General features: G+C 40.4%; 1 protein-coding gene across 1 annotated transcript; it reads right to left on the bottom strand.

The window, feature by feature from the left end:
• Positions 1-57589: 57589 nt before the first annotated feature.
• kcnk3a (potassium channel, subfamily K, member 3a) lies at positions 57590-142461 on the bottom strand. Its single transcript, XM_060820970.1, has 3 exons — positions 142436-142461; positions 141173-141462; positions 57590-58434 (listed from the first exon to the last, which is right to left on the bottom strand). Exons 1-3 carry the CDS (start codon positions 142459-142461, stop codon positions 57590-57592), a joined length of 1161 nt encoding a protein of 386 aa, XP_060676953.1.
• Between the last annotated feature and the right edge of the window lie 1718 nt (positions 142462-144179).

Below are 144179 nucleotides of genomic sequence, written 5' to 3'. Positions count from 1 at the left end.
GTATACACTTGAATTAGAAGACTGAGAGGGGATATGATTGAGGCATATAAGATTATTAAAGGATTGGACACTCTGGAAGCAGGAAACATGTTTCAGCTGATGGGTGAGTGCTGAACCAGAGGACACAACTTAAAAGTATGGGGTAGACCATTTAGGATAGAGATGAGGAGAAACTTCTTCACCCTGAGAGTGGTGGCTGTGTGGAATGCTCTGCCCCAGAGGGCAGTGGAGGCCCAGTCTCTGGATTCATTTAAGCAAGAGTTGGATAGAGCTCTCAAGGATTGTGGAATCAAGATTTATGTAGATAAGGCAGGAACAGGATACTGATTAAGGATGATCAGCCATGATCATATTGAATGGTGGTGCAGGCTTGAAGGGCAGAATGGCCTACTCCTGCATTTATTGTCTATTGTCTATTATCTATTGCCTCTCAGCAACTATCTTTCCAATGAAAACAATCTGAGTTTATCCAATCAAAACGTATGCCAGAACATGTGGGATGCTCATACTTCCAAATTTTCTCTGCTTCCATCCTATCTTACAGTTATTGTCAGAACCAACATTTCACACTGTGGGGTCAAATGTAACATTTAGCACAAAATAGATAGATATCAGGCAGCTTACTGCCTGTTTTTCGGCACTGACTTATGACCCAAACAATTTTGAAGCCAGGGTCTTGTTGGCTCAGATCTTGTATGGTGTGCATGGCAAACCAGGGCTTTGATGGAACTAACAGTTTGGACAGGGAGGGCAAACAACCAAATTCCATACAAATCCATGTAACAGTACAGGTCTGGGTGACAGGGAGCTTCGAATGAACTAGAATAAGGCAGATGTGTTTTTGATATATCCAGAGGATTATTTCTTCTTGCTTGCTTGTAAACAAATAAAGGATGTAAATCACTTTGAGCTGTGTTTTGCAGCGTATCTGGCATTCCATTTAGATTTTTCTTTTGTATTCAGCTTTCAATAAACATCATCGGACTTTGATTTTCTTTTAATAGTGATCTATCCCACCTCCTGAAATGATCCAGCATTGAATGCCCATCAGATAGTCCTGCCAAGATGGGTATTACATAAAGCAATGTAATTTTAAATGAGTATCACCTTATTTATGTAAGACAGTAAAAAGTTAAAAGCACACCAATATTTAATTCTCCTACAATATCTGTTCTCTCTCATGTCTTTTCAATGGATTTTATTATTATGAAAAACAATAATACAAAGGATGTTTCTGATTGATGTTGGTGTAGCGTAATCTATTTTACAAAGGCAATTAACATTCACAAAGTTTAAATTAATCCACTTATTAAATTGATAAAAGGAAAGGACAGCTGAATGCAATAAATCCGTATGTCTTATCCTCCATTCTTCAGTAGGAGAATAATCCTTCACACATAATATTTGTCTTTAATCACTTTCCAAAAATATAAAATGAGTCAGGATTAAATAGAAAAAAATGATTAGTTTGCAATGTTTCATGGTGTTTAACATTTAAAAGAATTCTATAAGATAGATGTAAAGGGACAATGTGCTTAACCATGAGAATAAAAGCACAAGAGAACAAATTACTGAAATTTCCACTTAGCCATTCAAGGCTGAAATCGGGAAGCATTTTGCAATAAAGTTGGACATACACCACAATGCTGTGAGGGAGAGCGTTTCAGGATTTTGAATCAGTAACAGTAAAGAATGATGACATAATTTCAATTCAAGAAGTTGTGCAACTTGAAGGGAATTACTAGGTAGTAATGTTTCTGGGTGTGGCACCCCTTCTTCAAAGTGGTGGAGGTCACCAGCTTGGAAAGTGCTGTTGAAGTTGCTTTGGAGTATTCCTGCAGAGATTCCTGTGGCTGATACAGACTGGAATCACAGTCAGGAGCAAGAGCAGAAATCACAGGCCTAAGTGTTGCTCCTGGTCTGGGTGCCTGGCCTGCCTGATCCTCTGATCTGAGCTCAGCACTTGTATATATAATTTCCAACCCTGATTGGAAGATTTTGGGTGCACAGTCTGATCCCACTTTCCAGATCTTCATCTCTAACCCTTTTTGTTACAACACCTTAACTTGCATATCCAAGTGCAATGTAATTGCAATAGAGTTGCACCCTCGACCACACTTTCATGCATTGAACTCCAGTTCTCCAGCACCCTCTGGATGAAATCATTAATTTATGATTCCTAATCCTTCCACCAGTTAAATTAAGTCTATGTTCCCAATTGTTGACTTCTCCACTAATGGAAGTACGTTCACCCTATTTACTCTATCCAGGCTCCTCATTTTATAAACCTGAATTAAACCCGTCCTCAAACTCCTTTGTTCCAAAGAAAATATCTCTAAGTAGTCTAGTTTTCCAAATCAGGCTCTGCTATCCTTCCCATCTTGAGAGCTGATTGCTCAAGTGAAGTCAGACAATGGGTCTTACAGGTTACAAGTTGGAAGACCAGCTCATTCTCCTGGAGATAATTTCCCATTGATAATAGCTAAGAGGGCAATGGCAATTTTCTCAAACAGTAGCTGCATTCTTGGTTCTGTCCATCTGTCTCCTACAGCACAGGGTTTGAGCTGATGCACAGGGAGAGCATGTGAGCAATGCAAATATTCTGGGCCAAGCCAGTTATGGAAATAGTTGCAGCATGCTTCCATAAAGCTGCCTGTTGGGAACCGAAAATTAGCTCCCAGCATTCTAATGAACACAGACTTTCTTAGGGTAAAAGTGATTTCAAAATGGCATCAGTCTGAGCACTTGGCATGGCTTATTTGTGTCAATTGTCAGCTCTAAATGCAGATAATCAAAATACTAGGATCATCTTTGCATGTTTGCATTTACAATAGGGGATCAGATTCACACTCCTCCCCAAAAAACTCATTTCCAAAGTATGATGGTGTGGCCATTTTAGAGACATGGATAGAGCAGGGACAGGAATGGTTGTTGAATGTTCTGGGATTTAGATGTTTCAGTAAGAACAGAGAAGATGGTAAAAGAGGTGGGGGTGTGGCATTATTAGTCAAGGGCAGTATTACAGCTGCTGAATGGAGATTTGAGGACTCGTCAACTGAGGTAATATGGGTCGAGATTAGAAAGAGGAAAGGAGAGGTCACCCTGTTGGGAGTTTTCTATTGGCCTCCGAATAGTTCCACAGGAAAGGCTAGCAAAGATGATTCTCGATAGGAACAAGAGTGACAGAGTAGCTGTTAAACCTCCCAAATATTGACTGGGAATACTATAATTCAAGTACTTTAGATGGGTCAGTTTTTGTCCAACGTATGTAGGAAGGTTTTCTGACACAGTATGTAGACAGGCCAACAAGTGGTGAGGCCATATTAGATTTGGTACTGGGTAATGAATCCAGCCAGGTATTAGATTTGGAGGTAGGTGAGCACTTTGGTATAGTGACCGTAATTCAGTTATGTTTACTTTAGCGATAGAAAGAAATAGGCATACCTCAGAGGGCAAGAGCTACAGCTGGGGGAAAGGTAATTATGAAATGATTAGGCAAGATTAAAGATGCATAGGATGGGGAAGGAAACTGCAGGGTATGGGCACAATAGAAATTCAAGGAACAGCTACTGTGTGTCTTTGGTAAGTATGTACCTGTTAAGCAGAGAGGAAGTAGTTGAGTGCATGAGCCATGGTTTACTAAGGGAATTGAATCTCTTGTCAAGAGGAGGAAGAAGGCTTATGTTAGGATGAGACGTAAAGGCTCAGTTAGGGTGATGAGGATTGCAAGGTAGCCAGGAAAGACCTAAAGAGAGAGCTAAGACGAGTGAGGAGGGGACATGAGATGGTGTTGGCTGATAGGATCAGGGAAAACCCTAAAGCTTTCAATAGGTATATAAGGGATGAAGGAATGACTAGAGTAAGATTAGGGCCAATCAAGGATAGTAGTGGGAAGTTGTATGTGTCAGAGTCAGAGGAGGTAGGGGAAGTGCTAAGTGAATATTTTTCATCAGTATTCATACTGAAAAAAGATAATTGTTGTCAAGGAGAATACTGAGAAACATGCAACGAGACTAGATGGGACTGAAATTCACAAGGAGGAGGTGTTAGATATTCTGAAAAGTGTGAAAATAGATAATTCTCCTGGGTCAGATGAGCCTTTGGCTTTGATCTTCATGTTGCTATTGTCTACAGGAATAATACCAGAAGATTGGAACAAGTGTTGCTCCTTTGTTCAAGAAGGGGAATAGAGACCTGGTAATTATAGACCAATGAGCCTTACTTCCGGTCTGGGTAAAGTGTTGGAAAAGATTATAAGAGATAGGAGTTATAATCATCTCGATACGAATAAGTTGATTAGGGATAGTCAGCATGGTTTTATGAAGGGTGGGTCATGCCTCAAAATTGAATTCTTTGAGAAGGTGATCAAACAGGTAGATAAGGGTAAAGCCATTGATGTGGTTTATATATGGATTTCATTAAGGTGTTTGATAAGTTTCCCACAGTAGGCTACTGCACAAAATACAGAGGCGTAGGATTGAGAGCAAGTTAATGCTTTGGATGAGAAATTGGCTAGCTGAAAGAAGACAGTGGGTGGTGGTTGATGGGAAATGTTTATCCTGGAATTCAGTTACTAGTGGTGCACCACAAGGAACTGTTTTGGTCCACTGCTGTTTGCCATTTTTATAAATGAGTTGGATGAGGGCGCAGAAGGATGGGTTAGTTAATTTGTGGATGACACTAAGGTCAGTACAGTTGTGGACGTGATGAAGGATGTTGTAGGTTACAGAGTGACATGGATAAGCTGCAGAGCTGGGCTGAGAGGTGTCAAATGGAGTTTAATGCAGAAAAATTTGAGGTGATTCACTTTGGAGGGAGTAACAAGAATGCAAAGTACTGGGCAGATGGAAAGATTCTTGGTAGTGTAGATGAGCAGAGAGATCTTGGTGTTCATGGATGTAGATCCCTCAAAGTTGCTACCCAGGTTGATAGGGCCGTTAACTTGTAGGGTATTAGTTTGTGTTAGTAAATGGATCAAGCTTAGGAACCATGAGGTGATGCTGCAGCTGTACAAAACTCTGATGTGGCTGCACTTGGAGTATTGTGTACAATTCTGGTCACTGCATTATAGGAAGGATGTGGAAGCTTTGGAAAGGGTTCACAGGAGATTTACCAGCATGTTGCCTGGTATGGAGGGAAAGTCTTAGGTAGAAAGATGAGTGACTTGAGGCTGTTTTTGTTAGTGAAAAGAAGGTTGATAGGTGACTTAATTGAGACATATAAGATAACCAGAGGGTTAGATCAGGTGGACAGGGACAGCATTCTTCTTGGGATGATGATGGCTAGCACACGGGGCATAGCTTCTACTTGAGTGGTGATAGATATAGGACAGATGCCAGAGGTAGTTTCTTTACTCAGAGAATAGTAGGGGTGTGGAATGCACTGCCTGCAGCAGTTGTAGATTCGCCAACTTTAAGGGCATTTAAATGGGTCATTGGGTAGGCATAAGAATGGACTAGTGTAGGTTAGATGGGGTTCGGATTGGATTCAGGGAACAGCACAACATCAAAGGCTGAAGGGCCTGCACTGTGCTGTAGTGTTCTAATGTTCTAATAAAAACAAACTTTTCGACTGATTGGTGCTGTATGTTATGGGCAGAATTTGCTGTTCCTGTGTATAGTTCTAACAATCACAACATCGTTAAAAATCACACAACACCAAGTTATGGTAAATTCTGTGTCCTATGATCCAGCTCCACTAGCTACCTGATGAATGAGCAGCACTCCAAAAGCTTGTAATTCCAAATAAACCTGCGGGACTATAACCTGGTGTTGTATGATTTTTAACTTTGTCTACCCCAGTCCAACACCAGCTCCTCCACAGCATAATTACAACATGAGTAGTGGCAGATCAAAGTTGAGACCTTGCTATTTCGTCAGCTATCAGAAATAAGGGCTTCTAGAATTCTATTTGATTCTCTGATATCTAACTGCATCATGTCCAGACCACATCAACAATACTCTTAGAGGGGAAGAGAGAGAACAGAGGTTTTCGAAAGATTAAAGAAGCCAGCAAAAGCATTTAGTTAAGGAATGCAAGAAAAAGCAGAAACCAAAAGCAAAACTTGGCAAAGTGCAATGATGGAGATAAAAAGAGGGAGAAAGAATTAATACCAGGAGCAGTATTTTTTGAGGTGGGGGAGAACTGAAGGTGAGAAAAGACTGACAGCAGAACTTGATATAAGTGGAGGAGAGGGAGTGCAAGTGAAAAAGAGAAGCTAGTTCTCTGGGAATAAAAAAGAGAAGATTCAATGAATTGACTCATTTGTCTTCAACAATATTACTTCCCATCTAGATTTTATGCACTTAAAGTAAAGAAACACAAGTTCCATATACTGCTTAAATTGCAAGCTCATTTACTCTATTTTCTGTACAATTATTTAATTACACATGTCAGAAGATCTAAATATTTTAGAGATATCAGCTTGTACGATTAGTTTTCTTTCATATTTTGACTTTTAGATGTAAAGAAAGACAATAGGATGTTAAATGGCATTGCCAAATATGTGGGTTATAAAGGAATATATTTGTGAACTTGTGCTTGGCAGGGGTATTCATCTGTTTTGTTCTTAAACTATTCAAAATGGAGCTGGATTGGGGCAACTGTTGAAGCTTTTCACTGTGTTATTCACTGTAAGATACAAATGATAATAAGTCATTCATTCACCTAGAGCCCGAGCAGTCAAAAGCCAGGTGAGATCCAGGCAAGAGGAGAGGCATTCTATCATTTCCCGCAAGGCATGGTGGCTCAGTGGTTAGCAGTGCTGCCTCACAGCACTAAGGGTCTGGGTTCAATTCCACCCTCAGGTGACTGTCACTGTGGAGTTTATACATTGTTTATGTGGGTTTCCTTTGGGAGCTCCAGTTTCCTCCCATAGTCCAAAGATGAGCAGGTTAGGTGAATTGACCATGCTAAATTGCCCATAGTGTCTGTGGATGTGTAGGCTGGCAGGGATTAGCCATGGAAATGCAGGGTTACAGGTTAGGGTAGGGTGGGTTGGTCAGTTTGGGTGGAATGGTATTTGGAGGACCGGTGTAAACTTGATGGGCTGAATGGCCTGCTTCCATGCTGTAGGGATGCTATGAAAGACTGCAACTAGTTTGAGAATGATGAAGAAAAGTTGTTTTACCATGATCACAGTCGTTTAAGATATCTGTTGTGCCTTGATAAAGGCCTTTTCAGTGCTTTGGCAGAGTGGAGTCCTCTACAGAGAGGTGATCTGGAAATGTTTGACAGTTGCTCACAATGAAAATAAAGAAATTTTAAAAACTGCCTCACAGCGCCAGGGACCTGGGTTCGATTCAAGCCTCAGGTGACTGTCTGTGGGGAGTTTGCACATTCCCCCTGTGTCTGTGTGGATTTGCTCTGGTTTCCTCCCACAGTCCAAAGGTGTGCAGGTCAGGTGATTTGGCAACACTAAATTGCCCATAGTGTTCATGGATGTGTAGGAGGTACTTTAGTCGGGGGTAAATGTAGAGTTATAGGGGAATGGGTTTGGGCGGGATACTCTTCGGAGGGTTGGTATGGACTTGTTGGGCCGAAGGGCTTATTTCCACACTGTAGAGATTCTATGAAAACCTTGCTACCAGTTGTGTTTAGTTTCCTTTTATTGTCCTCTTACAAGATCCCATGTTGCAACAAGCAAAGTAAAAAAAATACTGCAGGATCTCCAATGCAAATTCCTGAGACAGATTACTGGGGGCCTGAGATGGGGGCAGGGGGGTGGGGGGGAGTGGTTGCAGAGTGGGCATGGGACCTGTTGTAATTTGAGATATTGACCGTTCTGAGCTGCAGTGTTTCCATGGTGGTGGGGCAGTGAGGACCAGCTGCCTGTCTGGCATCAGCAAAGATATTGAGTGAGAGTGTGATGTGGAAACAGATTGCTGTCATCCTGAGACAGTGCATTTAGCAGCAAAGAGAAATGTACTTCAAGTATTAACCTGACTGCCAGGTGTCCAAAGGTCCAATGTAAGGGAATTCCGTGTTCCCACGTCTTTTTGTTTAGCAGAGCTATTCTTTTCACTTTGTTTCATTTCTGTATGCCTTGGCTGCTCATGATTTATGGGCTTTTCACCCAAACTGAATCCCTGCAAATTGCGTAAACTAGAAATTTAGCAGATTTTGTTTGAAGAGCCGAGTATAATCCGGCCATCTGCTCTTGTCACATTCGCCGAATGTCTGCCCATTTGATTAATTTACATCTGCATGAAGTGTCATCACAGTCACCCACTGTAATTACTGACCTGGACACCTCAGTGCAATGCTTTCCACAGATCCCTCATCCTAATATCATTCCCTTTTCAATCTTCTTGGCGGATAAGACCCGCAAATGTCAGGAGAGTGGTGAGAAATGACATACATCCATGTGCAGACAGTGTCTCATTGACATTCCCACAGATGGCAATAAGTTAAAGATCACTGAATGGATGGGAACATTCTGTAATTTTACTGTTATTAGCCTCTGAAAAAGGTTAAGCCTTGAAAACAACATGTAACTAAAGTTTCAATGGCATAACTCATAATTTCTGTCAAAGAACTGCACCTCTCCTGAAAAATGAATGTTATGAATGAGCACTGTAAGATTTTCATGAAAAAACCCACAGTTTTACCTAATGTAATTTTATAAAATTATTTATAATGTTTTAGCTTCCAATGTATAAGTCCAAATCTTTATTTTGCTCTCTGCTAAACTGACCTTGGAATGCAAGTTCATAGCTCCTTGAAAGCGGAGTCGCAGGTAGATAGGATAGTGAAGAAGGCATTTGGTATGCTTTCCCTTATTGGTCAGAATATTGAGTACAGGAGTTGGGAGGTCATGTTGTGGTTGTACAGGTAGTTGGTTAGGCCACTGTTGGAATATTGCATGCAATTCTGGACTCCTTCCTATCGGAAAGATGTTGTCAAACTTGAAAGGGTTCAGAAAAGATTTGCAAGGATATTGCCAGGGTTGGAGGATTTGTGTTACAGGGAGAGGTTGAGTAGGCTGGGGCTACTTTCCCTGGAGCATCGAAAGCTGAGGGGTGAAATTGTAGAGGTTCATAAAATCATAGGATAGGATAAATAGACAAAGTCTTTTCCCTGTGATGGGGGAGTCCAGAACTAGGGGGCATAGGTTAGAGTGAGAAAGGAAAAGTATAAAAGAGACCTAAGGGGCAACTTTTTCATGCAGAGGGTGGTATGTGTATGGAATGAGCTGCCAGAAGAAGTGTTGGAGGCTAGTACAACTGCAATATTTAAAAGACATCTGGATGGGTATATGAATAGGAAGGGTTTTGAGGGATATGGAATGGGTGCTAGTCAGTGGAACTAGATTGGGTTGTGATATCAGGTCAGTATGGACGAGTTGGACCGAAGGGTCTGTTTCTGTGCTGTACACCTCTATGACTCTATGACTGTATGATAATAAATTGATAAAAGGATAATTTTATTTGTTGACTTGCTGTTGAAAATGTTCAAAATTCTCTATTGTGATTGACCTCACAGTTGTTCGATGATATGTCTATTGTTGTGTGTCGGTGGAGATCCCATTGATTTTTTTTTCAACAAAATCAAGCTAATATTGGTAAAATACAGTGGAGTGGCTCTGTTAATTAAAGATGATATTACCACAAAATGTAGGAAACCAGGATATAAAAGAGTTGGGTTAAAAAGATGACAAAAGTGAGCGATTACTTGTGGGAGTTGAATGTAGTCCCTCAACAGTAACCACATGGTAGGACAAGGTACCATGAAAGAAATAATGGAAACTGGTCAGAAAGATCTTCTAACGTACATAAATTTTAAAAATCAGATATGAAAATGTAGTCTTGATGAAGAATTAATTGAATGTTGCTCGACAATTTCTTGGATCAGCATGATAGGTTATCAACTGGACAGCGACTATACTAGGAAGAAAGTGAGGACTGCAGATGCAGATGCTGGAGATCAGAGTTGAGTGTATGTTGCTGGAAAAGCACAGCTGGTCAGGCAGCATCCAAAGAGCAGGAGAGTCGACGTTTCAAGCATGAGCTCTTCATCAGGAACTTCATCAGGATTCCTGATGAAGGTCTTATGCTTGAAATGTCGATTCTCCTGCTCCTTAGATGCTGCCTGACCTGCTGTGCTTTTCCAGCAACAGCTGACTATACTAGATCAGGATTTGATAGGATTAATTACTGACCTCATAGTGAAATTGCCCTGGGTAGCAGTGGCCATCATATGAATAGTTTTACAGTTTAAGAGCGAGAAGTATGGGTTCAAGTCTACTAGTTTGAATGCAAATAAGGGCATTTATAAAAACTTGAAAGCAGAGCTAGTGAAAGTGAACTGGCAATTGAAGTTAAAGGATAGGTCAATAGAGATGCAATGGCAAACTCATAACGGGTATTCCTGAAAGGACAGAATGCATACATTGCAACAAATAAGAAAAATTCTCAGGAGCCAGCATTCACAGTTAAATAATAAAATTAATGTTCATATCAACTTCAAAGGGAAGACATATAAGTTTGCAAGAGTTAGTGGGTCAGAAGATTGGACATATCAAAAAAAAAAGAATTATCAATATTATGATATTATCTAAATGATGTGAGGTTGCAGATGTCTGCGATGCAGAGAAATCCAGGTGTCCTAATGCATAAATATCAGACATTAGAGACTTTTTCACACAGAGAGTGGTACGATAGAAACATTGAAACTAGGAGCAGGCATTGGCCATTCAGCCCTTCGATGCTGCTCTGCTCTGTACCCTGTTACTACTTTCTCCATTCAGCCCTCTTTAACCCCTACTTTGAAATATTCAATGTCTTGACTGCAGCAACTTTCTGTGGCAGAGAAGGCTCACTACTCTCTGGGTGAAGAAATTTCTCCTCATCTCAGTCCGAAATGACTTATCCATAAACATAGACTACGACTCTGGTTCCTGGATTCCCTGGTCATCAGGAACATCTTTTCTACATTTAACATATCTAGTCCTGATGGAACTTTTAAAAGATTTTACGAGAATGATCCTTATTTTGCCAAACTCCAGCAAGTGTAGTCATAACCGATCCAATCTCTCCTCATACATCAGTCCTGCCATCCCAGGAATCAGTCTGGAAAACCGTCATTGCATGTCCTTTAACTCGAGAAAATCCTTCTTCAGGTAAGGAGACTAAAACTTCACACAATACTCCACTTGTAACCTCATCCAGGCCCTTAGCAATGGTAGCATGAAATCCCCACCCTTTTACTCAAATCGTCTCACTATGAAGGCCAACACAGCATTTGCCTTCTTATCCACCTGATGAACTAGCCTTGTTTACTTTCAGCGGCCATGTACAAGGACACCCAGATCCCATTGCTCCTCACCCTTTCCCAAGCTTTCACCATCCAGATAAAAATCTGCATTCTTATTTGATCATTCAGGTACAGCCAGTAATCACGAAAGCTAATGGAGTGTGAGGAAAATTGATTGCAAGAGTAGGGATGGTATACTGCTGTTATATAAGACATTGAAGGGACTGTATCTACAGTACTGTGTACAGCACTGGTCCTTGTACTTCCAGAACACATTGGCAGCAGTACAGAGAAGGTTATATCTGGAATCAATTTCACCAACATATTCCACCTTGAACTTAAATTCACCTGGACCATCTCAAACACCTCACTCCCCTTCCTGGACCTCTCCATCTCTATCAACAGTGACCAACTCAACACTGACATCTTCTACAAACGCTCCCACCAACTCCTACAGCTACCTAGACTTCACCTCCTCCCACCCTGCCTCCTGTAAAAATGTTATCACTTATTCCCAATTTCTCCACATCCATCACATCTGCTCCCAGGAGGACCAGTTCCACCATAGAACACACCAGATGGCCTCCTTCTTTAAAGACCGCAATTCCCCCTCCAGCACATCTCATCTGCTTCCTGCACCTCTGCCTTCAAACCACACCCATCCAACCGCAACAAGGACTGAAACCCCTGGTCCTCAACTTCCAACCACCAACCTCTACATAAATCGTATCATCCGCCAACATTTTCACAGCCAACAAACAGACCCCACCACCAGAGGGACATTTCCCTCTCCACCCCCATTTGCTTTCCGTAAAGATCATTGCATCTGCGAGTCCCTCGTCAGGTCCACACCCTCCACCAACCCATCCTGCACTCCTGGCATCTTCCCCTGCCACTGCAGAAATTGCAAAACCTGTGTCCACACCTTCCCTATCACCACCATCCAAGGCCCCAAAGGAACCTTCCACATCCATCAAAGTTTTGCCTGCACTTCCACACATTCACTTACTGTATCCGTTGCTCCCGATGCGATCTCCTCTACTTTGGGGAGACAGGACGCCGACTCGCAGAGCGCTTCAGAGAACATCTCCGGGATACCCGCACTAATCAACTCTACCACCCCGTGGCTGAACATTTCAACTCCCCTCCCACTCCGTCAAGGATATGCAAGTCCTAAGCCTCCTCCATCACCACTCCCTAACCATCTGACACCTGGAAGAAGAATGCCTCTTCTTCCGCCTTGGGACCGACCAAGTCCATGGCATCAATGAAGATTTCACCAGTTTCCTCATTTCCCCTTCCCCTATCTTATCTCAGTTCCAATCTTCCAACTGGGCATCACCCTCATGACGTGTTATATCTGTCCATCTTCCTTCCCTCTTGTCCACTCTACCCTCCTCTCCGACATATCACCACCTCCATCTTGTCGCACTCTCAGCTACAGTCCCCCGAGCCCCACCGCCCCTCCCGTTTATCTCACCAGACCCTCGGCTCACAACCTCATTCCTGATGAAGGGCTTTTGCCTGAAACGTTGATTCTCCTGATCCTCGGATGCTGCCTAACCTGCTGTGCTTTTCCAGCACCACTTTCTCGACTCTAATCTCCAGCATCTGCAATCCTCACTTTTGCCCATATCTTGAATGAACAGATCGCTTTAGGTGGAAAAGGCTAGATAGGGTAGGCCTGCATACCCTAGTGTTTAGAAAAGTCAGGAATGACTTAATTAATTAAAACATACACTATCCTGAGGGGATTTGATCAGTTGGAAGTGGAAACATGTTTCCTCTTGTTGGATAATCTAAAATAAGGGTTTCTCATTTAAGACAGGGCTCAGGAAATAAACATTCTCTCAAAGGATTGTGAGTTTTTGGACTTCACTTCCTTAAAATGTTCACAATCTTTAAATATTTTTAAGGCAGATGTAGATAGACTCTTGATTAGCAAGGGGATGAAAGATTATTGAGGCAATGCAAGAATGTTGTATTGAGGCTAAAATGAGAGCAGCCATGATCTTATTGAGAAGTGGAATAGGTTCAAGGGTCTGAGTGGCCTCCCCTTGTTCCCTTGTTTGTGTGTCACAGAGATCTTTGTGAGAGACGTCCTTGGAAGTCAGAGGGGGAGCTCTGTTCCTTTGTTACTTCCCATAAAACCTGGATGAATGTTTTAACCAAGTTGAATTTTTATGTAATGTGCTCTATGGAAAGTGTCATGTAGTGCACACAGCAATGAGGCTTTATTATTATGATTCATGTTTCACCAATACTACAGGAAGCGATGCATTAGAACAGGTATTATTACGTTTGGCTGAAGTTGAGGGAAAATTTACTTTGTCACCCACTTATTTAGTCTGATTTGTCACCCTGCTTATATCCTCCACGTAGGCATTGGGAAGCTGTTGTGGTTAGTCCTCATCACAAACTCTGTCCCCTAGCCATCAATTCCATTGGTCTCAATCCACTGGTGGCTGTTTGAAGCTATATTGGGGTGTTTGCAACATTGGCATCCTATTTGGTCCTGATGACCCATACTCTTCCTGTCAATTATGTCCATTAGGTAATAATACCCATCCTTATTCATTCCTCAGTTCATCTACTACTGAGATCCTCAACCATACTTTTTGGTATCTCTAGAACTGAACTTTCTAGCATTTTCACAGGACAACTCCAACACTCCACCCTCAGTAAATCTGAACTCATCCAGACCATTGCAGCCTGCATCTATCTCACACCACTTGGTTACCTCTTGTCCCTGTGCTCCTTGATCTATATTGGCTCTTGAATCTGGAATGTGCCAATTTGGAAGTTTTCACCCTTTCACCCCCATGTTCAAATCACTCCATGCCCTCACTTCTTCCTATCTCTGCACCCACTTCCAACTCTACACCTTTCAAACTCATGACACCCCAAACCTGACATCTTGCACGCATCAACTTTCTTAGCTCCACCATTTGTAGTGATCCCTTCAGCTGCATAAGACTAGGCTTTGGAATTTCTTCCCTAAACCTTCTTGTGGCTCCATTCCTTTAAAAGATCCCTTTGTTAAAAGGAATCTAGCTTTATAACTTGTGGTTTGGTCATTTCTGTTAACATTTCCTTTTGTTGGTGCCATATCAAATTTTGTTTGAAAATGTTATTTGGGATGTTTTACTCAGTTAAAGGTGTTATAAAAAATACAAGTTGGTTGGATGCAATAGATATATTTATTTCATATGATTTAAAAAAAAATCTAATTTACCATCTTAATTAACAAAAAGTCACAATTTTGAGTCTCTTTTCCATTGCTTCTCTGATATCCGTAATGGGGAATAATCACGCCAACTGGGCTGGCAATCAAGTTGTATTTATCTCAAATGTGTTATCGTATTCACTTCAATCCAATTAAACTTTAAAATCATTATATGTTTAATTAATCAATTATTAATTATTCACATTCCAATTCTGAATGCTCGTCAAAGAAGAGCTGCCAGTTTGGATGGTGTTTCCTCATCAGGGAGAAAGATCCTGGAAGCAGAAGAACAGAAAATAAAAGGCACACTTAGCAAAACAAAACTACAGAGCACTTATTTGGTAGGAGAGGACAGCTGATCCATGGTGTTTTTCTTGTTGCGTTCAAAGAATAAAGTAAAACTCATTACAAATATGGTTGATGCTGGACAAGTCAAACAAGAGCAAAAAATGCTGGAAATAGACTCAGTGGATTTGATGGTATCACATATCACAACTTGAAATTTTTAACTCTGTTTCTCTCTCCACACCTGCTGCCAAACCTGCTGGGTATTACTAAAGCTAATTTGATTGTTCTGCTGCCTTCAATTGCACTGCACCTCTTAAAGTTTCAAAGAGTCATTCAATTTTTGCTTAAAATAATGAGTGCCCTCTGTTCAGGCATCCTGTCTGGCAATGCATTTCACACTGTAAGGGCAGCACATTCTACTATTCCATCTATTGGGTTTACAGTTACGGAGAGAATTCAATTGGGCAGGATAGAGATGGCTGGAAATTCTGACTCCAGCCTATAAGTCTATGGGGGGAAGGCTTGTGGATGGGCATAAGTTCATGACCTTAAAGAGCAATTCATGCTTAAATAAGAGCCCTTTCCTGCCACTGGCAGGATCAACCAGCGTTGAGGTTTAAGATATTGCTTGTGATCTCCCAAGGGTGGTGAAAGATGAGAAAGTGGGAAAACCTTCATTAAAGGCAATTCAGTCCTTGGTTAAAGGATGTGAAGTCAGGAAGAAGGTATGGATTGGGGAGGGGAACTGGCTGAGAGATGTCTCCCTGCTCTGACTGCTAAACACCCTACACTACCTCCTCTATGACTTTCCCTACTCCATCAATGACCAGAGTCAATCCACAATCTTGGGCTTCTGGTCGGTGTTGTTTCAGCCGTGGCCACCCACACTCCAGTGGCTCTACAGAACCAGCCTCTGATTGGGCAGCAGCTCCCCTACAACAGGGTCTTGAACCTGTGGAAGGCCCTCAGCTCACCTTCCAACTGCCTGATTGGCATACAATCATGGGGTCCTTTCTGCAGGAGGGACAGCGGAATTCTCTCTGGTTCTCCAGTGACCGTGACCCTAGCATTTCCATAAAAGTTCCTGTCATGAAATCTGCTGTGCAAAGAAATCTATTCTCATTCTCTCAATGATAATTTTAACTTGATCATCTTCTACAACCTGAGGAAATACATTTTCACTAATCACTTCACTGAAATAACAACCGATAAAAGGGTGATTTTAAAACCCATCCTTAAAAATTCTCCTTTGCTCAAGTATTTCCTCACATTAATCTATGAATTTACACAACACACTGCATATTCCAGAATTTCCTTGGAGATGCACCTGGTCCACCATAGTAACTATGGTAATTATGCGATGAGAATACCTGTTTCTGTCGCACTTATAGCAAAGTCACATTGTCTGGGGAGGTGTAGCTCTGAGGAAATGGAGTCTAAGGTTCAAACCTTATAAACTGCGCACCATGCTGAACAATTTGGAACTGTAAGGGCAGGTAAATGAATGGCCATGGAAAGTAAATGAAATGAGATCTCCAAGTATGCTGTGAAGTAGCACAGTCTACCATAACTGTTTAATTCATATGGAATTTATGTTTCTTGTTATCTTCCAGAAGGATTTTGATAAAGTCTCTAAGAGGAAGTTAACCCATGATTCTGAAGAGTATGGGGCAAATACATTCAGTCACAGATTAGACATGTTCTTACGAAATGGCAACATAACGACTTCCTTGTGTTCACATGCTCCTTTCTTTTTCTGTTCCTATAAAGTGTGCTTTCAAAAAACAAACATAAACCACATGGGAAGCGTTTAGAATAGGACTGTCCCAAAGCATTTTACAGGAGCAGAAATGTAGAAAGGGATTTTGCTCCTGTTTGTGTTGTGAATGGATTTAATGCTATAATAAAATAATCATGTCTTAGCTGCTTGACAGTGCTCTCACTTTGTTGTTAAAATCAAGTATAATTCTTGTGCAAATCCAAAGCAGCTGCATGCTCATTGTTCACAGAACCACGAGAGTCATGAATATAGAATGATCACAGGATCAGAAAAAAACAGTGGGAAGAAGGTGGTCTGTCGGCCCTTTTGAACTTCTCTTTGCTGAATATGTCATCAATGGTGTTGTCTTCCCACACAATTCCTCAGTTTCACAACAGCCTTTCATAATGCCAGTGCCAGACTTAGAACAAAATGTGTAAAACAAAAGATAGATATTAGTGCCAGTCTCTGAGAATAAATTTCCATCTTCATTAGAGAACCATTTCAACTGTGAACTGTTTTCGCAGCCATGATTCTCTGTCAACATATATTTATGCCATTAAAAACTTATCTAAAGAATGTTGATTGGTAACAAGTATATTGGTTTTCTGAAGTGATGGGCTGGATTTTACTTTTTGGGTCATTTCTGTGTTGCGACCATTCCCACCTCTCTCTGATTCTTGCCTCAGGCATATGAGTGGACTGTTGGGTGGGTGAAAGGACAGAATTCATGTCCATTGGCAATTAAGAAATTGAAGGGGCAAATATATGAAGGAAGATGGTCCAAACCAATACATGAGGGGCAATGAAATGCAGTTAAATCTACAGCATTAGTTTGTGCAGTGTCTTACGATCTTATACTCCACAACCACCTGATGAAGGAGCAGTGCTCCAAAAGCTAGTGTTTCCAAATAAACCTGTTGGATTATAACTTAGTGTTGTGTGAATTTTACTTTGTGCACATATTCCAAATGTGGTCTGACCAGAGCCTTATACAGCCTTAGCAGTACGTCTCTGCTCTTGTATTCTAACTCCCTTGAAATGAATACTAACATTGTATTTGCATTCCTAAACTATGTACAAGGTGCACCAAGATTAAACTGGAAAGACTTTTTCAAATGTGAACTTCAGGAAAACCAACTCATCCACCCTAGGCTGAGAGAAAGGTGCAATCTCTCGTAGTGATTTTGTTTCCTGATAACAGCAAGAATTCAGGCAGCAAAACAAAAAGCCAGATTGGAACTTGATAATTCATCTATTAATGGCTCATTCGGAAGAGGTCAAAATGGGAAAAAAGTGTGCGCTCTCAAACATCAAAGGGCATCCAGCCTCAATGAGATGAAAATACAGCTGCTGCCTTTGCAATTGGTTGCTTTATCAGGCAGACATCATTTCCCACCAGATGGTGAGAGGTTTTAGGAGATGACACAGCTTTTCCCTTTCATTTTGTGTGCGAGACCTTTCCTGAATTCAATCAGTGCCACTGAAGCTTCCATTAAAGTTGCCTGCTTCGATCTGATACCTTTCTCTCTTATTGTTTGAAAATCCAAAGTCTAAGTAAAAACAGTAAGATGCACTTGGAGCTTTCATTGCTTATTCAGTTGGGGAAATTCAACTTGATCAAAAAGTGACTGCATTTTATGCCCCCAATATAAAATATATTTGACAGTTTTGCTTGGGATTAGCTCTTGTAACCTGTCATTGGACAAAGTTTTCCCTACCCCACCCAGCCCAGTGAGGGCGTAAAGTGAAGGAAAATGCATGGGGCTGGCTTGTTGATGCAATGCTCCCGCCAGGATTATTAGGCCAAGCATGCCTAAAGGAGGAGGCCAGCCTATTTTCATTATTTGTGACCCAATTAACAGCCAGTTTACAAGGCTGCTGATATCTTCCCAGTAGTATAAATGCTCCCCACCTACTGGAGGAATCACCAGCTTCATAAAGGCATTCTATTCTGGTCTGAATAGAGGGCGTGGGGAAGACAGCCACGTCCCTGGGCACAGTGGGGCATCTGAAGGGGTTTCCCTTGGCTCACAGCATTTCCCATGCACAGCATCCCTCTCATTTTAATTTTTCAAATAATTGTGTCAGGCTACCTCTGTTTTCAGGCACTTTCAGGTTTGCCCGCCTCCCTGAGCAGGACCCACATCTCCAAGTGGCACTGCTGAGGTTGTAGAGGTGCTGACCCACAACCAAATAGGAAGCTCCCTGCAAGAAGATCACCAAATTGGTTTCACTGCCCACAAGTCATTTGGCCTGACTTTGGTGTCCAGGCCTACAGTAAAGTGTAGTCGAAAAGGGTGACACTGGAAAAGCAGAGCAGGTCAGGCAGCATGAGAGGAGCAGAAGAGTCAATGTTTTGGGCATAAGCAATTTATCAGGAAAGATGAAGAGCTTATGCCCAAAATGTCGACTCTCCAGCTCCTCAGATGCTGCCTGACTTTCTGTGCTTTTCCAGCACCACACTTTTCAACTCTGACTCTCCAGCATCTGCAGTCCTCAGTTTCTTCATAGTAAAATGCAGCCTATAACAGAGCTACTCATTGTGTAGAAGGGACCTTTGATCCTATGTTGCTATTGTAAGGAAGGTAATGAGTAATGCCATAGTCCATAATGGCTACAGAGAATCAATCCTGAGCATTTTATTATTAACAGTTCCAAAATACATTGATAAATTTCATAATCCTTTTGAGCCCTTTTCTAGATGCTTCATGTTTTAATAAGTCTTTTTTTTTAGATTAGATTACTTACAGTGTGGAAACAGGCCCTTCGGCCCAACAAGTCCACACCGACCCACCGAAGCGCAACCCACCCATACCCCGATATTTACTTCTTACCTAACACTACGGGCAATTTAGCATGGCCAATTCACCTGACCCGCACATCACAGTCCCACATCTTTGGACTGTGGGAGGAAACCGGAGCATCCGGAGGAAACCCACGCAGACACGGGGAGAACGTGCAAACTCCACACAGTCAGTCACCTGAGTCGGGAATTGAACCCGGGTCGCAGGCGCTGTAAGGCAGCAGTGCTAACCACTGTGCCACTGTGCCGCCCATGATTTTTGGAGAAATCTATTTTATAATCCATTGTTAATGGTACAATTTTCACATTAATTCAGTGGTAACATATGATATCTATGCCACTGACTCATTCCTCTTATTTTCTGGGAATTATCCAGCATTAGTTAATGTGCTTCCTGTGATGCCATTAAAGGTGTGATATTGGTAAATTAAACAAATTACTGCATTTGCTTCCCCAGGATACCTAAGAAGCAACACTATTTTCAAAATTGTTCTATAATTTACCTCCTGCAATAAAATGCACTGTCAGACTGCACTTACAAAGAGTCTTACCAGACTTTATGGTGGAAATGTTTTAAAAGAAAGGTTGTGGTGAAAAGATGACAGACAAATTATGCTTAAAATAATAAAGTGGGCTGGTAGTACGATGTGTTGGAGTACCAGTTGCATGATCCACAAATATATTGCATTTTCTTTCCGATAACTGAGAAAGGTTTAGACTTTCGTAGCAAATGTGTTGCCTGGTAAAATACTACTGAATGGGCAGAGGAGGAGGAGGAAATTCAGAGGGCAAAAGAAATGAACCATTTTAAACCACTTTAGTAGTCCTTGGCAAAGCATAGATTAATTGATTTATATTTCAAAGGGATACAGTAACAGAGAAACTTAGGACTTTTTGAAGACTCAATGAGTAGAGACTTATACGAAGGGAAGTTATGTTTTACAAAACATGAGTTAAGCCTCAGCTAGACTATCAGTCAGAAAATACTTGGTTTTTCTGAGGAGGGGCTGAAGGAGGGATAAGGAGCGAACCCAGACATGAGATGTTGGACCAGCAGCCTGACTCCTTTCCAGGTAACCAATTAGTGACAGAGATAAGGACAATACTGGGGTCTGATGTCCTTGGTCCCAGCATTGAAGCTGAGTCTCAATAGATGACTGAAAGCAGCCTCCTTGCAGAAGTTTAGGGAAAAATTGAAGATCTACAGGCCTTGTTTTTTAAGCTCACAACCATCTCGCAGGGAGTCAGGGGGTCACAGGTCACTAGAGGAATTTCTCCTCTGTGATCGTCTGCGCAGATGACCACAACTATTTTTGATATTTTTCCCATCTTCATAGGGGTCCTCCACATCCTTGCTGTTTTCATCTTCTATCGACAGCATCCACCTTTGCCTGTGGGGCAGCTCATTGCCCAGAGCTACCAAAAGCAACTTCTTAGTGGGTCCCTACCAGGAAGATCACACAGGATGCATAGATCCTTGGGTGGTCATCCATATCTATTACCAATAAAAGAATATTTCTAAAGGTGGCAAGTTTCAGCCCATTGTACTGCATTCAGTTCTGGCCAGCATACTTTTGAAAAGATATCCTGTTTTGGAGAGGGTGCCAAGGAGATTTAACGAACTTTAATTTTATTCAAAGGTTGTGGGCATTGCTGGCTATCACACACATTTATTGCCCATCCCTAATTGCTCTGGGGAGGATGCTGGTGTGCTGTCTACTTGAACTGTTGCAGTCTAGATGATATTGGTACAACAAAAGGGCTGTGAAGGAGGGAGGTGGGGGTGGGGTGGGGGGAGAGGGGGATGGTGGCGGTGGTGGTGGTGGTGTAGACAGAGGCTATTAACATTTCCAGAACAAGTAATAGGATAGAGAGCATAGAAAGGCTCGGGAATCGAACTTCAGGCACAGCAGATGAGGGGTCATCTATGAGAAAGGTTGGGTGGTGGGGGGGACATCAACACAGGACTGAGGGTGTTGTACTTAAATACGCTCAATGCATGAAACAAGATGAATGAGATTGTAGCACAGATTGAAATTGGCAGGTACAATATTGTGGGCATCGCAGAGATGTGGCTGAAAGAGGATCAGGGCTGGGAATTAAATCCCCAAGGATATGTGTCCTAGTGAAAAGCCAAGGCAGAGTTGCCTTGCTAGTAAGGAAAGAAATTAAATTGATAGCAAAGAGCAATAATAGGATTAGAAAGCGTAGAATCTATGAGGGTAGTGCTGAGGAACTGCAAAGGGAATAAGGGCCCTGATGGGAGTTATATGCAGGTCACCCAGCAATAGTCAGGATGTGGTGCAGAAAATAAATCAGGAGATAGAAAAGGCATGTAAGAAAAACACTATTACAATAATCACAGGACACTTCAAGTTGCAGGTGGACTGGAAAAGTCAGGTTGGTAGTGGGTCCCAAAAAAAAATACGTGAAATGTCTACAAGATGGTTTTTTGGAGCAGTTTGTGGTAGACCCCATGACCAATTCTGGATTTAGTGATGTATAATGAGGCAAACTTGATTAGGGAGCTGAAGGTGAAGGAGGTAAAAACAATGACTGCAGATGCTGGAAACCAGATTCCGGATTAGTGGTGCTGGAAAAGCACATCAGTTCAGGCAGCATCCGAGGAGCAGCGAAATCGATATTTCGGGCAAAAGCCCTTCATCAGGAATAAAGGCAGAGAGCCTGAAGCATGGAGAGATAAGCTAGAGGAGGGTGGGGGTGGGGAGAAAGTAGTATAGAGTACAATAGGTGAGTGGGGGAGGGGATGAAGGTGATAGGTCAGGGAGGAGAAGGTGGAATGGATAAATGGAAAAGGAGATAGGCAGTTAGGATATGTCCGGACAAGTCATGGGGACAGTGCTGAGCTGGAAGTTTGGAACTAGGGTGAGGTGGGGGAAGGGGAAATGAGGAAACTGTTGAAGTCCATATTGATGCCCTGGGGTTGGAGTGTTCCGAGGTGGAAGATGAGGCGTTCTTCCTCCAGGCATCTGGACTGGGCGCTTCCTAGCAGAGTGCTTTAGGGAACATCTCCGGGACACTAACACCGTCCCGTGGCCCAACATTTCAACTCCCCCTCCCACTCTGCCAAGGACATGGCGGTCCTGGGCCTCCTTCACCGCCGCTCCCTCACCACCAGACGCCTGGAGTTGATAACAATCAAGAAAGCTCATTTGGTTCAGATTCATCCAACATGCTGTTGGAAAGGGAGTTCCATTATTTTAACTCAGTGATGATTAAGGAATGGCACAATAGTTACAAGTCAGGATGTGGGGGGATGTTTGGAGAAGGGAAAATTTCCATTTGTTCCTATATACCTGCTGTGCTTCTTCTACTCGCCTATAAAGGTCACAAATCTGAAAGATGCTGGCCATGTACTGAAAGAAAATGCTTGAGTACGCTAGATTGAATTTGTTGAAAACTGTAATGGCACATGGTCAACATGCACTTCAATTAATTTTTAGATTAGTCAACAACTTTTTGTAAAGAAATACTCCATGAATTACAAATCTCGACAAGTTGCCGACTGATTTGCATTGTTCATGTCATTAGTTGTGCAAACCAGCAGTTCACATTTAATCACCCGGTGATTTTCATTAACTTACAGCATTTTCACATTAATTGCTACTTAAACTTAAGACAGTGAGGATCAGGTTCCCTTTTAACAATGTGGTCACTCTTACTGACTGCCAGTCCACCTGTTTTGTGGGATACCTTTTGGGGTTGGTGCAGACTTGATGGGCTGAATGGCCTCTTCTACATTGTGGGGATTCTACAATTCTAGTGATAAACCACAAAGGCTGGCCTATCCAGTGAAACTCATATCTTATGAAAGCCAGTTTAAAATCTTTCCATCCATTCATATTAACAAATAAAATATTGTGAACAGTTTGTCAGCTACTTTAAGCTCTAAGGGGTTCTTCAGCAAACACATATACACATGGAATGAGGGTGGGGACTCGATGTAGGAGAACAAACTCTGAGCAAATGTTTGGATAAATTATGGTTGTTACAAAATCCAAATGTTTATGTTCCTTTTTTTTGAGATTGCGAAGTATTGCTTACATTTAATATGAGCAATGGTGCATACTTTTGGGTGTAAAAATGAAATATTATCCAGGTACTCATGAAACTTTTTCTATTTTGAATTCCTCACCTCAATTTCTGCTTCCAATATATAAATTTTGCCTTCGGTCTTTCATTCACTTACATTTATTTCACTCTAGTTGAAACTAAGAAATATTTTAAGTCGTGGATTTTGAGAACTGTTTCAAATCATTTGAAGGCTTGTTGTTATCCAGTTTGGGAATTTCCAAAGCTAACTGCATCCCAGAATAGAAATAAGCCAACATTGAATTTGATTACTATTGAAATTTTCTACTACTGCAAATTCTCAATTGGCTGGAAGCAATACCTGTAATTAAATTTTCACTTTTTTAGGATCATTTCAGAGCATTTTTGATCTTTGTTGTCTAATATCTTGATAATGCTAATAATCATTTGTGATGTACATTGACTTCAGTTATGTCAAAAGCAAAAATCATAAATAGTTAGCATATTAAACAGTATATCAAACATAAGCAGAGAACTGGCAGTGCTGTATAAATAAAAATCACTAACTGATGTCTGGTAAAAGGAGACCTCCAGTAGAGCTGATTAAATTACATTTACAGAATCTAATTAACAGGAGTGAAACACAAATTTAAATGCAATTATCATGGGCTAACATGCCTGCATTAATAAAGTCTATTATGGATTCCTCCAACTAATGCCATAATTTATATCCCAAATATAATAATTAACCTATTAATGGCCAATTATTGAAAAGTCCTGTTAGTGGGTGAAATTTCTTGCCTGTGGCCATTTGAAGTGATCTTTCTGCATTGGAGACTGAAGCTCTTGAAAAAAAATCTATCCAGATGAATTGCATAAGCATAATCCTTTCCAATGCTAGAGGCTCCCTTAAGAGGTGCAGCTAAATCAGTGGCTATGAAGCTTATGTTTTCTTCCATATGTTATGTGCTTGTGCACAGTCACCAATATGTTTTGGAACCATTTTATATGACATGTTATTGACTCCAAGGGGAAATCCAGCAAATGTTTAGCAAGGTACCTGAGAACACATCAGTCTGTCACTAAGGAGACAGTGGAAATAATTGAATCAAAGCTTCAGAAGTAAATACACAGCAGTGTTATAAAATATGTGAGAAGTAAGTGCATTATTTATTATGGAAGAGCTTTATTACCAGGAGGTTTTGGAAGTTTTTCAACTCATTCTTGTTGTTGATTCTTAATTTGGCATAATTACCAATATTTTGATGATTATTTGTCTGTTGTAAATAAAGAGTTATTTTAAAAAGTCCTTAGACTCTAGCCACAACTCTTGCTTACAGTAATGCACCCCAAAACCCATTTGAAGCTCAATAAAACAACAGACACATAACCAATCCTAGATTTTTCCCTTTCTCTTATCTTCCCTAAAATATGTCCACCCACTCCATTCTAAATCACTCCTGCTCCTCTAAATCAGTGTCAACTATCTTGAGTTGTCTTAATGCTGCTTCCTACAATAATTGAACCCAGCTACATTCTCAGCCACAGTTAGTTCAATTTACAATACAACAGGACAAAGTAGAAACTGGAGGAAATTGTACAGGAAGTATGACAAAATTAACTTAGGAATATTTATGGGTGGAATGGAAAGTGACTGGATGGAAATTCGTGCTAACATGGCAGCTCATTGAAAAGGCTCGTTGTCATTTCCAACTGTTCAGAAGTGTGTCAATGTCTTTCATCAATAACATCAAGTAAATATATATTGCTAGTATGTATATGTTCTATGAACTCTTGAAGATATGTATACACACACACATATGAATGCATGCACCTCAATCTCCAGAAATCTCCATGACCTCTCCAATGAATGTGTTAGTTAACCTTTAGGGGGAAAAAAAACTGGTTAAGAAGAAATATGGGATACTTGCCTTTAAGAGCAGATTATACTGGAACTGTATAAAACGTTTGTTCTACCACAACTATAGTATTGTGTATCTTTCCGAAATCTATATTATAGGAGGAATGTGACTGCGCTGGAGAAGGTGCAGAATAGATTTAGCAGTATGTCATCTGGTTAATTATGAAGAGAGATTGAATAAAATGGGGTTATTTTCCTTGGAGCAGAGAAGACTGAGGTGGCGGGAACAAGATTGAGATAGATAACATTATGAGGGGCAAAGACAGGATGGATGAGAAGAAACTTCCCCCACCCCACCCCCTTTATGGAGGGATTAATGACCAGGGGACTTAGGTTTAAGGCAAGGCACAGGAGAATTAGAGGGGATGTGAGGAAACATTTTTCCACCCGGAGGGTGGCAGAAATCTGGAACTCACTGGTGGTGGAGGCAGAACCCTCACAACAGTTAGAAGAATTAAGACGTGCATTTGCAACACCAAAGCATACAAGGCTGGAAAATGGGATGAGAATAGTGAGGTGATTTGATAGGCCTAAGGTCTTTTTCTTTGATGTAAATCTTTATTACTACAACTGTAAGTTATTATCTTAACTAATTCTTACTTCATTCCTGAACTATTGCAAGTCAATTCCTGTTAGGGTTCCAAACACACCCTCTTGCATCTTTCTTGACAGATGGTATTCAGGGGGTTGTCAATGCTGAACCAAAATGCACGTGTTGCTCCTAGTATAAAGAGACTGCACCTTTTTATATTTCTATATTTTGATTGTGGTCAGCAATGGTAAAAGAATGGTTTTAAAGACCAAGAACTGTTGAAGGATTGCTGCAGTTTATAAAAGCAAATGACCTGATATCCATTGTAGGTGCTGTATACATAGCTATTCAGTTAAGCAGTAGTGGGACCTAGTTTGTAGACAAGCCTGAGCCCAGTGCGTACAAATGGAGCTATGGCTCAACAGGTAGCAAATTGGTCTATAGACCAAATGATCACTGATAAAGGCCTTCTGCCTACACAGCATTGCCCTTTGATGTGAAGGGCATTGCTTGTCACTGGCCACTTGGGTGTTTCTTTTCTTCCTAGTGGTGGAAACTGAATAAAGATTTGTGCACCTTGTGTTTTTCACTGTGTCTCACGCCTGCACACACAAGACATGGGTGCTGGGGAAAAAAATAAGCATTACCACATTTAGGTGGCAGTGTGGGGTAAAGAAAAAAAAAGAATAAAAACAAGAAAAAATAACCAGGAGTGTCCGAGATTTTGTTCATTCTGAGAGCTGGAAAAGGAAAGAAAAAAAAAGGCCTGTCATCAACTGTGTTTTCTCCCAGGTATCTGAACAGTTTAGTAGAAATGGGCAGAAACCATTAGACCTCTGGAGAAGAAGGAACTATTTTTGCTGTGCAGTGAAAAAAAAAATCTCAAGCCCAAATACCTTTATAAGGGGTGGCATAGTGATTCAGTGGTTAGCAATGCCACCTCACAGCACCAGGGAGCCAGGTTTGATTCCAGCCTTAGGCAACTCTCTGTGTGGAGTTTGCATATTTACCCTGTTGTCTGTGTGGGTTTCCACTGGGTGCTCCAGTTTCTTCCCACAGACCAAAGATGTGCAGGTTAGGTTGATTGGCTATGTTAAATTGCTTACTGTGTCCAGGGATGTGCAGGTGGGTTAGCTATAGGGAATACAGGGTTATCGGGCTGGGTCTGAGTGGGCTGCACTTTGGAGGGGCTGAATGGCCTGCTTCCACAGTGTAGGATTCTATAAGTGTGAGCTAATAATACTGTACTTCCTGTAAATGATGAAGTATCCGGAGAAGCTGTATTCTGATCAGCAAACTCTGTGAACAGTGACCACTCAACTGCCTCCCCAGTCTTTCCCTTTGCCCATACACCAATGCTTCTTTTTGTGCCTGTCTGTGTGTGCCTGTATGTGCCCAAAGATGGGGAATGTATAAGAGTATTAGAGTTTTGACTAGTAAAGCTAGAAGCTAATATTCATAATTGCTTACATAGTTAAAGTCTAACTATTTATAATAAATAGTAATTCTTCTTAAATACAGAAACCTGGTCTGTGCTTTCTGTCAATATGGTTCAGTAGATTAGATAAATTATGGAATTCCATAGGCATTTAAAATCTTTAGCTTTTATGATGACTTCATGATTAGCAGGGCTTAATCGAAGCTCTGAAAAGTTAATTGATACACCGTCTTCCTATATTCTTTGTCGTGATTGTATAGGATAGAAATGCAATACTGTACTAATGTGCCTCCTAGCTTGCCAGTCATGTGACATCTACCATGTGGTAATCCTGAAGGCATCCATTTTACAGGTAGTCCAATAAAAAAAAATCAAGTTAGACTGTTCTCCTGTGAGCTCATTAAACCATGTCATTCAGGAGTTGAGATTGAGTTTGAGATTGAAAAGATTTGTATAGAAGCATCTTTACTAAAAGAACAAAACCAAAATATTCAGGGCTGCTGAAAGTTGGTGATAATTACAGTAAACCACAGAACAAGAACAAGAAAGTAGGCCACAACTGAAAGCACTAGGTAAGACACAATGGCTACACATTTTCTTCTCCTGGCAATGATTTAAATGAAAGGTAAAATGAAGCAGAAGTAATAGTTTTTAAGCTCACTGTGGCAAAAGTACAACATCACAACAGATTGAGTTATCAGAGCAGTGTAGCTATGAATAATTCCAATTTTATCACTGTTGAGGAGAGGTTGTTAAGAGTGTACTCCATGCTAAATCTCTCTGCAGAACAAAGAAAGCATAGCAAAAATTTTTAAAGCCTTGAAGGCCTACTTTGAATCCCAAATAAATGTAACTCACGGACAATATACATTCAATGGTAAAGCTCAAGGTAAAAAAAAGAGTCCGTTGATCATTATGTGACTAGAATGACACAGCTCATAGAATATGTGAATTTATGCAACTAAATAATTATCCCATTACAGACAAGAATTAATTAAATGATTAAATAATGATCTAAGCAAAGACTGACATAAGAGATTCTGCAGTGACAATATGTCTAATCTCAGGAAAGCAATCATCATGTTCAGAAGCACCGATGTTTTAACTCACCAGCAAGATGCACATTCATAGGAGAATCAATGGCCGAGCAGGTCAGGCCTTGTATTACACTGTTAGATATTCCAGAATGAAAGGGCATAGAGATCATGGATGAAGGGAATGATGCAAACACTGTGCAGGACATGACGTAAAGGAAAAGGGGGCATGTCCATCATGGGAAAAATAATTTTCTTGCTGCAAAAATCAAAACTGTTTTGCACACCAGTGTTTGGCTAGAAGGAAGCACAACAGATAGGAGCAGACAGCTACTAGAGAGACATCAGCTGAAGAGTATGATGAAACACTCTACATCATATTGCTCAGTCAGGTCAGTAGGTGCTATGTGGTTTGTGACTGTTGGAATGATAACTGCAGAAAGAGAATATCAAGTTAACATAAAATACCATATAGACACTGGTCCTCATGCAATATTTCACAGACCTATGCAAAATGGCTCAACATGGTGATCCAAAAATGATGCCCTAAAAGTATGGCTGAGGCTATATGATAGCACTATATCCATGGGAGAAAAAAAAACTTCTACTAGCCGAATCAATGAGGTACAGTAGTCCCCCCATACCCACGGGGGATACGTTCCAAGACCTACCATGGAAACCCAAAACAGTGGATAGGTGCAAATGCATTCATCTAAATGGGAAATGTATCTTCCTAGCAGCATCCTGGTCCCTGGTTCTGGACCATTTCCAATAATATGTTTGAGCCGCGGTAAACTGCGGGTAACTGAAACCGCGGAAACCAGACCCTTGGATACGGGGGTCATCCTGTACACAAGAACAAAGAACTGGAGGCTATATATCTCAGCCAGAGCAAGCCTAAAACTTGGATTGCAAATCCAAATCAATGATGTGCTTTTGAGAACAAGCACTCCCTATGAAGAAGATGGAGAATGCTACAACAGCATGAAATCTTCTAGCTCCAATGCAAATTAGTATCTCAATATGCTGTAGAAGTCAACAACCTAGCAGAAATATGAATCTGACAGCCAAGCACCTAGTTATGTCAAGCAATTTGCCCAACAAGATGCAAGTCTCCAAGTCAGACATAAAGTAGTGATGAAAAGACAGTCTGAAAGCATGAAGGATACTCCTGTCGTCAATTACCCTATTGGACCTACAGAGATGAACTGATGATCAAGATGGCATGTTGTACAAAGAAATACAATCATTACCATTCAGGAGTTGAAATGAGAGATGCTAAAATGTATAGTTGAGTCTGAGGAAGAAAGAAGAAGTGATCAACAAGCCATGCAATGAAATTAAGGACCACATCAGTCAATGCAATGAGTACCAACGTAAATAAACAAAAGAGCCACTGATGTGAACAGACCATGGATAATGTTGTATTATAGACATCTTCAATCTCACAGGAACTGATTAACTTGTCACTATAGACACCATTTATCATATTGGTAAAAACAATGACTGCAGATGCTGGAAACCAGATTCTGGATCAGTGGTGCTGGAAGAGCACAGCAGTTCAGGCAGCATCCAAGGAGCAGCGAAATCGACGTTTCGGGCAAAAGCCCTTCATCAGGAATAAAGGCAGTGACCCTGAAGCATGGAGAGATAAGCTAGAGGAGGGTGGGGGTGGGGAGAAAGTAGCATAGAGTACAATGGATGAGTGGGGGAGGGGATGAAGGTGATAGGTCAGGGAGGAGAGGGTGGAGTGGATAGGTGGAAAAGGAGTTAGGCAGGTCGGCCAAGTCCGGACAAGTCATGGGGACAGTGCTAAACTGTAAGTTTGGAACTAAGGTGAGGTGGGGGAAGGGGAAATGAGAAAACTGTTGAAGTCCACATTGATGCCCTGGGGTTGAAGTGTTCTGAGGTGGAAGATGAGGCGTTCTTCCTCCAGGCATCTGGTGGTGAGGGATCGGCGGTGAAGGAGGCCCAGGACCTCCCTGTCCTCGGCAGAGTGGGAGGGGGAGTTGAAATGTTGGGCCACAGTGCTCCCAGGTAAATGAAAAAGTGAAGGCATCAGTGAAACGCACCAAAGGAACCATGAAGAAATTGTGGAAATCCCACAAGTCAATCCTGGAGTGGACAAGCCAAGGCATCAAAAATCATCCAGCACAAGGGTAATGTCATGCCACACATAAATTATTTTTCCAATAGCAAAAACCAAACTGAAATTCAAAGAATTAACAGCTGTGACTAACAAAAATCAATAATGAAATAGCAGAAAGTCAAGGTTCATTTTGGCAAAACTGCCAAAAATTGCCAGAATCATGCACTGGAAAGCCAGTCTGAGTGTAAACCTTCAGTGCTGTCAGCAAGAGTCTGAGTGGCACTTGGAGCCCTGCATGGGATAGTTGTCACCTCAACTGAAAACAATGAAAGTGTATACCAAATGTATTTTTGCAATTGCAGGCACATTTGCTCAACTGAAGAAGTTGTTTCTTTACCGCTGGTCAACAGTCAAGAAGATATAAATCCTCTATCTGTTGAGACCATAGATCAACCATCAGTCCCAGAGGTCTACAGCACCGCACCTAATAAAATGTAACAACAGGCATCATGGTAGCAACAAGTCACTCAGGAATGACACTCCCCAGTGAAGAAACATCACCCAGATGAACAGCCAAATGCAATGCATGTGTGTGGCATTAAGCAAATTGCAACTTAAGGACGTTGGGCTGAATATCATGTTATTTTGACTAAATGTCAGTTTGGTCAAATTTCATGGGGAGCTTCTATGAGAGGCTGAGGGAGCTCTCTTACCATATCTCATCAAATGCAGCTCATTTGGTGCCTTCCCCACCCCTATGACACCCCTCTCACCCAAATTCCAGCCCCATTCTTCTGCCTGAGTAACTTGCCACTGCCAGGATAAGAACTGGCAACTTGACATTGGCACTATCATTAAAAGGCCATTTGCACACAGATACAGTCACTGTCAGTCCTAGGCTGTTCTGAATGCTTCCTGATATTTGCCCTGGACACGGCAGACCAAGGAAAAAGTGGCTTTTCATTCAGGACCCTAGATGTCCTAACTGATAAAGTGGTACAGAGGTGGGACATCCACTGACCCCAGTACTGGCACAAAACCAGACCATGCCAGCCTGATTGAGGTTGCCATTCAGGTTAGTGTAGTCTTAACCATCTAGAGGAATGCAGTTTAATTTGCTCATGGCTGGTGGTATGACAGGAAGCTGCAATATTAATGAGCTGAGATGTGCAGTGATTAAGGTCATTAACAAGCAATAATCCCACTTGAAAGGGAACTTGCCTCTGCATAGTGACAATCTTGGTTTGAGGCCCAGAATCTAGCTAAGATATCCAGCGAGCTTTTGCCAATGTTGAAGTAGGCCTCACTTGATTTCTGTGCAATTCTGCCACATAACTCACCATCGGCCACATCATTCAGACCCCGATAAGATTCTACTCCTTGTGTGCAATTAATTTGCAGGGATTGATAAAAATAACAAACTGCCAAGGTATAAGAACAGCTGTGTGCATAGTTGCTAAGTTTGATAACTCATAAATCAAATGAAAATGTGTTTTTTGTATGATAAGATGTATGTTTCAGATAGAATGCAATAATGTACTCATGTGCCTCCTGTCTTGTACCAGATGACTATTACTATGTAGCACAAAGTTAAAAATCACACAACACCAGGTTATAGTCCAACAGGTTTAATTGGAAGCACACTAGCTTTCGGAGCGATGCTTCTTCATCAGGTGATAGTGGAGGGCTCGATCACCTGATGAAGGATTGTCGCTCCGAAAGCTAGTGTGCTTCCAATTAAACCTGTTGGACTATAACCTGGTGTTGTGTGATTTTTAACTTTGTACATCCCAGTCCAACACCGGCATCTCCAAATTATGTAGCACAAACACCAGGTATCCTTTTTGCAACCAATTGAAAAAAAGACACAGTACAAACCAGACCTTTGTACTTTGAGTTTGTGACATTTATGGTGCCCATGTAATATTGCTCGTTAGAATTTACAGGATATTGATCTGAATTATATTGCAACAGTAACAATAACTGTAATTATGTAAGTATTTTCAAATAAGAAGTAATTCTATGATATAAAATTTAAATTGCGGATCATTTGTACTTTTTAATATCACTTCACTTCCCTGGCCTTTCAATCATTTTGTTGTCTTCCAATCTTAGTGAAATGCTTGTCTACATATCAGGCCTCAGTTCTGATAAATTTTACACATCCAAATTGTCATAACCTGTCTTCTTTCTTAAAAGTGCTTACTGATTTGCTGTGCAAATCCCACATTTCATATTTTAGTTTCAGGATTACAGTAGTTATATCTTATTCCTTTCCATTTTGCATTCCTTTAAGTTGATGTTGAAACGTTTAGATGTCAATAAAATTATAATGCAACTCCCACTGAAGAGGGAATATGTGACAGCTGAGGAATATTATTATAATTGCTACATGACTGAGAAGTGCAACTGATCTATTTCATACTCAATGTGTTGGTTCTGTATAAATCAAAAATAGACAGTGTGTCATATTTTGGGTGCATTGATGATATAGTTCATTTTTGTCTCATGATGTGTCTTGCTGTCCTTTCTTCCCTTGTAAAGAATGCAACACTATTTTCCATTCTTTTGCTATGAAATTGTCCTTCCTCTCTTCTAGTTTCTCCTCTCTTCTTAGTATGAAATTACTTTCTAATGACATGCATGTTCACTCCTTTGCTCCCACTTGACTCTGGAGGTTAACATATTGGACATACCCTGCTCCATTTTGGCGCTATGCTTTCAATTCAAACATTTACAATTTTACTCCACATTTTTGCACTTCTACAAGAATTCTCGTCCTTAGCATATGGAGTCTGCAATCTATGCCATATTCACTGAAAGAGGAAGCATCAGTTGAATGTAGTGCACTAAGGTGCTATCTCTGGGATGCTAATTCTGCGCTGAATGCGAACTATCAGTATGCATGCTAAGAGGGCATTGGTAAATCTACCAGCATTTTAGAATTTCTGTTGCAGCAAAATTGAATTTATCCTGGAAAGGCTGTGAAAACTAAAACAAATGTAGCAGTATAAATTTCAGGAATTCAAAATAAAAATTAACATCATTTGTTAAAATAAGTCCATCAAATTAACACATTAACGTGGGTCTTTTGAACACGTTAATAAACTTGATTTTTTTAAAGTGCAACTATAAATCTTGCAACCCACCATCATATAAAACAACTGAAACGTAGATTCAAGATCAAAAAGACATAAGGGCAGAAGTAGACCATTCATCCCATTGAGTGTGCTCCACCATTCAATAAGATCGTGGCTGATTTGATAATCCTTAACTCCACTTTCCTGCCTTTTCCCCATAACCCTTGATTATATTACTGATTAAAACTCTGACTATCTCATTCTTGAGTGTACTTCATGAGCACTTTCATTAATCCTCTGCAATAAAGAATTCCACAGGTTCAGTACCCTCCGAGAGAAACTGCACAATATGCAAGCTCTAGTCTGGCGAGTGCTATGTATAGTTTTAGCAAACCTCTCTACTGCTGTTTCCATTCCCTTTGAAACAACTATTCCATTTGTTTATCCAATTGCCTGCTGAATTTGAATGCTAGATTTTTGTGATTAATGGTCGTGGTTTGCCAAATCCCTTTGACAAATAGTTTTTCACTGTCTTTTTTTAATTTATATAATATTCAGCTCCCCTATTCATCCTGCTAAACTGCATAATGTCACATTTCCTCACATTATATTCCATCTGCCCAGATTTTGCCTACTCATTTAACCTGTCTACATCCCTCTGCAGACTCTTTGTATCATCCTCACTACTTGCCTTCCCACCTATTTTTGTGTGATCCATTAACTTGCCATATTATTCCCAGAAATATGTACAGCAATTTTGATGCTTTCAGATGCACCCACCAGATTGCTTCTATTATGAGAATGCCCCTTATCCTCAGTTTGCTGCTGTCAATTAGTACAATATTGTGTACTCTTTCCCAGGTTACTCCAAAGTTACATTGATCCTCAGTCATGTGCTTGCAAACAACATAAGGAAAGAAGAAAGTTATAAAACAGGTACTGTACTCAAAATGAATACGCTGTCAGAAAACATCAAAACTCATAGCAAATCGTAAGGTGAATTTAAAGATAGAAATCTCACTGTAAGTTATCTAGCTTAAGTAAAACTCATCACCATTTACCCTTCTCACAAAGGTGAAAACTGCCTCCTTTATATCCCCACCTTAACAACTCCATCAGTGCAGGGCCAAGAATGCCCACTAAAACCATTCAATATATTCAGTCTAAAGAATCCTTTCCTTATCACCAGAAAGCAGATGTAAGAGTCTTGAACATCAAACTTTCATAAAAGACAATAGCTTACAGGCCCTGAAAATAACTTTGCATAGAACCAAGTACATTTAAAGCTGTATTTTAGCTGCTCTTCTATGAAGATTAAAAACTAAACTTTAAAAATTCAAATAAGACGTACAGACCCTAAACTCATGTTTAAAAGTTACTGCCTCAGGTTTATACACCATCAGCAATGAAAAGAACTATTGAATCCAGCTAGCTTCAAGTCTCAAAACAGATGAAAATACTCACTTAACAATACTGGGTTTCTCAAAAGTCTTCGACAAAGTTCCTCAAAGATAGTTCTCCTCCAACCTTATAGAATGCTAGAGACATTATTAAGGAGATTTACTTATCAGAAGAGGACAAACAGTATGGTATGATAAGGAATCATCCACTCCAAGAGATGTTCTCTCTGAATTGCCGCAAAAGACTTTATTGCTTCCTTTTTTCAAAAAACAACCTTCTTCACAAAAAAGAATATGCTGTGACTACTTTCAAATTATAATATCGTTCATGCATCGGGGAAAAACTCAAGACCATAAAGGGACATAGTGATGTAGTGATAATATCATTGGGACTGGAAATCCAGAGACACAAGTTAATGCACTGAATAAATAGGTTCAAATCTCACCAATGTAGCTGGTGGGAATTGAAGGTAATTAATATTTAAAAGAAATGGAATTGCAATTTAGACTCAATAATGATGACCAAGAAACTATGAAGGATTGTTGCAAATTCAATCTGGAACAATAATATCCTTTAAGGAAGGAAATCTGTCATTCTCCACTTAATTTGAGCTTCTTATGACTCTAGACTCTAGGTTGACTGTTAACAGCCCTCTCAAATCACTTAGCAATCCATTCAGTTCAAGGGTAGTTAGGGATGGACAAGAAATGTTGGCTTTGTGATGCCAACATTCCATGAAAGAATGCCCACTCTCAGATCATCTGGAATTCCAGAAATGGCAAGACAAAAGAAGATAGTCTTCAATGTCAATAATTGGTGTGTCATGTGCAATACAAATAAAAAAGATCCACCAAAAGATAAGCTTTAAGTCTTATAATTAAATTCCAGGACAAGTCAATACATAACTTGGTCATTCATCTCAAAACAGTCTTCAGTGGTGAATCCACATTCAGCAGATTTCTTCCAAAACAAATTGGGTTCTCAGATTTCTGTGTGTAATGGGAATCAGTATAGCAAAGGAGGGAGAAAATAGACTGGCCATGTCCAAATAATTATGGACTGGACTCGTGAAAATTGATTGATACAAGCTATCGCCTGCTTTCTGTCAATAACATTACATGACCAGGCCACCCACATGAATTACAGAGATCATTGATTAGATTAAATTAGATTTACTACAGTGTGGAAACAGGCTATTGGGCCCAACAAGTCGATACTGACCCTCCAAAGGGTAATCCTCCCAGACCCATTTCCCTCTGATTAATACACCTAATACTATGGGCAATTTAGCGTGGCCAATTCACCTAACCTTTACATCTTTGGATTGTGGGAGAAAACCAGAGCATCCAGAGGAGATACACACAGACATGGGCCAAACATGCAAACTCCACACAGACAGTCACCTGAGGTTGGAATTGAACCCGGATCCCTAGTTCTGTGAGGCAGCAGTGTTAACCACTGAGCCACCATGCCACCCATTTGTTTACAAGACAGAGTATCACCAATTTTTCTTCCCAAGCACAATCCCAAAACTTCATGCTGAGCACCGTGGCTACAGTAAGGAGACAGATCCCAAATCTGCCCCAGCTGGAGCAGCAATCAAACTCCATGCTGAATCAAACCTGAAAAAGGGTGTTTGAAGACCAAGATCTCAAACGCAAGATCAAGGTGATGATTTACTGGGCAGTAGTGATCTCTGTGCTTCAGAGGTTCAAACAACCTACAAAAGGTATCTCATAGCACCTGAGAAGTACTAACAGTGATTTTTTTTCAAGGTTGCCCAAATCCGTGACAGGAATGGTGATCCAAGAGCAGTACTCTCTCCCAAGCCGGCATGCAATTGGGAGGCAAGCTCTGAAAATTAATTTCTCATGCCATGATCTGAAACTTAATTTGCCAATCAGGTCAGGTGTCTTTTCCCCAACAACTTCCGATACTTTCTTTCTCATTTTCTTTCTTTGAAAACAGCCCAGGTAGCCCTTTTTAGACAACAATAATTCATTGGATACATCCTACTACCACACAGTCCAATGCAAGCTACAAGGAGCAAGTTTAAGTTAATGTCCAGTATTCTCCTCAAAAATGGAAAATTGGGTGAAGGTCTCTGGAATATTAAGAGGAAGAATCAACGAAAATTTCTCAAATGTTGAATGCAGTTCCTCTCACACCTTTGTCTGAAAAGGGACCAAAAACAGCCAAGGGTCAAACAAAGAAGAAAGCTTCATTTAACTAAATGAGATTTCGCTAAAGGTAGTCTCATTCTGAACTACTTGACAACTCTAAAAGATTTTATTCCAATTTTACTCTGACTTAGCTTTGGTGAGCTTGATGAATAAAACTATTTTGAAGCATATTTGCTGCAAGGACAGTCAATGGGTCAAAATTTCAGTGAGATTTTTCAAAACAATGGAGAAACAATTGGTTTAAGTCCAATTTCATCTGGGGTTCTGATGATCTCTTGCAAGAAATTTGGGAGAAATCCTAATGGAAAATTCAGGTGAATTGTACACAGGAATTAGAAGAAGAAACTGCCAATGCTGGGAAACTGAAAATGTACAGCATGAAAATAGCCTGATAACGCAGCCATTAGTTACATAATGCTTCTGAAGGTTGAATGATTAGAACTATTTAAACAAGGTAGAGAAAAATAAACAAGCATACAGGAGCATGAGCGATATTGCTACGTAACATTAGCCATGAAGTGCAAATGGCGATGTACATTCATGCAACTGTTCAAAAAAAGGCACTAAGGTGGAAAGAGATTACCCATACTAATAAATTAGTTGTTTCTCAAAGGGTACAAATGATTTTAAAAAAGCACTTCACTGATCAATTAATAATGTAAACCTATTGTGCTGGGAAAGCTCTATCCCTAAGAGGGATTCATTCTCGAGAATAATAAAAATAGGAAATGCGAGAAATGCTCAGCAGGGATGAGAGCATCTGCAGAGAGAATTAGGTCCAGTGGGCCTTTCCTGCTGGCTGTCAACATAGTAAGAAAACAAGTAAGAAATGTTGACAACTAGAAAAATGTTGACATTAAAACAGAAAGATTTCAGGCAAAAAAAAGTATGCAGTCAGGTAGTAAGCAAATATTTTGACCAAGTCAAGCAAGGTAATACGATACGGGGGCAGAGCATATTCATAAAACTTTTATTTTTTGGAAAAGTAATGCACTTTGCCAATAAGAATTCAGCCAAAATAAATTTATTTCCCAAGTCTATATTTTGCAGTAAAATGTCTAAAATAAACTCATCTGCTGCTTATCTGTAGCTATGATGTTCATAACTATTATTTTTGATTGATTGATTGATTTATTGTTGTCATATATACTGTGTGAAAAGTCTTGTTGTGGGTGCTTATACAGGCAGACCATACAATGCAAAGTGCATCAGGGCAGCAGAACAGAGTTCAGTGTACAGCATTACAGTCGCAGAGAAGGTGCAGAGAGAGAGATCAGAATTAATATTTGAGAGGTCAGCTCAAGAGTCTGATAATAGCAGGGAAGAAGCTGTTCTGCATCTATTCGTACATGTATTCAAACTTCATTATCTTCTACCCGATGAAAGAAAGTAGAACAGAGTATAGCTGGGAATAGATATTAATTTTATTATTATTATTATTTTTATTTAGAAACTTAGGTTTTAAAGTGGAAGAGCCCTATATAGTTTGAAGTTCCATTTGTGTTTCCATATTGAGTATGTTAAGAAGGGGAGACGTTGTTGTAGTTTCATTTTTGATTTATGCTGTGTGCCGTGCCAGGGTGGATGGATTATAGTGAAACCTGAATTATCTTGAGGAATTACAACCTTCATGTAGGACTTGCGTGTAGTTCAGTATATTGAAAAAACAAATATGTTACTCATTTAAAACAAAAACTGTTGTTTCCTCTGACAGTTTAGTATCATCAAAATATATACCATTCAGAAGGCCAGGTAATATGTTCCTGTTCAGTCAGAGATGAAGACCAGTACTAGTTTATCAGCCACCAAAGCAGTCAGGGTTAGCAAAAAAGTACTGAGTTACTTAAAAGAAAATCCAGCAATTCAGTAAACCAATGTCAATTGATGTTAGATAGTGAAGGCAGACATGATAAGCTTGTACAAAGATTGCAGAAAGCTGAGTGTAGAGACAACCCACTTGTTAGCTCTGAACATGTTTAGAAATCAGTAAGAAAAAATCACTAGAAATAATTACAGCTGTGCCAACCAAACAAGTGACTTGAAAATGGAAACAAGTAGGTACCTCATTGCGGTTTGAACACCTGAAAGATTGTTATTGATTGTAAAAGGATTGAATCTTTAGTTTATATTTATAATAAGACTGTTTCAAACAATTCTTGCATAGTGTAATATAGTTGGTGTTTTGTCTTGTTGTGTGCAATAAAAGCTTGTGTTCTTCTGTTGAAAGTGCATTGTTGACAGTCTCTTGTGAATATGTTCAATAATTGGCCATCTCAGTAAACAATTAGCAGAAACAAATCTTTTAGTCTATCAAGTCAGGTTTCACTTTGGGTTCTGACTTGTCCAGCAATACCATCCTGGGACCATAATATATAACCTTGCCACACCTCCACCTCATTAATTATTGAAGTACCAAACAGCTTATGTAAATAAATGAACCAATTACTGAGGAGACTCCTGAGGAACCAGAATGACCTCACCAAATTCTTGACCATTTTTAATTATGTAGTCCCAGAAAATTGCTTATTGTCCCTCATGAGCTTATCACTTATCAATTTGAGAAAGCAGCAAATATCTTATTTAGTATTTCTGGATGAAGGAGTCAATTTTTTATTAGTAGTCAATATACAAATGACCATCCCCCATTATCTGGGCTCACATGGTCTGTGCAGTAGGTTGGCCAAGAGACCAGAGAAAGTTGTTTTCCTACAACTTCATCATACTTTAAATGCTTGCTGTTATCATCAGAATGCTATTGGACTGTGCCAACCTTGTTGCTTCCACCTTGACTTAATAACATCGTGTTAGGAGGAGAAAGATTGGAACTAGAAGTGCTTAGAACATTCTGGAGTTTTAAGAAACAAGGGGCACGAGAATTAATCGTGACATCAAAGGCAAGTCATGAGTTTATTGGCTGGCCATATTTTTGTCTAGGGATTAAGGCGAAAAAACTAGGAAAGAGAAAATATTAAAAATATTGAGTGAAGTTAGACCATAAGATACAGAAACAGAATTGGAAATTCGGCCTATCAAGTCTGCTCCATCATCCCATCATGGCTGATAGATTTTTTAACCCTCTCGTCCAACCTCTCCCTAGAACCTTTGATCCCTTTAGTAATCAGTAAAACTTAGCTTCCCTATATTTAGATGATGTTAAGTGAGGGGAGGTGAGTAGTTGGTGAATCTAACCTTTTATTTTTAGATTTATTACTACTGGCAGAGTGTATCAATACAGGGATTTGTAAAATTCATTCAGGCTATCTAGCCATCACTCGTTTGGCCACCATTTATTGCCTCCCTCACGTTGCCTTTGAGAAGCCAGTGGTGAGCTGCATCTTGAACTGCTGCAATCCATGTACTGCAGGTAGCCCCCTCTACAATGTCATTAGGAAGAGAGTTACAGGATTTTGATCCTGCAACAGTGAAGGAATGGATGCATATTTCCAAGTCAGATCCTGAGTGACTTAGAGGAGAATTCGCAGATAGTGTTGCTCCTATCAATCTGCTTTCCTTAGTGGCAGTGATGGTGTATCCGGAAGATGCTGTTTAAGGTGTCTTGGTGAATGTTTTCAGTGCATCTTGTATATGGTACACACTGCTGCTACTGAGTGGCGGTGATGAAGGCACTGAATGCTTGGAGATGTTGAGCCAATCAAGTGGACTGCTTTGTCCTGGATGGCATCAAGTATCTTGAATATTTTGGAGCTGCACTCATGCAAGGAAGTAGAGAATATTTCCATCGCACTCTTGAACTGTGCCTTGAACGTGGTGCTCAGGCTTTGGGAGTTAGGAGATGAAGGGCCCACTGCAGGATTTCTAGCCTCTGACTTGATCTTTTAGCCACAGCATTGATATGGCGATTCCAGTTGAGTTTCTAGTCAATGGTAACCCAGGATATTTAAAATGGAGGATTCAATGATAGTTACACTAGTGAGTGTCAAGGGTAAATGGTTAGATTCTCTCCTGTTGGAGTTGATTATTGCCTTGCACTTATGTGGTGTTACTTGCCACTTGTCAGCCCTATTCGCAGCAAAATTATATATACTTGTAAGGTTTCTTGATAGTTTTAAGGTTTATGAATATTTGTAAGATTTATTAGCAGTTTAAGGTTCTTAATAATATCTGTCTTATTAATATTGGAAGGTTTTATTGACTTAGTAAGGTTTATTAGCAGTAACAATATTTCTTATCCAATAAAGGAATAGTAGGGCTGCTCTGACATCCAAGCTGACCATTCTGTGCTCTGTGGAAACTTCACGATATTTCCCTTGCCCTGGATAACAATTAGTGCGGTTAGTATTATCAGTTGCAGCTGATTGAGGTCAAAGTTTCACAACAACAGCTGGTATTAATGTAGTGCATGGATTGTATTGTACCTTTTTATTTTTGTGCCTTTCAAAGCTGTGGTCTGCCAGGAGAAATTACTTTTTTAGAAAGCAGGAATTTACCAGGAGAGTTGCATAATTTCACAGCAAGTATTGTGATACCTACTATGAACTGTTTCTCGTGACAGTGGGTTCCTGCAATGTACAGATAATCAGGAGCCAAGGAGCTGTTTACACCCCAGTCCAACACCGGCATCTCCAAATCATGTTTACAAATGAAGCAATTTGGTTCTCAACTAACTGAGCAGACGCATACACAGAGAGGGATAGGTACAGAAGGATGTTCAGTTGTTCACCACTAAAATGTTGCCTGTTCTCTGCAATAAATAAAACTCAGTTTAAACTTGAAGAAAATCAGTTACCTTTCCTGCAGCAATTGCTGTGAGTTCTGACTTTTGAAGTGATAAATCAGAGACATTTCCAAGTGAATCAATCACTCATACTTCTTTAACACCAGTGGACGCTTGCAGAGAAAGACAATTGACCATCAATTGACTGACCAGCTGAAGACAAGAAAGTTTCTGAGAAGTGAAAATACAAGGAATGTGAGAAGATCTTACATAAATGGAGGCCTCAAAGCTTTCTATAGACATATAAAGACAAAATGTTTGGTAAATGGAAGAATTGTGCCATTATGGAGTAAAATAGGGTTTTATTGATAGAATCAAAGGCATAACTGAGATATTAAATTAACACTTTATGTTATACCTCACAGATTGCCACTGCTGGTCGTAGTTAGCACCTTATCTAATATGGGGATGGGTAAATGTTGTTTGAGGTAGATCGTTGTCACCCATTGTCCTTTCTATTTGCTTTGTTCCAAGCCTTTTAGTGATCAGTGATAGAGGATACAAAACTATAAGTGGTGTCAAGAAAAGATACTGTTCTTAGATAACAAGGTCTATTGCAAGATAGCAATAATTACAACTACATTTGGTCAGGCATATTTACTAGGACCTTAGGGACCTGTTACACATATATCTTCTTTCTCCAAAGGCAAGAGTAGGACTCACATATCTACCCACAGATGATGTTTGATATCAGTGAAATAGGTGGAGCTAATGTAACCTGAATATTAATCCCTTTAGAAACATACCTTTTTACAACACTCTACATGCGTCTTCACCAAGCAGATTTTTGTTTTGTTTTTTTCATTTATTTGTGGGACATGAACATTGCTGGCTAGGCCAGCACTTATTGGCCAATACTAATTGGCCTTGAGAAGATGGTGGTGAGCTGCCCTCTTGAACTGCTGCAGTCCTTGAGGTGTAAGTGCAACCACACTGCTGTTAAGAAAGGTGTCACATGATATATTTTACTCAGATAGGGTTAAAGAATGGTAATATAGTTCCAAGTCAGAAACATGTGAAGGTTGATGGGGATGTGGTGATGCTTCTGTTCCCATACATCCACTGCCATTGTCCTTCTAGATGGTTAGGTTTGCAGATTGGAAGATGCTGTTGGAGGAGCCTGACTAAGTTACTCGAGTGCATCTTGTAGATGGTACAGACTGCTAGCACTGTCCTTCAGTGGTGAAGGGAACAATGTTAAAGGTGATGCCAATTAAGCAGGCTTCAATGTCCTGGATAAACAGTCCTTGCCTTTCCAAATATTTTTGGATTGTGGGAAAAAACCAGAGCACCTGGGAGAAACCCACGCAGACACGGGGAGAATGTACAAACTCCACACAGAGAGTCACCCAATGCTGGAATTGAACCTGGATCCCTGGTGCAAGAGTCACTGTGCCACCCTTATTCTGTCATTTCAGGAGAAGGCAGCCCATAGCAGGGCAGAAAGAGCCTGTACAAATGGAAGGTCCCTGGCACTGGACTCCACATCCCTTATGGAGAGCAAATCCTGACCTTTTTCAGGGACCACTCCAGCAGGAATGCCAAAACATCCATGTCCCACGAACCAAGTAAAAAAGTCAGAGTGAGAACCTGATGACTCCAGTTTGCTGCTTACTCCTCTGGCCCTCCATCATCGTGAAATATGTTCCGAGGAAGTGGCTGTGCATCCAGTAGGAACTCGAGCTCCCTGTCAGCAAAGTGGGATTCTAATTCACCTCTGTCTTGTGTCCAGGGCAAATAAAACAAACCGAAGAGTACAAATGCCAGTGTTCAATCAGATGCATTTCTAGGCTGTTAGGATGGCGCAAGGAGCTCCCAGCAGTAGCTAGCACTGTCACTTATGGACTGTAGCAGAATATAATGAGGAGTTGCCATAGGGATGGGGTGCCTGGGTAATGAGGTGAGTTTGGGAAGATTGTGTGAGAAAGCTTGCAAGGGCTTGTGGAGAGAAACCCTCCATGAAACTTGCCAAGAAATGACACTTACACAACTTCTGGTAAGATTCAGCCTGATATATTACAAAACAAAAGGGCAGAAAGAGTGGAAAGGTCTGGTCATAGATAGTGATGGATAATCAGTAACTTAAAGGATGGCAACAAAACTGTTAGGGCGCATTCCTCAAAGTTAATTGGCATCGATTACGCCTCTAAAATCTGAAAAAAAGTCATACAAAATATCATGCACTTCACATACACATAGGTTGTTCAATTATGAGGGCAAAGTTATAACAGATGGAAGGTTGAATGAATTGGAACAAAGTAATAAAAAGACATAGGACAAGGTTATTTTTTCCAGAGGGCAACAATCAAAATGTGACACCAAAGAAACATATATGCACAAAGCCAACAATGTACTGAGGAATGCCAACATTACCATTGCCAAGCAAAAACATTGGAGAGCTGGAAAGAATTTTGTATACATACCAAGGTACCGGAAAAGAACAATCAGACTTATCATCCAGATGGATATTAGCAAAATAAGTACTCCATGATGGGACATATAAGGCTAATGCTCAAGGTTTAAAAAAATAAATTATGCGATCAAGGTTTCCTGACTGCTGAACAAGTCATCTTGAAGGTTTTCTTAATTATTTTAGCAACATACTCCTGGGAATGTAAGTCAACCAATACAAAAGATGCATGAAAGTTTCAAAGTGAAGTGTAGGCAGTCCCCACGTTATGAATGGATTCCGATCTTGAGTATATTCCTAAGTCAATTTGTATGCAAATCAGGACATTGTATAATATGATATAAAATAGCCATTCATAAGTATGAGAAAACATTTGTATGTTGGATCTTTAAAATGAATATGATTAAGGGATCTCCTCTGTCAGTTCAAGAGTTCGTAAGTCAGATATTTGTTTTGGGGGCTGCCTGTATTTTTGAAAGTGCCTAAGGAAGTATAGAAGGAAAGCTATGGAAATGGAAAAAAAGTGTGATTATGAGTTGAATCTTACAGTGATAGTGTTGTATTTCTGAGTTAGGTCAATCTGGCTGAAAGTATATTGCACTCAGCTTAAATCTGGCCCAGCAGTGTTTCACTAATATACAGAGAGAAAATGCCATGCAACTTCATGAGGCACATTGACGACTTTTCTGCAGTATTTGAGCAACATGTGATAGATGAAATAAAATACTTTAAAATTGGCAATTAATCTTCAGGGGCTTTAAAATATATTTCTGTCCATTCAGGCTACGTGAAATTTGTTGGCTTGGCCGGCATCTATTGCCCATTCTGAATTATCCTTAAGATGGTGGTGAGCTGCCTTCTCGTACTCTTGCAATCCATTTGGTATAGGTATCCCATAATATCATTAAGGAGAGAGAGTTCCAGGATTTTCATCCAATGACACTGAAGGAACAATGAAATATTTCTAAGTGAAGATGTTTCGTGACTTGGAGAGGAGCTTTCAGGTGGTGGTGTTCCATGTATCTGGTGCCCTTGTGTTTCTAGATGGCAGTGGTCTTGAGTTTAGAAGATGCTGTTAAGAAATCTTGATGAATTTCTATAGGATTAAATATAGAGTCATAGAGTTATACAGCACAGAAACAAATCCTTTGGTCCAACTTGTCTGTGCCAACCAGACATCCCAATCTGACCTCGGCCTATTTGGCAGCATTTGACCCATATTCCTCTAAACCCTTCCTATTTGTGTGACCCATCCAGATGCCTTTTAAATTTTGAAATCATATCCACCTCCACCTCTTCCTTGTCCAGCTTTTTCCATCCGCACCATCCTCCATGGAGAAAAGTTGCCCCTCAGGTCATTTTTAAATCTTTCCTCTCTCACTTTAAATTTATGTCCTCTATTTTGGATTCCACCACCCTAAAAAAAAACCTTGGCTATTCATGCTATCCATGCTCCTCATGATTTTATAAACCTCTATAGCTTTAGCCATTGACACTCCAGGGAAAAGAGCCCCCAGCCTATTCAGCGTCTCCCCATAACTCAAACCCTCCAGTCCCAACAATATCCTTGTAAATCTTTTCTGCACACCCTCTTGTTTAACATCATTCTTCCGATAGAGGGGCAACTAGAATTGTACACAGTATTCCAAAAGGGATCTCACCAATGTCCTGTACAACCATAACATGACGTCCCAATTCCTACAGTCAATGTTCTGCCCAAACACCTTCTTCACCACCCTGTCTCTCTGTGACTCCACTTTCAAGGAACTTTGCACCTGCACCTCTAGGTGTCTTTGTTCGGCAACACTTCCTCAGGTCCTACCATTAATTCTATAAGTCCTGCCCTGGCATGCCTTACCAAAATGTAACATTGTGCATTTACCTTAATTAAACTCCATCTGCCAATCCTTGACTCATTGGCCCATCTGATCCTGTTGTACTCTGAGATAATCTTCATTATCAAGCAGAACAAGTTGGGAATGATTTTGGATCAACAATCTTACTTAGACCAGGTCAATCGCATCACAATCAATAGGAACAGTTGCTTACTGAGAGAAGGTCCTGCAACCAATATAGAAAGAAAACAGGAATAAAACAGTTTGATTGGTATTGACACAGATTTGACCCAATACCTTTTATTTTCTATTTCAACTGAATACTATGCTATAGTGGAGGAATTCTGACAGCAAATAAAATATTAAAGAAGTATAAATTCAGGAAAAAGTGCAGTAAGCCTCCAGCCTTGGGTGATCCAGAAGATATTAAGTCAGTCATTTTAGTGATGACTTACATCTGACTACATTATAACAGGGATTATTATATTCTTTATAGACAAGAATAGAATTGTATAGTAAAGAAGAGGCCTTTTAGCCCATTAGGTTTGTACCACCAAAAATATACTGCTACCTACACCAGTCCCATTTGCCCACGGTAGGCACATTGTCATTGTCATAACATTATCGAGTAAAAAATGAGGTCTGCAGATGCTGGAGATCACAGCTGCAAATGTGTTGCTGGTCAAAGCACAGCAGGTTAGGCAGCATCTCAGGAATAGAGAATTCGACGTTTCGAGCATAAGCCCTTCATCCTGATGAAGGGCTTATGCTCGAAACGTCGAATTCTCTATTCCTGAGATGCTGCCTAACCTGCTGTGCTTTGACCAGCAACACATTTGCAATTGTCATAACATTCAAGACTATGTTGGAATAAATGTGGTCCATTGACCTGGGAAGCCAAGTAAATAAAACAGGTATTTAAAAGTACCTTAGCTGCTGAAGCGCCGGCACATGTGGAAGCAATAGATATGGGGCTGTCAAATTTTGACACAATGGATAATCTGAGAAAAAAACTCCATTGAATGTAATGTTGATAATCTTTCTCTTTGAGGTAGCTTTCGTTCAATAAAGCCTATCACAGAGAAAAGGATGAGAATTGACCTTGCTCACGCAAAGCACACGTTGAAAAGAAATTACATTTCTATAGTAAAATAAGTTGGTCAAGTTACCAATTGTCAGGTTGTTTTACAAAGAGAAATGCATGCCCTAAAAAAAAATTAGATGTCCTCAAATAAAGTGTCTTGTGTTATGGTGAGAATGTGTAACATTTTATTGAAAGGATATGACTGAGCATTTCTTTCTTCAATCTCCATATAGAAAATGTATTTTAAAGAATAATTGTATTATGATGTGCATTGAGTCATTCAAAAGGGAATTCAATTGTTATAAAAAGGAAGAATATGCAGCATTACAAATGGAGATGATGAGGAAAATGCATTTGGTGAGTTGCTCATTATTAAAACCAATACAGGTACAATGGCACAAAAATTACCTTCTGTGCTGTAGCAATTTGTGAAGAGCATTAAATGTAAAAGCCTTTATAATCTGCTATTATCTTCTCATCACTTATCATTAAGCTAAATAATCAATTCTTTATAATTAAATGTGCAGATTTTTCCTGTTTTTTTTTGTTCTTTCATTAGATGTGGGTTTCACTGAGAAGTCCAACATTTAATGCCATATTCCAATTGCTGTCGAGCTGATCAGCTGACTAGGTTACTTAAGAGGGTGTTTCAGGGACAACAACTTAACTATGTGTCTGGAGCCACATGTAGGCCAGGCAATAGGCCAGGCCTTCTCTGCCTAGTTAATGGGAAGGTTTGTGAAGCAGGTAGTTGGCAGCTGCAATATGCAAAACAAAGTTATATGATATGAAGGGTATTCAACCGGCATTGTGGCAATTTCATTACAATCAGAGAAACCAAAGAAGAAAGGGAATGGAAAAGCAATTTTCTGCACTGTGGGACCTTTTGCACTTTTAAACCGAATAAAGTTACTTGCTGTTATCTTCTTTTAGTACATTGCAAACATCAATCAAATATGGTGCATAAAACCACCATAAAAGCATTATTGGCAAATATTTATCATTCTTTACAAACACATGATGTGCTGATGTAAATTATATTGAATGCACCATGGTATCTGTTGCATGGCATGGCAATGTGAAGGAAATGATCCATAATTTCTCTTGCTGAAGCAGAATTCATGTTTTCTAATAAAGCTAGTGCCTCTTTTAACAAAGTAAGAGTATTTTATTATGTAAGCCTGATTTTCAAGGAATATTGTTCTGTAGCGTTCTCTTTGTTCTCAGTTTGCACCTCACTTCAAACGTTCATTTCAGTCACCTCCAGCAGGATGTCAACAACCTGCAGGGACCTTTCTCTCCAGAAACCTCCACTCCTCCATTACTCCTAACAATTCCTCACTCCCCAATGCAAAATTCCCATGGAATTGCCGAGATGTATCACATGCCCATTCACCTCCACTTTCTTCAATGTTCAAGAATCCAAACACATTTTCTATGTGAAGCAGAATTTTGCTTGTATTTTCTTCAATTTTGTCTACTGCATTCGCCGCTCTCCCAGTGGTCTCCTTCACATTGGCGAGGCTAGGCGCAGATGGGGTAACTGCTTTATGAAACATCCCCTCTCTATCCATAGGATTGATCCTGATCTCCCAGTTGATTGCCATTTCAACAAACCACCTTGCTCTTATACTAATATTCTGCCCTGGGCCTTCTGCGCTACTGCAACAAAGTCATAATGCAAACTCATTTTTCACTTAGGCACTTTATAGCTTCTAGGTATTGTACTGAATTCCACAACTTCAGAAACAGAGTGTATGTTATCTGTTCTCCATTTTTCTTATATTCTTCCTGCTCACACCAAGCCCCAACACCCTCACCCCCACCGCCCAACAGTCTTGTCTGGATGCATTAATAATCATTTTCCAGCATTTTGGGGAAGTCCAGAACTAGGTGTCACATTCTAAGACTAAGGGATAAGCCATTCAAGATTGAAATGAGGAAGAATTTCTTTATTCGGAGAGTTCTGAACTTGTGGAATTCTCTACCATAGAAAGTGTTGAGGCTAGTTCATTAGATATATTCCAGAGGGAACTAGACATGGCTGGTGTGGCTAAAGGGATCTAGGGTGTGGAGAAAAAGCAGGAATAGGATACTGAGATTGCACGATCAGCCGTGATCATATTGAATGGTGGTGCATGATCAAAGTGCCAATTGGCCTACCTCTCCACCTATGTTCTTGTTTCCATGTCTTGTTCACTTTGCTCTCACGCCCCTTTCACACCTTGATTTGCACCTATTTTACATCTCCTTTTTGTCTACACTGCCATTAACAACACTTTTGACTTTTGCATCGAACCTCTGAATCATCTGTTCTTTTCATCCCTCTGCCTCCGTCAAAAGTATAAAAGAAACTATTTTACAGTCCTTTTCAGTTCTGAAGAAGAGACATTCTGGACTTGAAACATTAACTCTGTTTTTCTCTCCACACATTCTGTCAGCCCTGCTGTGTTTCTTCAGCATTCTCTGTGGCTGTTGTTGCCTAATTATTGTTTAGATGCCTCCAAGTTTCTGTGATGTAGACTTAATAATCGGAGAAATTCAATTCATGAAAAGAGTCATTTGAAAACTGTTGAGCAAATCATTTTTATTAAACTAAGAATTTTATTTACAACAATGTATAGCACAAACCATCTTGGATATATTCAGAAACAGCACACACAAGGTTAGACACACTAGCATGATCTGCAATGTTATGTACAACATAAAGTGAGACAATACTAAACATGTTTAATTTACCCAGTACATCATCAAAATATGCTCCATAATAACAAATACTGTCAGAAAACAGATTGCCATTATTAGAAGGTATGAGCACTGGATAGCAAAAGCTCAATAAACAACAACGAACATGAGCACTGTACACTTCTATACAACCAGAACATATTACAGCACAAAAGATGATCAGTCATCTCATTCATTTATGCTAACACTTTTCTGGGGTATCCCAACATTAAGCCCTCTGATGTCTTCCATGCCCACAGCCCTGAGCCTTGCTGTACTTCAAGAAGTGTTGTCATATATGTCATTAATTATTTTACCACTTGCTGTTCATTATTGCTATTGTAATTTTGATGACCCCACACCCAGTTAGAAAGAGAAATACACTTGCATTCAAAATGACAGGTGTGGTTTATTGTGCCTCATGACACACATTTTCAATCAATCATGCTTTAGGGCATTTTTCGAAACAGTACACAAGTTTAAAAGACCTTTCATGCAAAATTCATGCAAACTGTTCACCAACCTTTAGCATGAATTAATGGTTTAAATATACAGAAGCGACTCACAGTGATGTACTGAGAATTTGACATTTGTGAGTTCCTATATTTATATTCAACTATTCAGTAACGAGTTCACTGTACAACATGATGTATAACTCATGTGAACATACATTACAAGACATGCTGCTAATCAGCATGCTCTTTTAATAGTTGTGAGGTACCTTGAAATTAATCAAAGGTGAGCCAATATTTGACTACAGAGGTACAAGAGAAAGTGGTGAAATGGTCACAAGGTTACCTGTTATACATGACTGTTCTGGCATTCAATTTAAGGGGGCGACAGTGAGGACCTTCAGTCACTGGCAGCGCAAATCGTAAATTTAGGTCATGAAAGTAGTCTCATGGATAATGTGGACCCAGATTTGTGCTGTCAGTACTCAGGATTCTGCATTGGCAACTCTTAATAACTCTCTGAAAATACAAATGTTACTTTATCTGCACGTGCTGTTAACTTTAAGGATTTCAAAGACTGCCAAAAGATCAGTCAGTAGATATATTATTTACATTAAGATTGTGATGAACCAGTTAAACAGCAATACCTTTATTTTTAGCAGATATTGAACACTTACTTGTAAAAGGGCACTATTCTTCCTCAAACTCAGTTCCCCCTTCCTCCCTTCTATTCTTTCTGTACATATATTCTTTTTCTCTTGATGTAGTATCTTTGTTGTCTGAGATTTGCTACACTTGGCTTAAGCCATGATATCATAACACAGTAAGGTAAAGATGCAGTTCCCCCAGAACTATGTCAGCCAAAAGTGGGATTGAACCCACATTGTTGACGTAATTCTGCATCACACTTCAGCAATCTTAGCTCACTGATCCCTAACCTAATATTCAGTCTTCAAACTCAAAATTATCACTACTGATGAATATGCGTTGCCTTCTTTTTTACTATTATCAACCTTGGTTTCCTGATAAAAGTAAGATAATTCAAGGATATCAAACTCTAAGGCTGGAAAATTATAAATGCAAATGCGTAAAAGAAACATATGTGTGCATGTACTGTATAATTTGTAGAAAAGGCAATTGGGGAGATAGTTAGATGTAATTGATTCTGAATAAGCCAATTTTCAAAGATCAGGCAGACATTTAATGTCTTAAAATGATTAACTTCTAGAAAAAATACTTTGCACCATTTCTCATGTCTGCTGCCCTAGTCATATATTGTGAACCTGGATTCTATATTTGCTTTATTTTTCTCAAAAATACACTATATTCCCTGCAGCTTTAACTGTTCATTTTTTTAATCAAACCAGTTTATAAATTCATATATTTACATTTGAAACTAAACTTTGCCATTTTCTCCTAAATTCTTACAGTCTTACATTTTCTGACTTTTCAAACATATTATAAATCTTTTCAGCTTAGCACAATGAAAAACTTAATGTTTAACATATGTTTTAGTTGTTTAAATATGATGTAAACAATTAAGTAAATAAAATGATCATTTTCTTAAACCAAACAAACACAAATAAATAGACACAGTAGACACAAAACTACACTGATGATCACTTGATTTGTACTTAGATTTTAAAATTAACATGAGTGCATTATTCAAGTGTAAACTTATTCACATCATTTAAAATTTTCATTTTATATACACCAGAAATTTACAGTATGTGCCTAGCAGTTTACTTGGAATGTAGTGTATGTACTTTTAACAAATTGTCCCTATTCAAGACGGTTGAGGCCTTCGGTGACAAGACTGCAAGTGTTGTTCCCAAAGAGCTGCAGGATAGTTTATTTCTTAATCTTGCACTGAGTGTGGTGTACAAGGTGCCATATATGGTTATATGTTTGCAAAGTACTTCTTATAAGTCTCAGTAAACTGCTGTTTACTGTGAAGCTTTATGGTTGAAAACAAACCCTGTCTTATTCATAGTATGTACCTTAAGAGGAAAGATTTTTTCAGCATTAAAGAAAGGAATGCTTTGGTGAAGATTACATAACGTAACACCAAGCACAAGAAAGTAATAATCCACGTGCAATGTCCTCAGACAGCACTGGTTCTCGACCTGTACTTTATGATAACTATTCATAAGCATTAAACATGAAATGAAAATTGATGAAATGTGCAGTTTATAGAAACTTTGAAAAATACATGCGTTCTCATACCTTGATTATTTGACTTTTGAGAGCATAATGTACTAAAATATTCTGGACTTAGAATCCCTTCAGTGTGGAAACAGGCCCTTCAGCCCAACAAGTCCACAACGACCCTCCAAAGATTCTCCCACCCAAACCCATTACTCTATATTTACCCCTAACTAATGCACCTTACCTACACATCCCTGAAAACTATAGGTAATTTAGCATGATCAATTCACCTAACCTGCACATCTTTGGATTGTGGGAGGAAACCCATGCAGACACAAGGAGAATGTGCAAACTCCACACAGACAGTCACCCAAGGCTGGAATCAAATCCAAGTCCCAGGAGCTGTGAGGCATCAATGCTAACCACTGAGCCACCATGCTGCCCTAACTTGTGACATTTTTTTGTTCCCTGGCCATAAAGCAGATACACGCTCCAACTGATTCATAGTTTTAATAAGTGTTTAGTGGATCTGAAAACCCTGCTACAAAAAATGCATTAAATTGCCAAAAAAGAAATGCAATCCCACAGAATTAGATACTTATAATTTGACTTTGCAAGATAAGTCATGCAACAACGGTTGCAATTCAGTGCAGGCAGCAGACTGTCAGATGAAAACTATTTTTTCTGATTTAAATTCAGGAGATTAAGAACAAGACCTGTTTAAGGATGCAGGATGTACATGACTGTGATCCAAAATACGTTTAGGTCAATCACTGCTCAAGCAGCTAAAAAACTTCAAATCAACAAAGGATATCTTACTTGTACAGTACATTCAATGCCTGGCTTTTAGTTTACATACATATGTACAAAATACTGTTCCTCCTGATTTATATTTGTGAAACAGGGCATTGTGACATATTGATTCTACCATTGAGTTGGTCATCAAAATCTAGAACATAAGTATGCAATACTGCAAGTCCCAGTGAGTACCAGAGACAGAAAGTTAAGAAATCATAAAAACATAAATGCTTTTATAATCTGCCACTGAGGCAAAATCATAGACTGTAACTTGGGAATACCTCAAGAATATTTAAATCCACACTCTGTGGTAGGAAGAGTAAGAGAGTAAGACTTTGCATTTTCTTGATGAGGCAAGTGTACAAATCAATCTTCGATTGGAGAGTATATTGGTTTTGATTTTGACCTCAGGGCATGAAAGCAGTTTTCCAAAATATTTGGCATGTGCAACACCATTGTGTGCACATTTGTGCCAGCATTCATCTATAAGAATGAAGCAGTACCAATGATATTTATGTGGGCTTTATGTATTCATTCCAAGATTGGACAAGGTCAGGACCGCATTGGCATGACAGTGGGATGAAAAGCCAGGTACAACCTTGACTTGGCCATATGGGGAGGGCCAACTGTATTTTCTGGGCAGAAGTGGGTACTGCAGATGCTGGAGATTAGAGTCAAGATTAGAGTAGTGCTGGAAAAGCACCTGATGAAGGGCTTTTGCCTGAAATGTCAATTTTCCTGCTTCTCGGATGCCAACTGTATTTTCTGTCCATCTAATAGTGAATTAGCTGGCATCAGGGCTTCTGTCATTTTAAGAGGTGAAATCCTGCCTTTAAGAGCTGCAGGACAATTGGGGGGTTCTAGCAGAACCACCACAACTGAGAGGCTCTGTCCTCATCAAGCCTTGGGGAAAGCTGCCATAGTTCGCCAGGCAGTCTCCCCATGTGGTGGGGGACCCACTTGCCATTGGCGGAATGCAGGCAAAGGCATTGGCTGCACAAGTGTCACAGTTTACCTCTGGTCGAGAAGACCAGTCTTCACCTTCCTTACTGTTAGTAAATGCCCTGTCAGTGGGAAGACAACAGACACACCAACCTTGCCTTCTCTTCTGATTCTAACCTTGCTCTCCCCCATGTCCCACCCTGCTTCTACAAACTCCATGAGACAATCTCCAAGTCCACAAAGATGTGCCATTTTTAAAAGTCTAGCCATTCTACTATTGCAGCCATCTGCAAATGCCACATTGAGAAGGCCAGTGTATTGTTTTCGCTTTTTTTTAAAGTTTATGTTAAACCTGATGAAACATTAAGTTTATTTAATACTAAATCTGACTTGTTTATTAGTAAATATTAGTGCGCTTGTTTCAATTTGCAAAGTAGTTGTTTAATTTCTTGATATTTGTAGAACATTTTGAGATTTATGCAAAGAAATTAGTTTAAAGAATGCTGGAAATGCACAAATACAATACAATCTGTATGTGATAGGAAAAGGCGGGCCAGAGTTCCAAAATTACAAAAATACCTAAACGATCTTATTTAACATGCAACTTCTGGACATTTCATGCAAATAAACATATTCACCATACAAATAACTACCAAATAACCTAAATGCCGCCTAACAATAAATCAAGTCAACTAAATGGGAAATTAGCACTAACACTGACAGGGTCTCAGTGCATTATCATCTATTTTTAGAGGCATTGTGGTAGAACTCAACCTTGAATGATCATGTACAATGGGATAACAGTGAGTTGGCAGGCCATTTTACATCTCTTCTAACTTTAGTTTCTCCAAATTAAAGTCAAAAAAGTCTACCAGCTCATGATCACCTACTTTCACTATTGTACAAAGTTTAGGTGAAACTCCATTGATATTAGAAATCTTTATAGATAGCATAGAATAACAAACATAGAATAAAAAAAATCTGTATCATTTGGAGGTCATGATTCTGTTAGCATAAATTACTGCATCTTAAAAATAAAATTGGTAATTTTTAAATTATTAAGTTTGCATTTTAAAGTTAACTATTACTAGCCTTTGACATTGAAGTCATTCCTATGGTTAGACTATAACTCTAACTGTTACCAAATGGGAAAAAATAATGAAGTAAGAAAATTATCAACCAGAAATTCTTCACTCTTCCTCAACATTTTGCAACCATATATTCCAATTTCCAGGCCAATTATATGTCATTATTAACTTTCAGAAAGCAGTGTATGGCCCCAGTGAGTTTAGTCATGTTTACATGACCAAAATAGTTCAACTAAATGAAGCTTTTCTTTTGCAGTGTCTGTGCTGCAGGGAGCATCTTGGTTTATGAAGTTCAGGTGTTCTGTCAGCAGTGTGAGGTTGGGAAATAACCCTTAATATTTCAAGACATGTAGCAATATACATGAGACGTAAACTGCCAATGATCAGGTAAGATGGCATGGTGCAATTTCACAAATACCTTTTTCTCAATATTCCAAAGTTCCAGTAATGAAAAAAAGATGAAAACTGATATAAAATGAGAAAATGCTGGTAATATATGGCAGATCTATCCGTATCTAAAATGCACTGGAAACAACATTAATCAGTCTTTTCTCTTTTGAACATCTGAGTATTTCCAGAAATTTTTGCTTTTAGTTTTCAAAGTCTTATTTTATCCCTACTGAGCAATAGCACAATAGGGACTGTGTGTGTGTGTGTGTGTGTGTGTGTGTGTGTGTGTGTGTGTGTGTGTGTGTGTGTGTGTGTGTGTGTGTGTGTATAACATATATAAAATATATATATATCTTCAGATTGCAATATTATTTAACCCTGTGAATATCAACTGTTACAATATTATAATGACTGTATTTATAAATTATATTGGCAACAAGTATTCAGAAATGAGCACCACAGGTATTGAAATATTAGTCCCCCATTGTGTAACAAGGATGAATAATCAAACAAGTTAATCTAATCTGTAGTGGAAAATTATTGGGCTGAAAAACTAAGGAAAGTGGTATTCTTGACAAACTGGGGAAGCATTAAATCATGTTCAGGAAAAAGAGAAGTCATTTTGATTGGAGTTGGACTGAACCAGTCAGCAATGAGTTATTATTTCATCTAATAATTTAAATGGTTAATACATATCTAATGGCAATTTACTAAGCTCAACTTTTGTTATATGAGGAAATTTGCAAAATGCTGTTGATTATATCACCTTGCTTCCTAAATTCACCTGCTCAATATTGTGCATCGAACGTGTAGCACATTGTAAAAACGTAAAAAAATTATTCACTGAATTACTATTCCTATCAGCTATTCCAGCACTTTGATAGTTTCAATTCTTTTTTCCTCACTCTTTTCCCTCTTTCTTTCATGAACGTATTGGCTGCTTGAAGTATGAAACAGGTTGTCATTATCTCTTTTCAGTGACCATTTTTCATCTTAAAGTCTTGACACGATGTCTCTGCCCTCTCAATGGAGAGGCTGGACTGCGCAGTGTATTGAATCCTGGTTGAAAATTGGATCAATGGAGGTGTTACTGCAGCCCAAGTATGTGGGCTTCTCTGCTGGTTAGTGCCATATTGCTCTTTATGAGGTACAGCAAATGATGCGCAAAATGTTGGTGCATTTCACAGTTTAAAATGGATCTTGTAAAATGCAAAGCGCACTCTGCCATATTGGGAGTTAATTGGAAAAATATATGCTGAATGGTCAGATTTTCTGAGTTATTAGGAATTAACTCTGTTTCAAATCAGTCACTCTCACACTCTGACTTTTGCCTTCAGTTCCTGACTCATGCCACTTCTTGATTTCCAGGATTTATTCCAAGCTCCCACTCTCTGGTATTAAAAGTAAATATTTTGACACCAGCTTTGGCTTTGACAGATTTGAATATCCTGAACTGCATAACAACACTACTCATTTTCTGTGAGCAGTATTACCATTAAATAACATTACAAGCAATTTGAGACCTTTAAATCTGTTTACTATGGGTGATTCATTGAATCAGGGTATTTAATAAATACAGTTGACTCAGTGTCAAATCTTTATCCCAGGTGGTATTTAATTAGGACAAGCTGCAGTTTTCTAGGTCCATTTCCAGAGACAGGTGTTCTTTTAAAACAAAGTTTCCATCCTGTGTTTGCACATTATACAGCTTGTTTGCAGTTTTTTTGTCAAACTTATGAGTTTTAATCTCAAAGCAAACACCATAACTGATATGTTTTCATGCCACTTTTCTTTTTGAATAAACATCTAGTGATTTTCACCAGGTGAGATATGAAACAAAATGGATATGGATCGATCGACTTCCTAACTTCTATACACAACGTTTTATACAACGTCCATTAATTTCTGAATGAATCCCTATTACACGGAACTTCTTCTTTTCATTAGCCCTCTGACAGCAGACAAGCTGTGCAGTCCTGTAGACACGGAGCTAATCGTAGATCTGTGCAAATTACACACACAACCATTTGAAAAATTTTCAGGAAGCCTATTGGGAGATGCATCACTCTGTTCAATGCAAGTGTTGGATGTGGATATATCTCTGGGGATGATCATAGGAATTGAATAATGCAACTTTTCACGACTCTTATACCAGAGACACGAACACATGGAATGAAAATGAAGAACCTCTGCATACATGTTGCGGAAGTTGCCAGAAGTTTCTGTTGTACGGATGGTACTTTGTCCATTTCTTATTAGCAAGGCTTTCTGCTCTGCATCTCGTTTTTCATCTTCTGCATTCATCGTCATGAACCTCAGAACTACCAGGTTGAGGAATGCTCCAATTACTGTGAGGCCTGTCAAAATGTAGACAAAGCTAAACGCCACATAGTGAGGGTTCTTTTGAAGAGCATCGTGTTTCTGTAGAGCTACGTAATCCCCAAAACCAATGGTAGTGAGTGTGATGAAGCAATAGTAATAAGCATGGAAAAATGTCCAATCCTCATAATATGAGAATGCGGCAGCCCCAATACACAGGGTGCTAATGCAGGAGAAAAAGCCAATGATGACCATGTTTGCCATGGAGACTTCTGTTCGTTTCATCCTCAGGCACTTCTTGATTCTATGTAAGAGGTACTTGACAAATGTATTGATTCGCTCTCCCATGCTTTGAAACATGACCAGGGTGAGTGGGATCCCAAGCAGAGCATAAAACATACAGAAAATTTTCCCTCCATCAGTGCTGGGAGCAGCATGGCCATACCCTGCCAAAGAAAAATGTACATCATCATTCATTTGGTCTATGTGGGACACAATATCAATAAAGCACTTTTTATTAGAGTAATCTGGAAACATTGCATTAAAGAATCCAATTGCATGGCTGCTGCAAACCAGTCTTTTCAATAATATTAGATCAGGTATATTTTCTCTAAAAATGTCATTGAAAAATTTGGTGAGTGCAATGCAGGGAAAACCATTTTATTTACATGTCACTTCCTGCTAGCAGACAAAACAACTATGACAGATTGAATAGATGCTAACTGCTACTGTTGGGAAGAGAAAAATACAGTGAACACTGGAGGTCTGGAAAATGCTGGAAATGCTCAGCAGGTCAACAGCATCTGTGGAGACAGAAACAGAGTTAATGTATCAGGTCAATAACCTTTTATTAGAACTGTGAGTCCTTGAGATGAGAGGGTTTTAAGCAAGACAGAAAAATAGGTGGAGGAAGAGGAATGAAGAAAGGGAATTCCTGTAAAAGGATGGAAGGCAGGCAAGGCTATTGACAAAAAGAATGATAGTGCAAGGAAAAGGATACAGTAAAAAGACAAGTTAAAATAAACAAAAGTAGTGTAATTAAAAAGGTGTAAATGAGAAAAGCAGAATTCATACCAAAAGCTGCCATCTAAAATAAGCAGACAGACAGTGAACTGATGAGATTGGAAAAAGCATCATTGAAAGATGCAGTGCTTTTTCTGGAATTTCAATTGAACATCATTGTAACATTGCAGCAGCCAAGGACAGGAAGATCAGACTGAAGTGGAGGAAAGAACTAAAATCGCAGGCAACCAAATGCTCAAGAATACAACTGTGGAATGAATGGAGATGTTCTACAAAGCATTTGCAAAAGATATCTTCAGTCTCCCCTTCATAAAGAAGACCACAATATGAGCAGTAAAGGCATGTTGATTGAAATACAAGCAAATCTCGATTCAAAAGGAAAAAGATTTGGGATTTGGCATGTGAAGGAAGGAGAGATGATCGGATTGAATCTGGTGGGGTGTTGGCTGGGACGTAGATGTCTGGTTTGGGTGTTGGGGGCCGGTTCAAAGTCTGAGAGATGTAGTGGTCTTGGGTGAGGTGTAGTTAAGGTGAGGGGTGAGGTAAGATTGGGGTATGGTGAATCGAACATTGCTGAATGTGGGAACATCACATACGTGGAAGCCTTCAAAACATTCCTCTTCAAAACAAGACCAAAATCAAACAGAAATGAAATAAGCAGAGACTGCATTTGTCTTCAGGAACAGAAAGGATCTGCTTGCAAACTGCTCGCCAATATTTTTACAATTAATGAATGATCTCATCTACAGGGATCAGGTGTCAATTAAACGCTGTCTGGCTCATAGCACTGAATGCTATTGCACTTCCTCATATTCAAGATGACATTTGCCCTTCTCAATGTCCTCATCTTCCTCCTCAGAACACTGCACCTCCTCTCCCAACTCATTAGTCTCTGTCATGTAGGGAGAAAATTCTGCCCTATGATCTCAATACCTGACTCAGGATCATGCCCAACAATGGCTTGTAGCAGTGACAGCAGGAGGGTACCTCATCAGCATAGAGTCTATTCTGAGAGATGGTAATGCCAAAGCAAGGATGCTTTTTTCAGTTGGTTCTTGGTTAGTGCATGTTGCTGGCAAGACCTGCATTTATTACCCATCCTAAATTACTCTTGACCCCAGCTAGTGGTCAGTCACCACATGAATCTCGAGAGTCCATTTGGTATAGATATAGGATTTAGAGTAGGAATTCTAGGATTTTGCCTGAATTAAAATAAAAGTACAGCAGTATGGTTCCAAGTCAGGAAGGTGTTTGGCTTGGAGAGAAGTTTGCAGGTTGGGGAGTTCTCATGCCGCTGGTGATCTTGTCCTACATGGTAGCTCAAGTTTGCCGTTTTAATGGTGCTTTCAAAGGAGATTACTGCATTGCATGTTATAGATGGTAAACACTACTACTACAGAGTGCTTGTGGTGAATTGAATGGATGCTTAAGATAACGGATGGTGCGCTAATCAAACGGATGATCCAGAAAATATTTTAAACAAATGATTTCAAAGATTGTTTATCATAGAACATAGAACAGTACAACACAGGAATTGGGCCATTCAGCCTACCATGTCTGTGCTGACCATTATGTTATTCTATACTAGTCCCATGTGCCTGCACATTGCACATTTCCCTTTAATCCCTGCCTGTTCATGTGTCTGTCTAAATGCCTCTTAAATATTGCTATTATATCTGCTTCTCCACCTCCCCCAGCAGTACATTCCAGGTACCTATCACCCTCTGTGGAAGAAACTGCCTCACACATCTCCTTTAAAATTTCCCCTTCTCACCTTAAACTTATACCCCTACTATTTGACATTTCCACCCTGGGGAAAAGACTCAGACTCATGCCTCTCGTAATTTTATGTATTTTCATCAGGTTGCCTCTCAGTCTCCAACACTCTAATTAAAACAATTCCAATTTGTTCAACTTATCCATTTAACTTATAATTAATACACTCCAGTCCTGATAAACCACTTTGCACCCTCTCCAATGCCTCCTCACCCTTCATATAGTGCAGTGACCACAACTGTATGCAATACTCCAAATATAACCTAAGTAAAGTTTTATACAGCTCCGACATAACTTGTCAACTTTAATATTCAATGCCCCAACCATTGAAGGCAAACATTTGTACCCAGCCTTTACCACCTTATCCACTTGCGTTACCATTTTCAGGGAGCTACGAACTTGCACACCAAGATCTGTCTGTTTCTTAATGCTCCTAAGAATCCTGCTGTTTACTGTATACATGAAATTAAAACCCAATTAAGTTATTTAGGAAGATGTAAAAGATTGCATGGTAATATTTAAAAAGAGTGGGGAATTGTACCACTGACCAACCTTTTTTCCTCACCCAGTGTTATTAAAGAAAGAACTCACATTCATCTCATATGCTGCTTCTATTGTGCAAACATGTAACTACAGGTCACGGGTAATTCATTGGCTGTCAGCACTTTGGGTCAAACTAATGGACAATGTGAAAAGTGTCGTATAAATTCAAGTTCATTTGTTCTCTTGCCTGTGACAATTTATTGCATATAAATATTCAGATGTAGCAGAAACCATCAACGGGATCTGGACCAGATGGGCCAATGGGCTGAGGAGTGGCAGATGGAGTTTAATTTAGATAAATGTGAGGTGCTACATTTTGGGAAAGTAAATCAGAGCAGGACTTATACACTTAATGGGTAAGGTCCTAGGGAGTGTTGCTGAACAAAGACACCCTGGAGTGCAGGTTCATAGCTCCTTGAAAGGAGAGTCGCAGGTAGATAGGATAGTGAAGAAGGTATATGGTATGCTTCCCTTTATTAGTCAGTGTATTGAGTACAGGAGTTGGGAGGTCACATTGTGGCTGCACAGGACATTGGTTAGGCCACTTTTGGAATACTGCATTCAATTCTTATCGGAAGGATGTTGTGAAACTTGAAAGGGTTCAGAAAAGATTTACAAGGACGTTGCCATGGTTGGAGGATTTGAGCTATAGGGAAAAGTTGAATAGGCTGGGACCATTTTCCTTGTAGTGTCAGAGGCTGAGGGATGACCTTATAGAGTTTATAAAATTATGAAGGGCACGAATAGGATAAATAGACAAGGTCTTTTCCCTGGGGTGGGGGAATCCTGAACTAGAGGGCATAGGTTTAGGGTGAGAAAGGAAAGAGACCAAAGGGGCAACTGTTTCACACAGAGGATGGTATATGTATGGAATGAGCTGCCAGAAGAAGTGATGGAAGCTAGTATAATTGCAACACTTAAGAGGCATCTGGGTGGGTATGTTAATAGGAAGGGTTTGGAGTGATGTGGGCCAACTGCTGGCAAGTGGGACTAGATTAGGTTGGGATATGGTCGGCATGGATGAGTTGGACTGAAGGGTCCATTTCCATGTTGTACATCTCTATGACTCTGACTCTATTGTCCATAAAATGTGGAGCATGAAAAACACAGCAGGTCAGACAGCATTAGAGGAGCAGGAGAGTGATGTTTCAGGTCAGGATCCTTCATCAAGACTAGGGAGGGGGAAGGGAGTTCAGGAATAAATGGGGAGGGGGGGGTAGGTAGGTGAGATGGTGATAGATGTGTGGAGGGAATTACTTATGAAAAGAAACAGTTTGCCTGGTGTTACTTCAAAAGCTTTTACGCTCTGAGCCAGAATTCTGAGATGACTGCTTGCATTGCAGTTATTCCCATCTACAAACTGTTGTAATGCCATCAAAATAAGTAAAACAATATTAAGTTATAAAAATTATAGGGAAATAAACTAATAATCATTATTTGAGTAAAAACCCAGCTGTGGGTAATAATGTTCATTCCATAGGCAAGGAAGGACAGATAATACATGAGTTTTGAAATATATACTTGTATACACAATTCTACAATTAATAGCAATTTGCACAATTTGTACAAGTTATTTTATAAAGCAACATCATGAATGTCTAAGTTATATTACAAACAGATTGTGCCTTAATTCTCTTAAGTAGATATGGCAAATTTCTGCCTATCCATCTTAGCAAATGAGTGGTCGCTAGCTTGAAAACTTGTATAATGAACACAATAAATTACATTTATTTGGTTACCCTGGATGGAGAGTGTATGGGTAATGAGTCACAGGGAAAAAATAAAATGATCACTTCACAGCTCAAAATGAATATAAGAAGAAGAAAGTCATTTATAACATTTGTGTTGCTTTATTTCCACACTGTGTCCAAACACAGCTTTTCAGATATACAATTAAACCTATTTATCCAATAATGGATAAATAGTTTTTGACATATAATGTATTGTGCACCAAAATGCACAGGTCTCTCTTGTGTACTTGAAGGACTTAAAAGTTGTATTTTAAAGCTGCAGTTTCAGGGAAAATATAGTTAGGTCAGGATACACAATAATAACCAAAGGGCAGCAATTGTGATGGACAGTCAACCTATGCCCATTGATACTGATGCAGGCAGTATGTAATCGTTTTGCTACCCATTCATTTAAATAATGGCAGCATGATGACCATACCAAACACAGAGGGAAACAGCCACACCCTTGAGGATAGGTCACAAAATTATGGAAGACTAGCAACAGTTTAGGTTAGCCTGCACTGCTTAAAACCGACCTGCACCTCTTGAACGGAGGTGCATTTTGTCTGGAGCAGTGCTGAAAATCATTTTGAAAGTGGGTTTGACTCAGACTAGACATAAAGATGGCAAGAAAACAGATATCCAGATTTTCCAAAATTGAATTTGAGACCTGGTACAGGGGACAAAGAAAAGGAGATGTGTACATCATCCAAACAGAATGCCCAAATAGATATTGCAAAGACACTGGGTCTAGTTAGTGCAAGAAGTCCAAGGTCAAGGACCTGAATGTGACATCAATGACCTCATGGGTTTGAGTTTTTCAAAAGATGAGAGTAGGAGGCTAGCCAGAAGCACATTTGAACAATTGAATGTGGAGACAACAAAGATATGGATGTGGATGATTTAACAACAAATGGCCTGAGATGGGTAAGAAACAATCTATGTAATAGTGATTGCAATAGGTGATCTTTATGGAAAAGATATGGGCTTACAAACTTAGCTGAGAACCAAATAGGATACAACTGAACTCATTTAACTTGAACAGAGTGAGTGGTGAAGGCAAAGGGTAGTGACATTGTTTCCCCAATTCTGAAGAAGGGTCGAAAGAACTGTGAATGCTGTAAATCAGAAACATAAACAGAAATTGCTGGAAAATCTCAGCAGCTCTGGCAGTATCTACGTTAACTCTGATTTCTCTCCACAGATGCTGCCAGACCTGCTGAACTTCTCCAGCAATTTCTGTTTTTGTTACTGAAGACAGGTCATTGGACTCAAAACATTAATACTGCTTTCTCTCTACAGCTGCCATCGGACCTGCTGCACTTCACTGGAAGGAAATTGCAACTTGTGGGGTAGTTTGTTAGCATAGGAAATATGGCCAGAACAAAACAGCTATGGAAAAACAAATTTAGATAACACTGGAGTAAATTAGAGACCCTGACAGCTATTACTTTGGATAATGTTGCCAATGAATAGCATGTAGATGAGCAATAGGAAGAGTCAAGTTTTGATCATTAGGAGATTGCAGACATAATAGTGTTGGGGCAGCAAACATGCTGTTTCTGCAGTTGTACATTTTATAACTGGTTTGGAACCAAGCAAGGACATTATCATTAAGTTGGACAGCAGTGGAGTTGTATTAATTGAGGATGGGTAGTCAACTGTATCAAAAAGCTACAGAGTGACTGAGAAGGAGGGAATGCAGAGATTAAACCAATTTTGCTATTTTAAGTTTTACACAGCTTTATAAAATTGATTCAATTACTTTGTACCCAGTAGCCATGCCTAGAGGTTAAAGTATAGCTTACCCATGGTTCATTCTCTCATGGATCTTAAAGACAGAAACTTTTGTGTTCATGGCTTAATTTGAGCCAAAGCCAAGTTTTTAAAAAAAATAAACAGAATTTAAGGAATTACTTTGAACCTTCATATAGGATTTCTTTCAAATGTGTGTGATTGTGTACAATTATGACACATTTATGCAAAAGCGACCTTCTGGTGTCCATTAGCCTGGAACCTAATAATTTATTACTAAAACATCACGGCAATTAACCACGCATGTGATGAAAGGAACAGGCTGAGTTCAGAAGTGTCATGCTGACCATTTACATGACAACAATCTATTAATTGGGAGGCAATAATATGTAACAATATAACAATATATTTTCATATATAACGTAATATATTGCAATTTATATTGCATTTAAATGCAATATGCCTTTCAATAATATATAGATATAATTGTACTAATGATAAATATGGTAATTATGCATCCAAAAGAAACAATATTGTAATTGTTATTGTAAGGAAATATATACATCTACATTATGCTGAAATTGTACTTTTAGATACTCATGAATTGATTTTTATATTAAATGCTGAGAGAAATCAGGATTGAGGAATGGATGATTTTCATTTTACACCCATAGCAACCTCAAGTCCATCCAAGACAGGTTACACCAGCTTTACAGGAATAGAGGTCTAAATATTTTTAAGAGCAGGAACTAAGTCATTAGATTAACCTCCTGATATTTCTATTTCCTTGTCAAAAGATAAATTTAATTGTATTTGAACCCATTACCTTTGACTATTTGAACAGCATTCTAGGATAACTGTTTTCTCAACTCACATAGATGCAGTTGTTTTCTCTTGGTAAGGAAGGTTTTATTATCTGCCTTTCTGTTGATGTCCATGTTTCCTCATAAATTTCTGATTTTTATCTTGAGCTTGTGTATTATTTAAAGCAGTTACATGCACAAAAGAGACTGGTTTCTAGTTTGACAATTAAGACTTTTAATGACATCTCAAAAAGCTGATAGCATTGTGAAAAGGTGCTGGTTACTGCATTGACAGTGTTGATTTAATCCTAAAGAAAGCAATTAAGGACTAACTCCAGGATCAGAGTCTCTGAATGTGGAGCCCTCATTTCAGTAGGTGCATTCAGGAATTGGTCGACGCTATAGTTGTGACCTTCTTTTCATTAACTTTAACAAATGGGAAATCACAGAGCAGCCGTGATGTGCCCCACATGAGTGACACTTCCTGCTGCAAGCACTGAATCACAGAATCATCCCTTTAATTTTAAGGACTGCTGGAGTGTAAACCTTTTTCCTTGATTTGAAAGACCATGTTTTGAGCTTGACATTTTATCAAATGTACAATCTTTAATATGACCAGCAATTTTGTTAGAATACATACATCTATACAAAAATGCTCATTCATGCTTCTAGATTTAAATGATTTCAACTAACTTTAAAAATAAAAATGCTACAGGAATTCAACAGGTCTTGTCAGTATTTGTGGAGAGAGAAAGTAAACAGTAGTAATGTTTTGAGTCTGATATGATTCTTCTTCAGAACTGAAGTCTTTAACCTGTTGCCCTCCCCACAGGCTCTGCAGGTCCTGCTATGTTTCTCAAGTATTGCCTATTCTTTATTTCAGATTTCCAGCATCAGCAGTATTTTACTTCCATCCAACTTCTAATTGGGCATCTTAACTGGCCATTGTCATCAATGCTCCATGACAACTTAAGCCATTCATTACTAGAAAGCTATGAAATATACTTTGTCAATTACTTGTTGGGTATCACCAAGATAATAGATTGGAGTACCTCCTCCATGTTTGAAAATCCCATTATGAAATTAGAAATGCGAATATATGAGGCACCATAGCTCAAGATAACATCTGATAAAATGATACTTACATCATTACCAAACAATTGGTGAAAACTGAAGGGTTGAATAGGATATCCGTGAGAGTTTTGGATTAATGATATCACAGAAGTTTGTGTTAGTGTAGATCCTAATATTGCACTTGTTACATTATTTTGCTGCAAATTTGATCAATCTGACATGTCTTAATTTCAAAAATATGTTTTATTCATTAAAAACATCTTTTTATTTATGAAAAGTTACAAATGCAGTTCAGTTCTGTACAGTAGCCTATCAAGAAAATAAACTAACATTGGAGATTGACACTATCCAAACAAACTAAAGGCATTTCTTACTTGTACAAGATTCTATTTACATGCATTTGAGGCACTGGGAGGGGCCAATAACTGAACAGACCCCCATTTAACTTTGGCAGGAGGATCTCAGACAGTGGTCTTTCCCAACTGCACCTTGGCAGCAGCTGCCCCAAGATTTACTGCATCCCTCAGCACGTTGTCCTGAACCTTGAAATTTGCCAGTTTGCAACACTTGGTCGAGGTCAACTGCTTGTTCTGGAAGACTAACTAGTTTCAGGCAGACCACAGAGTGTCTCTTAGCAAGTTGATGGCCTAACATGGTGACATATTTTTTTAAATTTCAAAAATATACTTTATTCATAAAATATTTTGATGATCTGTACAGTTGGTCATGCTATACATACGTAACATACATAACATACGTAACATACAGAGATCAGAATTTATCATTTGTATATACAGGTCTGTACGTTTATCAATCATATATTCATATATTTAGTTGTGGCGTCAGCAGTGCCCAAATGACTGCATGGGCCCTCTGTTCTTCTTAGGCAGACAGATGTTAAACGGTGGTCTTTCCCCACCGCGCCTTGGCGGCAGCTGCCGCAAGCTTCAGCGCGTTCCTCAACACGTAGTCCTGGACCTTGGAATGTGCCAGTCTGCAACACTCAGTCGAGGTCAACTCCTTGAGCTGGAAGATCAACAGATTTCGGACCGCCCAGAGAGCGTCCTTCACCGAGTTGATGATCCTCCAGGCACAGTTGGTGTTCGTCTCGGTGTGCATCCCGGGGAACAGACCGTCATGGCGCTGCTCGGGACAAACCTCGACAAACACCACTGCAGTCCTCTCCAGACTTCTTCTGCATAGGCACATTCCAGAAGGAGGTGTGTGACAGTCTCGCCTCCCGCCCCCCCCCCCCACTTCGAGGGCAGTGTGCGGTGAGGCTGAGAGTCCAGGCATGCATAAAGGATCTCACAGGCAGAGCCCTTCTCACCACCAGCCAGCCATGTCTTGGTGCTTGTTGGAAAGTACTGGCGATGAGGCATTCTGCCAAATGACTTTGACAGTCTGCTCAGGGAACCGCTGGATAGGATCTGCCCTCTCCTTTTCCTGAAGGGTCTCAAGGACACTATGTGCCGATGACTTCCTGATGGACTTGTGATCAAAGGTGCTTTTCTTCATAAACTTCATGAGGGACAGGTTATACGGAACGGTCCAACAACATTATTATGTCTGCAATCTCCTAATGATCAAAACTTGACTCTTCCTATTGCTCATTTACATGCTATTCGTTGGCAACATTCTCCAAAATAATGGCTGTCAGGATCCCTGATTTACTCCAGTGTTATCTAACACTGTTTCTCATTAGCTGTTTTGATCTGGCCATATTTCCTATGCTAACAAACTATCCCACAAGTTGCAATTTCCTCCCAGTGAAAACTGGGAAAACCAAAATAAAACAATGAACTGCAGATGCTGGAAATCTGAAACCAAAACAGCAATTGCTGAAGAAGTGCAGCAGGTCCGATGGCAGCTGTAGAGAGAAAGCAGTATTAATGTTTTGAGTCCAATGACCTATCTTCAGAAACAAAAACAAAAATTGCTGGAGAAGTTCAGCAGGTCTGGCAGCATCTGTGGAGAGAAATCAGAGTTAACACAGATACAGTTCTTTCGACCCTTCTTCAGAATTGGGGAAACAATGTCACTACTCTTTGCATTCACCACTCACTCTGTTCGAGTTGAATGAGTTCAATTGCATCCTATTTGGTTCTCAGCTGAGTTTGCAAGCCCATATCTTTTCCATAACGATCACCTACTGCAATCACTATTACATAGATTGTTTCTTACCCATCTCAGGCCATTTGTTGCTGAAATTATCCATATCCATATCTTTGTCGTCTCCACACTCAATTGTTCAAATGTGCTCTGGCTAGCCTCCTACTCTCATCTTTTGAAAACCTCAAACCCATCCAAAACTCTGCTGCAACCCATCTCAACCTAAATTTCATTCAAATGTCAATCATTTGCCCATTCAACTACTTTAGCTCTCTGACCCCAATAGGTCAATTTAAATTCTGATCCTTATTTTCACACTCTTTCATGATCTTGCACCCCTTGCCTAACACCATCACTCTAACATTTTCTAGCCATTTTCCATTCCTGCAACAATGATGCCTTGCATAACCCTATGCCTTACATTCCACTAGTGGCAGCCATGACTTCAATCTGCTAAGCTCTAAACCTTGGAACACACACAGTAAATCTCTCTGTGCTCTCTCTCTCTCTCTTTCTCTCTCCCTGCTTTCCTCTCTTCCCTTGACTTTCCTTAAAACTATCCTTCCAGAAAAGATTGTAGTAATTTCTCATGATATCCCTTTGGCTCAAGATCAATTTTTAACAGATGATGTTTCTGAGAAAAACCATGGGATATTTCTCCTCACACTACATCGGTCCAATCTGTTGCTGCTGTTGATTGTTGCTAAATAATGGTAAAAGTAGGCAAATAAAGAAACCAGTGTCATTAATTACAATTTGACAAGTTGATAAGTATAATATTTTTTGGCTTGAGAATGTTATTAGTTTCTCTATGAGTTTAAGGAGAGAGTGTGCATCATGAATACATATGCTGCCATTCCCTACTCAAGTGTTACATTATTCACAGATTAGATGGCTGATGGTTAGTATAAGGCAGCAGTAATTCAATCAGTTCATTCCCCTGATGTCATAAATAGATGGTAGGTGTCTTCAGATAATTCAAATAACACTGAAAGAAGAAATTGATCTTGTTCCTATCTACAGGCTACTTGCTATGCTATCTTTACGTGATGTATATTTAAAATGATTGGGCACTCTTTGATTTACTATACTTTGGACCGTTATTCAGTTTCCAAGGAAATTAAGATGTTGGAGTTCTTTAAGACCTGATGTTGTTGGCTCAGAGTATTGTGACAGTGTGCAATTGAGGCAATAGTAATGTGCTTTTTCTGAAATAATATTAACCACCAAGTCATAAGGAAATACAGAAAAGTGAGAAAGGTTGCGTGTGAACAATATAAGCAGCAAAGGTTCTGTGCAGTAGATGCATATGGGTGTGTGGGGTACCAATCAAGGTCGCTTTGCCATTTAGAAACATTGAAAATAGGAGCAGAAGAAGCCAGTTGCCCATTGAGTCTGATCCACCATTCAATATGTCTGATCTTCTGAACTGTCTTATTTATGCTTTTTCTTTAATTCTATAATTTTTTAACACACCATAATGCTGGATTCATGTCAGTTACAAAAAGGTTAGCAAATCAAGGCATGTAAACTTTCTCCCTGTGGATCAGCACCATACTGATATCAAGCGTCACTTTCGGGACATAAGGAAACTCTTCCTGCAAGAGGCCTATCAGAAACATGGTGGTCCAATGGAGATCCTGTGTTCTTTCATCCTGCTAGGATTCGTTTTTCCATCTCTACCTGACTTGTACACAAAGATAACTATTGGTTGGCTCAGTTGAGATGTTCAAGTGGCCATTCGATGATTACTTCCATAGAATGTAAGGTCTAGGAGGATGGGAACTGACAAAGCCCTTGAAATACATAAGAAATGTAGGAAAGAACTTAAACAAGGAAGTAGAAGGGCTACTTCTAAAGGATAAAAAGGGATAATGAAAAGTCATAAGCAACCAGGATTAAGGAAAATCCCAAGGCTATTCACACATGCGTAAAAAGCAAGAGAATAGCCAGGAAAAGGGTTGGCCGACTCATGGGCAAAGGAAGTAATCTATGTGTGGAGCCAGAAGAGGGAGGTGAGGCCCTAAATGAATACTTTGTGTCGGTGTTGACCAAAGAAAAGGAATCAGTGGAGGATAATCTCATGGAAGGGAATGTTGAATTTCTAACCCAAATTGCTATTAAAAAGAAAGAGATGTTGTACCTCTTAAAGGGTATTAAGGCAGATAAGTCCCTGTTTCCTGATGGGATCTATCCCAGAATATTGAGGGATGCAAGAGAACAAGTTGCCGGAGCCTTGACAGACATCTTTGTATACTCTTCGGCTACAGATGAGGTCCCAGGATGAGAGAATAGTCAATGATGTCCCATTGTCTAAGAAGGGTAGAAGAGATAGTCCAGGAAATTACAGGCCTGTGAGCCTCACATCAATAGTAGGGAAATTATTGGAAAAGATTCTCAGGGACTAGACCTACAAGATTTAGGAAGCAAATGGACTTATTAGCAATAGACAGCATGATTTTGTATGGGAGAGATTGTGCCTTACTAATTTTATCAAGTTTTTTGAGAAGGTGATGAAGATGATTGATGAGGGAAAAGTGGTTGTTGCTGTCTACATGGACTTCAGTAAAGCCTTTGACAAGGTCCCTCATGGCAGACTGGTATAACAGGTGAGGTTGCATGGTACTGGGGTAAACTGGCAAGATGTATACAGAACTGGTTTCGTCCTAGGAGATAGAGGGTAGCAGTGGAAGGATGCTTTTTGGAATGGAGGGCTGTGATTAGTGGTGTCCACAAGGATCAGTGCTGGGACCTTTGCTGTTCATGGTCTATATAAATGATTTGGAGGAAAACATAGCTGGTTTAATTAGTAAGTTTGCAGATGATACAAAGATTGGTGGGGTTGCAGATAATAAGGAGGATTGTCAGAGGATACAGCAGGATATAGATCATAGAGTAATAGAGATGTACAGCATGGAAACAGACCCTTCGGTCCAACCCGTCCATGCCAACCAGATATCCCAACCCAATCTTGTCCCACCTGCCAGCACCCAGCCCATATCCCTCCAAACCCTTCCTATTCATATACCCATCCAAATTACTCTTAAATGTTGCAATTGTACCATCTGGCAGATGGAGTTTAATTCAGACAAATGTGAGGTGATACATTTTGGAAGGTGAAGTACAGATGGAAATTATAGAGTGAATGGCAGAACCCTTAGGAGTATTGATATGCATAGGTATATGTGTGCAGGTCCACAGATCATTGAAGGTGGTAGCACAGGTACGTAAGGTAGTAAAAAAGGCCTATGGCATGCTTGCCTTCATTGGAAGGGACATTGAGTATAAGGATAGACAAGTTACGCTGCAGTTTCATAAAACTTTAGTTCAGCCACACTTGGAATATTGCATACAGTTGTGGTGACCACACTACCAGAAGGATGTAGATGCTTTGGAGAGGGAACAGAAGAGGTTTACTAGGATGTTGCCTGGTACGGAGCATTTTAGCTGTGAAGAAAGGTTGGATAGACTGAGTTTGATTTCACTGGATGCAGGAGGTTGCGAGGTGACGTGACCAAAGTTTATAGATTGGGAATGGCATCGATAAAGTGTGAAGTATGAGGTTTTTTTTCCATGGTGGAGGGATCAGTTACTAGGGGACACAGGTTCAAGGTGTTGGGAGAGTAAGTTTAAAAGAGATGTGTGAGGCAAGTCTTTTACTCAAAGGGTGGTGAGAGTCTGGAATGCGCTGCCAGAGGAAGTGGTGGAAGCAGACACAATAACAGTTTGCAAGTGACAAATACATGTATGGGAAAGGAATAGAGGGATATAGATCCTGCAAATGAAGACAGTTCTACTATGGAAGGGCAAAATGTGTTGGTGCTGATTGGAGGGTTGAAGGGCCTGTTCCTGTACTGTATTAATCTTTGCTCTTTGTTCTAACTAATGTGCTATGAAAAAATGCAGGAGAATGGCACAAAGTCATAATGCTCTTTCTGGAAGCGGATGCAGACACAATGGACCAAATAGTTTCCTTAGCACCGTATCATTTCCATGATCAGACTTCTATCTGAGCTGGGAAAATAAAACTTTATGGCCTATTTGCATTTTACAAAATGAGAATTATGCAAAAATTGCTTTTAAAATTTCCTTCTGGCATCCATGATGTCACAGAACATTATCACAAATAAAACAGGAAAAACTAATGTACCCATCACAAAGGGAGAATACTTGTTTATACTAGGAATTAAATCCATATTTCAGTAACAGTGTTCTTGCTGATTTCCTCAAAGAAAGTTATTAATCATGCTTTGACTAATGTTTCCTGATCAACATCTACCGATAGATAATCAATTATTTACAGTATTTTCTTCAATAGAGTAGGATATTTCAGCTAAATAATACAATTAATTTGTGGCCAAGAGGTTGGCTGAAGTATGGTTGTGGCTCAATGACAGCAGTCTTACCTCTGTACTGGATAAGTGTGGGTTCAAGACCTCTTCAAGTGTAGACTGATATTCCAATACAATATTGAGGGAGCTCTACTCTGTTGGAGATGCTTGGCTGAGGTTTTGCAACTGGGCCAAAAATTTTTCCATTGTGGCCTGGTGCAGTTTAAAGGATCACAGAGTAGTTATGATTTGGAAAGAGGCCATTCGGCCCATTATGTCTCCAAGGTTCTCTGAGTATTCTGCCTTATTGTCAATCTCTCGGCTTTTCCTCATAACTCTACATATTGGATGATTATTGAAATGGAAACAATCTCCTCTTCAATGCCTCCACCATGCTTTCAGCAGTAAACCACAGACCCTAATGACTTGCTATGTTTTTTCTCATATCACGTTTACTTCTTTTGCTAAACATTTTAAGACTGTCCCCTCTGGTTCTTGATTCTCTCATTAGGGGCAACAGTTTCACCCTATCGACTCTGTTCAGACCCCACAGGATTTTGAAAACTTGTCTCAGATCTACTAGCTTCCTACAGGGAAAATAATCCCAATGTTTCCAAGTTACCATCACAACTGACATTAACAGATTCCAAATTTTGCAATTTTCACTTGGGAAATGATTACAGACAAAACTGGGTTTGCTAACTCTGGGAAGAAATGTTAGGCAGGCACAGGGAAAGTTTCTCTGGGACTTGGTCCCACTTGTAAAAGAACTAGTTAGGTTCCCTAGCCCTCACTCCAGTACCTCTCTCACCTGTGGTGAAGTGGTGAGTGAGCAATGAGGTTTTGGGGCCCTTTAAATGATGCTCAGGACTGGGCTGCTATGAAGAGCTGTCTAACCAGACCACCTGCACACCCACACTCCTGACATACTCCATTAAAACTCACACAAGACACTGAACTAATCCTATCTGAAAAGACAAAAATCTGTGCAAAGCTACATGTGGGTCAAATATGTATTTCAGAAAAACTGCATAGGTAATGTTTTCCTGAGCGCACAGAAAAGTCTGGGCCCTGTAGGCATCATCCTGGTGAACTTATTTTGCATTCCATCAACAGCAATACTGTCCTCCTAAATTACAGTATAAAGAAGTGTTTACAGTACTCCAATGCTCCAATTTCAGGGGGCTTCTACCCCTCTTATTTGAGTCTCTTGGATACAAAAGCATTTAGTCCATTTCTGCAAAAATTATTTTCTGTACCTATTTAACACTTTTTATTGGCATTGAACATGTAATCAGCTGCAGTGTTGTCAAAATAACTGGCAGCTAGCATCCATTTAAAAGGACCTGGCTAAAAAATACCAAATTGCTAGCAACTCTAATCTGCATCCTTTGGTTCTACACACAGTGCTGTAGCTGAATCTGCGGAGAAGAGACAGATAAATGAGCAAAGGGCTGTGCCAAACATGGGTAATATCAGCACTCTTTGAAGATCAGCAAGAGAATTGCTAACCAAACCTCACTCAATAGAAAAAGTCTAAATTTCTCCCTTTCTCTGCTGTTTTGACAACAGTAGTTAACCATCGATACATATATTGATTATTATGTCTCATGATGTGATGTGGCATTTAATCAGTGATCAATTCCAACTGGATATAATAAGTAAATCATTTGCTAACCTGTGTGGTGTAGAATAAAGTGTTTTGAATCAACCTGTTCAAACATGTCATGAGTCATTTCTGGTGGGACTTCAATCCAGATCTTACAGCCCAGAGACAGGATCACTACTACTGTGCCCCTCATGTGAGTGCTATATAATTGCTTCAAATGGACAAAAAATGCGCTTTCTGGATCACAACCATCCAATTTTCCTGTTACTGTATTTAAACTTACAACACCACATTACCACCTGATGCAAAATGTTTGTAATGTTGATTCTCATTTATCCCCCACCAGCTTTGGGAATGGGCTATAAAATAATATCGTATCAAAATCAAAAGTCAGCAATAGGGAAAGAAAGTCCGAATCAGTTGCAGCAGTGTGTACTAGGTACAAGATGCATTGCTGAAATTCACCAAAGATTCCAAACAGGACCTTCCAAACCCATAACCACTTCCAACTAGAAGGACAAGGATATCTGGGAACACCATCACCTGTAAGTTCTCATCCAAGTCACTCACCATCCTACTTGGACATATATTAGATTAGACTTACAGTGTGGAAACAGACCCTTCGGCCCAACAAGTCCACACCGACCCGCCGAAGCGCAACCCACCCATACCCCTACATTTACCCCTTACCTAACACTACGGGCAATTTAGCTTGGCCAATTCACCTGACCCGCACATCTTTGTGACTGTGGGAGGAAACCAGAGCACCCGGAGGAAACCCACGCAGACACGGGGAGAACGTGCAAACTCCACACAGTCAGTCGCCTGAGTCGGGAATTGAACCCTGGTCTACAGGCGCTGTGAGGCAGCAGTGCTAACCACTGCGCCACCGTAATATCTTCGTTCTTTCACTGTCAGTGGCTCAACATCCTGGAATTCCCTCCCTAACAACATTGTGGTTCTACCTACAGCACATGTGCTGCAGCAGTTCAAGAAACCAGCTCACCACCACCTTCTCAAGGGCAATTGGGAATGGGCAATAAATACTGGCCAGCCAATGATGCCCATGAATATAAAAAAAAAGTCATAGAATTACAGTCATATAACGCAGAAGAGACCCTATAGCTCACTGAGTTTGAACTGACCCACTATCTGCACTACTCACACTTTACAGCAATTGCCCCATAACCTTGCATATTCTGACATTACATGTGTTCATCCAAGTACTTTTTAAAGATTCTGAGGTTTCCTTCCTCTCCCTCCCAAGTAGTACATTCCAGATACCCACTACCCTCGGGGTGAATAAGAAACTTGTTCTCAAATCCCCTCCAAACCTCCTAACCTTCACTTTAAAATTATGCCCCCTTGTATTTGATCTTTCACCTGAATAGCTACTTCGTATTCATCCTATCCATGTCCCTCAGAATTTCATACATTTATGCCAGGTCCCCTCAGCATTTTCTGCTCTAAAGAAAACAACCCAAGTGTACCCATCTGTCTTCATGGCTAAAATGCTGCAACCCAGACCACATTCTGATGAATCTCCTTTGCATACTTCCAGTGCAATTATACCCTTCCTATAGTGTCGTGACTAGAAGTGCACACCATACTCCAGTTGTGGCCTAACCAAGGTTTGTACAGCTCCAACATAACCTCCCTACACTTAAACTCTGTGCCTTGACTGGTAAAGCTAAGGATTCTATATGCCTTCTTACACACCCATTAGCCTGTCCTGCCACATTCATGAATGGTGGGCAAGCACTCAAAGATCCTTCTGTTCCTCTGAGCTTCCTAGTGTCCTGCCATTCATTGAGTACACCCTTCTCTTGTTGCTTCTTCCAAAGTGCATCTCCTCACAATTTCTAAGGGTTAAATTCCATCTGCCAACAACCTGCCCATCTGATTAATCTGGCTATATTTTTCTGTAACTTAAAATCTTCTTCTTTATTATTAAGCACCCAAGTGAGTTTGATAGCCTAGAATTTTAATTGTAACTGCCCATTTTACAAATATTTGCAAAGATTTGTAGACGATGGATGGTATGTGTTTGTTGATTCCACAACAATAGTATTCTAATGAAGGAAGGTCACTGGGCTCAAAATGCTAACTCTGTTTTATCTTCACAGAAGTTGCTGGACTTGCTGAATTTCTCCAACAAATCCTGTTTTTGTTTGTTTTAAATCTCCAGAATCTGCAGCTGTTTGTTTTATTGTAATGTTCCTCCTACCCCTTTGGATGAGGTCATTGAGTAAAACTCCTTGGTGCCAAGCCCATACCTGGAAAGAGGACTTTCCAATATTTAGGAAATTGGGTCCAGGTGGAACAATGCAAAAATTCACTTACAAAACCCTCTGGCTTTGGTGAATTTTACAATGATAGTCTTCTCTCTATGCTCTCCTTCCCACCATTTTGTATAGATTAGATTCCCTACAGTGTGGAAAATGACCCTTCGGCCCAACCAGTCCACGCCAACCCTCTGAAAAGCAACCCACTCAGACCAGTTTCCCCTCTGACTAATGCACCTAACACAATGGGCAATGTAGCATGGCCAATTCACCTGCCCTGAAAATCTTTGGATTGCGGGAGGAAACCCACACAGACACATGGAGAATGTGCAAACTCCACACAGACAGTCACCCAAGGCTGGAATCGAAGCTGGGACCCTGGTGCTGTGAGGCCACAGTGCTAACCACTGAGCCACTGTGCTGTCCCAGCATAGGGTACTAGTTTATTAAAGCTAGTTAATTACACAATGCTTGCTCTCATGTCAAATGGAAACTTGTGGATAAACTTCAAAGCACCTTTTCTTTGAAAGTAAAATAGCGAATATAAAACAGGAACAATGTTCATTTTTCAGCCAAAGGCCCTCCATCGCTGTTCGGCAATTTCTTTGCGGGGTCAGCAGTTACAGATATAGAGTTTGGCTGTCATCTACCAAACGCCATTGCTCAAAATGTTTCTTTTCCTTTTAAAAATGCAGTCATCCTGGGGACTGCTTTCTGATGGTGACAGCTTCCTGGATAATAATGATTAACATCGAGATATTTCTGTGCTCAGATACCACTCGAACATTAATTCAGTGGAGTCCCTTTCCTTGCCATTAGGTAGGTGTGGAAATCTGATGCCCATATGGGAATCCACTGCAACATGTTTCAGTTACACGAGTGTGGCAACCAATGAAAGTTCTGCATAATGCCCGTGTGATGGCTCCTTTCAGTAGGAAACTGATGACCGTATTGCCCCTTGCAAACATTTACATTGCTGTGCACAACAGATTGCCTGATGAGGCGCATGAACATGAGGTGGCTCAGAAGGAACCAATTGTAAGAAGGCTCCACACTGTGATAATGTTCACTGCTAGGAGAAGATCTGTCCCTGTTCCAATGCTTTTTTGAAGGTCATCCTGCAGCAGATGGTCATGTAGAGGATAAATACTAACACAGACTGATATGGCCAAATGGCCTGCTTCTTTGCTTTGATTCGTGCATAATTCCATGCAAAAACAAAACTGTATTAGCCTTTCTTGTGAAGCTGAGAGACTGAAGTTAGATTTACTCTGACCCACTCAGACATTTACAATTCTATAAGCACAGATTCTGAAGTAGTAGTAGAATATATAGTAAAGTCCTTAGAAGTAATTCTGATTTCAAGTGATAGTGTAACCCAGATGGCATCAATTCAGCTGTGTGTTAGATATTCCTGTTCAAGAGGGCTCTTGTGGTGCTGTGATAGTATCCCTATCTTTGAGCCAAGAGGCCAGGGTTCAAGTCTCACTTGTTCCAGAGGTGTGTAACAACATCTTTGAACAGGTTGTTTAGAGAGTAGTTATAATTCTGTTCATTGACTTCAATGGAAATAAAAGTTAGAATCTGGTGTGATCTGTAACAGGTGAATGAATTATTATCATCTAAACTCAAAATGATGTGTCATTGCAGCTACATTTGTAACTGCTCACAAATTCCCTGTCCTCATATGATGTACTCAGCTAACACAGAAGGCATTTTGAGTAGAAAGAGCTAAGTGTGGACAGCAATTCACAATAATGAAGAGTTACTGTTCAAGACTGCAATGACACGTTGTGCGATCTAATGAGTCTGGTACGTACTGGTAATATGCCATATTTGCCTTTTAAGAAATTACGCACAATGCCTTGTTCATGCCATATTTGCCTTTTAAGAAATTACACACAATGTGAATCACAATCCTAGTTTTCTAAATCCTGTCCACTGCTTAAGTCTTCATTTCACTCATATTGCCTTGAAAAATGTTTTCTATATTTTAGACATTTGATTCCAAAATACATGAAGCACAGGTGTGGGCAGAATGTGTGCGCTCCATCATGGTGGGATTCATGACAGAAAGACACTTAATCATAGAGTCATAGAGATGTACAACATGGAAACAGACCCTTTGGTTCAACTCGTCCATGCCAACCAGATATCCTAAATAAATCTAGCCCCCTTTGCCAGCATTTGGCTCATATCTCTCTAAATCCTTCCTATTCATATACCCATTTTGATGCCTTTTAAATGTCATAATTATACCCATCTCCACCACTTCATCTAGAAGCTCATTTCAGCATGCACCATCCTCTGCATGAAAAAGTTGCCCCTTAGGTCCATTTTAAATCATTCCCCTCTCACCTTAAACCTATGCCCTTTAGATTTGGACTCCCCTACCCTCAGGAAAATACCTTGGCTATTCCCCCTATCCAGACCCCTCAACCTCTGACACTGCAGGGAAAATAGCCACAGCCAATTCAGCCTCTCCCTGCAGCTCAAACGCTTAATTAGATGGGAGGAAAGAAGAGGTCTTCCTGCCCATTATCAATTGCATTCCTTGAGTAGGTAATAAATGCCTATTCAACCATCTCATCTTTCCATGATTAGTATCAACTGAAATGTGAGTGAAAGACTTGTCATGTGGGGAGCATGTAAAACAAATTCAATTGGCGTTGCTATGGGTTTCCAGATGAAGCATTCTATGTTCAAAGGCACTCAGAGCCTGTTCAAGAGATGACCCCTGACTTGCTATCCTCTAACTCCAACCACTTGGTGCAACGATGTGTGCCTGGGTCCCAATGACATTGCTAGGCCTTGTCTTTGGATGCCACACTGGTAGCAGTAGCAGCAGCAGCAGCAGCAGCTGCTGCCTCCCCAGCAGCACTGCAGTAAGATAGAAGAACTGCCCTCAGCAGGTGGGATTTCTTTACGTGTGATCCTTGATCTCAGTGGAAAATCCACCACTGGTCTGTCAAATGCCTGACAAGAACAAGATGCAGTGAGTCTTCCCAAAAGAACAAGTATAGGGCTCTTGAAGGATCTCTGGTCTCTGCAAGGTTCTCTGCATTGCTCCTTGCGACAAATTCTTGCTGAAATCCTTTTAGGTTATGTTGGATAGCTTGCATTATTAAATACCACTGAGTTAATGGTGTGTTCATTAATACTTCACAACTAAATCAAATATGCTTAAATATTTCTGACTTTATATTAGAACTTTAGCAAATAAGTAATTCTTAGAATAAAATATCTACTCAAAGATTAAAATAGTACAGATTACTCAAATGAAGTGCTTTTCTCGCTGAGTGAAAACTTCTTTCTGCTGCGTGATACTTATCACTTCCCTAAATGAAGTATTGTCTTTGATGTGCAGTGATAAACAGTAATAAAATAGAGCGGAACAGCAAAGCATTCTGTGGTGACTTCACTAGTGATGAATACTTTCCAAATTTGTGTTGCTAAGATACTGAAGTCAGTTACTCTAATTACTCTCATCTTGCAGCTGGCCAGAAATGTATAATTTCTGACTCCAGGGTAATCTGGAACTTTAGTTGAAACCTGAGCACTTTCTCTGAGAGCTGTCTGCTTTAACTGCTTTTGGTGTGATTTCTGAATTCCCACTTTAATTACTGAGGATTCAATCCAACAATGATTCATTAATCTGTACTGGTATTGATGTTAAAATTAAAACAAGTTTGGTTGCACTTAACAGCCATTTTTAGCCCAAGTGTTAGGGCTTGCCAGTATGAAAATATCAACATTCAGAACTTAATTTTAATCTTTAACTCTGGGGACTTACATTCATATTCTGGATTAGTGGTGCTGGAAGAGCACAGCAGTTCAGGCAGCATCCAAGGAGCAGCGAAATCGACGTTTCAGGCAAAAGCCCTTCATTAGGAATAAAGGCAGTGAGCCTGAAGCATGGAAAGGTAAGCTAGAGGAGGGTGGGGGTGGGGAGAAAGTAGCAAGGAGTACAATGGGTGAGTGGGGGAGGGGATGAAGGTCAGATAAGTCAGGGAGGAGAGGGTGGAGTGGATAGGTGGAAAAAGAGATAGGCAAGTAGGACAAGTCCAGATAAGTCATGGGGACAGTGCTGAGCTGGAAGTTTGGAACAAGGGTGAGGTGGGGGAAGGGGAAATGAGGAAACTGTTGAAGTCCACATTGATGCCCTGGGGTTGAAGTGTTCCGAGGCGGAAGATGAGGTGTTCTTCCTCCAGGTGTCTGGTGGTGAGGGAGCAGCGGTGAAGGAGGCCCAGGACCTCCATGTCCTCGGCAGAGTGGAAGGGGGAGTTGAAATGTTGGGCCATGGGGCGGTGTGGTTGATTAGTGCGGGTGTCCCGGAGATGTTCCCTAAAGCGCTCTGCTAGGAGGCACCCAGTCTCCCCAATGTAGAGGAGACCGCATTTATACCACAGTTTAAATTGCTAGTCTTGGATGATCACAATTTGACATGTTTTTTTTTCCGAGCATCACATTATTCACATATTGGCATGCAATCCCAAGTTTAATTTAAACAGATGTGATAAGGGACTCTATAAATTAGTCCAGCCTGGGACATTAAGTGTTGCAATTGCTCACTGTCCTGACAACTCTGTTTATGTACATAGAAGACTGGAAGACAGTTGCAACATCACAGATGCTTGTCACAGTTTGCAATGCACAGCAGTCTCTGTGATAGAAGCATAGCTTTCAATTTGAAGAGAAAGAGTGATGGAATAATAAGAATTTACAGCACAGAAGGAGAGCATTGTTTGTGTCAGCTCTTGCCAGAACAATTCAAAACCATTTCCATTGCTTCACTCTTCACACAGGGCTGCATCTTTCTCTGTTTCAAATATTTACCGCCCCCCCCCCCCGCCCCCTTTCTCTGTGTCTAATTTGAAATGATATGGTAGAATATTTTGCTTTTGTAGGTGGTGAGATTGGATGAGGAAAGGGCATGTAACCAGACAGGATTGTGGCCAATCTGAACCCTGCCACCTTCTAACCTCCACCAGAATAATGTCCTGGACAGGAAGACCAAGTGTCGAACTTCTCACCTTTCTGTCAACTGAGACACTTCAATGATCAATTAATGACCAGCTAAGGGCTTCATCGGAACACCGTGGGATAAAGACAGCTGCAGGTGGGCCGATCACCATGGAGTATGTACAAAAATTGAAACAGTGCTGGCCACTTATTGCCTCAGGGTAGTCTGGAGGGGAACCATAATTGAAATCAATTGGAGCCTTGTCAAGGCATTGTGCAGTAGAACATGGAGAGCCTGATGAGTACCCCTTCCCTTATTTCAAAACCCCCTGCTGCCTTCACCCCATGACCTCCACCCTGCAGAACCCCATCATCTACATTACCTGTCTGTGTCCTGACTCCTCCATGATGCTGTGACTCCAGTCTGTCCTTTCAGCAGCCTTCTCGCCCTCCACAATGGCCCTAATGTGTGCAAGAGGTGCCATTCTCTGATTGGCCAGTGATTCTTGCTTGGCTGGGCTTCTGTGGTCTTCACTCCAGAGGAAGGCCTGCCAGGGTCCTCACTAGTGCCTGCTTAAGCTGTGGATTAGTGGGCTTTTCAAAAAAAGAGACAGAATGGGTGACTCTCAGGCTTTTTAGTCAGCAACTGAGACTCCCAATGCCTCATAGATACATTCAAAAGCTTCTGCTCATGAATGATACTAAGCTGAAGAGTCAAACTCTTGCAAGAGTTTGAATCTGCTTACTTGCTTCAAACATGTATTACTTATAAACAATAAATACTCACATCAGTGTGCACCCCAAAGTTAGATTCCTACTGAAATTGAACTCTACACTGTTGTATTTACAGCATAGATTCCAGACTAGGCAAACCAGTACTTTTAAAACACTTTAAATGACATCAAAACTTCACATCTGTCTGTGAAATGGGTCCATACAGTCAGTCAGTTAGTTTTGGGATGCGATGTACACTGACACTAAGCACAGAATCCAGATTGTATTCATAATTGATAATATCATTGCCTTGTTAATAGTTAGCATTGTCAAAAAAATTCAGGATATCTGATTCACTGTTTGTGGTATACATCTCAGAGGCTAATAGATAGAAACTGACAAACTGCATCAAACCCTTCTAACATTTAACACTCCACTTCCCAAAATTCAACCAAAATTAAATTTACTATACAATGTATCTATGAGGTGAACAGAAAAGCATGGATTCATAAAACTGTCCAGAAGAGGAAAACATTCAGCTTATAGACTCCCTACCAGCTATTCAAAGAGCAGTCCAGTTACTCTAACACTCTCAATCTTCCCCATATCCCCACAATTTGTTTCACCTTCAAATATTAACCCAGCTGTTAGTTGCTGGCTCCATTGAATATGTATCCAACACATTATCAACTGTACATTCCAAATTTTAACCATTTGTTGCATAAAAATCTTTCTGATCAAACCTTTCCTACTTTTGTCGCAAACCTTAAATCTGTACCCTTTAGTTATCAGCTTATCAGTCATTAATAATAATTTATCTTCACACTATCTCAATCCCTCAGTATTTTAAACACCTTCATCAAATCCCTTCTTTGCCTTTTCTGCTCTTAGCAGAACAATCCAAGCTTCCTTAGTCAATCACAGATAGCGAGAAAAAAACTGCAGATGTTGGAATCTGAAGTAGACAACCAGGAGGCTGGAAGAGCACAGCAAGCCAGGCAGCATCAGGAGGTGCAGAAGTCTGACTGATTAGTCCTTCGTCTCTGAAACTACGACAGTGAATTTCTTCTGTCTGTTTCTAAAACATTCACTTTCTTTTTAAAGTTCCATGCCCATAATGGATGCAACTCCAATGGTTCACAAAGCCAGAAATGATGGTGTTCAGCAGATTTTTATTATCAATTAACGATAGTGAAACAACCCATACCCACATGCAGCAAGATATGGACAGCATTCAGTCCTGAGCCGTTCATTGACATTAACATTCACACCACATAAGTATTAGGAAATGAAATCAGAGAGAATCTAACCATCTCCCTTTGAAGTTCAAGGACATTATTATAAATGAATCATTAGCATCAATTTCTTGAGGGTTGCCATTGACCACCAACCTAACTGAGCGAACTATATAAATTCTATGAATAGGAGCAGGTCAGAGATTGAGTATGCTGCAAAGACCTACTGTGTAACAATCTTTGATTTGGGAACAGTACAGCAATGAAAATTTTGAATTTCTTTAAGATGTCTCCAGAATCTGTGGTTGTTTTAAAAAAAATAGAAATGGATTACAAGTGTTTGCATCAATTGAAAAGGGATACATTATATTTCTCTTGGGTAATAACACATCCTGATACCATGAAACCTCTCAGTGTCAACTACAAGAAAATTAAAATCAGAAGCCATGTGGCCGACAGGTGCAAAGGAGGGCTACAAGTAGAAATGTAGATGGTGATGGTGCAGATGCAAAAACAAAGGAAAAAAACAGCCAGAGAGAGAATGAGAAATGACCAAATTCAAGACACAAGGTAAATAAAGTGGAAATTTCATAATTTATTCATTTAGGGCTTTTTTTGGTAAAGTTTGTTTTACTGGCTTACAGTTCACCCACACGGATTCTAACAAGTGATTTTACAAAGCCTGTTCACCATTTTCAAGGAAATTGTTAGAATTCTATTCAATATCCCTGTTTCTCTGAATGAATGCAGCTCAAAATGTTCCACACTATATAGGGCAAAGCAACCCATTTGATCAGCATCCCATCCATCATCTTCAACATTCATACAAATACATATAATAAAAGCGGAATTAGACCAATCAGTCCCATGAGCCTCCTCCACCATTCAATAATATCATGGCTGATGCATTTGTGTTTTGAATTCACATGGCCAGCTTTTCCTGATAACCTTTGATTCTCCTGCCTAATAAGAATCTGTCTACCTCCACCTTAAAAATGGTCAACGACCTGGTTTCCACCATCTTCTGAGGCAAAGAGTTCCAAATTGCACAACCCTCTGAAAGAAAACATTTAAATTTTGGTCAAACTTTAAACCATTGCACTCCAAACAACTTCCTCTAAGCCTTTCCCGATGTGGTCACAACCTTCCTTAAACAAGGAGACCAAAGCTGCAGGCAATATTCAAGGTGTGGTCTCACCAACACCCTGTATAACTGAAGCACAACTTCCTTACTTTATTGTTCAATCTTCACTTAATATATTAATGGCATCTAATTAGCCTTCTTTGATTACGTATTGTACTAGAATACAAACTCTTTGTGACTCTTGTACAAATACCTCAGTTTCTTTGATTTTCACTGTGGTTGTCTGTTTTAGCAATCACTCTTCCTGCCAAAATGAACAACTTCACATATTCCCACATTATACCACACCTGCCAATTTTCTGCCCACTCATTCAACCTATCTATATCCATCTGCAAAATCCTTGTCTTCTTCACAACATAATTTCTACCTAAATGGAAATTGCTGGCGAAACTCAACATATCTAGTTGGCAGCATCTATAGAGAAAACAGAGTTAGTGTTTGAGTACTTCTTCATGGGTGGCACGCTGGCTCAGCGGATAGCACTGCTGCCTCACAGCACCAGGGACATGGGTTTGATTCTAGTCTTGGGTGACTGTCTGTGTGGAGTTTGCACATTCTCCCCATGTCTGCGTGGGCTTCCTCCAGGTGCTCCAGTTTCCTCTCACAGTCCAAAGATGTGCAGGTTAACTGAATTGGCCAAGTTAAATTGCCCATAATGTTCAGGGTGAGTTGCATTAGTCAGGGGTAAATGTAGAGTAATAGGTTAGGAGAATGGGTCTGGGTAGGTTACTCTTCGGAGGGTCAGTGTGGACTTGTTGGGTCAAAGGGCCTGTTTTCACACTGTAGGAATTCCATGATTTCTATTTCTCTTTGATTTCCAACATTCATAGTTGTTTGTTTCATAATTTATACCTATCTTTGTTTCATCTGAAAATTTAGATACCAGGCCTTTGCTGTCTCATTTAAGTCATAGACGTAAATTGTAAAAAGCTGAGGACTGAGCACATACCCATGTAGAACCTCACTCATCATATCCTGCCAATCAGACAAAGTAACTTAGATAAATGTGCTGCATTTTGGAAAAGCAAATCAGAGCAGGACATATACACTTAATGGTAAGGTCCTAGGGAATGTTGCTGAACAACGAAACCTTGGAGTGCAGGTTCACAGTTCCTTGAAAGTAGAATCACAGATAGATAGGATAGTGAAGAAGGCATTTGGTATGCTTCCCTTTAATAGTCAGAGTATTGAAGGGTTGGGAGGTCATGTTGTGGCTATACAGTTAGGCCACTTTTGGAGAATTGTGTGCATTTCTGGTCTCCTTCCTATCAGAAGGATGTTGTGAAACTTGAAAGAGTTCAGAAAAGATTTACAAGAATGTTACCGTGGTTGGAGAATTTGAGCAAAGGGAGGCTGAGAGGTGACCTTATAGAGGTTTAAAATCATGAGGGACATGAATAGAATAAACAGACAAAATCTTTTCCCTGGGGTGGGAGGGTCCAGAATTAGATAGCATAGGTTTAGGGTGAGAGGGGAACAATATAAAAGGGGCAATCTTTTCACGCAGAGGGTGGTGCGTGTATGGAATGAGCTGCCAGAGGAAATGGTGGAAGCTGGTATAATTGCAGCATTTAAAAGGCATCCGGATGGGCATATGAAGAGGAGGGGTTTAGAGGGATACGGACCAAGCAAATGGACGAGTTGGACCGAAGGTCTATTTCACTGCTGTACATCCCAATGAAGCTATAACTCTATGACCCAATTATGCATACTCTCAGTTGTCTGCCAGCCAACCAAGGTTCTAATAATCTTACCCCTTACGTTATAAGCTTCTATTTTTGACAATAATCTTTAAATTGGCACTGTATCAAATGCCCTCTGGGCATGCAAGCACAGTACATTTACAGCCCCCCCTTTATTCACAGTACATTATTCATTTAAGTAATTCTAGTAAGTTGATTAAACATGATTTCCCTTTATCAAAACCATGCTGATTCTTCCCAATTACCTAAACCGCTCTAAATTCCCAGCAATGACTTGCTTAATGATAATTCTGACACCTTCCCCATGAAGATATCAAGACAACTAGGCTGTTTTCTGCTTCCCTCCCTTCTTGAACAATGGGGATATATTTGCAATTTCCAGTTTGATGGAACCTTTCCTGAATGGAGGAGATTTTGGGAAAAAAATTAGCGCTGACGCATCTATCGCCTTATCAACCACCTCTTTAAGACATTAGCTTGAAATTCATATGTACCTAGAGACTTGTCAGCCTGCGGTTACATCACTTGTGATTGTAATTTCAGGTCCTCTATCAAATCCAGCTCACAATTTACAGCTATTATTCAAATTTTTATATGATCTCTACAATGAAAACAGAAGCAAAATACTTGTTCATTTCAGCTTCTATTTCCTTATTAGCCACTATTAACATTTTATGGTAGTCGCTTTTTAGATGTGCCTTTATTCTGAGGCCATTAATTAATCCTGTCACATTACACAATGCAAAGTCTAATATAACCTGTTTGTCTGATTGGTCGGATGTGATGAGTGGAGTCCCACAGGGGTTTGTGCCAGCTCCTCAGCTTTTTACAATTTACATCAATGACTTAGATGGGGGTAGCAAAAGCCTGGTAGCTAAATTTTCAGATGAAACAAAGATAGGTGGAAGCTATGAAACAAAGGACTACGGATGCTGGAAATCTGAAACAACCAGCATGTGTTGCTCTAAGAAACTATTTCGAAAACATTCTATGAAGTCCTCATCCAGGTACAACTACCAATTTATTTTTTTTTCAGCTTATGTGACTATTAAAGATACCCTGAGTATTATCAAAGTACTCAAACTTTTTTCTGTATACTTTGTCCTAAACCTTTGGGGGCAGATGGATGTGTGTGATTTCTTTCCCCTACTGTTCTTATCTCCACTCAAACCAATTTAACTTCCTGATCCATGGTCATTTCTAACCATCGTTATTAACTCTGTAAGGTGTAAACATGCCATCCTTTATTAACAGTGCTACACCTCCACCAATACTTAGCTTCCTATGCTTCTCGAATACATTTATACTTTCATATATGCTCTCCTGCCATTCTATTCCCTTATTTTCCCTATTATTGGTTTCTTGTCTTAGTTTGAGTGAAGATTTTATTATGATACATCATTCAATATTTGATCCCTCAGTTCCCACTATTTATGTTAAACCCTTCTACTTCATTAGTTATGTGGTTCATAAGAACACTGGTCCTGGCATGGCTCTGATGTGGTCCATTGGAATGATAGAGGCCTTACTATCTCCAGTCATGGTACCAATGTCCTACAAACTGTTTTGTATTACTTCCACATTGGCTTTTCAACCATGTATGCATTTATCTAATTTTATGCAACCTTTGACAATTTTCACACAGCTCATGTAATAATTCAGAGGTTATAAATTTTGAGGTTTTGTGTTTTAGTTTTCTGCTTAGTTCTTCATAATCTTGATACAGAACCTCTATCCTCCTAGTTGTGCTGGCATGGACCACAACAATCATCCATACAATACAATCTTCTACAATCACTAGATTCCCTATTGCTTCCTCCCTTTACCATGGTCAGTTTGCCCATCTGCCATACAGCCTCACTCTATTTCCAAACAAACTGAAAGAAGCTCAAACCAATATTATAATTACAGAGCTCAAATTCTTGAACGCCAACCTTCTGGGTCCCATCATATGCCTCACTCACAGTCATATTCTCCTGGCCTTGACCACTGCCTAAGTCATTAGACTCAATCCTATGTGGTGTGATTGCCTCCTGGTTCATAGGGTCCAGGTGATTTACCTCTCCTTGATACATTACAGTGTCTGGAGCTCAATGTTCAGGTCATGAACTCTGTGTCGAAGCTGCTCAAATAACAAACACTTACTGTAGGCATGTTTGTTCTTGGTAACAATAGTATTTCTCGGAGAGGCGGTGATATTCCCAGAAATGAAGAAAAGTAATCAGAGAAATAAATGAGTTTAATATCACTCATGTCTCCTTTATTTATTGTCACGTCATTTCATAATTGCAAATTGGATGATGAAACTGGTATGTCTGGGTTGCAAATATTGAAGCCACAACATAAGGCTTCACAGCTTGTTAATGCACACCAAGACAGTAATTAACTTAAATGTGCGTCTGATTCTATCTTTTTGGAATTTGAAAACAAATTCCCACTATCCATGGATATTCTGATGCTTTAAAGAATTGTTAAGTTTTGAACACCTGAGAAACTTCAATGATAATTACATATGGACAATAAAATCTGAAATTTATCAGTGGCTGGTTCATTTATCAGTACTCTCATCTACAGATCTAAGAGTCGGTTTGGACTCCATTATAAGCATTTGATATTGATGGGGATTGAAGTGAAATACTGTGGGAATCTACATTGTCAGTGGGACACACTTACAGATGAGATAGTAAGCAAAGTACAGGGAAACAGAAATTTCCTACTGCACCACTCAGAGAAAGGAAAGGTTGGTACCTGGCTGACATTCTTCTCTCACGTAGTCATTCCAACAGAGGATTATTTTGACATGCATCTCATTTGTTATCAATGTGAAAATCGGCTCCTATGTTCACATACAGAATAGTTTATCTAAAATGAATCCACACCTGTAAAATTATATGGAACATTGGAAGGATACAAAGCAATGTAGTTCATTTTGCTTTTTTATTTCTACATTGCACAGGAAGTTAATACATGTCTCAATTAAATTCTAAACTCTGTCTTGCAAAGCAGATGGTGTTAAGAAAAAATCCAATGAAGGATTGTGTTCAGCTTCTCAAATAAATAAAGCAATTGTGTGATATATAACTTTCTTAAATCAATGCCTCTGGCTATATCAATGTTATTTATTTCATATATGTTTTTGTGGTACATGTGAATGTTCACCAAGGAAAACTTATGCACAGTGCATACTGCATACATTTTTAATGAGCTTTTTGTATATTTTCCAGCTTATCAAAATCCTTCTTTAATGTTGACTTCTAGTATAATTATTTAGTTGTAAGTCACATTGAATTGAGTTTCAAAAGCTCTTCTTTTACCTAAACAGTTACATGTGGTTCTGAAAATTTTTGAAATAACTGATAAACCTTTAATCTACACAGAATTATTTTACATAAACCAAAATATCTCTTTTGATCCTCATATATTTGATCCTAATACCGGGACAATACATTCTAAAGCAATCACCAGAGAAAAGCTGTAAGTTTTAAAAGACAAACTATAAGCTCTGTTTATTGAATACTTTTTGGAATAGGATCTAAACAAACGAAGATTGGAAGTCAGTTGTAAAAAAGGATTAATAGTTTTTAAATCAGGCAAATTAAATATAACGGACAAGTTTCAGTGAAGTTATTTTGATTGGGTAACTTATTTCCTTCCTGCATGGTTTCTGAGCTGCAGATTAGGAAAACTTAATTTACTACATAATCTGCAAGAGCAATGAAGAGGGAATTGAATTGCATTAAAACCAGGCTTGCATAGTTTTAACTATTGCGGCAAAGAAAACACCTTAATTTAACAAAGATATCTAAAATTAAGCCCGCAGTCCAAGTGAGGGCCAGGAATCCTCATTATTTGGCACACGGATCTCCAGTATTTAACCTCCTGTTCATTTTATTTGGTTGGAATTTGGTGGGATCAACAGTTTGGAAAGTTTTATTTTCAGTTTGTTTTTTCATAGAACCTTAGAAGTAACAGCATAGAACACAGCCAATCACCATATCATAACTATGCTCCTATCTAACGATTAATTTGAAGTGATGACGCCTCAGCTATTTATCCTGAAAACCCTTACATACCAGCAATTCATAAATTTCCCATTGGGGCCCTCCATTCAACAGACATGATGTAGCTCAGATTCCTGAAAAGGAAGGAATGCCATTATACTTCCAGACCTGGGTAACTCACAAGGGCTCTGTAGACTCCAAGACTCATCTACCTTCCTTACAATGGGGAAAGATGTAAACAGATCACACATCAGGTCAAAAATGCTGAAGTTGTGTTCTGCACCATCAACATCAGGACATTTCTGGTGTTGCTGGAGAACAATGGCCCCAAACTGAATCCCTAATGAGATGGAGTGTTTGTTTTTTGGGCTGTTCTAGGATCTTCACAGATTTCTTGGTCACAGGAATCCTTGTGTAAACCCAACTGAAAGAGTTGAATTTCCACTATGAGGTGAGGAACCCAACACTGGCTGAATTTTGGGATCTTGACCCCACACCTGAGCTGCATCCAGTTCAGTGTAAGTGGTGTAATTAATAGAAGGCATCAAATTTGATATTCTGAGCACCTCCATGAGCCAGGATTTATCTTCCTGGCTCCAGCAGCAATAGCGATGGCAGCCATTTTGGGAATGCTGCTGCTTAGCCAATCAAAACAGGAAACTCCTCAGATATCCAAGGAAATAGAGCAAGACAAAAAGTGGCCTGAGCAAGAAGATTAGGAACAGCAGTAATCAATATTAGTTGGTCCTACAGATTAAAAAGGAACCCCACTGTCATTTACTAGGGAGCCCATATCAAATCCAACAGCTCTGCACTTCAATATGCTCAAAACTTCGGTCTCACCAGAAAAACACATGCAAATTTAATTCCTAACTAGGCAGATCCCTTTGGCAGTTCCGGAAGGAGGTTGGGGGTCCATTAATTAGTGTGACCATGTTTTCCACTCTTTCACGCTCCTATAAATTCTTCTAGAGGCATCAGGATCTTGAGGCTACCTTCAGAGCTGTGCTTTTTAATTCCCACAAATACCAGGGCGAGATAGCACAGCACTTTGAAAAATATGCTGCAGATTGGCTTGGAAATCCACCAGTTTGGATGTTGAATGGTCAGACAGAAATAAACCGAAGTGATTGTTTGGAAATTAATCTTTCATCCATATTGTAAGATTGTGAAACTAGGCGTAAATTCGCAAAGTTACTGACAAAATAATTCCAGATGTGTTTACCCAAGAATATAGCACTAAGTAGTTTCAAATATTAAAATGAATAAAATATTAGCATTAATCATCTTCTAAATTTCCTTATAAACTATTACCTTCTCCCCCCTTTGCCTTGCTTAATTGTCCATTCACTTAGGCACCATCTCTCTCTCCTTCAAAACTGTCAGCAAAATTATGCTCACCAAAAAGCCCACATTTCCTATCGTGAAGATAAAATGTTGTGAAACTCGAAAGGGTTGAGAAGAGATTTACAAGGATGCTGCCAGGGTTGGAGGATTTGAGCTATGAGAAGAGGTTGAATAGGCTGGGGCTGTTTTCCCTGGAGCGTCGGAGGCTGAGGGGTGACCTTATTGGGTTTACAAAATTATGAGGGACATGGATAGGATATACATGTATGGAATGAGCAGCCAGAGGAAGTGGTGGAGGCTAGTACAATTGCAACATTTAAAAGGCATCTGGATGGGTATATGAATAGGAAGAGTTTGGAGGGATATGGGCTGCCTGATGGCACGTGGGACTAGATTGGGTTGGGATATCTGGTTGGTATGGATGGGTTGAACCGAAGGGTCTGTTTCTGTGCTATACATCTCTATGATTCTATGTCTATTTGATTCATCCATCTTCTCAATTATCACACAGTAAAAATGTGGCACAGGACCTCTGCTGTCTTCTGACACCTTCACAGCATTCAACCCATTTAACAGCCGTTCCTTATTTTCCAGTTTCTTTCCTTCTTCCATTCTTTTCCCTCATTCCAATGGTGATGAGTGCCCCATTCTGCTGGTGCCACTCTCTGGAATGCCATCATTCCCCTCTCTCTACATTTCAAAGCTTTTTTCACAACTTATTTCAAAAAATCTTGTGGTTTGCCGTCATTACTTCAAGTCATAGAGCCTTATAACAAGAAGGAAAAATGATCTGCCATTAGTCTGTAGCAGGTCACCAAAAGTGCTATTGAATTTAGTCTCATTTTCAAGCATTGCCTTCCAAATTTGTCTCTTCATTTTCTGATTCACTTGGTGCCCATTCCCATTTAAGTTTTACTCTGTAAAGAGCACTTTGATATTTTCCTGCAAAACACGGTACATGTGCAAGAATCAGTGGGAAGATGAGGAGGGATCTATTTTTATGCAACAAGTTATCCTGATCCGATGGCTTTGAAAGAAAAGTCAATATTAATATTGGATGTACTTTATTTAAAAAAGAAAATTGATCAAAGTTACAAGGCAATAGGGCAAATTGGAGAATCTTTTAAAGAAAGTGTTGAGAAGCCTCATACTGTGCTGTGAGATGATATTGCCATGTGAATGCAGGTTTGTGTTAATATACATAACAATTACTCTTTGTAAGCTCCTGGTCGAATGCAAAGGACCAGAGATCCATTTGCTTGTATGCATGATGAGACCAGTGGATATTTTTATAGCAAATGAAGAAGTGACACAATGAGAGGGATTAAAAAAATGAAAGGGGGAAATTTCCTTCTTTGCTGTTTTTGCATTAAAAATTATTTAGTTTAAACCATGGTTTGTAACTATCAAATAGACAAAGTACAAAACCCATTAGAAAAGCTTAGTAGGTCATTAGAAACCTTTTAAATTTTGTTTGAATTAATTTTTAATTCAGTCTGTAACTTAACTTGAGTGAAGTGGTTTAATGTGTTTTTAATTACACATTATTAAAATTTAATGTAAGTCCAGAATGTAGCTTTGAAACAATGCCCGAAGATGTTCTGCAGAGGTCTGAGCCCACCCAATGCAGTCAGGAGTCTTAAGAATGTATTCAAATTGGGGTCCTATTATGTCAATAGGATCCCAAAAGCATTTTAACCTCGATTTAAATAGGGAACAATTACAGCTTTTCTATCAGATCAAAGTAGTTGATAGCTGTCAAGAAGAAATGGAAGGATCAAAATAAGTCAAAAGTTTTCATTGTGTGGAGAGGAGTTTTTGTTGACAAGGGGAGAACAAGCAGAATTTAAAAAGGCAACAACTCGAATCAATAAGACCTCGTTCTGCTGTCAGAGGTCAAGACATCAACTCCTCCGAGTAATTGTCTTTTGATAGCCGTGTAAAATCCTCCTCACCATTCACTCATCACAACAGCACTCAGCACAGAATTTGCAGAAAGACCGAAACTTGGTGTGTAACTGACATTCGCTAATTTTCTCCTAATTGAGTTAAAATGTTTTCTAATCAATCTGCTGTTATTGTACACCTCTGCAGCAAGTGGGACTTGAATCCAGGCCTTCTAGTAAAGAAGTAGGAATATCTGTACAACACCTGTACAACAAAACCCAGCTTTTTGCTCTTTGACAGTAGAGACAACAATTTCCACCTGAACAAGACTGAATACATCTTTTGATTGTTTTACAAAATAGTTTTGAACAGGTTTGTCCTCCTATTTCTCTTCTACCACCTAAGATTCTGAAACATCATATAGAGACATGACACCAATTTCTACATGTAGACTGTAATAAGCACCATCTATCTCATTGCCATCTCTTATGATGGGACCCCAACTCTCTGCCACCTTATTGCATGTCTATTTGACATCCTGTCACTAATGATACTTCCTCCAATGACGCATTGAGATGACCAAAAACCAGTGTCTTTGACTCTAGCCACGAACACCATTTGTTCAACATGGAATTCAAACTAAAACAAAACCAAAGAATTGCAAATACTGGAAATCAAAAAAAAATCAGAAATTGCAGGAAAATGGCAGTCAGTCTGGCAGAAACTGTGGAAATACTTCATAGTTAATGTTTTGAATCTAATGATCGTCTTCAAAACAGTCCAGTTTGGAAGAAGGGTCATTGGACCCAAAATATTAAGTCTAACAGATGCTGCAAGATCTGCTGAGCTTTTCCAGCAATTTGTGATTTTGTTACTGAATCCAAAATGCTCCTCACTGCCTTGGAATCTCTGCATTCCAACTGAACCTGAGTTAAGACTCTGTACATCTGATATAAGGCACAGCACTAGCTCATGTTGCTACTTGGGTCAAGGCTGGCTGGTCTGTTGGTGTCTGAGATGATCAGCAGAGAAAAGCATTGCCCTCCTCTGTCCATCAGCACCACCAGATCCCGAAAGCAAGGAGCTAGGTTGCCTTTCCTCCGCAATATAGTCAGAATTGAACATCACAGCGTGGGGGGTAGTTCTCAGCTTACAGGTGAAGTGGTGTGTAGCTAGATTTAAATATGGTAACAGAGGTTTTTAAGCTGGAATGTCTTGTATTTTCACCTTTCTGGGCCTGCAGTTCATCAGAAATTGCATCCAATAACTCAGTTGCATAAGTAATAAGGTGAAAAACAGAAAATGATATGACAAAACTTCTCTTGGCCAATAGCAAACTAAATACCATGGAATTCACTTGCCAACACACTTTAACTGCAAACAGGAAAGTTTATCCCTTTGCCTATGCCTGCCAAGATTCTAAGTTCTGGAATTTCCTCTAGAAACTTCTCTATCTCCTTATCTTTCTTTCTTCTTTAACAATTCCATGAAATCTACTTTCTTGATTTCCCTCTTCTGGCCATATCTGGCCAATTCTTGCATCTGTGAAGTAACTTGGCATGTTTTACGATGTAAAAGTGGCTATACAAAAACAAGTTGTTGTGTGGTGACTATTCCAATGCTTTCCTAGCTTTCATCTTCTACTCTGCATAAAGTTGAGTCCATTTGAACTTCATCTACCTTATATTAATGGGCATCATGATCCATTGAATCATCACCCATGTACTCACTGATTTATGTTGGCTCCCTGTCCAGTAATTTCTTGTGTTATGAAAATGTGCTAAAATCATATTTAAATTCTAACTTAATTGGCTGTTTTCACACGTTGGAAGTTTTAGAAGACAGTTTTTCATTGAAACCTAAGATGGTCAAAACTAATTTGCATCACTATGTAGCCTTATAACAACTCATTGAATGGAAATGGAGACCTTTACAGAAACAGTGACCTGCAAGTGTGAACCGATTCCTTCCTATCTCATTAAATTGGAGGATGGATCATTTAAGGAGTTAATGGTTGGATCATTAAAATTAATCACTTCAACTATTTCAATGACTAAGAGAAACTGATCAATTTCCTTTTAGAATGTGCAACAGAGATGGAAAGTGGTCATATGATACAACCTTTTGTGTGAATACTTGAATTTAGATTTGGGCAGAGATCAAACAAGCTGCTTGTTCTCTTTCACTCTCTGAAACCACTGTCAGTCAAAGCCTTGAGCCCGGATTGTGGCTTGAATCCCAGCCAGTAAAAGAATATTTTAAAAGAAGATTTCAAGAGAAGCCAATATTGCAAAGCAACTCCTTCAATGAGTAAAATAAATCCAGACAACTAGTGATATTTTTTCTCCTTTTTAACTTTACTTTTATCTGCATTCTTAACTTGGCCAAGTTTAAGCATCCAATACTCTGTAAATTGCCATTATTTTTTGCATGCTTGGCGAGAGTGTATGTTTTTAGTCATTAGTGGCAAGTAGTGACATACTTGTAATATTTATTTTTTTACCCAAATGGGTTTCCACAATAAATTAACTGTTTACATGTTTATCTGAAAAATACTTTACTGTCTTAATTCCTATTAGACTGAAAGGGGGTCAGGTAGCTTAGTTGGCTGGATGACTTTTTTTAATTTCAAAAATATACATTATATGCATACAAAATCTAAAGATGTGCAAGTCAGGTGGATTGGCCATGCTAAATTGCCCATTGCGTTAAGTGCATTAGTCAGCGGGAAATAGGTCTGGGTGTGGAGTTGTTGGGCCAAATGGCCTGTTTCCATACTGTGGGAATCTAAGCTAATAATCACTGAAGCAGTTCAGTGCTGTACAGTAGCATATGAAGAAACAAACCAACATTGGAATTTAACTCTATCCAACAAACAGCTTAAAGGCATTTCTTACGTGCACAAGTCTATATTTGGGGCATTGGGAGGGTCAGAAAACTGAGTGGACTCCGATGCCCAGCTGCAGCTGTTGTTTGACCACATGACAGCTCTGGAGCAATGGATGGACTCACTGTGGAGCATCCACGATGCTGAGGAGGTCATGGATAGCACGTTTAGTGAACTGATCACAGTTGAATTGCTGAGGGAGACAGTGAATGGGTGACCAAAAGACAGAAAAAGAGTAGGAAGGCAGTGCAGGTTTCCCACTGCGGTCATCTCCCTCCAAAACAGGTATACCGTTTTGGATACTGTTGGGGGAGATGGCTCACCAGGGGAGGGCAGCAGTCGTCAAGATCATGGCACCATTGTGGGTACTGCTGTTCAGAAGGGCAGGAAAAAGACTCGTAGGACCATAGTCATAGGGGATTCTATTGTGAGGGGAATAGAAGTTAACGGGGAGGACCTCAAAAGTAGTGATCTCGGGACTACTACCAGTGCCACATGCTAGCCAGTGTAGAAATGAAAAAATAGGCAGGATGAACACATGGCTTGAGAGATGGTGTAGGAGGGAGGGGTTCAGATTTGTTGGACATTGGGACCGATTTTGGGGAAGGTGGGACTATTATAAAAGGGACAGTCTACATCTGAACCAGACCGGAACCAATGTCCTTGGGGGAGTTTTTGCTACTGCTGTTGGGGACGTTTTAAACTAATGTGGCAGAGGACTGGGAACCAGAAGAGAAGACAAGTAGGCAGCGAGATGGAGACTGAAAACTGTAAGAATTATGAAGATAGCATTAATAAAGGGAAAAATAGGCAGAGAGTAGGTGAGCGCAAAGGAACTGGTGGCCTGAAATGCATCTACTTTAATGCAAGGAGTATAGTGTGTAAGACAGATGAAATTAGGTCTTGGACTGGAGCCTGGGAGTATGACATTATTGCCATCACAGAGACTTGGTTGGAGGAAGGACATGATGATTGGCAACTAAATGTTCCATGATATAGACGCTTCAGACAGGACAGGGAGGGAAGTAAAAGAGGGAGTGGAGTTGCATTGCTGGTCAGGGACGATATCACGGCTGTGCTAAAGGAGGCCACTATGGCGGTCTTGGGTAGCGAGGCATTATGGGTGGAACTGAGAAATAAGAAGGGTGCAGTTACATTGTTAGGGCTGTATTACAACCTCCCAACAGTGAGCGTGAGGTAGAAGAACAAATAGACTATGAATAAATGTTGAGGCAACAGGGTAGTGGTAATGGGAGATTTTAATTTTCCCAACATTGACTGGGATACACGTAGCGTCAGAGGTCTGGGTGGAGTAGAATTTGTACGAAGTGTCCACGAGAGTTTTCTCGAACAGTATATCAATAGTCTGATGAGGGAAGGGTTTGTCCGGTTCGAAGTCCAGGGTGAGTTCCAGTTCTTAGTTTTTCTTTTGTTTTAAAAACTTAAAAATTTAAGTTGTAAGTTCCAGTACTTAACTTTTTTAAACTTTTTTAAACTAAAAATTTAAAAAGTTTTTTTTTAAAAAAACGCCGGGTAGACCCGGAGGCTTGTGTTGCTAGGTTACCTGGGTAGGGTTTTTTCTCTATTTAAACGCGCAGGCGAGTAACCCGAGGCACTTCGGCAGAAGAGCCTCCCACCCGCCCTCCTCCTCTAACCTAAATAATAAGACCCGTTGCGGCAAGCAGGTAAGTGCTGCGTTTTGCTTGTTTTGGTTTCTTTACATTTAGTTTTTTTTAAAGAAAGCTAGCTTTTTAGAGGGATGGCAGTGCAGGCAGTGCAATGTTCCTCTTGCAACATGTATGAGGTGAGGGAAGCCATTAGCGTCCCTGCTGAGTACACTTGCAAGAAGTGCACCCATCTCCAGCTCCTCCAAGCCCGCGTTAGGGAACTGGAGCTGGATTTGGATGAACTGCGGATCATTCGGGAGGCAGAGAGGGTCATAGATCAGAGCTTTAGGGAAGTAGTTACTCCGAAAGTTCAAGATAGATGGGTGACAGTGAGGGGGAGTGGGAGGAGGAAGCCAGTGCAGGGAACCCCTGCGGTCATTCCCCTCAAGAACAAGTATACCGTTTTGGATACTTGTGGGGGGGATGACTTACCGGGGCAAGCAACGAGGTTCAGGCCTCTGGCACGGAGCCTGGCCCCGTTGCTCAGAAGGGAAGGGTGGAGAAAGGTAGAGCGATAGTTCTTGGGGACTCGATAGTGAGGGGTACAGACAGACGATTTTGTGGGGGCGACAGTGACTCACGTTTGGTATGTTGCCTCCCAGGTGCAAGGGTACGTGATGTCGCTGATGGTGTTTTCCGGGTCCTTAAGGGGGAGGGGGAGCAGCCCCAGATCGTGGTCCACGTTGGCACCAACGATATAGGTAGGAAGAGGGGTGAGGATGTCAGACAGGCTTTCAGGGAGCTAGGTTGGAAGCTCAGAGTTAGAACAAACAGAGTTGTAGTCTCTGGTTTGTTACCCGTGCCACGTGATAGAGAGTCGAAGAATAGGGAGAGAGAGCAGTTGAATGCGTGGCTACAGGGATGGTGCAGGAGGGAGGGATTCCGGTTTCTGGACAACTGGGGTTCTTTCTGGGGAAGGTGGGACCTCTATAAAAAGGATGGTCTACACCTGAACCTGAGGGGCACCAGTATCCTTGGGGGGAGGTTTGCTAGTGCTCTTTGGGAGGGTTTAAACTAACTCCGCCGGGGCATGGGAACCTGGACTGTAGCTTTAGGGTACAGGACCTTGAGTGTAGGGAGGTTATGAATAATGCAGCGATCACGAAGGAGGGTGCCTGTAAACAGAAGGGTGGATTGAAGTGTGTATACTTCAATGCCAGAAGTATAAGGAATAAGGTAGGTGAACTTGCAGCGTGGGTTGGTACCTGGGACTTCGATGTTGTGGCCATTACAGAGACGTGGGTAGAACAGGGACAAGAATGGCTGTTGCAGGTTCCAGGGTTTAAATGTTTTAGTAGGATCAGACATGGGGGTAAAAAAGGGGGAGGCGTGGCATTACTTGTCAAAGATAGTATTACAGCAGTGGAATGGACGATGGAAGAGGACTTGCCATCTGAGGTAGTTTGGGCTGAGGTTAGAAATAGGAAAGGTGAGGTCACCCTGTTAGGTGTTTTCTACAGGCCTCCTAATAGTCCTAGAGAAGTAGAGGATAATATTGCGAGGATGATTCAGGAAAAGAGTGAAGGTAGCAGGGTGGTTGTTATGGGGGACTTTAACTTCCCAGATATTGACTGGGAGAGCTATAGCTCGAGTTCATTAGATGGGTCGGTGTTTGTCCAATGTGTGCAGGAGGGTTTCCTGACACAATATGTAGACAGGCCAACAAGAGGTGAGGCTATACTGGATTTGGTTCTAGGTAATGAACCAGGCCAGGTGTTAGACTTGGAGGTAGGTGAGCACTTCGGGGACAGTGACCACAACTCGGTGACTTTTACTTTAGTGATGGAGAGGGATAAGTGTGCGCCGCAGGGCAAGAGTTATAGCTGGGGGCAGGGAAATTATGATGCAGTGAGGCATGACTTAGGATGTGTGGATTGGAAAAACAGGCTTCAAGAGAAGAACACTAATGAGATGTGGGGATTGTTCAAGGAGGAGCTACTACGTGTCCTCGATAAGTATGTACCAGTCAGGCATGGTGTAAAGGGCCTTGTGAGGCAGCCGTGGTTTAGTAAGGAATTGGAATCCCTTGTGAAAGGGAAGAAGGCGGCATATGTAAAGATGAGGCGTGAAGGTTCAGTTGGGGCGATAGAGAGTTATAAGGTAGCCAGGAAGAATCTAAAGAGAGAGCTAAGAGAAGCGAGAAGGGGACATGAAAAGTCTTTAGCTGGTAGGATTAGGGAAAACCCAAAGGCTTTCTATAGGTATGTCAGGAATAAAAGGATGACTAGGGTAGGTATCGGTCCAGTCAAGGATAGTAGTGGGAAGTTGTGTGTGGAGGCGGAGGAGATTGGAGAGACACTAAATCAATACTTTTCATCAGTATTCACTCAGGAACAGGACACTGTTGCTGACGTGAATATGGAGTCACAAATGATTAGAATGGATGGCCTGGAAATATGCAGGGAAGAGGTTCTGGGAATATTGGAGAGGATGAAAATAGATAAGTCTCCTGGGCCTGATGGCATTTACCCTAGGATCCTATGGGAAGCTAGGGAGGAGATAGCAGAGCCATTGGCCTGGATTTTTATGTCGTCATTGTCAACGGGAATAGTACCAGAGGACTGGAGGATAGCGAATGTGGTCCCCTTGTTCAAGAAAGGGAGTAGGGATAGCCCTAGTAACTATAGGCCAGTGAGTCTGACTTCAGTGGTGGGCAAAGTCTTAGAGAGAATGGTAAGGGATAAGATTTATGAACATCTGGATAGGAATAACGTGATCAAGGATAGCCAGCATGGTTTTGTGAAGGGCAGGTCGTGCCTCACAAACCTTATTGAGTTCTTTGAGAAGGTGACTAAGGAAGTGGACGAGGGTAAAGCAGTAGATGTTGTGTATATGGATTTTAGTAAGGCGTTCGATAAGGTTCCCCATGGTAGGCTAATGCTAAAACTACGGAGGTATGGCATTGAGGATACATTAGAGGTTTGGATTAGGAATTGGCTGGCTGGAAGGAGACAGAGGGTAGTAGTTGATGGACTAAGTTCATCTTGGAGTGCAGTTACTAGCGGTGTACCACAAGGATCTGTTTTGGGACCATTGCTTTTTGTTATCTTTATAAATGATCAAGAAGAAGGGCTTGAAAGCTGGGTAAGCAAGTTTGCGGATGACACAAAAGTCGGTGGAGTTGTGGATAGTGAGGAAGGAAGTGGTAGGTTACAGCGGGATATAGATAAGTTGCAGAGCTGGGCAGAAAGGTGGCAAATGGAATTCAATGTAGCTAAGTGTGAAGTCATTCACTTTGGTAGGAGTAACAAGAAGATGGATTACTGGGCTAATGGTAGGCTACTTGGTAGTGTGGATGAGCAGAGGGATCTTGGTGTCCATGTACACAGATCTCTGAAAGTTGCCACCCAGGTAAATAGTGCTGTGAGGAAGGCATATGGTGTACTGGGCTTTATTGGTAGAGGAATTGAGTTCCGGAGTCCTGAGGTCATGTTGCAACTGTATAAGACTCTGGTGCGGCCTCATCTGGAGTATTGTGTGCAGTTTTGGTCGCCATACTATAGGAAGGATGTGGAGGCATTGGAACGAGTGCAGAGGAGGTTTACCAGGATGTTGCCTGGAATGGTAGGAAAATCTTATGAGGAAAGGCTGAGGCACTTGGGGCTGTTCTCATTGGAGAAGAGAAGGTTTAGGGGAGATTTGATAGAGGTGTATAAGATGATTAGGGGTTTAGATAGGGTCGACACTGAGAACCTTTTACCGCTAATGGAGTCAGGTGTTACTAGGGGACACAGCTTTAAATTAAGGGGTGGTAGGTATAGGACAGATGTTAGGGGTAGATTCTTTACACAGCGGGTTGTGAGTTCATGGAATGCCCTGCCAGTAGCAGTGGTGAACTCTCCTTCTTTATGGTCATTTAAGCGGGCATTGGATAGGCATTTGGAAGTTATTGGGCTAGTGTAGGTTAGGTAGGATTCGGTCGGCGCAACATCGAGGGCCGAAGGGCCTGTACTGCGCTGTATCTTTCTATGTTCTATGTTCTATGTTCATATTGGGCCTGGTACTAGGGAACAAGCTAGGACAAGTGGTAGAAATTGAGGTAGGGGATTTCTTTGGGAACAATGACCACAATTCTGTAAGTTTTAGAATACTCGTAGATAAAAAAAGAGAATGGTCGTAAGGGAAAAGTACTAAACTGGGCCAAGGCCAATTATATCAAAATTAGGCAGGAGCTGGAAAATGTGGATTGGACAGAGCTATTTGAAGGGAAGTCTACATTTGAGATGTGGGAGACTTTCAAAGATATGTTAACGGTAGTGCAGGATAGGCATAAGACCATAAGACCATAAGACCATAACACATAGGAGTGGAAGTAAGGCCATTCGGCCCATCGAGTCCACTTCGCCATTCAATCATGGCTGATGGGCATTTCAACTCCACTTACCAGCGTTCTCCCCATAGCCCTTAATTCCTCGAGACAACAAGAATCTATCAATCTCGGCCTTGAAGACATTTAGCGTCCCGGCCTCCACTGCACTCCGTGGCAATGAATTCCACAGGCCCATCACCCTCTGGCTGAAGAAATGTCTCAGCATTTCTATTCTGAATTGACCCCCTCTAATTTTTTTTAGATTAGATTAGATTATATTACTTACAGTGTGGAAACAGGCCCTTCGGCCCAACAAGTCCACACCGACCCGCCGAAGCGAAACCCACCCATACCCCTACATTTACCCCTTACCTAACACTACGGGCAATTTACGTGGCCAATTCACCTGACCCGCACATCTTTGGACTGTGGGAGGAAACCGGAGCACCCGGAGGAAGCCCACGCAGACATGGGGAGAACGTGCAAACTCCACACAGTCAGTCGCCTGAGTTGGGAATTGAACGCAGGTCTCTGGCGCTGTGAGGCAGCAGTGCTAACCACTGTGCCACCGTGCCGCCCTAAGGCTGTGTCCCTGGGTCCTCGTCTCCTCACCTAATGGAAACAATTTCCTAGCTTCCACCCTTTCCAAGCCATGTATTATCTTGTACGTCTCTATTAAGTCTCCCCTTAATCTTCTAAACTCCAATGAATACAATCCCAGGATCCTCAGCCGTTCCTCATATGTTAGACCTACCATTCCAGGGTTCATCCGTGTGAATCTCCGCTGGACACGTTCCAGTGCCAGTATGTCCTTCCTGAGGTGTGGAGACCAAAACTGGACACAGTACTCCAAATGGGGCCGTTTTTCGAAATGGAGAAAGGTGACCAGTGGTGCTCCACAGGGGTCAGTATTGGGGCCACTGTTGTTTGTAATATACATAAATGATCTGGAAGAGGGCACTGTTGGTATGATCAACAAGTTTGCAGATGACACAAAGATTGGTGGAGTAGCAGAAAGCATAAGGGACTGTCAGAGAATACAGGAGGATATAGATAGACTGGAGAGTTGGGTGGAAAAGTGGCAGATGGCTTTCAATCCAGACAAATGTGAGGTGATGTATTTAGGCAAGTCTAATTCTACAGCGAATTATACAATGAATGGAAGAGCCTTGGGAAAAGTTGATGGGCAGAGAGATCTGGGAGTGCAGGTCCATTGTATCCTGAAGGTTGCTGCACAGGTGGATAGAGTGGTCAAGAAGGCATATAGTATGCTTGCCTTCATTGGACGGGGTATTGAGTATAAGACCTGGCTAGTCATGTAGAATTGTACAAGACATTGGTTTGGCCGCATTTAGAATACTGTGTACGGTTCTGGTTGCCACATTACCAAAGGGATGTGGACGCTTTGGAGAGGGTGAAGAGAAGGTTTATGAGGATGTTGCCTGGTATAGAAGTGCTAGCTATGAAGAGAGGTTGAGTAGGTTAGTTTTATTTTCACTAGAAAAAAGGAGATTGAGGGGGGACCTGATTGAGGTTCACAAAATCATGAAGTGTATAGACAGGGTGGATAGAGACAACCTTTTTCCCAGGGTGAAGGATTCAATAACGAGAGGTCATGCTTTCAAGGTGAGAGACGGAAAGTTTAAGGGGGATACAGGTGGCAAGTACTTCACACAGAGGGTGGTGGGCGTTTGGAATGCGTTGCCAGCAGAGGTGATAGAGGCAGGCATGGTAGATTCATTTAAGATGCGGCTGGACAAATGCATAAGTAGGTGGGGAGCAGAGGGATACAAATGCTTAGGAATTGGCCGACGGGTTTAGACAGTACAGTTGGATCGGCTCAGGCTTGGAGGGCTGAATGGCTGGTTCCTGGGCTGTAAAATTTTTTTGTTCTTGTTCTTTAACTTCGGTGGAAAGACCTCAGACAGTTGGCGCAAGCTTTAGTACCTCAGTACATAGTCCTAGGCCCTGGAATGTGCCTGTCCACAACATGTGGTTAGGGTCAACTCCTTGTTCTGGGAGACCAATAAATTTTGGGCAGACCAAAGAATACCTTTCACTGAGTTGATGGTCCTCCAGGCACAGTCAATGTTTGTCTCAGGGAACACACTGTAGAACAAAGAATCCTGCATCACAGAGCTGCTTGGAACGAACCTCAACAAAAATCACTGCATCTTTCTCGAGACTTTCTTTGCAAAGGCACATTCCAACAGGAGATATGTAACAGTATCAACCCCACTGGTCCTCACCTACCACCCCACCAACCTCCAGATACATTGTATCATCCTTCGTCATTTCCGCCACCTCCAAACAGACCCACCACCAAGGATATATTTCCCTCCCCTCCCCTATCAGCATTCCGGAAAGACCACTCCCTCCGCGATCCCTCGTCAGGTCCACACCGCCCCATCAACCCAACCTCCACTTCTGGCACCTTCTCCTGCAACTGCAAGAAATGCAAAACTTGTGCCCACACCTCCCCCCCTCACTTCCCTCCAAGGCCCCAAGGGATCCTTCCATATCCGTCACAAATTCACCTGCACCTCCACAAACATCACTTACTGCATCCGCTGCACCTGATGTGGCCTCCTCTATATTGGGGACACAGGCCGCCTACTTGCGGAACATTTCAGAGAACACCTCTGGGACACCCGCACCAACCAATCCAACCACCCGATGGCTCAACACTTCAACTCCCCCTCCCACTCCACCAAGGACATGCAGGTCCCTGGACTCCTCCATCGCCAGACCATGGCAACACGATGCCTGGAGGAAAAGCGCCTCATCTTCCGCCTAGGAACCCTCCAACCACAATGAATGAATGCAGATTTCTCCAGCTTCCTCATTTTTCCTCCTCCCACCTTATCTCAGTCCCAACCCTCGGACTCAGCACCGCTTTCTTGACCTGCAATCTTCTTCCCGACATCTCCGCCCCCACCTCCTCTCCGGCCTATCACCCTCACCTTAACCTCCTTCCACCTATCACCCTTCCTCTAAGTCCCTCCTCTCTACCTTTTATCTTAACCTGCTTGGCACACCTCCTCACCTGGCCATAACACTTGATTTTAAAATTTTCACCTTCAAGTTCAACCTCATATTTGGCTTCACTCATCCGTACACTTACAATTTCCACCCACACTACAACCTTCACAAAACTTTGTGCTTCTCCAACTCTGGCCTTTATCTGTTACTGTACATTTTGCCCCATGAATGATGACCAATGCATTGAATTGCCTGACTGCAAAGCTCTTCTATTCTGTTGTTAAATTTATTTTCCCTTTTAAGCTACTCTTTTAATGTTCATCTCTTTTAACAAGCTTTTAAACTATTCCATGTGGATCCTGATAGTATTATAATATTCAGGTGTTAGTCTTAATAGAACTACAAAGAGAAACTATTTTACATAAGATGATAACAGGGCAGCATGGTGGCGCAGTGGTTAGCACTGCTGCCTCACAGCGCCAGAGACCTGGGTTCAATTCCCGACTCAGGCGACTGACTGTGTGGAGTTTGCACGTTCTCCCCATGTCTGCGTGGGTTTCCTCCCACAGTCCAAAGATGTGCGGATCAGGTGAATTGGCCATGCTAAATTGCCCGTAGTGTTAGGTTAGGGGTATGGGTGGGTTGCGCTTCGGCGGGTCGGTGGACTTGTTGGGCCGAAGGGCCTGTTTCCACACTGTAAGTAATCTAATCTAATAAGATGTAGAGACAGAAGGAGGCCATCCAGCTCATTGAGTCTGCTCCTATATTCAATAAGATCATGGCTTGACTGAAAATTCCTTTGCCACTTTCCAGATTTTTCCCAAAACCCTTGATTTCCGTATTGATTAAAAGCGGTTCACAGTAATCCAGTTGGGGTCTGACTAATGCCTTGTATATTTTGAGTAAAGTCTCCCTACTTTAATATTACAATCTCTTTGAAATAAAAGCCAAAATTCCATTTGTTGTCCTTGTTATCCGCTGAACTTGGATGTTAGCATTTTGCGATTCGTTCACCAGGAATCCTTGATGCCTCTGTTCCGTAGCTTTCTATAGTGTCTTTCCATTGAAATAATGTTCAACTCCTCTATTCTTCCTGCCAAAGTGCTTAGCTTCACTTTCTCCACATTGTTTTCCATTTCTAAGTCTTTGCCCAATCACTTAACCTGCCATTCCTCTGTAGACTCTTTGTGTGATCCTGATCGCTTGTCTTCCCACTTATTTTTGTGTAATTCCCAACTTGTTTATAATACATTTTCCTGTTCTAAGTCATTCACATATATTGTACAAAATTGTGTACCCTATGCTGCATAATAGTTGAAGTTTGCCATCTTAAAAATGCTCTCCTTATACCATCTCTGTCTTGAATCGGTTGGCCAATTCTCTATCCATGCTAATATACTACCTGCAACACCATGCAAACTCATCTTATTAACTAGCCTAATGTGCGCTAACTTATCAAACACGTTATGAAAATCCAAATATGTTACATTAACTGTTTCCTTATAATTTCTCCTGCTTGTTAACTCCACAAACAATTCTAGTAATTTGTCAGGCATGTTTTCCCCTTCGTGAAACAATGGCAATTCTGCTTCATCATGTTATGTACTTATAAATGCTCTGCTATTACAGTCTTATAATAGACTCTGATGTTTTCCCAATTGCAGACTACTAGTCATCTGTTTTCTCTCTTCGCTTGCTAAATAAAGATGTTATACTGGTAGTTTCCAATCCTCTGGGACGTATCCAGAATCTAGGGATTCCTGGAAGATCACTACCAGTGCAACTGCAATCTCTGTAGCTTTTTCTTTTAATCTCCTATCAAGTTCAGGGGGCTTAACAGTCTTTAGCCCATGATACTCCCAAATACTTTGTGTCGAATGATATTTATTGTGTGCATTTCCACTCCAACCTTTGTCCCATGATGATTTAGTAATTTTGGAATGCTAATAGTGTCTTCTACTTGACAATTGATGCAAAATACTTATTCAACTACTTTGCCATTTCCTGGTTTGCCATTATTTATTCCCCAGCCTCATTCTCTAAGGGACCTATGTTCACTTTGACTTCTCTCCTCCTTTTTATATATTTAAAGAAGTACTTGCTGTCCATCTTGACATTACTTGGAAGTTTACCCTCAAAGCTTACCTTCTTTATTGTTTTTTGGTTGCATTTTGTTAGTTTTCAAAGCTTTCATATTTCGATGGTTTCCCACTAATATTTACCAAATTATATATATTTTTCTTTCATTTGATGCTATCCTTAATTTCCCTGATTAACTACAGTTGGTTTATCCCCTTCCTAGAATCATTCTTCCTCAGTGGGATATATGTTTGCTGGGGCCACAGACATTTGCTTAAATATCTACCATTGTTCCTCAACTGTCTAGCTGCTAAATTCCTTTCCCAGTCTACTTCCTTCAGCTCTGCTCTCATTCTTTTGTAATAGTTGTCATTTAACTTTGTTTTCAACCCCAGTTCCTCCCTCTTAAACAGATGCAAAATTCAACCATGCTCTCGTCACTATTTCTGAGGGAATCTTTTATTCTGACATAATTTATTAAACTTGCCTTGAGGAATTAAAATAGAATAATTCCTTGTTTCATCCACAACATAATGTTCTAGGAAATGCACTTTGAATTCTCCCTCATAACTACCTCGGCCAATCTGACTATGCCAACCTATACAAAAATTAAAGTCACCCCTGACTAATTCACAGCCTTTGTTTCATGTCATTATTATCTTCAGATTTATTCTCTGTTTCTGCAAATAACTACTGTAGGGTGCCTATAGACGACTCCTAACAAGTGCCTTTTCCCTTTTAATTTCTTACTCCCATCCACATGGATTGTCCATCTTCTGATTCAAGATTATTTCTTGCTATTGTACTTTTTCCATCCCATACCAACAATGTTACTCTCACCCTTTCCTTTTATACTGTCCGAGGTCCAAATTGATTTGTGACCATTCACAATTGTAATATCTAAGCATTACAGTTCTAAGTTCAAACTGAATCTATATCAGAGTGACGGGCAAATAAAAATGACATCTAATTCCTCCTTCAGTCTTTCAGATTGAGATTTGTCAAGCCATCAATCAAGGCTCTCACCTGGCCTTGCTTCCATGGCAAATAATTTTCTATTCAGCTAGGGTCTTTGTTCTTGGAACAGAGGAATTTTTGTATTGCAGATGTACCTATCTCCAGAACACATCTTAACAACTTCACACCATTAATCTGAAGATAGAAGAATGGATAAAATATTTACATTTATGTAGCATGTTTCATGATCTCAGTCATTCTCAAAGCCAGTGAAAATACTATTGTAATGAGTGAAATGTGGTAGCCAGTTTGCACAAAGGAAACTCAAATGATATCAATGTAATAATGACTAACTACCCTGCTTGTTATTGAAATTAATTGAGACATATCGATTGCTGAGATAGAGTCATAGAGTTAGAGAGATGTACAGCATTGAAACAAACCCTTCAGTCCAACCCGTCCATGCTGATCAGATATCTCAACCCAATCTAGTCCCACCTACCACTACCTGGCCCATATCCCTCCAAACCCTTCCTATACAGATACCCATCCAGATGCCTTTTAAATATTGCAATTATACTAGCCTCTACCACTTTCTGCAGCAGCTCATTCTATACATACACCACCCTCTGCATGAAAAGGTTGCCCCTTATATTGATCTTTTATAACTTTCTCCGCTCACCCTAAATCAATGCCTTTTAGTTCTGGACACCCCCACCCCAGGCAAAAGATTTTGTCTATTTATACTATCCACGTACCTCATGATGTTATAAACCTCTCTAAGGTCACCCCTCAGCCTCCAATGCCCAAGGGAAAACAGCTCTAGCCTATACAACCTCTCCCTACAGCTCAAATCCTCCAACCCTAGCAACATCCTTGTAAATCTTTTCTGAACTCTTTCAAGTTTCACAACATCCCAATGGGAAGGAGACCAGAATTACATGCAATATTCTAATAGTGGCCTAACCAATGTCCTCTACAGCCACAACATGACCTCCCAACATCTGTACTCAATAATCTGACCAACAAGGGAAAGGACACCAAACACATTCTTCAGGATCCTATCTACCTGCGACTCCACTTTCAAGGAGCTATGAACCTGCACTCCAAGGTCTTTTGTTCAGCAACACTCCCTAGGATCTTAGCATTAAATGTATAAGTCCTGCTTAGATTTGCTTTCCCAAAATGCAGCACCTCACATTTATCTAAATTAAACTCCATCTGCTACTTCTCAGCCCATTGGTCCACCTGATCAAGATCACGCTGTAATCCGAGTAACCTTCACTGTCCACCACATCTCCAATTTTGCTGTCATCTGAAAACTTACTAACTATACCTCTTATGCTCATATCCAAATCATTTATATAAATGATGAAAAGTAGTGGACACAGCACCGATGCTTGTTTGCACACCACTGGTCACAGGTCTCTAATCTGAAAAACCCTCCCCTCCCACCTTCTGTTTTCTGCCTTTGAGCCAGTCCTGTATCCAAATGGCTAGTTCTCTCTGTATTCTATGAGACCCAACTTTGCTAATCAGTCCCCCATGAGGTACCTTGTTGAATGCCTTACTGAAATTCACATAGATCACTTCCTCTTCTGTAATATGGAAATTTTTCAAGATGTCATCTATTATTTCCCCACAGTCTACATCTTCCATGTCCTTTTCCACAGTAAACACTGATACAAAATATTCGTTACTATCTCCCCCATCTCCTGCGGCTCCACACAAAGGTCACATTGCTGATCTCTCAGGGGCCCTATTCTCTCTCTCTAGTTACCCTTTCGCCCTTTATATTTTTGTAAAAACCCTTTGGATTCTCCTTACCCCTATTTGCTATCTCATGTCCCCTTTTTGCCCTCCTGATTATCCTCGTAAATATAGTCCTGTTGCCTTAATACTCTTCTAAGGATTCACTTGATATATGTTGTCTATACCTGACAAATGCTTCCTTCTTTTTCTTAACCAAACCCTCAATTTCTTTAGTCATCCAACATTCTCTATATCTATCAGCCTTTCCTTTGACCCTAACAGGAACATACTGTCTCTGCACTCCCTTTATCTCAATTCCGAAGGTTTCCCATTTTCCAGCCGTCACTTTACCTCCGAACATCGGCCCCCAATCAGCTTTTGAAAGATGTTGCCTAATACCATCAAAATTGGCCTTTCTCCAAAGTAGAACTTCAACTTTTAGATCTATGTTTGGAAAGTTAAAATTCCCTATCATAACCACCCTATTATTCTTACAGATAACTGAAACCTCCTTACAAATTTGTTTCTCAATTTCCCTCTGATTATTAGGGGGTCTATAATTCAATCCCAATAAAGTGATCATCCTTTTTTTATTTCTCAGTTCCATTCAAATAACTTCCCTGGATGTATTTCTGGGAGTACCCTCCCTCAGTACAGCTGTAGTGCTATCCCTTATCAAAAATGCAACTCCCCTTCCTCTCTTGCCTCCCTTTCTATCCTTCCTGTAGCATTTTAATCCTGAAACGTTAAGCTGCCAGGCCTTTCCATCCCTGAGCCACATTTCTGTAATTGCTATGATATCCCAGTCCCATGTTCCTAACCATACCCTGAGTTTATCTGCCTTCCCTATTAGGCCTCTTGCATTGAAATAAATGCAGTTTAATTTATCAGTCCTACCTTGTTCTCTGCTTTGTCCCTGCCTGCCCTGACTGTTTGCCTCGCTTCTATTCTCAACTGTACCAGTCTCAGAACTATGTCTTTCCTCATTATCTCCCTTAGTCCTCCTCGTGCCCCTCCTTACTAGTTCAAATCCTCCCGAGCAGGTCTTGCAAATCTCCCTGGCAGTATATTAGTCCCCTTCCAATTTATGTGCAATCTATCCTTTTTGTACAGGTCACTTCTACCCCAGAAGAGATTCGAATGATCCAAAAATGTGAATCCTTTTCCCACACACCAGCTCCTCAGCCATGCATTTCTCTGCTCTATCCTCATATTCCTATCCTCACTAGCTCGCAGCACTAGGATTAATCCAGATATTATTACTCTCGACAACCTCCTATTTGAATTCATGCCTAACTCTCTGTATTATCCCTTCAGAATCTCATCCTTCTCTCTTCCTATGTCATTGGTGTACAATGACCTCCTGCTGGGCCTTCTCCCCCTTGAGAATATTCTGCACCCTCTCTGAGACATCCTTGACCCCGGCACCAGGAAAGCAACACACCATTCTGACTTTTTGCTGCTGGCCACAGAAACGTCTGTCTGTGCCTCGGTCTAGAAAGTCCCCGAACACAAATGATCTCTTGGAACCCGACATAACCTTCATTGCAATGTATATCAGAGATTATTCCCCTGCTCCCTTTCAAAACATTACCATAACATTCTTTAACATCCACTTGAAAGAGCAGATGGGGCCACATTTTAAAGTCTCATCCTACAGGTGACATCTCCGACAAATCAGCAATCCCACTGGAGTACACTGGAATGTCCCTTGAGTAGTATTATAAATCTACATCCTTCACACTCACTTGCAAGAGTGCTATTAAATAATGCATGGTTGACACCAATAAACTCACCTATTATGTTCTCTGTGGAAAACCAAGTAAAGTGATCAAAACAATATTGCAATGACTTTTATTTCTTTGAGAGTTAGACCAAAACATTTTCCAGAACCATAATAAGCATCAATTTGTGTTTGTAAACATAAATTACATATTGTGCATTAGAATAATCACATCCGGCTAGGGGAAAATCTCAAAAACATCCATTCAGAGTGTATATTATTATGCAAGCAAGAGTGAGACTCAAATGCATAGCATATTCAAATGTGAGTAATACATACTGAATATTGCAGCAAGACCTAGACAGCATTCAGGCTTTGGCAGATAAGTGGGAGGAAACATTTGTGCCACATAAATATCAGGCAATGACTATCTCAAACAACAGAATTCAACCATTGACCCTTGACGTTCACTGGGATTGGCATTGCTGAATCCTTGATCATCAACATCCTAAGAGCTGCCATAGGAACTGAACTGGACCAACTATATAAATACTGTGACTACAAGAGCAGGTCAGAGGCTAGGAATTATGTTGTGTAAATAACTCACCTCTTGACTTCTCATGTCTGAATGTGTATAGCTCCAATAAGACTCAAGAAGTTTTAAACATCCAGGAAAAAGCAATTCATTTTATTGGCACCCGTCTACCATCTTCAACATTCATTCCTTCCACCAGCAATGCACAATGGCAGAAGTAGCATCTCTGAGATGCACTGCAACAACTCACCAAAGCTCCTTTGACATGACCTTTTAAACATGCAAGCTCTCCTATGGAGAAGGTCAAGGGCAGATGCATGGGGACACCACTGCCTCCAAGTTCCCCTCCAAGCTGCAGACCCATTCTGACTTGGAATTATCAACCTTTAACCCCAGCACTATTTTCTTGCCAATACTGATTTCCTTCAATTCCACCCTCTTACTACTATTTCTGCAGGGTTGCCTATGCCCTCTTTTCTGAAGACAGATCCAAAGTGTGCATTAAATTCTTTTGCCATTTCTTTCTTTCCATTATAATTTCCCTGGCTACTGAATGTAAGGCATCCACATTTGTCTTTACTAACCTTTTTCTCTTCACATATTTATAGGTCCTTTTATGGTCAGTTCCACATTCCAAACAATTTTACTCTTATATGCTATTTTCCTCCTTTGATCAAACATTTTATCCTCTTCTGCTAATAACATGATTACCCCAATCCTCAGGCTTGCTACTTTAAGATGAAATTCCATACATCATCCCTTTAAATCTAACTCTCACTCTAATTTCTTTTGTAAACCATGATTAAATCACCCTTCCACCCTTATTTTTATGCCAGACAGGAATGAATAATTATTGTAATTCATGTTTCTTCATTCTCCATATGTGAGCCATTGCCTATTCAATGCCCATCTCTTCAGTAGGGTTCCCTAGAACATCCTGGTCAATGCACTCCTCATACCCTGATATTTCACTTTATTTAGATTCAGGATCCTACTTTCAATATTGACTGCCTCACTCTTAATCTTTTGTGAAGAAATCTAACATGTAATGGTTGCTCTTTTCCGAGGGGCCTCACGTAACACAATTGTTAATTTATCCTTTTTAATATTGTGCAATATCCAGAATAGGAAAGTCTGGTCTTTGGTTGGTTCCTCAGCTATTGATCCAAATGTAATAAACACTCCACGAAATCTTCCTCTACATTACTATTGACTTTTCCGTTCTGTATGTAAATTAAAGTCACCAATGATTACAGTTGTACCCTTATTTCATGCATTCTGACTTCCTGTTTAATGGTTGACTGCTTTCCCTTTCTTCATCATTATTGTTAGGGACCTATTGACAATTCCTCACAATGTGTTCTGTCCCTTGGTGTTTCTTATTTCCACACATACAGATTCCACATGATTTCTGATTTAATAACCTTCCTGACTATTGTATTGGTCAATTCTTGTGCTAATAATGCTATCCCACCTCCTATCCCTTTTTGTTGTCCTTTCTAAATAATGAATATCTCTTGATGTTTAGTTCCCATCCAAGGTCGCCCAACAATTGTGTCTCCATTATCACAATAATATCATAACTGTTTACGTCTTTTTGTGCTGCTGATTCATCCACCTAACTGTGAATGATCTGCACATTAAGAAACAAACGTTTTAGACTCTTCTTTTTCCAAAGAGAACAGCTTCTCCACTTGAATCATTTAGCTATAGCTCCTGAACCCTGGAATTACTCTTAGAAATCTTTCCAAAGCTTACAGTCCTTCAAAAGGATGAAGACCAGAACTGGCAGCATTTCACCTGTGACCAAGCTATTGGCTGTTATACTCTATTTGTGAAGAAAGCCCAGGGTATCACATGATTTAATAGCTGCATTGCTCACCATTTCTGCCACTGACAAAGATTTGTATGCAAGCACCGCTTTAGAATTGTATTATTTAATGTAAATGGTCTCCCTCAATCTTCCCACAAAATCTATCAACTGACTTCTTTGTATTAAATTCCAAGCAGAAAATGTTTTGAAGGCATTTGATAAGGTACCATTTCATCTGTTATTGCAGAAAATATAATTTCATGTTGCTGGAGATAACCTTGGCATGGATGGAAAATTGTCCAGCAGAGTTTCAGCCGAATAAAAGTCAAGTGCAACAGATGCTCAAAGTCTGAAATGATAACAGAAAGTGCTGGAGAAACTCAGCAGTTCAAAATTCATGTTTCCAGTCTAATATAACTCTTCTTTGAAACTAAGATTTGGCATAAATGAGTCTTTTTCAGGTTGGCAGGATGTAATAAGAGGTGTGCCAGTGCGCTCTGTGCTGTAATTTGTAGAAATTATTTGGATAAAGGGAATGGAATTATGGTTGCTACATTTGCTGATACACAATGACAAGTAGGATTATTCTTATTCATTCACAGGATGGAGGCAACATTGGCTAGGCCAGCATCTTTTGCCCTGAGGGCAGTTAAGAGTATACTACATGGCTATGGGTCTGAAGTCACATGGAATCCAGATGAGATAAATTGTCTCACTCTGCTATTTTACATTAAATTCACAAATGGATTTCTCTACTAATGAAATGCTGCCATCAAGCCTAAAAGACATTTCACTAGCCACACAAAAGGATAATGTGATAACAGATTCAGTGTCAGTGTGATGTCAGGGAAATTAGCCACATATCATAATAACTGCTGCTCTGAATTAAACAACACACTCCACTGACTATTTACAATGGGCAGCATACATGGAACACCTCATCTTCTGCCTCGGAACCTTTCAACCCCAGGGCATCAATGTGGACTTCACCAGTTTCCTCATTGCCTACCTATCCACCCCACCTTACCCCAGTTCCAAACTTCCAGCTCAGCACCATCCTCATGATCTGTCCCACCTGTCAATCTTCCATCTCACCTATCCACTCCAACCTCCTCTCTGACCTATCACCATTACCCCTTCCTCCATCCACCTATTGCACTCCCAACTACCTTCTCTCCAGCCTCCCACCTCCCATTTATCTCTCCATTCCCGAGGCTTCCAGCTTCATTCCTGATGATAGGCTCCTGCCTAATTTTCCTGCTCCTTGGATGCTGCCTGACCTGCTGTACTTTTCCAGCACTACTCTAATCTTGACTCTAATCTCCAGCATCTGCAGTCCTCACTTTCCCCTAACATACTGATCCTCCTTAAACAACCTGCGCATGCAAATGAATACAGTATGTCGACTTCTACATTGTGATTCTGCAATTGGAAGTCATTTACTAAATAACCAAGCTATGCTAAGAATTACACCTCACACCAATTTAACATCATAAGGCTGACAGTGAGATATGTTTGCACATGTTAGAGACTACGTATATTAAGACACAGGACGTTGTTTTCTGGAAGCAAAATAAATTTGCAGATACATCGTACATGTCACACAGAAGAAAGGGGGTCATGGAAAGTATTGATCTCTGCTGCATTTCTGTGACAGCACCCTGACCAATCAGCGTCTCCCTGCCTGGTCTGAGAACTAAGTAAAAACAAGGACTACAGATGCTGGAAACCAGAGTCTAGATTAGAGTGGTGCTGAAAACTCACAGCAGCTCATGTAGCATCCGAGGAACTGTTTCGGGCAAAAGCCCTTCACCAGGAATACAGCTTTTTTCAGCTCCACTCTAATCTTGACTCTGGTCTGAGAACTAAGACCAACAGTAGGTTAACAGTTCTTGCTGCAATTCCATGCCAATGATAGCTCAGCCAATCAGCACTCTCTTGTCATGCTGTAAAAAGGTTTTATCCCTTTTCCAAATCTGTTTCATGTGTCCTAGACCTGAAGTGTGCAAGATGAAAGACTTTGACCTCTTGTTTCCTTTCAGCAATCTTTAAGTCCTGCACTACCAAGGAACGAAAAAGAAGCATGTCGTTTAAATGATGAAAGAATGAACAACTCTGAGATGCAGAAGGATCTGCATGTCCTTGTGTACACGTCAGAAATGATTAGTTTGTAGGTTCAGTAAGTAATTCAAAAAGCTAACAGAATGTTCCCAGTTATTGCAAGAAAAATTGAACGCAAAATGAAAGAGGTTATGCTGTGTGAGACATTACAACTACATCTGAAATACTGTGATGCAAATTCATTGGATATAGTTCAGTGTACTAATATCTGGAATGGACAGTTACTTTCTGAAGAAAGATTGAACAGGATAGGCATGTATCCACTGGAGTTTTAGAAGAGGAAGAGACAACTTAACTGAAGCAAATAAAATCCCTAGGGGACTTGACAGGGTGAATGTGGAAAGGCTGTTTCTTCTTGTCGGAGTATCTAGACATAGGGGTCGATGTTTTAAAGTAAGACGCCACCTATTTAAGACAGAAATAAGGATAGATTTTCTCAGCGGGTCATGAGTCTTTGAGTATTTTTAAAGCAAAGATAGCTAGAAAGGTTATAAGGGGTCAATAGAAATTTGGAATAATCAAATCAGCCTTAACCTTTTGAAATGGTGGAGCAAGTTTGAGGAAGTGAAATACTTACTCCTGCTCTTAATTTAATAGTTTGACAGCTATGCATCTGACCACTATTACCATCCTGCGAATTCTACCACCTTCCTTAGCATTTCTGCATTCCAAGTTATGCATCATTTGCAAATTTCAAAATTGTACCTTACAAACCCAAGCCCAAGTTATTTATGTTAATAAAAAAAAGGTGATCCTTGCACTGAGTCTTGAAGAACTCCACTGCACAGTTCCCTCAGGTCTGTTTAAAAGCCATTCATCAAAAGTCCTTATTTTCTATCCCCAAGCTAATTTGCATTCCCATTGCTATCATCCTACTTTTAAACAATGGACTTCAATTGTCAAAACAAGCCTGATATATGGCAACTTCTCAAACATATTTGGAATTCCACATGCTCAATATCAATAGCATTGGATTAATAATGTATCAGTGAAAGCAGAAACCTGAAGCCAACTCCTCGTTTGCTGTGAAACTCATTACCCCAGAGTGAGGTGGTTGTTGGGACATTGAGTAAATTTAAGGAGAAGATAGATTTTTAATTAGTAGGAGGTTGAAGAGTTATGGTGAGCAGACATGAAAGTATGGAGTTGAGAGTGAAATGAGATTGGCCATGATTGCATTGAATGACAGAGCAGGGTCAAGGGGCTGATTTGCCTACTCCAGCTCTTAACACCATCTCTGATAGTCTGATGTTCAGGTGATTAGTCTGCCATTTCATCTGGGACACTTCTCATTAATGTACAGCTGTTTGTATCTTTCCACAAGTGTAAAAGGTAATTTCACAGACATCCCAGCAGTGTGGGTGGTAGCACAGGGATGATGGCCTATCCTGAATCTGTTCAGCAAAGACCACACTCACCATGGTAGTGCTACAACACAGAGAAAGACAATCAAATCAAATCAGCATTCCTACATTGTATTTTCAACAGCGGAAAATTAATGCCTTCAAAGACCCTCAAAATTGACCTCAATGTTTCCTAACCAGACTTTTTGAATAACCAATCTCAGGCTCTGTGAATAATCAATTCTTGACACTGGGATTTTATTTTTAAAAGATGACTTATCTAATTGTTAAATACACTGTAACTTTAGCATAGCAGAATTAAATGACAAAGTAATCTAATTGATGTTGATGATTTAAACTCAATAACTTTTGTTTTCAGCCCCATTTACACAAAAGACATTGTCAAATGGACACAGTTAAGGGATAAAAGAAAAGAAAGTAACAAAACTGACCAGATTACTCAAATGGTTTTCATTACGCATTGTTACACATGCATATATGATTGTTTCTTGATTGATTTTCTGAAGGTATCAATCAGGGTTACTTTTTCAGTTCGCTCTGAAGGAGCTTTATGAGTATTTATTACTTAGTTTTTAGTCGCTGAAGTTATAATGGTTGATAATGGGAGGTCAGGCAGAGAGCTTTCAAATCTTCATGCTATTGCCAAACTCCTTCTCTTAGAAGTACAATCCAAAAAGAAAGTTCAAACTCATTAGCTCCTTCCTCTGCTTGACCCACATGTCATTGCCCAGGTTTGCGCGCACCAATTCTCAGGTATTGAGCTCATCAAGCGCCAAACATTTGTTACCCGGTTGGAAATGCTGTTTTTTTCCCCAGTGTCAAAACACCAAGCTGAAGTTAACTTTTATACCTGGCCTCACAAATTAACAACAGCTTGTTTGACCTTTTTTTTAAATATGAGTTGCTGCTTACAGTCCAAAGGTCATCTTCAGCTTGAAGTTCACAGTAGCAAAGTAAAACTGATTAAAAGAATAAAAATAATGAAAAATCAGCGAGGGTTCTAACAGTCAAAGTCTAACATTCAACAGATGGAATTTCTTGCAAGAAACTTGAGTGATTTCCCTTGTTTCCCATTCCTTGATTTAAATGATGTTTGTTGGTAGGTGTGCCTTAGAAAGGTTGTTGCACACAGAGCATTGAAGTGTAAGGTGAGTGTAGGCACATTGAACGTTCATCGTGAAGTGGCAAGAGAGGTGCAGCATTGATAGTTTCAGCCAGCTTCAGGGTTTTTGTCAATCAGCAGATGTGTGGGGGAATGATGCAAGTGAGAGCAGAATGCCAGGTAGGGACGTTGAGTACAGAATTCTAGTTATGATCCACATCGCTGAGTTCAAATGAATATCAACAAATTGTATGCGAGTATGTGCATGCGTGTGTATGCGTGTGTGTATGCGTGTGTGTATGCGTGTGTGCGTGTATTGCCACTGTACTTCAGACCTCAGCACTTGCCCTTTCATACTCTGCAGCAGAGTAATGCTCACCTGTCTGGCAATACCTTCATGCATCGTCTCTGTTACATCATCAAAAATTCAATCAAATATGATTGACCCTTAACAAATTTGTGTTGGCTCTCCTTTAACTTTCTTCTGCATTGTTGATTCCTACATCAGACATTAAACTGATCAGCCTGCAATTGCCAGGCTAATTTTCCAGCCTTTATTTGAATGAATGTGTAACATTTTTAATTCTCCAGTCCTCTAGAGTCTCTCTCTAACAAGGATTCTGAAGCACCTCCACAATTCCTACCATACTTCTATCACTAATTAAATAAATGGTATGTGGATTACATAATTTATGTACTTAAACTACTGCCAGCAGCCCCAATACTCATTCTTTATTAATTTTTATTTTGTTCAGCATCCTGCAAATCGCATTGTTTATCACAGTATTGGCCAAGTCCTTTCCTTGTTAAATGGTGATGCAAAGTACTTTATTTAGTGCCATATACCATACCTCTTGCTTTCACTAATAAATCACCCAGCCCTTCCGTGACAACCCTTTTACTGTTAGTGGCCCTATAGAAGATTTATCTTATTGCCAATTATTGTTAAATAGCCTCATTGCACCACATATTCTTTTTCAGTTTTTCTCTCTACATTTCATTTTCTGTTTATTTTCCCTTATATTATCGACCTGATATTTGTTCTAAGCTCCCTCTCTCCACTTTCTTTACTCCCTAAGTCTTTTGTCATTGAGGAAGATCTGGTTTTATTTTCCCTCCTTTACTCACTTCTGAGAACATAAGTTTTATTAAAAAAGTAACTTTCTTAAGGCTGCCCATTGTTTCACTGTGTTTATTTCTGCTTATCTTTAAACTTACCAAATTCAGATTCTTATCACTCCTGACTTCACAGAAATTAGCCTTCCTTCAACTAAATATTTTCATTCTAGTTTGCTTTCTTGTCCTAGCAAATTAAACAAGACTATGAATAAAAGCGAAATAGTGGCAATACCAGAAATCTGAAACAAACATGTAGAATGCTGTTAAACCTCTTGAAGAAGAATTATCCCAGACTTGAAAGGTTAACTGTATTTCTCTCTCCACAGATGCTGACAGACCTGCTGAGTTTCTTCAGTGTTTTTGTATTTGTTCCAGATTTCCAGCATTGGCAATATTTTGCTTTAATTTACAGTTTTGGATGATTTTGCTTTTATATAATCTAATCTGTTTATAATATTGTTAGAATTAATGAAAAGAACAGTTTTCCACCTATTGCAATACTTTATAATGATTAAGCTGAGCTAAATGTCTGTATTTGCATTTTATTTCAGAATACTGTCTTTACAACAACATTACAACTTAGGCCTCCGCCTTCTCTGCTCCTCCCATTCTGACACTCTAATTCAGTCTCACCATCTCCTTTGGGATATTTTAGCTGCTGTAGATTTAAATACTTTGTACATAAATTTATTACTGGACAAAAAAAAACACATGTCCATACAGCTGATTTTTTTTTCATTCAAATATATAGCATAATTCTGCTATCACCTTATGCCCCCAAATCACATCCAGAAGTGTTGAAACCTAGTCTTTCAGACATTGTGATATACTCTTGAGGCTCAGCAGGTTACAAAGGAAGCAATGTGAAAGGCTCAAGTGGGATTAAAGCTGGTTGTTTAGCCTGAAGACTTATTCCATAGAAGCAAAAGCAAAGCATCATTAATAGCATCACACTTAGTTATCTTCTTAACTCTCTAATGTCTGAACTAATGGAAATCCTATGACCTTAAGAGTGAAATACAATTCACATCTGGGATGCTTGATGAGTCTTTATAGGGTAGAAGTTGGTTCCTACTACATCTGCTTCCCAGATGAAAAATGTGGGCAAAAGCAAATTCAGAGACCTCATACTTGAGTCAAGAGGTTTTTCAGGAGTATGGGGCTAACCTATACAGGGCCAGTCCTAATATAACTATTAGTATTATCACATGATTCTTCCCTCCACATCCTTTTCCTGTCAAATCTAACAACTTATTTCCATTTTTCAATATTTTACAATGAATAAGAAGGAAATAATTTAAAGAGAAGAACTTAAACGAAAAATAATCAAATATTAAAATGCTGGAAGGGAAAAAGGTAGCAATCTTATGCATAACTTGCGCAAAAGGTCAACGTGGGACTGTATTGTATTGTATTCTGATTGGTCTATACTGAAAATATGATATCTAGGATCGATCAGCAATGTAGAGTCTGACATACATTTCAGCTTCATGGTAACTTTATTCGTTCATGTTTCCAAGGAAAGATAGAAACTGAGTGTGATTCACATCCTTTCCAATTATCTTGAAATTAAAAATGACAACCATAAAATTCAAAGGACCTCAAAATATGTGGAGTCATCTCATCAATTGTCTTGGCCACCTCCCCATTGAATGAGGCTCCAACTCAGAAACACTAACTCCCAATATTTACTTTGTAGCCATAGAGAGGGAAGGTTATATTAACCTGCCTCAGTGAGACCTGTGGCACATTTTCCCAGTAGAAGCCCCTTTTTGGCCTGCTACCTGTCATGCAGTTCTGAAGCCGCCACGACTTGCAAGGTAAATCAGAAGGCGTGGCGGCTCAGCAGTGCCACCAGATGCAGTGGCCATTGCTAGGACTGCATCTCAAGGAAGAGGACATGGCAGTGCATGCTTTTTTTTAATTCATTGCCAGCATCTATTGCAAATCCATGACTGTCTGGAGTGCAGTTATTCATTATATTATGGGGAACAAAGAAATGGCAGAAGAATTAAATGGGTACTTCAGATCTGTGTTCACTGGGGAAGACACAAGCAATCTCCCTGAGGTAACAGCAGCTGAAGGACCTGAACTTAAGGGAATCTATATTTACCAGGATTTAATGTTGGAGAGACTGTTAGGTCTGAAGGTTGATAAGTCTCCGGGGCCTGATGGTCTACATCCCAGGGTATTGAAGGAGGTGGCTCAGGAAATCGTGGATGTGTTGGTGATTATTTTCCAGAGTTCGATAGATTCGGGTTCGGTTCCTGAGGATTGGAGGGTGGCTAATGTTATACCACTGTTTAAGAAAGGTGGGAGAGAGAAAGCAGGAAATTATAGACCAGTTAGTCTGACCTCAGTGGTGGGAAAGATGCTGGAGTCTATTATAAAGGATGAAATTACGGCACATCTGGATAGTAGTAACAGGATAGGACAGAGTCAGCATGGATTTATGAAGGGGAAATCATGCTTGACCAATCTTCTTGAATTTTTTGAGGATGTAACTCTGAAGATCCAGTAGATGTAGTGTACCTGGACTTTCAGAAAGCTTTTGATAAAATCCCACACAGGAGGTTAGTGAGTAAAATTAGGGCACATGGTATTGGGGGCAAAGTACTAGATTGGATTGAAAATTGGTTGGCTGATAGGAAACAAAGGGTAGTGATAAACAGCTCCATTTCGGAATGGCAGGCAGTGAGCAGTGGGGTACCGCAGGGATCCGTGCTGGGACCGCAGCTTTTTATAATATATGTTAATGATAAAGAAGATGGTATCAGCAATAACATTAGCAAATTTGCTGATGATACAAAGCTGGGTGGCAGGGTGAAATGTGATGAGGATGTTAGGAGATTACAGGGTGACCTGGACAAGTTAGGTGAGTGGGCAGATGCATGGCAGATGCAGTTTAATGTGGATAAATGTATGGTTATCCACTTTGGTGGCAAGAACAGGAAGGCAGATTACTACCTCGATGGAATCAATTTAGGTAAAGGGGCAGTACAAAGAGATCTGGGTGTTCTTGTACACCAGTCAATGAAGGCAAGCATGCAGGTTAAGCAGGTAGTGAAGAAGGCTAATAGCATGCTAGCCTTCATAACAAGAAGAATTGAATATAGAAGCAAAGAGGTTCTTCTGCAGCTGTACATGGCCCTGGTGAGACCACACCCGGAGTACTGTGTGCAGTTCTGGTCTCCAAATTTGAGGAAAGACATTCTGGCTATTGAGGGAGTGCAGCATAGGATCACGAGGTCAATTCCTGGAATGGCGGGATTACCTTACACTGAAAGACTAAAGCGACTGGGTTTGTATACCATTGAGTTTAGAAGACTGAGAGGGGATATGATTGAGACATATAAGATTATGAAAGGATTGGACACTCTGGCAGCAGGAAACATGTTTCCGCTGATGGGTGAGTGCCGAACCGGAGGACACAGCTTAAAAATACAGGTAGACCATTTAGGACAGAGATGAGAAAAACCTTCTTCACCCAGAGAGTGGTGGCTGTGTGGAATGCTCTGCCCCAGAGGGCAGTGGAGGCCCAGTCCCTGGATTCATTTAAGAAAGAGTTGGATCGAGCTCTCAAGGATAGTGGAATCAAGGGTTATGGAGATAAGGCAGGAAGAGGATACTAATTAGGAATGATCAGCCATGATCATGTTGAATGGTGGTGCAGACTCAAAGGGCTGAATGGCCTACTCCTGCACCTATTGCCTACTGCCTATTGTCTATTAGGGCATTTTGTTCTGAATTTGGATCAAGTAAGGAAGGCCTATCCTTCCCTAAAGATCACTAATGACCCAGACGACAACTGGCAATAGTTTCACGGTCATCTTTAGACTCTTAATTCTAGATTTTTATTGAAATCAAATTCCACTATCTGCCGTGGTGGTATGTGAACCCAGACCCCCGGAACATTACCTGAATTTCTGGATTAATAGTCTAGCAGTAAGTTAGAGAACACCAGGTTCTGTCAGGTAAACCCTGGCAAGTAGGTGAGAGTCACTGTGATGCCACTGCCACTAAGTAGCCTCTTCATGGATCAAAGTGATCCCAAAAAGAAGCTCCACTACTATCCCTCCCTGCCCCTATTTCCCAGAGCTCACAGAGAGGTGACCAAGTTTACATTGTGGTCTCTCCATGTGGCACAACTCTTTCCACTGATAAAATACCAGCAGATGCAGGAAGAATCCCTTAATTGGCCACTTAAATGGCTCAACTGGTCTCTGGGCAGGTGTGCCACCTGCCTTGTTTCCCATCACTTGGAAATAGCCTGGCAGTGGAAATGCACTGGGCATACCAACTGATGCCTTCTAATGCTACTTTGTCAGCCTTCCCAAACTCCTCCATCCCCATTTTTAAAAGGTGTGAAAACTTTCAGCACATTTATATTATCAATAAATGCATGCTTAATCTGAAGGTTATGATGCCATTGATCTGTTTTCGAATACAATGCTGACTAACAATGAAGGAATTACTGAGGCAAACAAAGTCCTTCCAATTACTGATCCCAAAGTCTGCTGTAATTTTCCTGCTATCTCTATATATCAATATCCAGCATCATACCCAGTTATCCCATGCTAATTGCACTATAACAAGTTTGGACAGATTCTGGATAATCCAAGATGGAGGAGAAAGTGAGGACTGCAGATGCTGAAGATCAGAGCTGAAAATGTGTTGCTGGAAGAGCGCAGCAGGTCAGGCAGCATTCAAGGAGCAGGAGAATCGACATTTTGGGCATGAGCTCTTCTTCAGGAATGAGGAGAGTGTGCCAAGCAGGCTAAGATAAAATGTAGGGAGGAGGGACTTGGGGGAGGGGCGTTGGAAATGCAATAGTTGGAAGGAGGTTAAGGTGAGGGTGATAGGCCGGAGTGGGGGTGGGGGCGGAGGGGTCAGGAAGAAGATTGCAGGTTAGGAAGGTGGTGCTGAGTTCGAGGGTTGGGACTGAGACAAGGTAGGGGGTGGGGAAATGAGAAAACTGGAGAACTCCATCCAAGATGGAGGACAAGAAAAATTTCTGGCTGTAATAGACTGCTCCTTTTTTGAGGTATTTTAGGTGTTGGAGGAAGTCGCCTCAATTTCCAGGAGCAACAAATACTGTTTTATATTCTGTTGCATTGTTTTGGAATTTTGGAGGAAAAAAAGTCTAAATAATGGCACTTTAAAAGGGAGAGGAACAGACAAAGGCTGCACATGGTGAGGTCAGTGCAGGAGACAAAGAGAGAGAAAGAAACCTACACTGTTAATTGACAAATTAGTGAACTTGCGCAGTTACTGGCTTTGCTGTTGAATTCATGTATCGCTGGACATCAGAGTGCATCTGGGAAAATTAACAAACAGTGAAATTAACAACTGATCTGGGAGGAACCTGTCTGGGAGAGGTCACAGCACAGAGACAGATAAGGGAATAGTTTTAGGTGTGGACTTGGGGAGTCTGCAGTAGTGAATAGAGAGGGTTCTTTATGGATTAGATGTTATATTGAGATATGTCTCTTGATTAAACTTAAAAAAAAGCCATAAGTATTAAGTTAACCTGGAGCAGTGTTTTGTAGAGGAATAAGACGGGGCTATTTCATGGGTCTGCAGATTGGAAGAAGCAAAAATAGCCCTTAGTAGAATGATATGCTCTTCTTGTCAGATGTGGAAGTTTCGGGAGAGTTTACATGTGACTGAAGATTATATCTGCAATAAATGCCGTTGACTCCGAATCTTAATAGATCAAATGGAAAAGTTGAAGCGACAGTTAGAGGCAATGGGGAATTTACAAGAGCAAGGATTATAGAAAGGGAGAAAAGTCTCAGATACAGTCACATAGATGGGTTAAATCAAGGAACGGTAAGAGAGGTAGGCAGGTAGTGCAGGGGTCTTCTGTGGCTATCCCCATTTCAAACAAGTATGCTTTTTTGGAAAATGTAGGGAGTGATGGGTTCCCAATGGAATGTAGCACGAACAGCCAAGTTTCTGGTATTAAGATTGCCTTGAAAGTAATGAGAAATATGTCAAGTTCCAAGTCATTGATTGTGTTAGGGGACTGGTCTGAGGCACAGACAGACGTTTCTGTGGTCTGCAGTGAAAAATCAGAATGGTGTGCTGCTTCCCTGGTGCCAGGGTCAAGGGTAGCTTGGAGAAGGTGCAGAATGTTCTTCAAGATGTCTAGCAGGAGGTCATTCTCCACATTGGAACCAATGACATAGGAAGGGAAAAGGATGAGACTGAAGGGAGAATACAGAGAGTTAGGTAGGAATTTAAAAAGGAGGTCCTCAAGAGTAGTAATATCTGGATTACTCCCGGTGCTATGAGCTAGTGAGGGTAGGAATCGGAGGGTAGAGCAGATGAATGTATAGTTGAGGAGCTGGTGTGTGAGAGAAGGATTCACATTTTTGGATAATTGGAATCTGGTGCAGACGTGACCTATACAAGAGGGAGGGATTGCACTTAAGTTGGAAGGGGACTAATATACTGGCAAGGAGATTTCCTAGAGCTGCTCGGGAGGATTTAAACTAGTAAGATGTTGGGGAGGGCAGGTATCCAGGGAGATAGCGAGGAAAGAGATCAATCTGAGACTGGTACAGTTGAGAACAAAGGTGCGTCAAACAGTCAGGGAAGGCAGGGACAAAGCAGAGAACAAGGTAGGACTGATAAATTAAACTGCATTTATTTCAATGCAAAGGGCCTAACAGCGAAGGCAGATGAACTCAGGGCATGGTTAGTAACATGGGACTGGGATATCATAGCAATTACAGAAACGTGGCTCAGAGATGAGCAGGACTGGCAGCTTAATGTTCTAGGATACAAATGCTACAGGAAGGACAGAAAGGGAGGCAAGAGAGGAGGGGGTGTGACATTTTTGATAAGGGATAGCACTACAGCTGTACTGAGGGAGGGTACTCCCAGAAATACATCCAGGGAAGTTATTTGGATGGAACTGAGAAATAAGAAAAGGATGATCACCTCAATGGGATTGTATTATAGACCCAGCAGGAAATTGAGAATCAAATTTGTAAGGAGATCTCAGTTATCTGTAAGAATAAAGAGGGTGGTTATGATCGGGGATTTTAGCTTTGCAAACATAGACTGGGACTTAGGGGTTTAGATGGAGAGGAATTTGTTAAGCACGTACAAGAAAATTTTCTGATTCAGTATGTGGATGTACCCACTAGAGAATGTACAAAACTTGACCTACTCTTGGGAAATAAGGCAGGTGTCAGTGGGGGAGCACTTTGGGGCCAGCAACCGTAACTCTATTAGTTTTAAAACATTGATAGAAAAAGAGATAATATCTAAAAGTTGAAATTCTAAATTGGAGAAAGGCAATTTTGACGGTATTAGACAAGAACTTTCAAAAGCTGACTGGGGACAGATGTTCGCTGTAAAAGAGATGGCTGGAAAACGGGAAGCCTTCAGAAATGAGATAACGAGAGTCAGGAGACAGTATATTCCTGTTAGGGTCAAAGGAAGGGCTGATAGATATAGAGAATGCTGTATGACTAAAGAAATTGAGGGTTTGGTTAAGAAAAGAAAGGAAGCACATGTCAGGTATAGACAGGATAGATCAAGTGAATCCTTAGAAGAATATAAAGGCAGTAGGAGTATATTTAAGAGGTAAATCAGGAGGGTAAAAAGAGGATATGAGATAGTTTTAGCAAATAGGGTTAGGAAAATCCAAAGGGATTTTATAAAAATATTCAGGACAAAGGGTAATTAGGGAGTGAATAGGGCCCCTCAAAGGTCAGCAAGGTGACCTTTGTGTGGAGCCACAGGAGATGGGAGAGTTACTAAACAAATATTTTGTAGCAGTGTTTACTGTGGAAATGGACATGGAAGATATAGAATTGTAAGGGAATAGATGGTGACATCTTGAAAATTGTCCATATTATAGAGGAGGAAGTGCTGGATGTCTTGAAACACATAAAAGTGGGTAAGTCCCCAGGACCTGATCAGGTGTACCCTAGAACTCTGTGAGGAGCTGGGGAAGTGAGTGCTGGGGCTCTCACTGAGATATTTGTATCATTGATAGTCACAGGTGAGTTGCCAGAAGACTGGAGGTTGGTTAACGTGGTGCCACTGTTTAAGAAAGGTGGTAAGGAAAGGCCAGGGAACTAAAGGCCAGTGAGTCTGGTGGTGGGCAAGTTGTTGGAGGGAATTCTGAGGGACAGGATGTATATGTATTTGGAAAGGCAAGGACTGATTAGGGATAGTCAACATGGCCTTGTGCGTTGGAAATCATGTCTCATAAACTTGATTGAGATTTTTTAAGAAGTAACAAAGGGGATTGATGAGGGTAGAGTGGTAGACATGATCTATATGAATTGCAGGAAGGTGCTCAACATGGGAGACTGGTTACCAAGGTTATGTCTCATGGAATACAGGGAGAACTAGCCATTTGGATACAGAACTGGCTCAAAGATAGGTGGTGGTGGAGGCTTGTTTTTCAGACTGGAGGCCTGTGACCAGTGGAGTGCCACAAGGATCAGTGCTGGGTTCACTACTTTTTGTCATTTATATAATGATTTGGATATGAGCTTAAGAGGTATAGTTAGTAAGTTTGCAGATGACACCAAAATTGGAGGTGTAATGGACAGCGAAGGAGGTTACCTCAGACTACAACAGGATCTTGATCAGATGAATCAATGGGCTGAGGACTGGCAGATGGAGTTTAATTACGATAAATGTGAGGTGTTGCATTTTGGGAAAGCAAATCATAGCAGGATTTGTACACTTAATGGTAAGGTCCTAGGGAGTGTTGCTGAACAAAGAGACCTTGGAGTGCAGGTTCATGGCTCCTTGAAAATGGAGTTGCAAGTAGATAGGATAGTGAAGAAGACATTTGGTATGCTTTCCTTTATTGGTCAGAGTATTGAGTACAGGAGTTGGGAGGTCATGTTGCAGCTGTACAAGCCATTGGTTAGACTACTTTTGGAATATTGCGTGCAACTCTGGTCTCCTTCGTATCGGAAAGATGTTGTGAAACTTGAAAGGTTCAGAAAATATTTACTGGTATGTTGCCAGGGTTGGAAGATTTGAGCTATAGGGAGAGGTTGAATAGTCTGTGGCTGTTTTCCCTGGAGCATCAGAGGCTGAGGGGTGACCTGATAGATGTTTAGAAAGTCATGAGGGACATGGATAGGGTAGTAGACAAAGGTTTTTCCCTGGGGTTGGTGGGTAAGTCCTGAACTAGAGGACATAGGTTTAGGGCGAGAGGCAAAAGATATAAAAGAGGCCTAGGGGGAACTTTTTCAGGTGAAGGGTGGTGCGTGTATGGAATTAGCTGCCAAAGGAAATGCTGGAGGCTGGTATGATTGCAATGTCTAAAAGGCACCTGGATGAGTAGTTGAACAGGAAGGGCTTGGAGGGATATGGACCGGGTGTTGGCAGTTGGGTCTAGATTGGGTTGGGATATCTGGTCAACATGGAAGAGTTGGACTGAAGGGTCTGTTTCTATGCTGTACATCTCTATAACTCTATGACTCACTTTGAATCAGAGATTTTACTGGTGGTGAGGCAACAGTAGCCAAAGTAGAAACAGTGCTCATGGCCATTAGATTCATAGAACCCAGTCTATTAATAGATATTAATTAATAAAAACTTTTTTCTCTGCTGAATATCATTTCATTGATCTTGTTTGACCTTTTTGTTTTCCCCATGCATCCATTCACTTCAAAAGAAAATGATCTTTTCATGGATCACAGCAGTTGATCTCTGTTCTAAATACTAAAAATGATGACTAAGGACAGAGGATTCAATACGCAATGAGAGCAAGGCTAACCTTTGCCAGATGCAACACATACATGAACTGGATTCATAAAGGACACGTTAAGCTAAATTGAATTGTTCTGTTCACTGCCACTTCTGTGTTTTTGAACATTTATCCAGCCATTCGTATTCTTACATTTCACTCAGCTGTCCAACTACCGATGGTAATCATTCTGTATTTCTTATACCCAGACATTCCTTCACTAGACTGCATTATCAAACTGTGCAACAAACATTTGTGATAAATATTCTTTAAGTAACATTATCATCAAAGTTATGTTGTGGCCTGATAGTATCCTGGTAAAAGATTTGTGCTCCAGAGCTAGTTATGCCTGTAGCCAAGCACTGCACTGCAGGTACAACACTGTCATCTACTCGACAATGTGGAAAATTGTCCAGTTCTGTCCTGTCCACAAAAAGCTAATTATCAGTTTACCCTCAATCATCAGCCAAGAGGCAGAGGATTAATTGACCGTGCTACCAAATGGCACGTGCTCAGCAACATTCCTGCTTATGCTCAAAACATCGACTCTCCTACTCCTCGGATGCTGCCCGACTGACTGTGTTTTTCCAGCATCACATTTTTTGACTCTGATCTCCAGCATCTGCAGTCCTCACTTTTTCCCTCAGCAAGAATGTTCTCAAAGGTGCTCAGTTTGGGTTCTGCCAGGGTTAGTCAGGTCCTGATCTTATCACAGCCTTGGTTCTAACATGGACAAAACAGCTGAATTTCAGAGGGGAGCTAAGAATGACATGATCGTGATTTCAAAGTCATAATCGAGTGTGGCATCAAACAGCCCTCACAAAACAGAAGTCAATTGAAAGCAGAGTAAAGACTCTCCACAGACTGGAGCCATATCTGGCACAAACAAAGGAGGTTGTGGTAGAGGTTAGTCATCTAAGTTCCAGGACATCTCTGCAGGACATATCTGGCTATTTCAACAATGATATTCCTATCATCATAAGGTCAGAAGTGGGGATGTTTGCTGATGATTGCACAATATTCAGCACCATTTGTGAAACCTCAGATGTTGAAGTAGTCCAAGTTTAAACACACAGAGACCTGGACAATATCTAGAGTTGGGCAGATCAGTGGCATGTAACATTCAAGCCACACAAGAACCTCCTCAAGAAAGAATCTAACTACTCCCCCTTGACATGCAATGACTTAACCAAGACTGAATCCCTCACTAGATAAGACTTGTCCAAATCACTGACAGTGAGTTGTGAATCTGTTTATCCACTGAGAAAGCAGAACAAACAATTCCAAACACAACTTGGTAGCTCTGAGAAATAGCCTCATCTTCTCACTGTTCAGTGCAGATAACTACCAGGCTGTAGTTATGAATAATCTTCAACTTGTTTTTGTGGAAGCCTGTGCTATACATCAGGCTGGACCTGCCAAACACAACAAGGTCTGTTGTATTGCAATATTAAATCCAACATGTGGTGAAGATGCATTTAATGGCAGCTTCTAAACTGTCCCGTCATCTGCTACCAACTGCGGCACCTTGACTAAATTGCCTATAGCTATACCTGATGAAGGGGCAGCACTCCGAAAGCTAGTGCTTCCAAATACACCTGTTGGACTATAACCTGGTGTTGTGTGATTTTTAACTTTGTACAACCCAGTCCAACATCGACACCTCCAAATCGTAAATAAAACTGTTACTCTGTCTGCACCTTTTGCTGAAACAGTGGACATTGAAATCTGTGTCCTGAGATTCAAGAGTTGAATGGTCTATCAACAGGAAGCTGCTTATTGGTATTTCTCCATTTCCCCGTTTACCATCTCTCCACCTTACTTCTGCATTTGTACACATAGTCCCTCCAAGTTATAAAGCGGTCCTGTTTCCAGGCCTGAGTTGCTGCCTTTCTGACTAAGAAATGATAACAAAGTGAGTAAAGCAGTGTTGAATGAAGCTGATGTTGACAACCCAGGTTCTTCAAGCTGCTTCTCGTGGCTGGGGTTATGCTAGAAGGGCAAAGAAAAGGCAAAGTTTAGCAGAAACCTTAGAAGCCTTGGGGAAGAAAATGGAAACTTAAGCACTATTAATACATGATTTTAGAGATGATTTGTAGCTGAGGTTATGGATTAGGTTGTAAGATTGCTCGCTGTGCTGGTAGATTTGTTGTCAGATGTTTCATCACCATGCTAGGTAACATAATCAGTAAGCCTCCTATAAAGAGCTGGTGTTCTGTCCCTTTTCCTACTTATGTGCCTTGGTCTGCTGTAATGGGTGTTATCATTTCTGGTTCTTTTTCTGAGAGGTTGGTAAATGGGGTCCAAAGGCCTCTAGGAATTCTCATGCGTATCTCTGTTTAGCCTGTCCCAGGATGGATGTATTGTCCCAGTCAAACTAGTGACCCTCTTCATTGTGTGTATGAATATTAATAATGGTTGGCCATGTCTTTTGGTGGCTAGTTGGAGTTCATGTATTCTGGTAGCTAATTTCCTGCCTGTTTGTCCAATGTAATGTTTGTTGCAATCCTTACAGGGTATTTTGTACATGGCATTTGTTTTGCTGGTTGTTGGTATGGAGTCCTTTAAATTCGTCAGGAACTGGTTCAGTGTGATGGTAGGCTTGTGGGTTACCATGATGCCTCGGGGCCGAAGTAGTCTGGTCATTGTCTCTGAGATGTGTTTAATGTATGGCTAAACTGTCTGGGCGTGTTTTGTCTTCTTATTTAGGTTTGCTGTGTAGGAATTGGCGAACTACGCTTATTAGGTACCCATTGTTCTTGAATATGTTGTATCGGTGTTTTTCCTCAGCTTCCTGTAGTTTCTGGGTTCTGTGGTGTGTTGTGCCTCATTTAAATAATGTCCTGATTCAGCTCCATTTCTAGATGTTGGGATCTTTGCTCCTGTAGTTGAGTAGCTATATGTGGCCTTCCTGTAGATGCTGGTCTGCAGCTCTCCATTGGCTTTTTGTTCCAATGGATGTCTAGAAAGGGGAGTCTATTGGTGCTCTCTTCCTCTTTGGTAGTTTATACCAGTAAGGATGTTGTTTATGTGTTTGTGGGTTTCTTTTAATTTGTTGTGTTTCATCAAATCGGTGTCATCCACATAGCGGACCCAAAGGTTGGGCAGTTCATTCTAACCTCTGCATGAATGCTCCTGCTGAGACTCCTAATATTGATGATCCCATAGGCGTCCCTATTGATTTGTTTGTAGATCTTGTTGTTGAAGGTGAAGTGGGTTGTGAGGCACGGGTCTACTAGTTCGAGGATGCTGTCCTTGCTGATGGAGTTGGCGCTGTCAGGTATTTGTGTTCTTGATTCGTTTAGTAGTGAGGCCAGTGTTTCTTTGGCTAGAGCGATGTTTATTGATGTGAATCAGGCCATTTCACAGAAAACCATGACCATGTCATCCTCTACCTTGATGTCTTTGATGATGTTAAAGAATTCCTAGGTGGAGTGGATGGACTAGCTTGAGACTTCTACTGGGTGTTTCAGTTTGCATTGTACTTTTTTTGCTAGTCTGCACGTCGGTGTACCGGGAAGTGAGATTATAGGTCTGAGGGGGCCCCTGTGTGTTTGCTTTTACATTTATTGTGTTCTGTTCAGGATGATGGTCATGCACCCTTTGTCTGTCCTGAAAGACAATGGATTTACGGAAGAAATCCAGTAGGCCATCAGACAGACAGTAGCATGAACACTAAGCAAAAGGAACGAAGGGAACACCTTTAACACACTGGAAAAGAAAGCCCTGGAAGAACTTCAAAACGACAGAAATATCGTAATCCTACCAGCAGACAAAGGGCGCATGCTGTCATCCTGAACAGAACACAATACATTGATGCAACAAATTAGTAGAAACCCACAAACACATAACAGCATCCTTACAGGTATAAACTTCACCAAAGATGAAGAGAACAACAACCCACCCACCTTCCTAGACATTACAGTAAAACAAAAAGCCAATGGGGAGCTGCAGACCAGCGTCTACAGGAAATCTAAACACAGATACTCAACTACAGAACCAATCATCCCAACATCCACAAACGGAGCTGCATCAGGACATTATTTAAACAAGCCACAAAACACTGCAGAATCCAGGACTTATGAGAAGGTGAGGAAAAACACTGATATGACGAGTTCAGGAACAATGGGTACCTGATAAGCACAGTCCACTGATTCCTTCGCAACAGACCTAAACAAGAAGACAAAACACGCCCAGAGACTCTAGCTACCCTGCCATACATTAAACACAAGTCCAAGATGATGACCAGACTACTGTAGCCCCTAAGCAGCATGGTAGGCCACATTCTCACACTAAAACATCTCCTGATGAATTTAAAGGACTCCATACCAACAACCAGCAGAATGAACATCACTTACAAAATACTCTGCAATGTCTGTAATGACCATTACATTGGACAGACGGCAGGAAACTAGCCACCAGAATACATGAGCACCAACTAGCCACCAAAAGACATGACCAACTATCATTAATACCCATACACACAGACGAAGAGGGTCACCAGTTCTCTTAGGATGATACATCCATCCTGGGACTGGCTAAACAAAGACACACACAGGAATTCCTAGAGGCCTGGCATTTAAACTGGAACTCCATTAACAAACATATCGATTTGGACCCCATTTACCAACCTCTCAGAAAAAGAACCAGAAGTGATATCACCCACAACAACAGACCAAGACACATAAATAGGAAGAGGGACAGAACACCTGGGCTTCATTGGAGGCTCACTGATGATGTTACCTAGCATGGTGACGAAACGTCTGAGAACAAATCTACCAGCTCAGCGAGCAAACTTACACTCTATTAATACACTGCAATGAGTGTTTCTTTTTAAAAATAAGAACTGTGAATTAGAATTTTCCTAATCAGCATGTAGTTGGCAACAGTCTCCCTATTTTACCATCTCACAATATCATTGTCTTGCACAGATCAACATTTCCAAGTTATTCTTTCAATGCAGGGGAACAACTGAAAGCTTGGAATCCTCTTTTTTTTGCATGGTGCTATGTGCTGTTTTCTCTTTTAAGCAGAAAAGTAAATTAAGTTTCTAACTGCATGGAGACCAGCTGATTAGCTAAGTAATAACAAGACTACTAGTAGATTGCCTGTAGAAACAATATGAATGTTGTCCTCCTAAGAAAGAATAGCAGGTTCCTGCTTCCACAGTGTGATTACCACATTCATGGCTTGTAACCTGTTTAAAGAAAGATTGTTGGATTGTTTTACAGACAGCATGCCCCTTTGAGTGTTAAAACCCACAGCCATGCTCGTAACAAGGCATGGTAGCAAGAATGCAATTTACAACCTCAGTCTATGCTTCCACTGTAGTACTAGGTTATTGAGGGGTTTCCACATTACCTAGTCTGAAATGAAAATTGTGACAGGGATCATTAGACACTGCGTCATAATTGAGTCTGCACATGCAGCCGAAGGAGTTGACAATTTCCATGATAGCCCCCACCACAATACTGCTAGAGTTCTCTGACCTCCTTAACTGTGACAAGAAAGTGTCACCCCAAATATTAACAATTTCTCATTCTAGAAATGGTGCCAGAATTGCTGAGTATTTCCAGTATGTTCTCTGCCTCTGAATTGCTCATATGCTGTATTGCCACAGACTAGTTAAGTTTCTGGTCAATGTTAACCTCTAGGATTGTGATGGTAATTTAATTGGGATGTTGAAGGTGATTAAATGATATATTAATTTGATACAATGAATACATAAAAATAACTTCTTCAGTGAATATTTATCATAACCTTACATTTTGAGCTGAACTTTTCAGGTATGTTTTCAGAAAGCCTTTCTTCTTGCAAATGGCAGTGAAGATTTTCAATCAAGTTCAATTGAAAATTTCAAAACTGAGATGATAGATTTTTGTTAGCTTTTGGTATTAAAGGATATAGAACCCAGATTGAGTTAAGCCATGGATCAGCCATGATATAATTGAATGGCAGACGGGCAAAAGGATGTATGGTCTACTCGTGCTATTATGTTCTTATGCATTTTACTGAGATAACGCACAAGCTTTACATTGTTAACATAAATGGCATAATAATCAGTATATACTTTTCATAGTGACAACATAAATTCTCCTACATTCCTTGGTTATAAAAACAACAAAATTCAACGTCTTTCGCTCTAAGCATAGTTGATAAGATGGAGGATTTTCTTATCTGGATTAATCCTTCAACTGATCCATACAGTAAAAGCTTTTATTTGCTATCTGCAAGAAAAGACACATTCTGTGACTGAGAGAAAGAAAAACTACCCCTCTGTGAATTGCTCTCCCTTAAATCTCTGAGATGCAAACACAGCCCATCAAACTGTCAATACAAATTATTACCTTGAGGTGAGAGCCTACCTTTTGATGAGACTTCAAAATGTCTGCCTTGGTAAGCTTCCTGCTGTGAGAATGGTTAAGAACAATGACCTGGACATCTGATGTCACAAGAGTAATCTACTCCCAATAGCACAAACTGCTTGAAATTATAGGTAACAACCCGCCCTCTGAAGAACTAATTAACACTTCAAATCAATATTGCAACCAAACTGGATTCAAGCTGCTGTCTTGCTATGCAGACAAGCTGTGCATTGATTGAATAGGCCATTTTGGTTCTGTCTGATATATTCTGTGTGCGGAAGTATATTGACCAACATGGGTTCAATCAAATAGTAAATAAATTTTGAGAAATCTTGCTATTTAGAAAAATTGATGAGCTCTGTCTATTGGTCTATTCCCTCTGTCACTTGCTTTATGGCATTGCATTAGCTTCCATGTGCACAATAAAAAATACAACTCCCAACTCGACTTCAGAACCATTTTTCTCAATCCTTTCACTCTCTATACTATCAATTTGCATCTAACACTGGCAGATCAGAAAATTCTTCTAAATAAATATTGATATGAAAACCTCAAATCCCAAGCTGCCAATCCCACAACTGTACTCTCTCTAGCAACTTCTGAAGCTGAACTAGAGTGTTCAGAACATTGGTTTAATATTTGACTCAGAGATGAACTTCTAACTGTGAAGCTCACGGAGACTACCTATTCTTGCCTCTATAACATCACCTGACTCCATCCTCATCCTCAACTCATCAGCTTCCAAAAGCCTCATCTATCCCTTTGAATTATAGAATCATAGAATCCCCAGAGTGTGGAAACATTTGGCTCAACAAGTCCACACTGACCCCCTGAAAAATATCCCACCCAAACCGATTCCCCTATTCTATTACTTTACATTTCCCCTGACCAGTCCACCTAACCTACACATCCCTGAACACCATGGGCAATTTAGCACAACCAATTCACCTAACTTGTACATCTTTGGACTTGTTATCTCTCAACTTGACTATTCCAATTTACCTATGCCTGGTCTCCCGCATTCTACCCTTAATCATTTTGCAATCAATATTCTTCTGCCTCTCTCTTAGCTCACTCCAAATTCCAACTGTCTATCATCTCTGATTCTCAGATAAGCAATAATTAAATTTGTCATCCTTATTCTCAAACCTTCCATAGCCTCTTTCCTCACTCTCCCTGTAATCTCTTACCTTCCACAAACCTCCAGATCATGTATAGTTTTCTTATTCCAGCATCATGAGAATTCCAAATGATAATTCTTCCATTGAGCCTTCAGTTATCAAAGCCTCAATGTCTGGGATTACTTCCCAGAATCTCTGTGTCACTTGTCATTATTCATTTGCTAAAATGTTCCTTAAAGTCTACCTCTTTGACTGATGTTTGGTCATCTACACTAAGTTAGGTCTGTGACACAGTTTGATTTATTATATTCCTGTGACATATCTTGGAATGTTTTACTTGCCTACAGCAATATGTAAATGGATTTTTGCATAAGGACAATAGCAGATACACAAAAATATTTCAAATAAACTGCCAGTTGTGCAACAGGCACTACTTCCACCTTACTCAACACCACCTACTACTACTTCCCCTGTACCCGTCCCCTGCTCCTAGTGGCCTTCTCTGTCTCAGCTTTCAGTAGTTTGGTCTTTATTTCTGGCATTTAGAGGCATGAGCGAGAATTTAATTGAATCTTGCACGATTCTGAAGGGTGGACATTAGAGCTGTTTCTTCCAACTTCAGAATCTAGAACATGGAGGCAACAGTCTCAGAACAAAGAGCCAATACTTTGAAACTAGGATGAAAAGAAATGCCTTCACTCTCAGGATTGGATTGTTTGGAATTCTCTTTCAGAGCATTGTGGATTCTCTATCATTGATATGTCAGGACTGAGGTAGATAGATTTTGATCTCTTTAAAAGCCAGTAGGAGGTGGAATTGGGATAGACAGTTAGCTAAAATTGCATTCAAGGGCAGAGCGAGCTTGAGCTACATTGTCTATTCTTTCCCCAATTCCTTTGGTTTTTATCAGACCTATTAGGCTATTCCACTTGAGAGGCTGCAGCTTTCCTGACCTTGCACAGCCAGCAAACTACATTGGGGCACGGATCTGGTGCACTCCAGCTTACTGGCAACATTTGTATGAGAATCAAACCTGAAAATAAGTTAAACTGAAAGAACTGTGGATGCTGTAAATCAGAAACAAAAATGGAAATTGCATGAAAAGCTCAGCAGGTCTGGCAGCATCTGGAGAAAGAAATCAGAGTTACTGTTTTGGGTCGAGTGACCCTTCCTCAGAACCATTAATGCAATTTAAATGTGCGCATAGTTATGTGCAGTTGCTTTGAGGCATTTCTGTCCATTTCAGATAGAAGTTACTGATTGCCCCCATATCTTCATTGTTGATTAATTATATGATTGGATTTCACAGTTACAGCAAAAAAAACTTATAACTTTTTCCACATTTCATTCATCATGTCTATGGAGAAATATTCGAATAAGAGCAGGCACATCTAAATAAAACAGTTCAGAGTGACAGTAACTGCATAATAAAGCAGTTAAAAATAGTCCATCTGATCACTTATAACAGATAGGAGCACTCTAAACACATAGCCAATTTTTTAGAAAGCTGACAGCTTTCCAATTTAACATGACACATACTTGGATTAAGCAGCTGCTAAAATGGGCAGAGCTTCTGAAAATATTGCAGAGAAACACCACATGCAAACTGAACCTGCACCTAATCTAATATCCCCATAAATATGGATCATTATTAAGAACAACAGCAGCAACAAATCACATTTCATATAAGAGCATGTCTAGGCAGTACAATGTATGCCAGAATGTGTAGCACTGAAAAAGCACAGCTGTCAGGCAGCATCCGAGGAGCAAGAGAGTCAATGTTTTGGGGATAAGCTCTTCATCATTCCCAATGAAGGGCTTATGCCTGAAACATGGACTCTCCTGCTCCTCCAATGCTGCCTGACCAGTTGTGCTTTTCCAGCAATATAGTCTTTGAGTCTGATCTCCAGCATCTGCATTCCTCATTTTCTCCCAATTGATTTTCTCCTACAATCCAGGAAGGGAAAGTTGTGAAAAGGAAGGGTGGAAAAAAGGTTGCTTGAAGAAATAGATTTGCAGATATTTTTTAAAGTTTGATAAAATAGTGGAAAGGTTTAGGGTAACAGTTTTAGGAACTAAGACCAAGGTCCTCAAAAGCTGTGCACAATGTGGAATTGGAAGATAGCACTGAAGCAAATTGCAAAGACCAACATAAATTTACAACAGAAAAAAGGGACCATTCAGAGAAACAGATCTGTGCTGCTGTGTCTGGTCTACACAAACTTCCTCCCATCCTACTTAACCCCAACTCTATCAGCAAAGCCTAACTGCCTACGTCTGTTCCTATTACCTATTGTTTTATGATTATGGTCTAAAAGAGCTGTTACATTCTTCCTCATATTCATTCAGTTTCTCGTTTAATGCTGTTCATCTCGCCACTCTCTGAACCATGGCGTTACTCCCGTATTCCTCAATGGATCAATTATTGAGCATCTTATAATATTGATTAACGGTAGTCTGGGAGTCCTACAGAAGTGGAAACATCTACACTTTACATGCTCCTGCTAAATTTAAAGACCTTTATTACATCAGCCCTCTGGCTTCCTTTTCTGAGAGAAAGCATCTTCAACTTGTTCAAGCTTTCCTGACAGTTTCAGTTCTGCGTAGTTCTCGTAAATCTATTTTTGTTTACATTTTTCGGAGTCCCCACGTCTTTTTGCAAGTATAGAGAACAAAATGGATAGCGTGGTCGGACAAAGGTGTCATATGAGTTTAACATAACTTCTCTGCTTTTCAATTCTATTCTTCTGGAACTGATCCCCAGTGCTTTCTCTGAATATTCTTTTTAGCCTGCGTTAACCCGCAGTGCCACTTTTATTGATATGCGAATCCCCATCTCCTTTGTCCCTGTACTCTATTGGAATGCAGTTGCACAAATTCGCTCGTGTTAATCACAGGACATCGTGTAAACGGCTGTCAGTATCTGTTACTGAACGCTAAGCTATTTCACAGGGAAAGTCTTGGTTAATACGTAAAAAAAAATTCTCCACTGATCTTCATGATTTCCCTTCCCCTGGAAGAAGGCAGTTGTCTACATGAACATTCCCAGGTTTGGCGGCGATTATTATTTCTGAAGAGAATCCCGCCGCGGTTTACAGCAGGGAAAATGAATTCGATATGAGAACTTCCTAAATATCGGTGGGACAAAAGCAGTTAGTGGGGACTATCGGAGCTCGCCGTTTAACTTCCAAAACAAAGACCCTTTCTGTTGGAGATGTCCCTGAAACATCCTTACAGAGGACTGTGAATATTTTCGCTCGTGAAATTGCGTAACATGCTTCAATGTTTGAAACTTTACTTCAATCGCAATGTTTTTCACCAACTACCAGAGACGGCAAATAGACTGAACTAATAAAAACGACATATTGCATGGGCGTCAGACATTAACTTTTGAATGAAGATGTAAAATAATGATTAGGTTTTTTTCTCATTACTAATGAATTATATAAATGCAGTCAAGTGCCGGTCTGTAACAGAGGGCGGGCAATTGTGGGGAGGGAGGTTGGGGGGGAATACTTACCGATAGTTGTGATCACAGTAATGGCGAAATAAAAGGATCCAGCGAATTTCCACTGGACCCCAGCTTTGTGCGGTTTGAGTCTCAGGACAACGAGCTCGAGTTCCTCGTATTTCTTCTCGCTCAGGTTGTATTTATTCATGAGCTCGAATCTCCTCTCCTCCAGGTTCTTCTTCTCCGAGGTCTCCTGCTTGGACTCCAGCGCGTCGAAGACGGCAGCTCCGACGAGCAGGTAGGTGAAGGTGCACACAATGAGGGCGAGGGTCCTCACGTTCTGGCGCTTCATGGCGCCGCTCCGGGAGCCGCTGGACTCATGATGTACAGGGAGAAGTCTTGGAGATCGCGGCGGAGCGACAACCCACACCCTCGGAAGCTGGGAGCTGTCTTTCAGCACCGCCGAGGCAGGTCGCCACGCCTACCCGCCGTTCCTGGCCATATTAGGGGAAGGGGGAAGGAGGAGGTGTGGAGGGAGACGGAGCTGACTCACACCAGGGCAATTGCAGAAAGAAAAAGCACACGTATCTCCATCCTGGGAAATATAGATGTATTTAGGGGAAATTGATGTGTTACAATGGCAGCTGTTAGTTGTTGTAAACCCATAGAGTGCCTCTGCCTATCCCCCACAGAGTGGCTCTTGAATATGAAGACGCACACAATGCTGCATGGATTTTCCACCTTTTGAAAGAGAACAGAAAATACACGCGAACTGTCTCGGTGATGGGTTAAGCGGATGTTATATTCGAAATTCGTAATCCGAGAAGTGCACTTAATTGACCAATAAACACTGATGTCAATCATTAGTCAGAGGTAATAAAATATGCATCGGTATAATAATTGTTTCCAGTCGCACTTCCACGCATCTGTGAAAGTGGTGAGCTGGGGTCTCTAATGTGCACTGCACGCTTCCAGCTATCCTTCAGCACCACTTCGTCAGTGCACGTTAAACCAGAGCTTTGTTGGCTCTGTGTCTCTGTCTGCTTCTCTCTGTGTGAATATTGCTTAGCGTTGGGTATTTTTAACCTTTAGTCAACTAAGAATAGAAAACAGAAGATAATAAACTGCGCCGTGGGCTTTTCATATCTAATGCGAGTGCCCCACCAGGCGTTATTCGCTATTGATGTATGCTTGGTGCTAGTTTGATGAATGGGGTAAGATGTTTATTCCCTTATAAATGAATTGGCAGAGGATTAAATAACAGCTGCTATTTAAAATTACTGGTCGGTTATTTTGAGTTGTATTAACTATAGAAATTTTAAAGTCGCATACATAATTTGTAAAGATCTCTCCAGCATTTTAGAGAATACGTATTGTTTTGTGTTTGAGGGGGAGGAGCGGTGCTGGGGTTGGGGGTGGGGGGTGGGGTTGGGCTGGCGGTTGGTGGCTTGTGTTTTGCACAAGCTGTTAATTTTACAGCGTGCCAGCGGCTTTGTTTGCTTGGTCTTTATGTTTCCGCCTCGACTGTCATTCACGTTCATGCATCTTTCTTTAGCTGGGTTTCGGACTTTCCTTCAACCCATCTAAACCACCCCCGCCCCCAACACACACCTGCTTTTTTGTGTAATCTTTTTTGGACATTTGTCTAATTCGGAAATTCGTTCACTTGTATTAATCTGTACAGATTTTTCATTGAGAACATGCAAATACAAACTGAACCAATTGCTAAAATCATTTCCTAAAATACTGTGTACAAATGCAGCACACATGATGGCAATGTCATTTTAAAGAATATTCCCTACCCTCACTTCCATGCAAATCAATTTTCTCAGTATCTGCTTTAGCCTATTTTTTGAAGTTCTGGGCATGTCAGGGAGTACGTGTTGCAGAACTATCGTGTTAGGAAGTTTGCTGCAGAAGACCTTAATTGATAAAAAGAAAGCTTTGATTGATGCATCCTGCGAAATTGTAAATACATACTTCAGTACATTTATGATGTAACACAGAATTCAAATCGGTGATACTCATTGCAATATTACCGTCATCCTTAAAAAAGCCAGGGCTCTTTACTCCAAATTATGTGCAAGTACAAAAGCGCATTGCTCATAGGATATTTGCTCAGGAAATTTCAAAAACAGAGTCTTTGTGTTGTCATCTGCCTTTGCCACCTTTGAGCTTTCCTGCCGGAAGCAGCAGGATGGTGAAATACGTCTGTCCTGAATGGGGTTTGGTCCAGAGAAAAGGTGCGAATGTCAGATAAATACGTTGCATCAGTACATTTTTCATCAGATACAATTGTTTACTAAGTTGGCCAGATGACTGGTTTGAAATGCAGAGTGATGCGGACAACATAGGCTGAACCCCCTCCCCTTCAGCTGAGGGAACTACAAAGAATTCTCCTTCTTAACCTCTTCCCACTCCTGAGGCATGGTGACCCTCAGGTTAAACCACCACCAGACATCTCTCTCTAATAAGAGAGCAGGGCTATGGCGATGTTAATTTTCTGTGTCAGACTTACTGATTCACTCTCATTTTAACAACTCATTTTAATTGCAATTTCAACCTCAACAAATCTTACCTCATATGCTACAAACAACATTGAAAATCTTAAAAAAAGAGTGAAGTAGAACTTGAACAGATCAGACAAAATCAGTTCAGCAGCAACCATCCAATTCCTTTGGCTATAAAACTGAGAAATAAAATGACCTAATAGGGTAGGAACATGTTTTGTCTGCACAGTTTAGCCTGTGTCTTGAATTTAAGTTTGTGGTTTATCCTAAACCATTACACACTTTTCCCAGGCCACAACAATCCATTTCCTGTGTACACTAAATTCTTTCAGCCCACCCAAAATTTTAGTTTTGATTTGGAAATCAGAAGAAAGGTAGAGGTTATATTGTATTTGGACTTTAGTCCAAGAATGACTTTTAATTGGAAAAGTTTTGGGTGTCAACTTTCCCTTTACATTACCTGTAGTATGCAAGCAATGTTAAATGTGCTGCTAAATGATGGCTGACCTGAAAAGTGGCAAGGAAGTCATAAACATTTAGCATGATGCATACTTTGCATTGTTTTA

Source organism: Hemiscyllium ocellatum, chromosome 3 (assembly GCF_020745735.1).
Source record: "Hemiscyllium ocellatum isolate sHemOce1 chromosome 3, sHemOce1.pat.X.cur, whole genome shotgun sequence".
Lineage (NCBI taxonomy): Eukaryota > Metazoa > Chordata > Chondrichthyes > Orectolobiformes > Hemiscylliidae > Hemiscyllium > Hemiscyllium ocellatum.
Note: the sequence above shows the minus strand (reverse complement) of the source record. Positions and strands in the feature narration are given on the sequence as shown.

Excerpts from the sequence above, each read along its gene's own strand:
- kcnk3a (XM_060820970.1), bottom strand. The coding sequence starts at position 142,461 with ATGCTGGAGAGATCTTTACAAATTAT. Across the intron at positions 141,463-142,435 it reads GAGAGATCTTTACAAATTAT|CGGCGCCATGAAGCGCCAGA; the intron begins GTATGCGACTTT and ends CGGCTCCCGGAG. Across the intron at positions 58,435-141,172 it reads TACTGTGATCACAACTATCG|GGTATGGCCATGCTGCTCCC; the intron begins GTAAGTATTCCC and ends TTTCTTTGGCAG.